The sequence below is a fragment of the Telopea speciosissima genome, chromosome 11 (assembly GCF_018873765.1).
Source record: "Telopea speciosissima isolate NSW1024214 ecotype Mountain lineage chromosome 11, Tspe_v1, whole genome shotgun sequence".
NCBI classification, from domain to species: domain Eukaryota; kingdom Viridiplantae; phylum Streptophyta; class Magnoliopsida; order Proteales; family Proteaceae; genus Telopea; species Telopea speciosissima.
This window is the reverse complement of record NC_057926.1, coordinates 49,039,674-49,183,852: the sequence shown is the minus strand read 5'-3', so window position 1 is coordinate 49,183,852 and position 144,179 is coordinate 49,039,674. Positions and strand designations below refer to the sequence as shown.

The 144,179-nt window shown below is 39.3% G+C and overlaps 4 protein-coding genes and 1 long non-coding RNA gene across 6 annotated transcripts in view; all 5 read right to left on the bottom strand.

The window, feature by feature from the left end:
* Positions 1 to 3,757, bottom strand: part of LOC122646664 (plant UBX domain-containing protein 7-like) — an 18,855-nt gene extending 15,098 nt beyond the window's left edge. The window contains exon 1 of the mRNA XM_043840252.1: positions 3,465 to 3,757. Within this exon, the coding sequence (XP_043696187.1) occupies positions 3,465 to 3,566 (102 nt within the window). The 5' untranslated portion in view covers positions 3,567 to 3,757. The remainder of the gene's footprint in view (positions 1 to 3,464) is intronic.
* A 10,811-nt stretch (positions 3,758 to 14,568) lies between these two features.
* Positions 14,569 to 18,205, bottom strand: LOC122645622 (transcription factor bHLH111). 2 transcript variants are annotated; one of them, XM_043838936.1, is made up of 7 exons: positions 17,832 to 18,205; positions 16,427 to 17,077; positions 16,186 to 16,321; positions 15,634 to 15,705; positions 15,477 to 15,542; positions 14,893 to 14,931; positions 14,569 to 14,787 (listed from the first exon to the last, which is right to left on the bottom strand). In XM_043838936.1, the coding sequence occupies exons 1-7, from the start codon at positions 18,125 to 18,127 to the stop codon at positions 14,623 to 14,625; spliced, it is 1,425 nt and encodes a 474-aa protein (XP_043694871.1). In that variant the 5' UTR covers positions 18,128 to 18,205; the 3' UTR covers positions 14,569 to 14,622. The 2 variants fall into 2 exon arrangements, with proteins under 2 accessions (XP_043694871.1, XP_043694873.1); XM_043838938.1 differs by having other exon boundaries at positions 16,186 to 16,308; positions 16,423 to 17,077; positions 17,832 to 18,204.
* Positions 18,206 to 36,438: 18,233 nt separating this feature from the next.
* Positions 36,439 to 39,188, bottom strand: LOC122644664. Its single transcript, XM_043838053.1, has one exon. The coding sequence runs from the start codon at positions 38,901 to 38,903 to the stop codon at positions 36,705 to 36,707; it is 2,199 nt and encodes a 732-aa protein (XP_043693988.1). The 5' UTR covers positions 38,904 to 39,188; the 3' UTR covers positions 36,439 to 36,704.
* Positions 39,189 to 44,534: 5,346 nt separating this feature from the next.
* On the bottom strand, positions 44,535 to 135,646 carry LOC122644663 (probable phosphoinositide phosphatase SAC9). The gene is made up of 14 exons (XM_043838052.1): positions 135,420 to 135,646; positions 135,008 to 135,083; positions 125,148 to 125,746; positions 115,155 to 115,287; positions 110,073 to 111,289; positions 101,846 to 101,953; positions 101,526 to 101,696; positions 100,251 to 100,493; positions 82,208 to 82,639; positions 80,217 to 81,056; positions 79,246 to 79,443; positions 78,354 to 78,806; positions 78,023 to 78,256; positions 44,535 to 44,941 (listed from the first exon to the last, which is right to left on the bottom strand). Exons 2-14 carry the CDS (start codon positions 135,018 to 135,020, stop codon positions 44,657 to 44,659), a joined length of 4,926 nt encoding a protein of 1,641 aa, XP_043693987.1. The 5' UTR covers positions 135,021 to 135,083; positions 135,420 to 135,646; the 3' UTR covers positions 44,535 to 44,656.
* Positions 53,316 to 65,016, bottom strand: LOC122644665. Its single transcript, XR_006330431.1, has 5 exons — positions 64,924 to 65,016; positions 62,212 to 62,213; positions 61,104 to 61,108; positions 56,623 to 56,630; positions 53,316 to 53,330 (listed from the first exon to the last, which is right to left on the bottom strand). It is a non-coding gene; the product is annotated as an uncharacterized LOC122644665 (long non-coding RNA).
* Positions 135,647 to 144,179: the final 8,533 nt, after the last annotated feature.

The window sequence follows — 144,179 nt, the reverse complement described above, 5'->3', positions numbered from 1 at the left end:
ATTTGTTTGATGAGAAATAAAAATTAAAATCTAAAATTCGGGTGGCTGAAGATGAAGCAGCTACTTTCGAAGAAACAGAAAGAAGAGCAATGACTGAAGAGAGAGAGAGAGAGTCACAGTTGAAAAGAGGATTCCTCACTTCTTTCTCTAATTCAAAACTGTGCATGAGACTTTCATCTCGCACGAATGTAGGCAAGATACATAGGATAATTTTTAAATCTGTTTTGAGTCTTTAGTTAGGTGTCAATTAGTATTATAACATTTTATTTATTTTTACTACTGAGGCCCATACCTTAGCTGTTAGTTTTTACTTGAATTGCAGAGTTCTATTAGATTTATTCATTGTTTTGGGGTTTAATTAATTTAACAGTCTTAATAGTATTTTCTAAGTTTATTTATTATAGGAAGTTAGATATTAGGAGGTTTCTATTTTTTTTTTTTATTGGTGAATCTTTAAATACATATAATCAAAGTTCCCTTACAAATTAATGGACTATACAATTTGACATTTGAATTGTGTAACCGAGAAAGGTTCCTTTTTTCTCCCTCTTCTCCGCCTCTCTAGACAGTTCAACCCCTTCCTTTCTACCTATCAATCTAGTTTTTTCCTCCCTTCTCCCTACCTTTTCTCTCCCTTATTTCCTACCATTTTCTCTTTCTTTTCTCCCATCGCAGGCTGCTGGAACATACAACTAGCAACCAACCCCTGGTTGCATAAAAATAACCCAGACCTGGGCCTATGTAGCAACCAATCGATTTGTTGATTCCAAATCTAGGAATACGGTTAGCTGCATCACTGTAATCAACCTACCTCCAATAACCTCATTTCAGTTCAGCAGATGAAAATTTGGTGCTTCATTACTCCCCCCAAACCCTGCCGTTGAATTTTGAGGAGGCTCATTAGGCGACCGGAAGGATGCTAGTACGCAAGGAGACTTTAGAAACCGTGTGGGAGATACTGCTCGGGTCTTCTCGGGGCCTATATGCATAGCACAGCTTGTATATTTCCAGAATTGAAGACTGTAGGATACAGGCAGCTGCATCACTTAGTGGCCACAGTTGATGAATCCTTATCCCCTCCAATTTGCTGCCCCCTCCAATTCCTCACATGGGGGCAGAAATGACCATCCTACCCCTACCCGAAAACACTACCCAAGGTGGGGTCCGCTCCCCCCTATTAGAGGAATTGGAGGAATTGGAGGTGCCCGTGAATTGGAGGTGATAATTATTCCACAGTTGATAGTGTGATGGGATTCAGTATTACACTATTAGTTATTATATGGTGCAGTCAAGATGTTTAAAGCCCATGGGAATTAAAATCTGATCAGGCAGCTTGGATACTTTAAAAGCCATAACCCTATCCTTCTGAGGAACCAGCTCCTCTGAAGCTCGGGGGTGCACTGCACCTTGTCCGGCGCGGCAGCAGATGGCGACACTTGGATTTAATGTCGTTCAAACGGTGAGGATCGAGTTGGAAATGAGGATTTCAAAATTAAGAAATCCTTCTCTCCATCGCATGTGCATCACGTTCAAATGTTAAATCCTTTTCTTGGATTTCAAAATTAAGAAATCCTTCTCTCCATCGCATGTGCACCATAGTGATGCCATGGCACTGGAGGTCTGTGCATATCAACCTACGCCATGGCATCCTATCTCTCTTTCCCTCTTCGATTTCTTCTTCCTGCCTCTCTTTCCCTCTTCGATTTCTTCTTCTTTAATTTTTTGTTTCTTCCCCAACCTTAAACCCACTCTACTTCCCAAAATCTCCTATTTTAGCCTTGGTTTAGTAACCTGCAACTAAGACATACGCCAGATCTGATTTCAGATCTCACCATTTGGTTGCCAGTAGAATTTTGGGGCTATTTCTCGTTGGGATCGGCAGACCTTGGTGCTGCGATTTTGTTCCAGAAATTGCAGGGAGAATCGTCTTTATAAGGAGTTTCCTCTGCTGGAACTACTCCAGTTCACCGCCTCTCTGCCTCTCTTTCTATCGTGTTATTGCAAGGTTGAAGAAATTAAGTCTTTAAAATTGCAAGTAAAGACAACTTATATTATTTATATAAAACCCCTTATATTCTTTGTTGCTATTCTGTTTAACCCATTCAGTTTTCTCTTTAACTCCATTAAATTACAGTTCTGCCACTCCTTTACAACTTCAGATTAATTACAATTCTGCCATTGCTCTTATAAATCTTGATTTATCTACTAGTTTGCCATTCAACTTTGCCATTCAACTTTTGATTTAATTACAATTCTACCATTGCTCTTATAAATCATGATTTATCTACTAGTTTGGCATTCAACTTTGGATTTAATTACAATTCTGCCATGCTCGATATGATTGCCATGGCGGGCGACGAGGCGATATATCGATCAGACACCCCTCCACTGACTTGGATCGCCATGACACCATGACAACTATGATGTGCATCATGCTCAGATGTTCCAGCTCGATCCTCGCCGTTCGAACAGCACAAAATCCAAGTGTCGCCATCTGCTGTCGTACCGGATGAGATGCAGCACACCCCTAGGCTGCAGAGGAGCCAGATCCTCTTTCAAATGGGGAGGAAGGATTAATAATATGCCAGCGGAAGTAGCCAGAGAGGGTTCTTATAGAGAACATCAATACATCGTCTTGTTTTGAATTGCATAGATATTTCTTTGACACTTATTTGGTTCACTTGTATCACTATTATACTACCATGTTCCCTTTATGAGAAGTGATTTAGGGAGATAGCAGCAGGCGAGCAGCCAGTGGTATTTTACTTTGGGTGGGTCTTTTTTTTTTTTGGGGGGGGGGGGGGGGTGGTGTGGGGGCCGGGGAGCTAGAACTGCCTCGTCAATGTGGTAGGTAAGCCAGCCATTCAATAGGAAGTTAAGACTGAAACCTTCGTAAGACACCTAATTAGATATACCCCATTATTTTGTGCAGTTTGACAGTCAACCTAAGAGCAAGGGAAGGAGAAAACAAATGGGCTGTCTCGTTAACTCATAAACGAGGTGTTAAAGCTGCTGCTTTAAGGTCCAGAACTGGAAGGTATTCATCGAATTCTCTGGTGAAAAGTATTTAATCCAAGCTACCTATGTAAATCATTTCAGCTCAAGTTTTAAGACTTAAAGAATAATGAAGGATCCCTCCAATGTCCGTTCATTTCTTGCCCGGGCTAGAACTGGATCTCAGGAAAATCAGTTCTTCATGTACCACAGTGGTACTGAGACGCCTCTATGGCCGTCAATTGATAGTCAAAACACTTCAAACTATATGATCCCATCAAATCAACGGCGGTAGAAGAAGATTATGCCCTAGTTAATAAAATTTAACAACTACTGATTAAACCACCAACACCTCTAACCAATTCCACTCATCACTTTATGTTCTTAATCATTAATGCAAGGAATGAGGGATTCGTACCATTAAACAACCAAGCAGTTAACTGTTAAAGTACAAGTGAAATCTAACTGACCTGTAAGAACTGCCTTGCTGTCTCGGCCGACTGTCCCACCGCAATCTCGAGGAAGGATGAGACCATACTTTGTTTCTCCGTCGCCGTTAGAACCCTCTCCATCTTCTCCAGAAATAACAAGTTACAATCTCAATGATAAAATCAAAGGGAAAATCAAAAACCCTACAGAGATTTGAGATCTGAAACCTGATAAGGATGATAATTTACTCTAGGGTTCGCAAGATGAGACCCACAGGAAGAGCTGAGAGGACTTCTCAACGGAGAAATTTTACAGCTTAGGGAGGGGGGAATACTTGGGATCGGTTTGAGATTTTTATACTCTGTCCCTCTCTCTCTCACCCACTTCCTTTCGGAGTTGGGAGAGGGTACGCGTTAACACAGTTGACTTGTGTAGTTGTGTGCCATATACCCACTAAGTATGGTTTGAGGTATCGGTACCGTACACGTATCGGACGATACATACCGCTTTTGCGAGTGATTGATCCCGATATTGTATTGTAAATATGGTATGGACAAGGGGTAAAATAGTCAAAAAAAAAACATTTTTAAAGGAGAATCAAAGGCAAATTGTTCGATACAGGCAATCTGTGTCGATACCGATTCGATACTGTATTGGTTTCTAGGTTAATTGATACCCGATACGATATCATGCACTAAAACCATGGCACCAACAACCATGGTTTTAGTAATTGGTATTGATCGGTTCAATCCATATCGATCTAGATCGAATAGGTTTATCCTTGTTTCCTTTGAAATTTTGATTTTTTTTTTTATTTTTTTTTTCACATTTTACCCTTGTCCATACCGATACGAATCGGCCAATCCAGCTGATCCGATACCGATTCCTCAAACCATGCCAACAACTCGTCCTATCCCAACCAGGGATTGAGTTATTAGTATCAATATTGGTTTTTGCCAATACCGATCCAATACAAATCCGGATCGACTGGTATCGGCTCGGATTGGTCAATTTTATCCTTACTTTTCATTAAAATCAAGTATTTTGATAATTTTACCCTTTATCTGATATCGATACCCAACCTCGAGCGATACCAATACGATCCGATATGGATACCTCAATCCATGATCCCAATTGAATGGGGCCAGTTATGTGTATCCTTATTCTCCAATCAGTTATATTTATCCAATCAGTTATATTTAAAGTCATACATGATACAATGCTTAAGCTATGCATGTCTTTTCTCACTATTTCTTCCAAAGTCATTTTGTATATGCCCCTAACTTTTTAGTTCCTTCAATAAGATTTAAGTCACTCCTCCATGTTGAGCATTTAAAGGTTTCTAATGTATATGGTCAAATGGTTTTCTTGCGGCTTAGCATGTGTCAAACTAATTTTTGACAACTATTCCTTACTTTTATCATTCCTAGTTTTTTTACACATTCATCTCAAAATCCTAATCTCAACTATACTAAGTTTATCTATATGGTGTTTCTTCACCGTCCAACATTCCATGTCACTATATCATAACCAATTGTATGACTGTTCTATAAGATTTTCCTTAAGTTTTGAAAGAATACATCAATTAGACAACACTTCGAATGCACATCTCCACTTCATCCTTCATATTTTAGTTCTATGTGTTATTTCATCCTCTATTTCTCTTTCTTAATTTATGATTGAGCCCAAATAACCGAAATAACTATTTTGTGGGATCATCTTTTCATCAAAATTTACAACTTCATTATCTATCATAGTATAACTAAAGTTACACATATACTCTGTTTTTCATTCTACTTATCTTAAAACCTTCTGATTCCAAAATTGTTTGTCATAGTTCTAATTTAGCGCTAATCATTGATTTTATTTCATCCATCAAATAATATCATCAGCAAAAAGCATACACCAAGGGACTTGATCTTGAATGTCTCTAGTTAGATTATCTATGATAAGCATAAACAAATAAGGATTTAAAACTGATTTTTAATGTAATCCAATTATAATTGGGAAGTCACTACCTTGAGCCTCACCGTTCTTACACTAGTCACCACACCACTATACGTATCTTTTAACTAAAAGAGGTGTATCTAGTGCACGAGGCTCCCATCATTGTAGGGTCTGGGTAAGGTCATAATGTACGCAGTCTCACCCCTGCTTTCACAAAAAAACTGTTTCTAGACTCAAACAGGTGACCACTTTGTCACAATGGAGCAACCTTACCATTGTGCCAAGGCCCACCCTCTATTATACATATTTTCAACTATGTCCATGCATTTAATCGAAAACACATTTATTTTCTAGTATATGTCAAATTAAATCTCGAGGGACTGTGTCATAATTTTTTTTAGGTCAATAAAGACCATATGGAGATCATTCTTGCAATCTCTAAATCGTTCCATGAGTATTTCAAAGTAAATGGCTTATGTCATGGATCTTTTGGGCATAAAATCAACCTAGTTTTTCGTAATAGTAGTAACTTGTCTTAGGCAAGTTTCAATAACTCTCTCCCATAACTTCGTAGTATGACTCATTAGTTTTATAAACTATTATAGCTTTGAATATCATATTTATTGTTATAAATCAAAACCACAATATTTCTCAGCCTCTCCCAAGCTTCTTTTACTTGAAGCACCCTAATTTTCGTATATATCTATGTCGTATGGTGTTTTTTATGAGTAATGCAACCTTTTGAGACACTAGTATTCAAAATGTCTTCATTTAGTAACGATGGAAATAATTCCATCTCTTCTTAATATCCTCATCGCTTACTAACATTTTATCATCCTCACTTTTAATAAATCTAACATGAACAAAATATTTGTATTTGACAAGGGGTCAAGACTCGAGACTCAAAATTCATATTTATGTCCATAGAGGGAGAGAGAGAGAATCAAATTGTTTTGAATTCTTTGGCATGGAGCTTAATCTCTCAAAGTTTGACCCACTTGCAATCTTCTATTAGGTTTTGGTCTGATTAGCTGAACCTGTCACCCATGAAACGCATATGGGCTAAAGGTTAAGGAAGAGTTCGATCACTACATGTTGGTTTGATTCCAATGCCAAATTAAAGTGACGACAGTGAGATGGAATGACAATCGTCATTTTGTCTGTATGCCTAGGATCTGTGTTGGTACCAAGGTTCTAAAACTCGGGTTTCGATTAGGTTTCGACCAGCCAGAAAACGAGTTCGTCTCGGTTTCGACCATATCTCGGTCAAAACTTGGGACTTTCGCCAGGCTAACTCGAATCTTGGTTTTGAGGCCCAGAAGTTGGTTTTTTGCCTTGATTCTTGTTGTGCTGCCTATTTTTGACATTTTAAACTCAATCCATGCATTAGTTTCACATAGAGAATACTAAAAATATTACTTGTGGTTTTGATCCAAGTTTGATACTGTATATTGTTCTAGGACATGGTATCAAATAAGGTTTGACCAGAACATAACTCTTTCAATATAATTGAGATTTAAGCAATCTTGGATTTATTAGAAAGTTTTGTTTTGATAGCTTTCCAATAAATCCAAGATTACCTAAATCTGATTTCTATTAAATGAGTTATGTATTGGTCAAACTTAATTTGGTGTGCGCAAATGCTGTCAAAATCACTCTAAATGAAAATAATTTTTTGGACATCAAAACAAATGAATATTTTACCGCACTTTTGGTTTTTAGCAATGTTTTGCCATATTGATATTTATGAAATTTTTAGATTTGAGAAAAACCTCAGCATTAGAAAATTGAAAATTGCACTTACCATCGAAAATCCAGTTTTTGTACTTGAACTGGGGGGTTGACTTTTTTTTTCCTTTTGAAATTTTATTTTTTAACTATTTTTATAGGATTCAAATAGGGGGTATTTGCTTATTTATAAATAATATCTTAAGTAAATGAAACATTTACTTAAATGATATTAGACATAACTAAGTGTCTGTCCTAGTTTCTGACAGGTTCTAGCATAAATACCTATCTGTCCAAGTTTTCCCTAGTTTCGATGGGCATATGTGTCGAAACCACCGAAATATGATCGAAACTGGTCGAAACCACCGAAACTCGATCGAATCCAGGGATTTTATAAAATCCCCCTTCAACTCGTCTCGAAAACCTAGGAAACCGAGTTAACTCGGTGGTTTCGACAGGTTTCGATCGAGTTTTTGTTCCATGGTTGGTACACAACTCATGGTTGCTCATGCTCACATACATGCACGTGCACACGAGACAAAGATTGATGGATTTGGATTCTCTATGGCCAGGGTAGCCGAGCGGTCAGCGTGCAGCCTCACACAAGCAGGGCATGGACCTTACTCGGGCAGGGTGCTCGGATAGTGGGTGGGGCGATCATTTCGTCCCTGCCTGTGTAAGGCCGCACACTTTGCCCAACCGTAGAGGATCCCGATCCAAGATTGATGGAAAGTTACTTATCCCCAAAAAAAGTTTAATTAATGGATTTTTTTTTTAGGGGGGGTAGAATAATTGATGGAAAGTTACTTATCCCCAAAAAAAAGTTTAATTGATGGAAAATTACTTTTGTTAAACTATCAAAAAAAAAAGAGGTTGATGTTCTCTGTGCCGCAGCGTAGCCTACACCCAGACACATGGGCCTGCCATTTAGGGGGCAAGATGGTCATTTTCCACACCCCCATGTGTCTGGGTGCAGCCTGAACCCCAGCACAAAGAACATTTGGCCAAAAAGAAGGAAATTAAAACAAAGAAATGGGAAAAATAAAGAGAGATAACAAGAAACTCTTATCTCAAGGGTAAAAAGATAGCTTGGGAGAGGATCCAAATTTTAGTTTCTTCATTCAATCGTCAGTTAAGTTAAACACTTGTAACCCCCTTATAGGGCCCACTCTCAGGTCCCAGCCTCCAATTGGGCCGGACTGGGTCGAGTGTTCGAAAATCCCAATTCAGTTCCCTTTACTGAGCCCATGCTCAATTAGGATATCTCAGTCCAGGCCCAACCTTGTTGGGCTTAGGCACTCGACCCAGCTCAGTCCGGCCTTGATTGACCCTGGTTGGGCCGGGTTGGCCTTGATTGACCCTAGCCATCACTTTTTTTTGGTAAAAACCCTAGCAATCACTAGGTATGATGTAATTATGTAAATTATATTATATTATGTACATAGGAAAATCTTATCGAAACCAAACTTGGTGAAAAAGAAATTGTAATCTTACTTTTTTGCCATTTTAACGTAATAATTTTTTTTTCATTGCAGGTAAAATTCTAGCTATCATGGTAAAAATCCATTTTAACCATTTATATTATTGCAGTACGAGTCAATAACAGAAACTTAAACGATAAACTCAATTCCAATGTCCAAAAGCACTCTGAAACATTGTAAATTTACTTAAGCTAACCTAGGATAACTAGGAAATAGAAAATAGAACTCTAAAAGACTAATCGTTTGCATGGTATGATTTATATTTATATTTATTATCTGTTTTTGAAAAAATAATCATTTATAATAATAAATTATGGATCACAAATACTAATCGTTTGGTAATTAATAGACATAATAATTGTAACATAAATATCTTTGGTATGCGTATGAATAGAATATATTATGTATCCCTGAGCAATCTGTTTTGGGAAATTTATCCTCTCTTATCCTCTCAAGTGCGGTGCACTGTCCAGTGCACCACACTTAAGAATCCAACCGTCCGCCCAACAATATAGTGTCTTAAACTAATAACATATCATACTTTCTCCGAAATCTAGGTTTTGTGTGGTACTTTGGTCCTTAAATCTTGAGTTTTGAATTGTATTAAATATTGTTTTGAGGGCGGGCCTTGACATAACGGTATGGTTGCTCTATTGCAACATAGTGATCACGGGCTCGAGTCAGGCTGTGTACACTATGATCCTCCCTAGACTCCGCAATGACGGGAGTCTCGTAGTGTGCTCCTACTAGCAATGCAGTTTTGAAAATGATTTCCAGAAAGTAGATTTGAAGAACTTGGTGGGCTTGATAAGGGTCCACTATCAATGGCTGGGCTTCTGCCATAGTTTAGTCCAGTTTTCGTAGAGGAACCCGATTGAAGATCATTTTGAAAATATAATCTTCAAATTGGTTCTTTTTTGTACTTTAATCTGGGGCTGATCCATTGGTCTCTATCTATCTAACAGTAAAGGGTTAGAATGAGAAGCTCTGAGAAAAAGGGCATAGTCATCAGTAGAGGCTCCCCACCCTGGGGTTAATGTGGTTTCTAATAAACTCAGGCAAGGCAAACCTCAAGAAATGATATGCTTAAACTCAAGCAAGATCTTGGTCGCTCCAGTGAGTGGCTAACTGGTCAACTCAAAAGATTTTAATCAGACTTAAATAAATTCCATCCCTAATAACATATCAATCCAAGGTAGATGATTCTTGGGATATTCAAATGTAGAGGTGCGAACGGGCTGGGCTAGGTTGGGTGTTTAAAACCCCAGCCCAACCCTAGGTCTCCTTAGCCTAGACCGAGTTCGGGTTGGGATATCTAAGCCCAGGCCCAATCCTATCAGGCTCAATCTAGCCTTGCCCTGATTGACCCTGGTTGGGCCAGGCTAAGCAAGGTTGGCCTTGATTTTAGCCCCTATATATGGTGTATAGTTTATATATTATATATTTATGTAGGGCATGAGATCGCTACTTGGTTGCATGATCTCTACATCAACTTCTAGGCCAATGGGGGAGCATGCCTTGGTATACACTCAGGAGGCTGGGGCGTCATTTCACTGTACCATGTGAGAGGGCGTAGGGGATGTCACCAAGCAGGGATCTTTTTTCCCATTTATGTATAAACTAAATGGGTGAGTGTAGGGGTCACATGCGAGTGATAGCTGATGAGAACATGCGTGCTAACATCTGGGGGTGGGATTTCTGAGTTTCATGGGGGTGGGGTGGTCATTTCGCACCCCACTGTGTTTGGGCGTGGCCCTGCGTCTCCTCAGAGAACTTTTCTTCATACTAAATATAATGGAAAATTTTTGTTGTAACCAAAGTTGGTGAAAAAAAACGTTAAAACCTAACGTTTTTTTTCCCGTTTTGGATAATACACTTCTTCTCTCAATGAGGATAAAATCCTGCCATTTCATATAAATTTATAGATATTTATAAATTATAGGTACATAGTCGAGTTGGATTAGGCTGGGCTCAAACTGAGGGCTCCATCCAGGCTCCTTGTTGGGCTTGAAAATCTCAGCCCTAGGTGAGACAATGCGCTAAAATACCCAACCCAAGCCCTGTTGGGCTCAAGACGGGCTCGGCCTCGCTGGGCCAAATTTGAACCCCAATTAGAATGTGTTATTTACAATTTAGCCCGACGTTCTGGCAACTAGGACCGACCGAATACTATAACTAACCAATAACCGACCGTTGATAGACTGTTTAAGACAATTTAGCCTAGTTAAGGACCATTAATGGTCTTTTTAAGGACCGTTTGTAGCCCAATTAGTTAATTAGCCCATTTACAGCCCGATTACAACTCGATTAAAACAAATACCTTGAGCCTGAGTATGGACTAGTAAAGGACCAATCGAATAGAAATGTGTCCATGCTCTAGCCTATGAAGCTTGATTACCTAAACAACAGAAATGATGCGGGGTTTTAAATTGGTGCCGAGGGGGAGGGGTTGATTAGGCCCGATCGAAACCGACCGGGTTGACTGATTTACACCCCTAGACATTTATTTATTCTGTGGGAAAATCGTGACTTGATAGCCCAACAACATAAGCGCATTTGGTTGGCCTGCCCATGTAATTATTTTTTTTTATATTTTACTGTTTTTTTTTGGGGGGGGGGGAATAGAGAGGGGAAGGTACCAGCCAGGAGACTTGAACTTGAGACCTCCTGGTGAACATGGGCATGAAGCGCACCACAGCTCACCAACTGCACTAGGCAGCTGTTGGTCACCCATGTAATTTTGCATGTGACGATTCCAACCAATGGTTAGAAGGGCAGTCTTTGGATGGACATGCACCCTCCAGTATCTCCATGTATGTGTATGCATTCATGTATTGGCATGCATCCTCTAATAGTCCTCTTATGTATCTGAGTTTTCAAAGTTTTATTTTGCCACTTTGAACTCTGTTTGGGCTGAAACTTAACATATTACTAAGCTAGGATTTATAGGTCGAACTGACCAATATCGTTATCCTTGTATTATATTTGCAGCATTTATATTATTTGTATTTTTATCCCTATGTGGTTATTGAATCGCCAATATCAACGATTGACCCGGATCCCGGGTTTTAAGAATTAGGAATCGAATCTTTGACACGGCCGATTCACACCTAAAAACCCTAGAAATTCCCTATTTTAGATCTGAGGTCCAATTCTAAGGTTCTTGAGCACCGATTCGGGCTGATTCCAATTGGATTCAGATCGGAATCGGCAATGACCGATTCAATGTTTTAAAACCCTGTGTGAGTCAGTCAATGTTTTGAGTTTTAAAATACTCTTCGGAAGTAAGTACAAATCATCATTCTCTTGGATGGCAATTAAGCAGAGGGAAGAAACAATTTAGTGGCTAGGTTGCAAACCACGGAAAAAAGATTTCAATTAATGGTAAAAGCCTATGGCAATTTGACACAGAGCTCAAAGAGTCTCTTTGGCTCTCATTAGAAGAAGCACCAAAAACTACTTTTTGGTCATCTCTCCTTTGACCTTTGCTTCTGCCATTTTTCCATTCTTTTTCTCTCAATAACTTAGAAGAAATGATTTCTAGGGTTGAGAAAGTTTTCTAAGCTTTGTTCATGGCCTGCGACAAGCTTCCATAGTGGCCACTTTGAAAAGCATTAAAGCTGTTCCACACGCTCTTATCCTTTTATTCTTCTATGGTTTTGTTGCACTCAAAAGCTTTGGGCCATCTTTGTTGAAGCAATTCCATTATTTGGAAAACCTTTGCTTTAGATTCTTAATATCATCTTAAAGTAGTTGGCTATGGTTTGAGCTTTCCCTTTGATTTGGTTGCTTGTATCATATTGATTGAAGAGAGATATCTCAACTCTAGGAAAGAAAGAGTTAATGGGTTCATTTCATATGAGGTGTCATCACATGCTCTAGATTGGGTTTGGTGCCAAATCTAAAGGAGTTTTTCTTGTGGGTTGTTCACACTTAACTTTGTTGAAGTGGTTCATGCTATTTGCTACATACATTGAGATGGTGAGAGGTCCAATCTTGCTGGTTTTTGCAATTAGGTCAACCATGGTTATTTGGTCTCTAATGAATAGATCAGGGAACATTATATAGAATAGTCATACAATTCCAACCTTTGGATTGAGAGAGCATTATATAGAATAGCCATTAGCCACGTGTCAAATTTTTAAATCTACGAAATCAAATGCATTTACCATATAAAAAGAGCGTACTTAGTTCACAAGGCTCCAACAATTGCAAGGTCTAGGGAGGATTATAATGTAGCAGCCTTGCCCCTGCTTCGTAGAGAGGCTGTTTCTAGAAAAACGATGGGACAATCATTTTGTCACTTGACATTGACATCGACCACTACTAAGCATTCTCCCATGGTACTAGATTTTTAAAGCTCTATTTTGTCACTTGACATTGACATGTGTGTGAAAATGAGAACCTATATAGATGAGAAGAAAACTTACAAAAAACTAACAGATAATCATATAACGTAAGGATTTATGTGGTTCGACAAGATGTCTATGTTCATAGAGAGACGATAATAGTTCCACTAACAATGGAGAAAAGAGTTACAAGCTCTCTTCCTCACGCCTCTCAATGAGCCCGGGACATAGTGGTCCAACAATCCAAAAATTATGCAGCGTTAAGAAAAAAGAAAAATTCAAGAAACATCATATATTTGCCTTAGGTATCCAAATCTGATGCCCTCTTATCGTCAAAAATAGTCTTGTAATACAGACTTAGACTGTGTTAGGTATGCATTCTAAGTAGATTTCACATTTTTGGACAATAAAAACAGCTTTATCGTCCAAGAATGTGAAATCTACCTAGAATGCATTCCAAGAATGCATACCTAACGCAGCCTTAGACAGTGTTTGGTATGCATTCTTAAAATACATTCTAAGTTGATTACACATTAATGACTGTATGCAAGACTTGCACAGGTCACCAACGTTATTGAAGGTTTGAATAGCGATGGCACCATTCTATGTTGCACTATTTGGAATGGATATATTACGGATCATGTCTTCAATCTTCACTCTTCAGAAGTGACTGCCTTCTATCTGGACTATTCTAATTGTGGTAACCCTACCTCTTATTTTTATTTGGGTGAATAAAAAATTTAGACCATTTCTTGATTTGTACGTGTCATCCCTACGCAGGGCCTACTAACCCCAACTCTGGGCCATTCCTTCTCATTTGTTGCACTTTTGCCGAAGCAATCGACCTATTTCTCTCTCTCTCTCTCTCCTTACAAGGGGCAGGGATAGAGAGAGCTTTCTGCCAAACCTCAAAATTGATAGAAAACCAAATTTATTGATCGGTGTGCGACGAGTTTGCTCATCTCCTCATATTCCTCTCCCACCAAATATGATAAATGATAGCACAAAATGCCACTCTACCAATAGAGTCACAAACGGACTTCCCTCTAAAGAGTCGGGATCGAAAAAGCCCTAACTCCCAAATTGAGCAGGTACTCGTACGATTGATTTGTGCAAGAGGGAATGTTCGAGACAACAATAGATATGATATATATTAATCATAATCTTAGCTTTCCAATTTTAAGCTAAGAGCTTGCAAATCCTAAACAAGTGCACTAGTGGTCCTGAGCACTTAAGAGGACTCCCATATGTTTAAGGTTAATGTTATCATATGAAGAGCCAATCCCCTCATAGACATGGCACTTAAGGAAACTTCAATTGGATTAATGCTTCTTCAACCAGCTGGATTACAGATTAATCCCCTCTTATTAGTGAGATTGTGGTCCAGCCAAGCCATATCTCTAGGTGGAAACCATTAAGTCAATTACAAACAAGATCCCAAAATATAGGAATGTGAATCTTCCTGGTGTAAGATACGTTGTCAATTTATCAAATACATGTCTTACATACACTTTAGTACAGCCATTCCCATTTGCTATATTGGGAAATGATCAACTCAGTATTTGTTACAGTCCGACGAGATCGATTTTCTCGAAAATTAAAGATTGATTTGTTACAAGTCTCTTGAGAAAGTTATTGTTAATTAACCAGATTTTAAGTTCCAACATATATCTGTTGATACATATATATATTTTTCATCTATATAAACATCCTCTATATGCTGGTGTTAAGTAATCTGATCCTGTATTTTCATGATAAACTTGAGGAGTACAGGAAATAGGAACTAAACAAAGGCCTCTACTCTTCAAATCCAGCTTTGATTCTCCTTTATCTTTCCTCTCCAAGTTTCCCCAAGGATCCTGAATCAAACCAAAACAAAAACAATACTCTTAACATGCTTCTCTTCAGTAAATTTATGTAATTCAAAGAGATATATATAATTTGTTCAAAATTTCTTACTGTACCTTGTTTGCATTTGATTTCATATATGGGTCACTCAATAGCTGCAATAAAAGGAAATACAAGGTTGTTAATTAATTAATCTTTCTGCAGGGGACAGCCCAAGTATAATTTACTATTGGGAGAATGTTCTCTGTGCCGGGGGTGCAGGCTGCGCCCAGACACATGGAGGTGGGTGAAATGATCACTCTGCCCCTCTGAATGACAGGCCCATGTGTCTGGGCACAGCTTGCGCTGCGGCACAGGAAACATGAACCCCTATTGTATTACTTTCATTTTCTTGCTACTGCTTGTATATTTTTGCTGTTATTATTAGTGTTGATGCCACTACCATTTCCACCTTCCCTTATATTCAGGGAAGGTGTCATACTATAAAGGAAAAAGAGAAGCTATGGTTGTTATTGTCAATGTTATCATCATTACTCTTTATAAATTACCTGTGAAAATTCTGAACCGGGTCAACCCAATAAGTTGATTTGGTTGAACCACATATAGAGGTCCAACCATTAAGAGGTCGGCTCTAGGGCATATAGTCTGAACCATTTGTTCTTATTAGATAAAGTAGGAGAAAGATGAATTATAAAATTACCTGCACTTGCTCTTGGAGAAATTTTATATACCCAATTGCTTCCAACAGGACAGATGCAGTATCAGTCTAGAAAAAAGTGTCCATAGAAAAGAATTAAAAGAAATTCAAACATGAAATATATTGAAAATTGAAAAGGTATGTTTTTTTATATGTTTACCTTCCCAAAAGGTGACACAATTTGTTGTAGGGCTGTGATCCTATCTCCCAACTTGACTTTAGGTGGTTGTATCTGTAAATTTTTTAAAGAGACACATTGCATATAAGAATTGTTAATTTATTCATTACTTAGGTATTGGGAACATCTAGACAGTGTTTTCTTTCTTTATCATATTATATTAAAAAGACATATAAAAAACATATAACCTAAAATGAATGGAAATTGTAAACAACAATCACATAGTCGCACATAAAGATTTACGTGGCTCTATTTCGATATCAATGGAGTATAGGGTTATCGTTGTTCATCCTCTCACCTCTCTCAGATTGATTATAAAGAAAGAACCCTCACTACAAATATATATCTAATCCCTATATAGATAATTTAGCTAAATACCCATATAGCCCCAAAAAAATTTTCTCTCAAGACCGTAGGGGCCGAATTAACAACCCTTCGGAATCAGCCCACTAAAGCAAGCAACGGAATACAAGACATCATACCCCAACAAGATATAGTGTATCATATTCATCATTATTCTTCATCCACTAATACCTTTACAGATGAGGTTGTGGAGCTCTCATGCTTTGGCTTTTTAAAGAGAGTTTCTGATGTGTCTTCAGTTCTTTTCTTCTTCCCATCATTTGTAATTCCTGTTCCCCTCCCATTTCCCTTAGCCTGCATCAATGAACAAGTTTTTCATATAACAGTAAGAGTGGTGATGAAGGAAAAATCATAACCAAAAAATCACACACAAAGGTAGAATTATGAAAACAGTTTTAGTATATATACCTGTGAAGATGAGTCTTTCCCTTGTTTCTCACTTTTGGGTGAATTCAAGGCTTTTAGACTAGATTTAGAAGCCTGAAAATCCATTAAGGGCTTGCTTAAACAGCCACTAAAAGAAAGAAGGTTCCTTGTGCTAGCCAATGGTGCATCAGAAATTCCATAGTAATATTTGTTGTTGTTGTCTCCCATACTTGAGTTGTTAATCTGATACCCAGCAACACCATTATTGTTAAATGGCCTTTGAAATGAAGCCCTAGAGGATTCAATCTCTTGTTGGTTCTCCACTTTCAAATCATTTCCATAGCATGGAAAGAAACTAGAACCTCTATTCCCTTCCACTAAGTATGAAGATGAGTTGGGAATGTTTTGCTTCATCTGAGGAAAATCAGGTTCTGAATACTGGTTCATGGAAGAATTGTTTAAAGATATGTTGCAGGTTGGCATAGTAATTGGTCTTTCAACTTCTGGGTCTGGTGGGGCAATAGACCAGTTGCTAACCAAATTGGAAGAATTGTTTAGCCTTTGGTTTTCCATTAAGCTTCCATGATAACCAGTAAATTGTTTTTCCATGTTGTTTAAAGTTGGAGAGTTGGTGAGATCCCAACAGTTGTCACCAACATCTTGACTGGTGTGTAACTCTCCACTGTTTCTCACACTTCTGCAAAATTCAAAAATGGAAATTCTAGTTTCTCTTTCATTAAAAACCAAAAAAAATAAGAGAGAACTAGAAAACAATCTTCATTTCTTGAACAAAATTTTGAAACAAAACATCTTATTTTAACACTATTGATGTTATTGCACTCTCCTCATTTCAATTATTGTGGTTATTTAAAAAAAAAAATCTCTACTTTATTGAACTTTCTTCCATTGCACCTACCCTTAATGGGATAGTTTTTTCATCTTTATTCAGGTAACCCATTATTGGTTTCTTTCTTTCCATCAAATATCAGCAAAAAGTAAATTGAAGAAAAATACAGAATCAACGCGCTGTACATGATTAACGTCCAAGCATACCTAGGCGACAAAAGAGAATTTTCAAGAAAGTCTTTATCCTCTACCTTTGGTATTGCCATCAACAGAGGATAAGATCAAAAATAAAAGTTTGATCTAAGGATCTATCTTCGGCATAACCATCAACAGAAACCTTAGAAACAAGCAACAGGTAAAAAAAGGAAAAACTATTAATTAATGAATCTATCATGGTCTGCCTTGAACATCTCATGGGAGACAAATGAGGTAACCCAATATTGGTTTATACTCTTTTTCCTCTTTATTTGTTTAGTTGTCTAGATTCTTCCTCTCCAACTTTTTAAACAACCATGCATTAAGAAAGACTCAAAGATAAAAAGGAAAGTTCAAGAAAATAAGAACAAAAAAAAGCTCTAATCCTTTAATAATCAAACTTAACTTACAATAAAACCTGGCTCCAAAGATGAGTATCTGATGCAGGTTCTCCCATCAATTCACTCGACGACGCCGGTTCAACTAATTGGCGAGAAGAATCAACACTTATTCCTGACTGATTGGATGCATTGGTGAATGAAGGTGAGATTGAAATATCCTCCTCACAAGAAGAATTGGAATTAGGGTTTGTAGGGTGCCATGAAGTGGTGTTGTTCCATGAAGATAGAGGGTGAGAATGAAGTTCCCACCAGTTTGGAGTGGAAGAAGAGGTTGCAACAGAGCCTTCAGAGCCTTCTTCAGCCATACCTTGGAGAGTGGGAAAATGTAGTAAGAGTGAGTTGCTATTGGGTTCTTTTCTTTCCTTTCCTTTGGTGGGGTGGGAATTTAAGGGGGTATTTATCTGTTGATGATGACGTACAGTAGTGAGAGTTGTAGGTTATTTATTATCAGGGCAGACCATAGAAAATGCAACCCGAGTATTTCCACTAAGGTCGTGAGCAATAATTATACTTGAGGAGGGGCCAAGAAGGGTTGGGCTCATCTCTCTCTCGCTCTCTCTCTTTTGTACATACCATGTGATAAGGATAAGAACTAGTAACATACAGAACTGAGTATGGATTTAATAATGGAAAAAGAATACTTGAAACATTCTCTACTTTTAGCCATGTGGGCAAGTTAAATTTCTCTAATCCATTTAAGCTCCATTACCAACCTTGTATTGATGGAATTTAACTAGGAAGACCTAGCCCAATAGAAGGTGATATGGTGAACAATTTCAATCATTTTTGAGTTGCCACTATAGCATCAAAATATAACATTCTTGGATAATCTTTTTGGGGAAGGGAGGATTCTGATCTCTCTCTCTCTTGCTCTCTTGTGTAGCAAACTTTTATCCACTACCATGGTAATTACTATTATATATATATAAACTCAACTGGGCCTTATCTCTGCTATTTGCTTGTAACTTCTATAGTCAGCACAATAACCCTAAAGAATGACTTGATATGGGAATCAAAGTATATTCTAGGTGCCTCTATTTCTTTGGTGGAATATAAGTATGAGTCGAGGGAGGTGAATCAACCAAAATATTACATTGTCTTCTTACCTGCGAGTGATGTGGAGATTATTCTCCAACCGGTTGATTTCCCAGAGAAACTTTGTAAATTGGTAAAGGATGTTGATTTTTATATCTACTTTCGATTGCAACCTTCTTGTTTTTGGCACTTTTGTTGATGTGGGGCGTGTCCTGTTTTTGTTAGGGGACCTTCCATTTCCCTCTTTAAGCCTGTTTTAAAGGGGTTCTAGCGGTGGTTGTCTGTTTTTTATTTTTTTTTGTATATTTAGTTTTTCCTTTTTCCTTTTTTTAATATAATATATTTATCCAAAAAAACAAAAGAGTATATTCTCAATTATTGTAAAATGATAGTAAGCATATATGGCATCATTTGGATCTTGATGGCAAAGGGGCAAAGGGGCAAAGAAGAAAAGACTTACACAAGCAATTAGACAAGGGTGTGCCAATGAGAGCAAAACAAAGCTTTTGGCAATTTGATGTAGAAAAGCAAGAACCTAAAATGATGTAGAAAAGAATGGAAATTGCAAGCAAATAATCATACAATGCAAACACGAAGATTTACGTGGTTTGACAAGTTGTCTACGTTCACGAGTGATATGAGATCGGCTTCACTATCAATGGAGAATAGGTTACAACAGCTCATCCTCACCACTCTCAGAATAGGACAAAAATAACCATCTCGCTACAAAGATACAGAAACGCTACATAAACACATATTACTGAAATACCCATGTAGCCCTAAAAAAATTTCCTTGGGGTTCGAGCCCCAGGCCCCCTCTCACCCCCACCCCTGCCATGGACAACCAGCCCCACACCTAGTTCACCAGAGATCTTTAGTAACGTAAGATAAACGTGCAAGGTGGGTTTTTTATTCCGTAAGGACTTAGATCAACAAAGGGCCTCTCAATAAAGGCACCACATAATGCAAGAGCCATTGGGGAAGAATATAAGACATCATACCCCCAACACTTGGATCGTCTAGATTTCTTGGACCCATTTAAACCTGATTGAGTTAGTTAATATCTGATAATGATGGCATTTAGAAAGCACCAATTAAAGTACATTAGGCTGCCAAACATATTTCTTTTTTAGCAAGAAAAGAAAATCAATTGGGTTGTTTTACTACAAGAAGACGCAAGTAAATTCATGGAATAATGTCACCCAAAAGACCCAAATCACATATAATTTGGATTAATGGTCAATTAGCTAAATGAACTTGGTTTGGTTTCCGGATTAAGGCCTTTCTCCAAGAACCATAAAGAATAAGAATAAGAAAGCTCATCAAGCTATTACTAGGGTTGAAAGTCCATTCCAAGTAGGTCACTTTTGCCTTTTACAATACAGTGCAAAAGGTTCCTTGTTCACACACAAAGAAAATGATCACACATGGTCCCTCCCAACATGTGGGCTGCTAAGACATAAGAATGTCCTATGAATCCATTGGGAAATGCTTTGAGTGTGACTTCACCTCACCTTACAGTCAACATCGTTTAATATTAGCTAGGTCACATTAGGAAGTTTCCCACTGCTGCTGGGGTTGAACAGGATCCCAGCTTAATTATAAACTAAGTAAAAAAACTTTAGAAAAAAAGGATAGCTTGGATTCCAGGAAATTCATGAGTTCCTCTTTTGGTGGTTTATATGTTGTATCATATATGAGGATTCACAATAATTTTGGTATATATGACATTGGACTAGTAGAAGATCTTATTTTAAATTATAAGGATCTAGATAGACTGGGAATTTTAGAACCACTGGTTCTTTATAAGCTTTAAAGAAGAGATCGAGCTATCAACGCTAATAAACATTTCATAAGAAAAATAAAAGATTTATATAAAAAATGAAACAGTTATTTCCATCTTTTTGAAAATTGTCCCCTGATTCATTAGTCAAGATTGGCTTTATCTCTAGCAGTTTCTATTATCTATTGAGTGAAAAGTTTCTCACTGCTATAGAGAAATCAACTTTCTTGCTGACTTTCTAGCCAAATTAACTGCGAGATCGCAGACCTCAAGCTCGATGTTGCCCCTGCCTCCCTCAATGCTAGTAGAACTATTTATGGATGCTCAAAGGCGTCCAAGATTTCGTTTCTTGTTATGGGTTGTTATATTTGGTTTTTTTTATTTTTTATTTTTTTTTATTAGTGTAACGAGTTTTCCTCCCCTGTTGATGCCCATGCCAAAGGTGGGGGAGGTTAATTTTACTGTTTTGTTGGAGTGTCTGTCTTAGTCCAGTGTGACTTCTATATATTCTTTCTTTTATCTTTTTCTTAATACAAATGATCTTTTAGCAAAAAAAAAAAAAAAAAAATACAACGCAAAAGTCCAGAAGGCTAACCACTAGGCAATCCCCAACCAAGTAATAAAAAATAGGGTAGGGAAAAACATGATCAGAAAGATTATACTTTAAAAAAATAAAAAAAAAACAATTTGGGGATAAAACAAATATAAAAAAGATGATACACCAATAGTCGAGGATGGGAGAAACAATTTATCAAAAGGATGATACATTAAAAAATTAGGGGAGGGGGAGAAATACGCGGAAGATCTCAAGAAGAGATGAGATACAAGTTTCTACGAGTATCTAGAGTTACATTGCGAATGGGAAAAAATCTGTTTTTGATCTCAAAAGGAATGGTTTCTTAGATATAGTCAATAATATGCGCTGAGGAGGTCCATCATCTTTTATTTCTTTTCCATCAAACATGATGAATCACAACACCAAAGACAAGTTTACCCATAGGATCACATGAAGTTTTGCCATTAAAAATTTTCAAGATCCACTTCCATTCTCTTTGAAAAGAAAAGATATTTCTATGATGAGATCAATACTTATTGAGGACACACCTTTCCAAATAGATCTATAAAAGGAACAAGATAAGAAGAGATGCTCCACATTTTTCAAGATCCACCTCCATTCTCTTTGACTGCAAATCCGAGTAGCAAGAAAGTTCCTGCAACCCTGGTAGCTAAGAAGATAGATGGTTAATGTCGAGAATTAATACAAATTGTGTGAAGCCAATGAACTAAAACTATAACATGGGGGGGGGGGGGCTAATTATGAAAACTAGCTGGATGTTAATGCAAAGGTATTTGATTAAAAGAAAATGCCAATGGAACAAGGATGATGCAGCCATATCCGCAGTGTTGATCCACAATAAGGATTCAAGAATGCAATTGAGAACCTTTTCATGGGCTAGTCAATGTAGCCTAGGGAGTGTCTCCAACGTGGTGGTATATATAAATGTCAACGATGTGAATAAGGTATATATAATACAGGTCAATTGAAATATTGGGTGAAAAGACCACACATAATGGGAATGATTTGGCAGTTGAAAATTGGAAATTGATGCACTCAACTCTCCTCTCCTCTCCTTTCCTTCATTTTTACACTGAAATTTCTTATTAACATCTGAAAATTTATTAGTTATCTTAACAATTTCTGATTCTATAGCTTCACATGTTTAACCATCACAAAAATAGCTAAACATGACCTTTTAATCCTCTCTCAACCAAACAAATTATGAAATAAACACTCTGTAGTGGATTTTATGCATATATAATAAAAAAGGAGAAATGCTAATAAAGGAAAGAAATCTTGTCAGAGGAGACAAATCCTTAAAGATATCCCAAACAGGGAAGTCTTTATTCATTGAGAGAGAGAGAGAACTTTATAATTTCCTACTTTTTTTTATTTAAAGATAACCTTCCTACTTTCATAAAATAGTAACTAGATGTTATAAGCAGGCCTCTCTAAAGATTTCTGTTTAATTGGGTTGCTTTTAGTTGTGAAGTTATTAAAAATTGGAAAAAAGGTGGGCATGCCGCCGCCGGAAAAGGACCACCCTGCCCTTCCCATTGGTAAGGCCGCCCGCTTACCCAACCCTCTCCCTTAAAAATTGAGACTTTAGCAAGCTATAATGTTTTTTTTTTTGGTAAACGAGGAATTTACATACAAGATTAAGGGGGAGAAAATTAATATCTTACACCTATATTCTTTCTTAAATTGCTTCTCTTTCACCAAGTTCCTTTGCTATCAAATATAGCATTAGTTAAATTGGTGTCCTCCCTTACCAAAAAAATAAAATAAAATTGGTGTCCTCCCTATTTTTCTTTATGATGGTTTATTAGATTGTCATCCCCCCCCCCCCCCTCGCCTACCATGCAAAGAAAGGGGAAAAATTATCATAAAGTGCAAATGCTTCATTTACACGCCCCCGTTACGTACACACACACACACACGCACGCACGCACATACGTCCGCAAGACACACACACACAAAACATGCAGTAAAAATTCCAAACATTATTTTGATTGGCTAAATGTTTTAAACAATAAAGCATGCTTCTTAGAAATTGTCCAAATGCTTACCCAAACATGCACTGAGATTTTCTTCTCTTTTGCCTTGTTTAAGGCTTTTGAGGTGTTTCGTAGTTTCTCATTAATTTGGCTTGTCTCCTGTCTATTGGCTTTGTTTTCTTTATGCTTTTAATAAATTATTTTATTTATACAAAAATATAATTTAGAAGTTCAGTCCTAGATCCATATCATCTAGCTAGATTGGAAAATCCAACTCACGGGAACAGATGTAATCATCCCATTGGCTGCTTTTGAATTTTAGAATTTGAAATAATTGAAAAACCCTTCTCCCCCCACCCCGACCCCGACTCCGACCCTGACTATGACCCCGACCCCGACCCCCTAAAAGTAGCCAATGGAGGCTCATTCTAGGTTGATTTCACATTCTCAGACGATAAAAACAACTATTTTTTTATCATCTGAGAATGCGAAATCGACCTAGAATGCATACCGAACACAACCAAAAGTTTTCAGAGACGATCTCTGCACAATTCTTCTATATATTTACAAATCAAGAAATATACATGAAGGCCAAGGATAGCCATTCAAAATTAATTGCTGACAAGAAAGATTGATATAAAACAAGACTTTTTATCACGGTATCTCCATCAGTACAAGGTCAATTCTTTTTTGAATTAGATTTCAAACTTTTTTCTCATTATTTCCACAACAAGAATATTTAAAACTTCAAACAAAGAAATCTTGTCTTTAGTGTTAGTGGCGAATATATACAAGAAGGCATGCGACCTTAGACACTGTATTACAATTATTTATCTACCAACCATTCTATATATATCCTATGCAAAAAATTCTCCAATACATATGAGTGAGAGAGAGAGAGAGAGAGAGATGCTTTTTGGGGGTTTTGTATAGATGGAAACAATGAATAGTAAAAAGAAAAGTTTTCTTTTTCATCACTATGTCTAGTGAAGTATAACATTTTACTATTTACCACTTGATAGTACATGGGTGTGTGATGGAGGACTAGACAAACATCTCATCGGTATGATTTCAATTTCAAATGAGAAGACGAAGTAGCTAAAGTTACTAAAGATGTCATTTTAAATTTTATGTTCATCTCCATTTGATGGTATTTTGGTAATTTTATTAAAGCTTTGAATAGGAAATTGAATAACTTTCCTTGCTTACTTTGGGCTGAAATTTGGTCATTGAGATGTATGTGTGGTACTTTATCACATGGACTAACCCATGTACTTGTTATTGGTGAAGCCTGATCTCAGTCCAGAAAGTGTTGTGGGGAATCTTCGGAGGCCCGTTTCACTTTCGAAACATGCCAGATAGGCCTAAAAGTGCATAAATCAGCGTCAAAAGCGGTGTTTTCTGTAGAGTTCATTGAGACCTTCGAAATGATATGTATTTCGACATATATTCAGTTCTGGTCCGAACCAGACCAGGTGAGTCTTTTGGGCTTCTAGGGGCCTTTCTGTATTTTTCTGGGTTAGGGTTATCTTATAAAGTGTCATTGTCTCTTCTGAGAAGTGTGTGTGAGATTTGAGGGTTTGTAATATTTCTTCAGATAAGTAGTGAAACCATTCATGTTGCTCGGCCGTGGATGTAACCTACCAACTTGGGGGTGATCGAACAATGTAAAATCCTTTGTATTGTGTGTTTTTTTTTTTCGTTATCTTCGTATTCTTTTGCAGAATCGCCATTTCTGGGCGTTGGTTTCTCAACAGCACTTCCATTTGGCAAATAATGAAATGATATACTTCACTAGACATAGTGCTGCCTAGAAGGACCAAAAAAATAAGAGATAAAACCCTTTTCCCATTCCTGCTTCTTCCCCCTTAAATTCTTGGAGAAGGGATCCAATTAAGCCAGTGATTGCCTTACCAAGTGGCTCTTAGTGTCGGATGAGGTTCCTAAATGTCATATCCCATAGGGCAGTTAGTGTCTCCCTGATCCTTCCATATATATAAACAAACAAAAACATGTTTTGAAGAAAATATTCCCTATCCAATTCCTATTTGTCTTCTTAGAAACCAACCGGAGAATTAAAACCATTGTTTAACCTTTAAAACTTAATCCATGATCACTGCTTACTAATCAATGGCAATAATACGGATTATCATCAGTACACTCAATCTTGAGCTAGTAAATTAAAAGGAAATTCTAATCTCAAACGCTACAGATGATTTGTCAGACGGCTATAAGCATGGTCCCCATTTAAATTTTGGTTCTTAATAAACCTTTAACCTCATCCCTAAAAGGTGTGGGTGCTTGGCCTTTGCAAAAAAGTTAGGGAACCTTAGTTTATTAGATGATTGTTTATTGTTGTAAAGTGGTACTAATGCCACTCAAAGCCTTGTGGCATATTTTTTGCTTAAAGGATTCATTAATAAGGAGAAATTTTTTTTAAAATCTTGGTTTTTTCATTGCATCAATCCCTAGTTCTAACTTGGAAATTGAACCATACATTCTGAGTTCTCTGTAAAGCCTTGTGGCATATACTTCCACTAGGGTTTTTTTTTTCTTCTAACTTACAAAGCCAATGGCATTAGCTTGTGAATACCCTTTTTGTGTTTCATGTTAGCCACTTCCATATACACGTAGATTTAATTTCTAGGTCATGCATGATCCACATTCATAAAGAGCGGACCTTGGTGTAACAGTAATAATATTGCTTCATTGTGATCTAGTGGTCTTGGGTTTGAGTCAGGAATCAGAAATGGAGGTAAGATTGCATACATTATGATCCTTCCTAGATCCCGTAGTGATGGGAGCCTCGTGCAATAGATACGCCCTTTACATGGTCCAGATTCATCTCACCATGCCAATCCTTAGGGGAAACATCCATTAAATTATTTGTCCCTAATTAAATCAATATAACCACTGAATCATTTTATTTGTTCACCTTTAATTAGGTTCAAGGTGGTACTAAGAAGGTGGCAAGAGTCATGATAACTTTGACAATTTTCTTTCTTTCTGCTTTTCTTTTTGGATTAAATTTTCTTACATGGTAATTTTTAAAAAGCTCCCACCCCAACTTCACAATATGTTAATTTATTCTAAAAATTCTAGTTACCTTAGACTAAGTATGATTACAGGGATAAATTCTAGCCATTCATAAGCACCGAAACAATAACAAAGCTAGGGTCCTTATATTCCACACAGACATTCCCTTTAATTGCATGTTTAAGTCAAAAAATCCATCATGGAATTAATGGCTGCCCTCTAGAAGATATAGTTATCATGGATTAAGTATAATGACATTGAAAAATTCTAGCCATTCAAGAACACCAAATCATGAAAAAATATAGGCGTTTGTGGGTCCTTATATTCTCGCCGGCATTCCCTTTAATTCCGTGCCTACATTTAAAAATCCATCATGGAATTAATGGCTACCCTTTTTTAAAATTTTATGAATTAGAATCATTAGCTAAATCAAAAACTTCTAACATCCAATCAGTGAATCCTTTACATACGAGGTATCCTCACTTGTTGGCATAGATCATTTAAGCCTAAATTTACCCATTAATTCTTTTGAACCCAAATAGGTTTTCTAAGATTTTAGGTATATAGAGGTATGGTTCTACATCGGTTATACGAGATTTTTTTGAATGTTTTTTTATATACAATTGGGTTATTTTCATTTAATAACTTAAGCTTTTGAATAAAACTTCCAAACGTTATTTCGTGGGTTATATCAATTTAATCTCTCTTTGGACCCTAACCCATATCTCTAATCACAAAGAACAACCAACCTTCACTGTTCTATGCCCACAGCTCAAAATAGAAACGCCTCTAAAACATATATATAAGAGATTGATTGTTAGGTGCACGATTGAACCCAATAAGATTAATAGCTCCATTTGCTTAGTGGCTGCCATTGTCGTTTTTGACATGCTTTACTTTTTGGCGGGAAAAGTTCTTCTAAGTGCAACCATAACATGACACGTGTGAAAGGAAAAAAATAAAAGCACTGAGGGTCCTTTCTCTTTCAATCTTATGAGACGAGACAAGCAAAGATGGTGCAATTTGCACGCGGGCCTTTTCCCTTCCTCTAAATATAAATTTTAAAAAATAGATGAAAAGATAAATAAAGGCAAACTGCACTTTACCTCTCAACGGCTTAACCCTAAACCAGCAATCTTACATAAAAGCTAAACTGTTAAAATAATACAAGTTGACTCGGTTTTGCTAAGAAGCAATCAGAGTCAACTATTTTAATTAATTTATTTATTTTTTTAAAATTTCTTTTAGGTACAATAATTCATTTTGATTGGTAATGGGATTTTGTGACCTTTTTATGTGAGCCCAACTCCACTAGAATCAGTGGGCCCATTGATGGAAAATTGTTCCTATGTCAACCATAAAAAGATTTTTTTTAATTAATTTTCAAAAAGTTGCCGTTAGGCATGGGTTTTGTTTAAAATTCATTCATTTGGATTTCGTAGGACCTAACCCTAAGTCACTTTTAGTTAAGGGAAAAGTGGTGGTTCATCACCGACCCATTAACCCGTTTTGGTTTATCCACCCAAGACTTCACCTTCTCATGTAACTACTTTCTATATTTGATAGGCCTAGTTAGAAAATCAGGTTTTTTTGACATGACTTGTCCTCTTGAAATCAACCAGGGTGCGTCGATCATTTTATACGCAGTTGTGTCTAGGCATAGGTACACACCAAGGCATAGCACCGATTAGCATTCTTTCTCCCTTCTTACATTTTTCAAGTGTATCGTCTAGAGTATAGGAAGGTTCTTCAAGACTATCGTCAGGATTTTGTTTTTTTTTTTTGGTAAATTTTTTGTCAGGATTTCTTTTTTCCTTAATTTTTGGTAAATTTTTCGTCAGGAATTCAACTTTTTGGAGAAAAGAGTGAAACACGGTGCATCAAGGGAAAAATCAGATTGACGAGGACTGAATCTAGACATTACTAAGCCTAGGTGAGTCATCAAGACTCTTGACCAGGTTTGATGATATTTTGACTTGACTCGAGTGCATAGAAACTACAAGACCCATCAACCAATAGGGAATAAGACCTTGCCCAACAAAAGTCAAACTCTACCCTAGAATAAAAAACCACCATCATTTGGGCAGTATAGAAACAAAAGAGTAACTAACAAAGAAGGTAAGAGGAAGAGAATGAACAAGAAATAGATTTGAATCTCCATCATCCTAGGTTGGACTTAATTCTTTCATATTTTAGGTTTAAGAATATAGTTAATAGTCTAGTGTTAGAAGGTGAAATACGGAAACATGAAATTGGTATGACACTTCATAAAAGTTCACTTAGAATTTTTTAATAGTTAGATACATTTTTTGTAGGTTTATTCATTCCATCTTTGCATGGGGGTTATCTAATCTTCTCTTGATCTTAAGACAGATATACTTCTAATCACCCAAATTAACTATCATTTTGGTGTTAAAAATTAAATAGGATTGGGAGCTGATTTTCTTTCGCCATCCTGTGGTCCCCTTAGGTCTCGATAGTTTGGTTAAAGCATAGTTTTATTACTTGGCGTGCTCTCTCTCATGCTTTGCCTACGATTACGTTGTTCCATGCTATGTCAATTTTCTTCTCCACTTCTTGTATTCTATGCTGGAATGAGGTGGAATTGGTGGGAGCAACTGTTCTTATCCTCGCTCTATTTGGGTGGTTATTCTTAGAAAGTGTTGGTTGCGTCAAAGATCTATCTTTGATTTTAATCAGGAATGGAGTTGGATAATCTTTTTTTTTTTTTTGGAAGTCTTGCTGTGATCATGTGGGTAAGTTCGCTTTCAATGTCTCGGTGTATCATGTGTGGTATGAGAGAAACCTCCGAAGATGGACGGATAAGTTCAAAACACATCAACAGATATTGGACAATTACTTTTGTGATTAGGGGCAAGCTTGGTTCTTGTTTGCCCTCTGTCCTTGACATGAGTGAGAACCATCATATTGTTTTCGCTTGGAGCCTTCAGGTTTCCTTGTTAAATGTAATCCCCCAAGGCTGGTCCTCATTTTGGGCCGCCGTGCAGTTTCCCCCCTCCCCCTCCTTCCCCCCTTGAGTGGGCTCCTTTTAGTCCTTGGGCTTTATTGACTATATTTGTTATTCAAAAGAAGAAAAATAAAATAAAACGAAATATGTTGAGCACTGCCCATACATGCAGCGTAGCTGGCCTCCCAGCATGATATATCTGCCTTGCCATGCTTTGTTTTTTTTTGGGAAGGGGGGGGGGGGGTTGAGATTGGGGTGTAGAGGAGTCAGGACCTTTGGTTGGTATCATATACCGCACTTATCCCAGTCCCTTTCCTCTAATAAATCTATCAAAACATTGAGGTTAGATTCCTTCCAGTCCAAACACAATCGAACCAGGTTCTCAAATGATCCAGGTCTAAGGTTTGCCAATTCAAATCTGGTTCAAATCCTGACTGGTACATTTTTAACAATTCCATAGGCCTGGGCAGGCCGGCAGGGTGGAGCATGAACCAGGCCAGGTTGGGCTGTGGAAGGAGAAATTTAATAAGATGTAATACAAATAGTAGAAAATAGTAGAGAAGGCTTTAAATGCTTTAAGTCCTTTAATTAATGAGTTCATGTTTTCAACAATAATTAACCTGAAGCAAGCCCAGCCCATTTTCATTACTAATTCAAGGTTAAACCAGACTTTAAAAAAAATGGACCAGAGGTTCTGGTTTTTCTGTTTAGGAGAGAATCACTTTAAAAGGGGGAACCATTTAGGTGGCTGGTTCTGAATTAAACCAATTTCAACTGGCCGGTCCAGTCCGGTTTTTGAAACCTTGGGTTAACAAGTATTGATATTGATCACCTTGAGTGAAGGGAAACATTAATACTCAAAAAGTAAATTCCATACAAACTGGATTCACAACCCTAATTTCAGTGAAATCTGTCTTTACTTTCAGGCTATATATGAACCTATGACCATGTCACAATGTGGGTAATATAGTACTCCAACCCACTTGGATTTTTGGCTAGATTTATAAGATGTGACATGTATACATAGGAAATCAATCCTTGTTTAGCTAAACCAAGAAAGCATGGATTAATGTACTCTCTCTCATGGTTTTGATGTATCGGTATCGGATCACCCGATATGGCCTATACTGTACGGTTTTGAAGGTGACTGATATTGATACCTGATCGATTTCGTATCAAAGAAAAGGTACGAACAAGAGGTAAAATAAATAAAAAAAATCCAATTTTTTTTTAAGGAAAACCAGGTGTAAGCTTGTCTGATACGACCGATCTGTATCGATACCGTATCAGTATCGTATCATTTTAAAGGTGATCCAACCCGATCCAATACCATACACTAAAACTACTCTCTCTTTAGAGGAAGTCAGTATGATGGGGAGGTGCATATATATCATATTTGGAAGGGTGGAGAAGGAGAACCATATGCAATGTCTCCTTGTCATAACGCACTTGGTTGGTACACAATTAATTCTTACTTTTACGGTGGCCATGGAGTAGTAGTTGTCTCATATGTTTTGTTCTCTTATTAATTAATTTGATTAACTACATAATTTGAGTATTTATATATAAGCCTTTTAAGTTTTAACCAAAAGAAAAGAGAAATACTCCACACCCGTACAGCCCGTACCAGGTGTGTGGTTGAAAAGCCGCCCATGCGTTTAATCAAAGACACCTGTTTTAACTTAATTAATCATGATTACTAAAAGGAATTAAAAGGTGTCGCATCTATATATGGCTAACACTCTTCTTATTTTATTTGTTATGTGTTTGCTTTTCTTATGGCATGAGAAGATGATGGAATTTTCTTGCCAAACGAAAAAAGAGAAGATGATGGAATTTGGAAGAACTAATAACTTACAGTCAAAAGAGGGATAGCTCTTTTCGTGTTATTCCACCACATTCTTGTGTGTTGGTGTGCTGATTAGGTTTACCCGGGACGGGTGATTCGGGGTTATGTTCTTCTTGGCAGAGGCATCGTCATAGGAGACGCTTTGGTGGCGTCTCGCAATAAGAATGCCTTTGAACGACGGAAGCTCAAATTATATTTATAAAAATCTTTGTTCATAAGACAAGATGCTTAAAGTTTTTCCCAACTTACAGATGAAGTTTCAACACCCTTGGTATCTTGTAGAAAACAAAACATAGGGTGGATGGTCTTGTGAACCCGAGCCTGCCCTAGCCCGCCTTGAGCCTGGGTTGGGCTTTTCAGTCCATAGGATGGGTTTGGGTTGGATTTTTCACTCCGCAGGATGGGAATAGGCTGAAATTTTCAGGCCCAAGGCCAGGTTGTGCCTATAATGAAGGCTTGGGTTGAGCCCAGCCCAGCCCAACCCTGATTTTGTATAATTATATATTAATTATTATATATGGCTTTAAGCCTTTAGGATTATTTTTGAGATTGATATATCTCAAATTCCCCCCTCCCCCTTTTAAATATAAATAGGGATACAAATAGTCTCACCAAAAAACAAAAAAGGGATGCAAATAGGGATGTACACGGCTATGGATGCAAATCAAATTCGGATTTTTGATTACATCTCTAACTTGTGTAATCCAGACCTTCCTCCCCCCCAACAGATACGATTCACTATCAATCCATGTTTTAGTCACACACACACACATCAGATACGGATGCGAATCAAATTCAGATTTTTGACTGTCCATTTACTTCTTTGACTTGTGTAACCAGACCTTCTTCCTCCCAACACACACACACACAACTGAGATATTTGATCTTTGTAATGAAAACTTACAAATTATTTTCATATCTTTTTGCAAAGTTAGTCTTGATTTGTATTAGGGAAGCCAGTGTGTTCTTCCCTCTCACAATCTCTCCCCTCTCTCTACTCATTAAATGTGTGGGTCTCCGTTCTCCCCATTAAATATATTGTTTCATTACCCGCTATTTGCTTGGCATGTAAGATGCCAATATAAGCAAGCAGCTTATAGATCCCTCTCCCTTTTTATTACTAAAAAAGAACAATTGTATTTTTTAAACTCTCACCTCTTGTGTAGGAGCATTATGGTAATTGAAAAGGTAAGCCTAGGGGCATTTTGGATATAAAAATTAGAAATCAAAGCTTCTCACTTAGGGTTTGACTCTATGGCTGGTCTTCTCCTCCCATAACTATATATACATCTCTAGTTCACACATGCAAAGGGACACACAAATCACTACAAATGAGATTGCAGTGAAGATAATTATAAGAGCAGCAGCCATTGCATTGCCCTAGTGAGCAGGTAACATGCAAGTCACAACAAAAGAGATGGCTAAAAATGTTTCCTGCAAGCAAATGCTAGTCACTAGTTTCAGTAAATAGGATAATGGGACTCGCCAAGTCAATTCTTCTTATCTGTCGTACAAAATCATTAGGGCAAGAGAACACTATCCAATCGTATAGCCCCTGCATCAGCGTGGGGGCCAATGAGAATGCATACAGACATTGGTTTGGATGAGATTTTCGATTCTAATGTGGGCTGCATGATCTTTTCACACACTCCTGTATCTGAGCACAGGAACCATGTGACTGGTTAGAGTTCTTTTTCCCAAATATCACTATTGGTATTGCTGTAGCTCATCATCACAGATGTGGCGATGGGCCAATGCATGTCAACCGGCCAATGCACGCCAACCAGCAGCAGAGAACTTGACCCCAAAACCCTTTGTAAAACTAAATTGTAAGAGTAAAATGTTGACAGATTCATGCTTGTACAGTGAATTGCAGGTTCCAATCCTACTAAATCATGTGATCAACAGCTAAAATTTTATCTATCACTGCTGTCCATACAATGAGTTCTATTCGAGTTAGCAGAGTAGAGTTCTATATGAGTTTGTAGTAAAGGTAGCTTCCAATTCAATTTCCAGAGTGTTACATCATTCCCTTCTCAAGAAACAAATTCATCTGGCTTAGCCACATTTCCACCATTAAAGCCAGCTCCAATCATTCAGGTTCACTCACATTTGCAAAAGCCAAACTCTTCATCAACTCACACCATTCAAAATAGTCGTTCACCTAAGCCTCCTTATTGGCCTGATAGAACATGGTTCTGGAAACCAACCATTGAGGGAATCCTCTCCTCACATCACCCCAAAACTTGATCCACCCCTTGTTCCACTACATACACTTCTCTCCGTGAAGAGGGGAGAGAGAGGATGCTATTGTACCCTCCGCAATTGGCTCAGAAAACTTTTTCCCTATAAATAATTAGGAGGCACCATAACACCGTTACCTACCTGTATATGCCAGCTATAATTCTTGGATGCATAGCATATGTAAAGAACGCCCAGAGTTTGAGGGAAGCCTTGGGGGTCACATTGGTCGGGCATTTCCAAATCCTTGCATCCAAATGTAGCATTGGAGAACAACAGCAATGCAGACAAGCATGTCGATTTGGCATTGGCGACATGAGGGGAGAAAGTTGAGCTTGCAAAGGGGTTCTAGGTTTCAATCAGACCATGGAGACCAGGGTTTAAAAACTAGAAATGGGTGACGGAATTGGTCCCAAGAACCCTAGAACCAGCCATTTGATCTGAAAACTCGCCTTCAAGGGAATCTTGACGTGAATATTCTGATCTGAATCGGCAGGAATCAGGATCGGTCCCAGTCAATTCCAATACGAATCGGCCAATTCCCGATCCGAATCACTGATTTCTTGAAACCCTGATGGAGACTTGGGCCAAAACAAACACAAGAGGCCAGACGAAGAAGAGGATACGATTAGGGTTTCTGTGGGTTGTGATTGAAGGATTTCCAAAATTAAACAAGAGGCTAGGAACATCTCATTTATTTGGACCAAGGTCTAGCCAATCACTGGTAAATGAGCTAGCCAATGGAGGCATAGGATGACATCTAGGCTAACTGATTGCAAGACCTGTATTTACTCTGTTTTATTAGTGAAAATTGAGGTTCATATTGAACAGACTATTGATGTGGAGTTGTCTGTTCTTTGTCTTCTTCGGTATTCACTTACGAAACAGAAAAGGTTTGGATTGACACAGACTATTGATGTGGGGTTGTGTGCTCTGTTCTTTTCTTCGGCATTCACTTATGAAAAAGCAAAAAAAAAAAAAATCAGGTTCATACCTTCCTTTCATTCACTCTTGATTTGTGTCAGTCCAAATGCATGCATAAGCTGAAATCCCAATGAATTCTGAGCTGAAGAGAAAACATAGAGAAGTATATATGAAACTTTTACTTATGTAACCAAGATGGCATATGCCCACTTCAATGGGAGTAAATCTTTTTGAGGACATGAATCTATTTTCCATGAAAATCATGGGACAGAAAGCAGAATTAGAGGCATTCTATTTCACAAGTAACCAAAAAAAGACTGACTGCATTGGGAACACTTAGGATATATATGCAAACATCTCGGTAATCCTTCAACACTTGGCCCGTTTCAAAAGGAATCTTCCAATGATCCCAATCATACAAGGCAAAATATGAACATCAGAAACAGGGAAAGAAAATCTCAACAAAATCATATAATTTAACAGTGCCAATAGTCCCACAAGAATCTATGCAATATTAGCATCTCAGTACGCAATCTCAGATTATAAACAACATAATAAAGTACATTTTGATTAAAGATGAACATGACTTGTAAAAGAGGGTCCACATCTTTGATATTATTCTCTCTATAGTTGCTTCAAGACTCCGAATTATTCATCATCTCAGAAGACTCATTTCATATGCAGGAGCAAGCAAGAAAATATCTTACGCCAAATTCAACTCAAGTCAACAAGAAAAGATCTTACACAATATTCAACTCAACTCAGCAAAGCATTATCCCACATTCCTACTTACTTGGGAATAATATCTGCACATGCACAAACGGGGAACACATAAGGGATTATGACATACCTGATAAGTTCAGGTCTTTCCATGTTGACTTCGCATGCCACATACTTTACATCTATCAAAGTACAGACCATGACAGACAGCATATGCTTCTGAATTGTAGTCCTTGTCTGTTAGTGCCAGTAAACTTTCAATGTCATCCAAGGATATCTGGAAAAGAGCAGAAGAACTAAATCAGTATTAAAAAATGACGCAACCTTGTGATTTTTACTCTGAACTGTTCATCTCTAGCTAATTCCCATCCTGATCAAAAACTCAAATAGGAGTGGACCCAAACATATTGTTTCAAGTTCAGAAAGGGAAATAAGAAAATATGCAAGTAGAAAAACTGGCAATCAAGCAGTAAAAACAAATGAAAAGGTTGAGGATCTTGCCATCCCCGATATTAAGAAGATATAATATTCTTTATTTACAATAGAATTCAGAACTCCAGGAATCTGTACAACTTTCAGAAGTATTCCATGTTTGTTTTTGCTATTCAAATTCATTATAGTATGGAAAAAAAAATCATTATACGTAGAAATATCCCAGAATCTTAAGCACCAATTCAACAATAATCACAAAAAGGCATAGCTGCATGACTCATCTTCTACAACAGTGAATCGAGACACTCCTAAGAAACTGTTTGGTGAACTTCTATCACAGGATGCTATCATGACCAGTATGTCTAGCCCACAAGAAATCATGAGTGAAGAGTCAATAACTGACTTCTACAGCCTTTCATACTGGAAAAACATGCTACGCCAATAGATGTGGTAATTGTGGCAGCAGAAAAATCAATAACCAGTTCTTACAAAGCTTTAAGATGAGAAAAAGAGAAGGAAGAAGAAGAGAAAAGAGAGAGAAGTCATGATAGAAGGAGAGAAGGAGAACCCTAGCGCCAAAGTAAGATTCAGAATAAATCCTATCATGGCCTAGGCCAATAACTTATATCAACATAATAATAGAGTCTTACTTAGTGTCAAACTGTCAATTACAAATAGAACCAAAGACAAAGACTATAAGACTCTACTAAACTAATATCGACATAACAAGGAAAGAGACTCCCCCTCATGGTATACATTTAACAGTAATCAATAGTCAAAACAAAGAGGAGAGTATATAACACAATTATATCATTTCTCTAACTAAAAAACAATGAGTACTTGGTCACACAATGGACAAAGGTTCAACCCTTTAGAGAGAATGATTAGATCAAAATAACTTGAACTATTAAAGTCCCATCTCCTCCTTCCCTCATTACTCACTAACGTGCTGCTCTTAGAGAATTAAAGAGTACCAATTATGTTAAGGATTGAAAACAGGCCCAAACTAAAGTAAGCAACAAATGACTGCATAGCAGCCAACCAAGTGCAACCAACAAAAATATTTAGGCAGAGTGTGAATCAAATAATTGAAATGAGAGGGAACAGTTTCAAAGGCCACAGTATTCAGATTTGCAAATAAAAATGAATAACAATTTTGTTGCAGGAGTAGCACAAAAGACAGTCCTATCATTTCTTTTCTTCTTTCAATTTACAAATAGTATTACATTGTAAGCATAGATACAATTGTTCCCAACTACAAACCACAACTTTTTCTTCCTTTTCTCTTTTCTCAAAATGTAACTGAGACTGTATAGTGCCAATTGGGATCAACAACCCTTATGTGCCACGTTTGGGTGGCAATGCATCAGCTCCCAGATGCCAAGAACCTTCAGGAATTCCGTATCGACCAACTCCAGGCACAATGAAAGCTGGAATCCTGTGAGAGAAAGCAAGCATATCTGTTTTTGAAACTGTGCGAGTCAACTCAAACCCATCAACATGTTGCCTTTGAAAGAAAGTTAGGCAACCCTTTACCTCCAACAACTTGGCTATTAAAATGAAGCTTCCTTCACAGAAATCTGAAAGGATTTCAACAATCTGACACTCGTAATCGTTATAATCAGACTGCTTCCATTTGCTGTTATAGTTTTTGTACATTGCCCAAAACTCACCTTTCATTGGGTAGATCATGTACAAAGTTTTATTTATGCTTTGTTGGCAGCTGACTAAATGGGAGAACTGTGACATTTCTATGTTCATAGTTGTTCTGCTAACTTTAAATATCCCAGCCACAATTGGTAGATTTTCTTTATGCCAGTGAATCTCGTTGTCAAGAATTGGTTCAGGTTCCAAGATTGTAACACATACTTGGCTCACAGAAACCACACTATTTATTCGGGTGTAACACCGAGGCATGAGATCTGTACCACTGTATACAGCCCATATCTGACCTGAGAGAAAATCATTTTGTGACCAAGTGGAATTCAGGCACTGGTTTTCTGGATATGTTGTCATGGATGGAAAGCACTGGGGATTGTGGGTGAAGCTAGACAAATTCCTAGGACCTTCTTTAATCAGGAGGTCACGGTTGGCATCATCTTGGGCAATGTCATCAGGCAAGGCCAATGGATCTAGTTCAAGCATACCTGCGACAACCCCTTGCATCTCTCCACCCATAAACCTAAATGTTGGGATTTTGTGGGAAAATATATATAAATTGTCCGGTGTGATACAAAAGAACTGGTCATCCCTGTTTGTGCACCTCTGGTAGGCACTTCTGAATCCCTCAATCTTATCCAAACACACAACAAAGGCACCCACATACTTCGAATAATCTGTGAGGAGTTCCACCATCTCAAATTTACATCCTTCTGCTGTTTTGGGGTTTAAAGACCATTCAGCTAGGTCCCAGTCCTTATATATTGCCCAAACCTCGCCTTTCTTGGGGTAGATCTCAAATTGTTCCTCCGTGATACCATGAGTCCAAGAGCACATATGGGACAACTGAAACAGGCCAGTGATTCTTTTTTCACTCATATCTGGATCAAGATAAAACGAGCCACAGGCCACAGGCAAGGCAGCCTCACACCATCTCCTTTCATCTGCAGTAACAGGAATTGGCTTCAGCCATGTGACACTAATTTCAGACTTTAAGTTGATATTAATCTGGGCATAGCAATGAGGAACATCCGCTTGATATTGAGCAGCCCAAATCTGGCCAACTTCAAAGACATCAGTCTTTCTATTGTTTTCAAAGTCATAAAAAACAAAGTTAGGCCCTTTTCTTTCAACATCTTTTGAAGGCCGCGACAGATTTCTCAACGAACTGACAGAATGCGTTGTCAATGGAGAACTTAAACTTTCATTATGTCTATCTATTACTCTGCTGGTAATAAAGTTCATATGAGCTGGAACAGTTCCTTTCTGCAGATCAACCTCTCCTTGTTGCTGATTTGTCTTTCCGCTAGTTAGTGTATTAGATTCCATACCCTTCATGCTCTTCAAAAGCATTGATCTTGAAATATCACTGGTGGAAACCATATTAGATCCAGAAGAGATTCGTGCAGCAGGGAAAGATTCCTTATTCGAGGTTCCCTGATTGGAAGCTGTCCCAATTCCTGTCCAACTTGCTTGCCTATATAAGTCAAATGCAGAACGATTGCCTCGATCTGAAAGCACAAAGTATGCTTCCCGTATGAATCTAAGAGCCAATTCAGTGCCAGGGAACTTGTTTTTGATGGGTTGTAGCATGTTCATAAGCTTGTGATACCGCGCTTTTACATCAGAGGCACTAGCAGACGGAAGGAGCTGAAGAACCCAATAGCAGTCGACTCCGATCCCAGGAAACTTCATGCTCGCAGCACATAGTATGTCACAGACGATTAACATCAAATCAATGTTGTCTAGTTTGGGGAAAAGCTCTTGGGCTTTGAGTAATTTGTCCCTGGCACTAACATAATCGAGGCTGACCACCAACTTTTCCGCGATATTCTGTTCCTGGAGAGCCACCATCTTACTTTGTTTCATCTCAAACATTAGTTTCACTATCCTCAAATTCAACACATTCTCCAAAAACCTAAACCAATAAATCCAAATGAGGTAACTGGTGAGTGCACCTTCTGTTTCTAAGCTCTACTTTTGAAATCCATCTGGATATGAATATTCCAAAAGAGTTGAAAGAAAAAATAGAACAGAAACTGGTCAAAGAGACAGCCCAAACTAGACAAGCCTGCAGCAATTGCCTCCTCCCTGTAAAGTTGTGGAAGCAAATGAGCTCTAATTGGAAAAGAAATTGCCGAACAAATTAAACTAAACTCAACTAAGCCTTCGAGTAAACCCAAGTCCTGTTTCACCATTCTACATGATTTACAGCCATTTACCAAAATTTCCACAAAAAATAATTGAAATTCACAAAAAAAAAAAATCCTTTTACTGGTAACTATAAATACTAGCCCGAGTGTTCTGCGTGGGCTTATCTCAACTGAAATAACTGAGTTCATCGGGTCTTTACTCAACTTGTCTCTCCAAATTAGTCCTCTTTGTACTACTGTCACAGAAACTGTTTCTTCCAAATATGGTTGGAAGATCCCGAAGCAGAACAAAATGGTTATCTAGAGAAACTAAACTGTAAACCAGAACAGATGAATATCAATCAATCCTACCATGATTCCTTTGAGTAGCAAAATCCATATATTGGTTACAAAGACTAATTCAAAAATGAAATATGGGGTTGGTATCGAACGCAACAGAACCCACATGCACGCTTCTCAAAGTCCTCACAGATTAACAGGTATGTCAATCACTAATCATCTGTAGATTGTAAAGGGCAAAACCGCCAAATAGGGAAACAAAGAAGGTACGAAAATGTTATACAAAAAAACATGTCTTCGTTTATCTATATCCAAAGAGGAAAGAAAGGGTTCTTATTAAAGAAGAAACTACACAGACTTCAGTTCTTTAAAGCAAAATAGCAAATGTAGTTTAGTACATTGGCCCTGAAACAGGAATTTTAAAGACAAACCATTAACCATTAAAGAAAAGTTACCAAAGAAACTCTCGCCTTGTTCAAATCTTCGATCATTCTCGTTGTTGAGGCTATGGATTGTAATGCGAAAAACAAACCTCGCTAAAGAAACACATTCTGTCCAACAACAGAGAGGGAAACAAAAACAGAAAGGGTCATGGGCCTCTCGGTGTTCTGCCGATTCTCAGTCTAATCTGACAACACCAAATGTAATAAGGTGCTATTTTTTTATAGAAAACAAATTTATCAGAAAACAACAGAACAATGTATCTAGAAGGTCATGAACAAAAGTTTCATTTAGACGCCGTTTGGTAACGATCTTGTTTTGAGAATGCTGTTTTTTTTGGCATAATCATCTTCTTATGTTTATGTGCTGAAACTTCTTCTGTTTACGTGCTGAAACTGTTCTGCTCGCACATTAGCAAAAGAACAGAAGAACTGTTCTGCGAAAGAGTTGCCAAACGGCCTCCCTTAAGTTACTAGTCCTACTTGCAAGTTTATGGGCTATGCTAATTATAGATCTATCATTTTTTATAACTAAAATAGAGTTTGCCAGCTTACAAGGATATTTGAAATCATATAAATATGTGAAGAATTCCCATGACTAGGGGTAGTCCTAATGCATTAGTCAAATTTTCAATTCCTCTGAATTTGTCTAGAATTCTACTGTTGAAAAATCGACCAAAAATACTCCATAGAGAGGTCTATGAAGTACTCGAACCTCGGCTTCTTAAGCACAATTTATAAATCCAAAGTTTAGATGTTTAGAGATGAATTTGTTGGGTTTGATGGCTTTTATCTAGATTGGTTGAAAGTTTGATTCACTGGTCTAGATGAACTAATGGAGAAGGTAAAGAATTTGTTGGTTTGGGTCATGTTGGGTCCAAGTTCATATGTGTAAGTGTCATATGAGTTGGCAAACACTTTTCTTAGTGGGTTTTCTCTACCATGAGAATGGATGCTTACAAGGTTGAGTCTTCCAAGAGAGTGGTAGAGGTGGAGTTTTTCAAGTAATGAAGCTTTTCAAGGAGGTAGAGTCTTCAAGGAGGTGAAGTCTTCAAGAAGGTGGAATCTTCAACAAGATTGAGTCTTCCAAGAAAGTGGAAGTGATTGGTGGTTGGAGACATTAAACAAGGTAGAGGAGGGAGAATTAATGGATTTTCTCTAAAGAGAGAGAATGTGAATGCCCAATAAGGTAGAGGAAGAGAGAGAGTTAGTGGGTTTTCTTTAAAGAGAGAGAACAACAAGAAGTTAGAGAAGAAGTCCTATAAAAGGATATAGATGTCTATAAGGAGAGTTGTGTTGATCCAAGTGAGGAGCCAAAATGTGAGGATCCAAAGAGTACAATGTGGGTGTAACTTGTGTACAAGGACAAAGTAAAGAGGCAAGATGAAGATGTATGGTGAAGGGAGATGAGAGAAGGGTGTATATAGGTGCTTGAGTTTGGGTATCAAATTGCAAGGAATTGTATTATTTTCTCTTCTCTTGATTCATAATGGAAGTTGAATATCACTCCATGACGAGAGAAGGGTGTCTATGGGTGCTTGAGTTTGGATATCAAATTGCAAGGAATGTATTATTTTCTCTTCTCTTGATTCATAATGGAAGTTGAATATCACTTTGTGATGAGAGAATGGTGTATATGGGTGCTTGAGTTTGGGTATCAAATTACAAGAGTTGTATTATTTTCTCTTCTCTTGATTCATAGTGGAAATTGAATATAACTCTGTGGACATAAGCGATTTTGCCAAACAACGTAAATCTCTTGCCTTTTTTTTTCATATGTGTTTGTTTTCTTTTGTATTTTTTGTTGATCTTGCACATACCGTTTTCGAGTATTTATCATATCTCAAAGAGAGAGTTGAAAAAATTGTTTCCAACTCCAACATAATTGATGGTTAGATATCATTACTGCTGCCTTGGATTGAGGATCGAAACTGCCATTAGTAATAATGATTGGATGGTCTGTAGTAGGGATATTGAAGTAAAAAAACTTGAGGGTCTGAGAGGCTATGAATATTGGCGAGTGGTAATTGAAGTTTGATTCAGAAGCAGATCTTGTTTCCATATGAGAATGTGTTGGATTATGTGGTTAGGGTTTGGTTCCATTTTTTGAAAGATAAAAGCATTCCGAGTTATTCATATGAAGTAACCTGTGATGGCACTAAAACTAAGAATTCTGTGTTGATCAGGTTAAAGAGAGGAAGAATTAAGAACTGATTGCACCGGTGCACTTAAATTAGATCTTTAAATAAGCTCCATTCTAAGTCCAAGCGACCCATCAGCCCTGCACACATCCCAATGTGGGGATAGGTTTGCGTCGGGATGTGTGTGGTACAATCCAGCTGTTGGATGCCCCTTGGGCACTCCCTTGCGCTGGGATCCCTAGAGACGAGCTCTATGCTATAAGTTGATCATATGATTGAATTGGATCATCAAAATTTTACTTGCAGTTATTCTAATATGGACCGTTTTTTCCACACAATTGGAAATCACCAAATTATATGCCACATGGTCAAAATTCCATTGCCTGAGATACCAACAAGAAAATAACAAGCAATCATAACCCTCTTGTATGGGAAAAATATCTCTACTTGGTGATGTTTGCTATGCCCTCTCATAGGGCACCGTGAGATGACGCCTTTTAGGCATGCTCACCCATTGGCCCAGACGCTTGTGTAGAGATCTCTTGCCCCTCTTATATATATCCATGCACCTCACAAAGGTCCAATTTCTAGTCCTTGAGTAAATTAATATAAAAAATTGTTATTAAATTTGAAAGACGGACAAAGAATTCAGAACCTCCCAAAATTGCAAGAAAGACTCTATGTTTGTGGAATATGGATACTATCTACATTTATTTTTGTTGTTATTGTTATAGTTGCTTTGAAATTTGGATGGAGATATTTTGGTAATATTTACCAATTTATGTGTAAATATTATTATCAAAGCAACCATCCTCATTGGGATCATTATCGGCTCCATTTCCCGGGCAGCTCCATTTTCCCAAGTTCCTCAAATAGGGTGGTGGATATGACGACCCTACCCTTGCCCAATCACACTACCCGGGTGGCATCCACCCCCTCTATTAGAGGCATTTGGTGAAATGGAGTGGGCAAGAAATGGAGCAGATAATTTTCCTCCTCATTGTCCCAAATGGATCGATAATATGGCAATTCCAACCATTGGATAAAGAGGATATGCATGCCTACAATACTCCAACCATTACTTTGCATTCTCCCACTATCTTTATTTTTTGAAGGGAAAAGGTTGAGTATGCTAGCGGTATACCATATGCTAGCACTCTCTCTCTCTCTCTCTTTGGTATACCGCTAGCATACCCATCCCTCTCTCCCTTTTTTGAAACTCTATTTTCTCATTTGAAAAACTTTGTTTGGGCTGAATTTGACATGTGAATAAAGGACCTTGGGTTCAATCTATTCACAAAATTTAGGCCATATCCCATCTACCATATGACAAATATTTGGGCCAATGGTGAAATTTTTTTCCCATATAATAAACAAATATTTAACTGAATTTCAAATTTTTTCTAGAAAGATATGTGTAGGACCTAATATAAAATGAAATCATCCATGTACACCATTGCCTACCCTGACTAAAAATTGTAGCTTTATCATAAAAAATCTTAAAAATTTGCCAATAAAATGAAGGACAAAGGATGGCTGGACAGACCACTCAATTAACTTGACTGAATAGATCACCTAATTATGCCACGTTGCATGTCAAATAGACTTGAAATTTGGTGGAGAAGTAGACCCCAAGATCCCTTACTCATACGCCAATTTTAAGCATAAACAAACTTTGTCAAATGATAGAGTTGGTATGTTTTGTATGCTTCCCATAGAAGTGGCAGTAAAAGATTTTTGTGTCATCTTTCTTGATGTTAATTTGGGTTGTTAAAACTTATCCGGATGGAGCGATTTTGGTGTCATTTGATAGATGTCATATAAGAGAATTTGATTCACCCTTTTATTGAAATTAACAAGTATCCAATTGATTCATTCCCATCTTCTCTTCCCTTGAGGGGTTTTTTTCTCCACTATTTTGGGAATAGCACTTTAAAACCCTAAGTTTCTGATGATGATTGAAAGCTCTATTTTTGGCTTTTCTTTGATTGCACCCAGAAGAATCAAAGAACACTTCAACGAAGTTCAAGTGCTTCATGTTTCCACTACACCAAATTCAGTGGGTCATCACTCCAAAAACTCTATAGATGGTGAATAGAATGTGTCAACACAGATTTAATAACGATGAACACAAATGAATTGATATTATGGACATCCCTGGCTCCTTTATCAAAATAAAGACCCACAAATTTTTCTAAATCCTCAGTTGTTTTAGAATTACAGAATATATTATAAGCCATTTGTGATAAGGAGCCAGTGATACACCGACCTCATCGTGGTCTCATATTTCCAATTAGATTAATATTTGCTTATCTTTTTGTGGTTGATTTTGATTTACTTTTTTGTTTTTAATGATCTATATTGGTTTTTGGTTTTCCAGTTAGATTCTCAGTCTAACCAGCAATAAAAACTGCAAAAAAATAAAAAGAATATGATACCTCTTTCATAAATTGTCCAGTCTGGTTTTTTTTCTCCTCCCAACATAAACAATAATACATAAATGAATTAATAATACAAAAAAATGATAAAGTTACACATACAAATTATATTTAATGACAATAACAAGCACTACAAAAAGACATTTAAGCTCTGCACCCCTACGCATAAATAAACAATATTCAAATGGCTGAAAGGCTTGCCCATTTTCCAAGTTCATAAGGATCAGCATAATAATACAATTTAATTTTATTTGACAAAGACAACCCTGATGCCAATGGTAGAGCTCTGAGATCAGAATCATCTTGTTCAGCTGGATCATCAGAAAAGGCTGCCACATCTCCAAGAAGTTTGAAAGTGATCCGGCGGGACTGTATCTGTCTTGGGAAATCGAAGTACATAGCTGTTCCAGCTCGAACCTCAGGCAGACGGTATTCTCCAACAGTAACCAACTTGTTGTCATGCTCCTGTAAAATAATGTCTCAGAATTTCATCCTTCGCTCATCAAAATTGGAAGTCATGCAGATGGTTTCGTTAACTGTCAATTACAGCAGCTTTTAAACAGTTCTATTAATAGAACTCCTAAAATAATTCAATTTATGAAGTAAGAAGCAAACATTGGACTACCTGGTCAAAGGGCCATGGCAAACTAACTAGGGCTGCGTTTGATTCACTGTAAAATATTTTGTGGGAATTGTTGAAAATTAATGCAACATTATATACGAATTAGAAATGGAAAAATATTTTATTAAAAAGCAATACAAAATAGTTGGGAAAAAAATCCATTTCAAAATTCAGGACGTTGTTTTCCCAAAATAGTAATGGCATCTTGATCATTGGTACTCTTGGTATCCATGGAGAACTCCACCCCCATTAAACAACTGGATTCTTCCCCTCCCTCAATCATGTTCAAATGTGCTTCTTGGTCGTATCCAACCAAAAAAGGCCAAATAGCAGGAAAATATAAAATAATTTATAAAAAAGAATTATCTTTCAAGAAAACATTTTAGAGATAAACAAATGCAGCCTTAGTTAAACCTGCATTGGTGAATTCAAGGTAAAACCTCAAATGGCAAAATGACCCAAGAAACACCTCTCCTATTTGCATACAAATTCAAAAGACTCAAGCCCCTAACCTGCACTGCCACATTGGGCCTGGTATTGCAGATCCATGTTCAGACCAATGGAATCAAATCCAGCTGGAATACTTAGCAATGGCAGGTGTCTCTACAAGTTAGTTATCCGTCTTTACCAAACTCGAGAGTGGAACGTAATGAAGTTCAACTCATTTATTTGAGCCACTTTCAGTGGCATGAATTGTCTAATTCCAAATATTCTGAGACTCGAGGATGAGGGAACCAACTAAAATTGAAAGTCACAGACTCTCAATGGTTTACCATTATCCCCGCCTACTACTACATCCAACAATAACAATGTCAAACGGAGTTGGATTAGGGCTCTCAAGAGCCAGCCACATCATCAACTTTTTGATGCAGCCAGCCAACCGAGATTCTAGATTAGCAATCAAAGACAGATCGGCTAGCTCCACAGGCCCGGAAATGAATTATTTTCCTGATAAACTAGGGTTTAAAAAGCTTTATGGTTTATTGATTTGAGTTTGCGATAGGGAAAGAAAAGAGAATAAAGAAGAGAAGAAAGAGAAGGGAGGGCGGTTTTGGGACTGTGAACAGAAACCATGAACAATAACTTGAAAGGAAAAGACGAGAGAAGAGGGGATTGAAAAGGGAGACAAAACTGACCACCTAAGCAATTGCCAAATCAAAACAAATGTAATTCATTCTATTCCAGGGCATAGTTGTCAAGGCGACCCAAGGCCGAGGAGGGCCACCTAGGCAACAGGGCACCCGCCTAGGCGTGCAAGATGTGTAGAATTAGGGAATTGAAACCCTCTTAACAGTTCCGTGACAATTTTCGTCATCATGGGATAAAGGCCAAGGCAACGGAAATTCTGTCATTAGAGGAACACCAAGGACAGTATGGTAATATAGGACCTGATGCAGGTCTATCAAAGAAGAAATAGCGATGGAATTCTGTTAAAACTTAAGAGAGTCAAAAGTAGTTCTTAAAAATATCATCAAAAGATATAGTTCTAAAAAAATGGTTTAATCTCATTCTCACACGATACCAAACACAACCTAGACCATGCACCTAAGAGTAAATAAATTTGAAAACTCAGAAATCAGCAATGTTAAACAACCCCTAAACAGGGACTCTGTAAAACTTCAAAAGCACAACCAATAGAAACTGATTAGGGTTGGGATTTCTGCTGTGGGACCAGTGTACCTCACCTGTCCAAGATATAATTTACAATTGAGTTTGTCTGAGAAGCAAATATGTGCAGTAGGTCTGCTGTGAAGTTTGAAGCGGAACAGAGAAGAGCTTACAACACAATGAAACCAGACTGAAGGTGGGAGTTTAATAACAGAAATTAATGGAAACTGATGTCAGAAATCTATGCATTCAGTTTGAGAACAAACTGATTGGTAAATAGGGAATTATGGAGAGAATTCGCAGGCTGGAAATAATCCAGAAAACAGGGCATTGCCGGATATAAAGAGAAGGGAGTCAATCTGACCTTCCTGTACAGAGATGAGCCAGAAAAGGATGAACAATAGTAAATAAGAGCAACTACAACAAGATCTTCGATCTACTAGTCTGTGATGGAGGCTGTTAAGTAATGTAGTTACATGGGTTGACTTTATGGGTTTAGATGTATGTGTCGTATCTATATGTTAGAGGTACTATTGTCATAGTTTTTACTTTTAAGTTGGTTCTGGGCGTGGACCAAGTTTTAACATTAAAATTGCTCTTTGATTAATATAAATAGACTGCTCCACCCCACGGTTTGAGTATTCTGCCCATTACTCAAAGTGAGGGCTGTGTTCTCCTCTTCAAATTCTCTTTTCTTCATGCAAAGCTAGGTTAATGAAGTCCTAGTCTACAGTAGGATCATGGAACTGATAACAGTAGGCTTAACAGATGATTCCAGCAGCAACAAGGAGCCTTCAATCGGATCTCAGATGTGAAGAAATTCACAGAACAGTAAATAGAAACTAAGAAAAAAACAGAGAAGGGGACAGATGGTTTGAGTCTCTCACTCGCACCTAGGCATCTCACTTCACATAGGATTCTCTCCCACACTGTTTCACACAAATTGGTAAAAATTAATATTCAAGCTTTCATTAAAACGTGGGGGAGGCCTCAAAAGGTCCATTACTCCATTACATATAAAGTGGCTGTAGCCAGCAGTAAAAAAGGAAAGACAATAATAGAAAGTCTTGAAAAGCAAGTAACTAAGATCCCAGGTATTAAATAAAACAGGAAAGTATCTAATAGCAATATTGCAACAATAAAAGATCCTAACCAACTACGATAAAAGAAAAATCTACTTTCTAAAACTGGAAATAGAAACTAGATAATGACAACAATAAAATCTGATCCTCCTCCACTGGATATCTCCAATTGGGGCCCACAAGATCTTCTTCAAATTATTCCCATGCAAGACAACAACTGTTTCTGAAATAACTCCCATGCAAGTTGTCCATATGGGCCCAGACCACTGTTCACATGAACAGTACCACTTGAGCAGTGTCACGCAAACAGTAACTCAGGGTACTGTTCACGTAAACAGTAACTGACTTGAATTGCATCATGCTTCAATCTACATCACTTTTCTTCTTTCTTTCTTTCTTATGACCAGGTACTGATTCAGGTTGTTATTGTCACATGGTATCAAAGCATTGATTTCAGTACTCGGGATTCCTTCTTGATTCCTGTTCTGAGTGTGGTTAGGGTTTTTCCCTACCTTCTGGTGTACAACGGCCTATGTTGTTTTCTGTCTGTTAGACCCCTAGTTTCTTGCACATGCACAACAAGGGTTCCATCGTTATTGTTACTAAAGTTATTGAAGGAGGAAGCTCTTTATTTGAAGTGCCCTAATCTCATGCTAGGGTTTGTTGTTTTGATCTATGTGCATAGAGTTTTTCTCTCCATGCACATAGGGTTTTGACTCTGTATGGGTTTTGATTGATGATGCTGATTATTCCTCTCCGTTGGTAAGTCACAAACATCATTGCGAATACTTATTATGGACCCTCATGTCAAACTTGGGGCGTCTGATGACAAGGAATTTGCAAACACGCATCGATATCAGAGGTTAGTCAGTAAACTTATATATCTTTTTTTTGGGTGAATAAAAGAATTTAATTACCAAAGGGAGCGAAAAAATTACAAGAGCCCACGAGGGGAAACAACAAACAAGAAACACCAAAACAAGACTCGGCTAAGGGGTGGTTGGGCCAACAAAAGAAACAGAAGAGAGATCCCAGGAGACAACAATGAGCCTGTTCCCTGGGGTGTCAGTACATGAAGAGGAGGTGGCTGACGACAACTTCGCTTTAATTTCAAAAGAAATGGAGTCCCAAATTTGCTGATAAGACCGAGAATTGGAGGTCCATTTCCTGATATTACGGTCCATCCAAATATGATTGAGAGTTGCAAAAAAGCCATCTTGCCGACTGTATCGCAAATGGAGGGGCCAGCAAAAGTCATATCAATCCAAATCCACACTCTAGAGAAAGGAAGGATTCTTGTAGGAGCAGGCCAGCATTTGGACAAAATGCCTTTCCAAATGGCAACAGATGTAGGACAGCCAAAGAAAAGATGATCAGAGTCTTCCACATTGTTCCAGTAGAGGCAGCACATGAAAGAGACTGAGACCATGCGGTTGCGAAGGAAAGCCTGAGTTGGGAGACAGTTGGTAAAGACCCTCCAGGCTGTGAAGCAGTGACAGGGGATATGATGCTTGAACCAAAGAAGTTTCCTCCAAGTAACCAACGGCCCTTTCTGACGAATGAAGTCCCAGGCTGCTTTAGAATAGAAGGATCTTGAATTGCTAGACTACCAAGAAACACAATCACCTCTTCCAGCAGGTCTTCTGGAGATGGTATGGAGATCATTCCAAATAATATTAAGCACAGGGACATTTGAAAGGGGGAGGGGGGGAGCCCAGCCAGCCTGATCCAAGATGTCAGCCACCAAAAAGAGCCTATGGAGGCCGGAAGCATAAATGATTCTGGGGGTGACAGAGTGGAGGAGGATCCCCCTTGGGTGCCAGTGATCCAGCCAAAGGAAAGAAGAGAGACTGTCACCAATCTGATCGCGAATGGCCTGTAGTACCAAGTGGCGGGAGGAAGGATCTTGCGCCAAGTCCAAGAAGAATTAGGCGAGGCTGGGATAGTCCAAATAGAATCTTGGCGGAGGAGACCCACATAAATCCAATAAACCCAAATGCTTTTCTTTTTTGTAACAATCTTCCAGATAAGCTTGATGATGCTAGCAGAGTTCACTTCCTTGATTCTTCTAATACCCAAACCACCCTCCTTCTTAGGGAGACAGACAACAGCCCAACTAAGAGGATGAAGAAATCTTGAAGATTCAGTACCCTTCTAAAGAAAGGAAGACAAGAGGGATTCCAAGGATTTGATGGTGGTATGAGGGAGACCATAAATGCCAGACCAATAAATCTACGATGACTCCAAAACTGATTTGATGAGCACCAGCTTGCCTATATAAGAGAGGAGTTTGCCTTTCCACAATTGGAGCCTTTTCTGAATAAGATCCAACATCAGGGTCAATGGTGAGCTGAGAGTCTTGCAGAAATCAAAGGAAGCTCCAAGTATTTGACTGGAAGCTGCCCCTCTTGGAAACCTGATTTCTCTAAGAATGCAACTTTGTCTAGCTCAGAGACCCTAGCGAAGAATAAGAGAGACATAGATGGGCTGATAAGAAGACCAGAAAGCTCATGGAAGTGCTGCAAACAGAGCAAAGTGGACTCGAGCGAGGCAATGGAAGCCTTAAAAAATATCATCAGATCATTTGCAAAGGCCAAGTGTTAGCTTGAGGGCCTTACACTTGGGCATAAGGGAAATGAGCTGCCGATCCGTGCTGATATGGATTTTCCTAGAGAGGACTTCCAGAGCCAAGGTGAAGAGATACGGGGAAAGAGGGCATCCTTGACGAATTCCCACTGAAGCACCAAAATAGCCCGCCAGGCTGCCATTAACCAAAACTGAGAACTTTGGAGAAGAGATGCAGGAGTGAATCCAGTTGACAAAAACCAAAGGAAACCCCATCTTGGTCAACACTTGAACATTAAAGTCCCATCTAAGGGAGTCAAAAGCCTTGTGGATATCGATCTTCAGAAGAACAGTAGGGGAGTGATTTTTCCTGTCAAATCCTCTAACAATTGCATTGTAGAGAAGAATATTGTTAGAGATGTTCCTACCAGAGATGAAGGCCGATTGGTTGTTGCTGACTAGGAGATCCACTATACTTTTAAGCCTTCAAGCAAGGATTTTGGCAATGAACTTGTAGAGTAGGTTGCAAAGAGCAATGGCCTGAAGTCGGATAAGGCAGAAGCACCTTATTTCTTGGGAATGAGGCACAAAAAGGTGTGATTGGTCCCCTTGATCTGGCTAGGGTTGAAGAAGCTCTAAATAGCCAAAATAAGATCCTTCTTTATGATATCCCAAGCTGCAAGAAGGAAACCCATACTAAAACCATCCGGACCAAGAGCACTGATGTAGTCCTAGGTAGGAGAAGTCCCACTAGGAGCCAGGGGAATAGGGTTACCTAACAAGGCTGGTCGATTGGGACAGATTAGGCTAATTAGGGCAGAAATTAGGGTTAGGGTTAAATAATGGTAATGGGGTTTATAGGGTTTTAATATGCAGGTTAATTTACAAAAAAAAAAAATATGCAGGTTTAAGAGGCCTTAATGGCATAAGGATATTAGGGTTTGGAAGGGTCTTAAAATTCTGCAGTTGGGCAGAATCGAGTTGCAGGGTTTTTGGTTTAATGGAGTGGGGGAATGGAGGGGTTATAGGGGAGACTAAGGGCTAGGGTTAAGGTAGAGTGTGGGGAGTGATGTGGGGAATGTAGGCTGGAAGTATGGTTTGAAAGTGAAGGCTAAAATCTGGAGTTATGGGGGAATCCTAGTGGAGGTAGGAGTGTAGGTTTAATGGAGAATTAGGGTTTGATGGATGGATGGGACTGTAGATTAGGCCTAAGTAGAACAAGGTTTAAAATAAAAACAGATTCAAACTCACTCTATTGCAGGAACAATGGCAGCAGCTTGATGACTTGAGAGGACCTCCTGATCTTCACAATGCAAGGAGTCGCAGGAGTCCACTCACCCTTCACCACCTTGAGATCCACAAGGATGTAAACACTCACAAAGGAGCAGAGGCAGCAGCACGATGGCAGCAACAAAGCTTGAAAAGCAGGAAAATTTTATGCAGGAAATAGTGGGGAAGCCTGCCCACGATTGTCTTATTTATAGCTTTGAAAAAGGGCCAAAGGCCTTACAGATATTCAGATCTGGATTAGGAATCCCAGATCTGATTCCTAGCTACAAAACAACTCCACCCTCTTAAAATCGTGGAGGGGGGAGACTACAACAAAGTTTAAACAAAAAATATAAAAGATGCTCTAAGAGCCAATAGAAATAAAACAAAAGCAGCCAATAGGAAAGAGTCACTTAAATTGGACCATTGGTTGGACCGGTTCAATTTAAGAGCTAAAAAAAAACTAAGTATAGAAAAAAAAAAGAGAGGCTCCAACACAAAACAGCCAAGTCAAGGCTTCTTCTTCTTTCTAATGCTTGGACCTGCATCAAGCACCTTCACCTTGAGAGAGTAAATAGCAGCCACTATCTCTTCCTCCTTAGGAATGGAGCGCACAAGGAGTCTAGAGATTCACTGGGAAGAAACTTGTTGATCAAATTGCTGGGAATAGGGCCTTGAACCTCATGGAGACCACTAAAAATATCCTTGAAATGATTAACTGGCAAATCTTTAATATCCTTGATTGTAGTGACAGGAAGACCATCTGGAGTAGTAAGCTGAAGAATGGAGTTCGCATTTACTCTGGCTTTCATGGAGCGATGAAAGTAAGTAGTATTTGAATCACCCAATTCCAACCACTTAATTCTGGATTTCTGCTTGAGAAAGCTTTCTTCACTAGATAACAAGGATGAGAGCTCAAGAGAAAGCTCCTTTTCTTCATCAGCTAAAGGCCCATTGAGGTTATCTGATTGCAACCGAAGCTGGATAGAGGCTAACTAGTCTTTACAGTCCAATACTTGCTGAGAGATGTTGCCAAAAATGTTAAAATTCCAATCTTTAAGGGCAGCCTTAACATTGCGAAGCTTCTTAGTAAAAGCAATGAGAGGGGTAGAGAAAGCATAGACATGTTAGGTTTTAGAGTTGAAGGAGAAGGAAAAAAACAGCTCCAAGAGAGCTAAGAGTTCAAACACGATTCTTGGGGTAAAATGTGTTATGTCTCTAAACTAGAGACTAACAAGCTTATATTGAAAAGAATGTAAAATTACACTGAGGCCCTTAGCCTTATACAAATGAAATATAGAGTACATAAGCAGGGGTTATGTACATATATACCCCTGATACAACTATTCTTAACACTCCCCCTCAAGCTGGGTGGTATATATCATACATACCCAGCTTGTCTAACATAAAACTGAAGTGATGAGAACTAAGTCCTTTGGTGAAGATGTCTACTACTTGTTCAGTTGTTTTCACAAACAGAGAACAAATAGTCTTAGAGTCTATCTTCTCCTTGATAAAGTGTCTGTCGACCTCAACATGCTTTGTCCGGTCATGTTGAACCGGATTGTGAACAATACTGATGGCTGCCTTGTTATCGCAGTATAGACTCATAGGCTCAGTTGTCTCAAATCCCAATTCTTAAACAAGTTTCTTCAACCACAAAATTTCACACACACCATGGGCTATGGCTCTAAACTCTGCTTCAACACTTGACCTTGCTACCATGGGTTGCTTCTTACTTCTCCAAGTGACTAAGTTTCCCCCAACAAAAGTATAGTATCCAGAAGTGGACCTTCTATCCGAAATAGACCCGGCCCAATCAACATCTATATAAACTTCGATTCTTAAGTGATCATTCCTAGAGAAGAGAAGACCCTTTCCAGGACATGACTTCAAGTACCTGAGGATCCTATAAACTGCATCAAGATGTCCCATCTTAGGTGCATGCATAAACTGACTCACCACTCCAACAGCATAGGTTATGTCAGGTTTGGTGAGGGAAAGATAGATTAGCTTGCCTACTAATCTTTGATATTTTTCAGCATCCACAAGAGGTTCGCCACAATCTTCCCCCAGTCTGTGGTTCTGCTCAATAGGGGAAGAGATTGGTTTGCACCCTAAATAGCCTGTCTCTGTAAGTAGATCAAGAACAAACTTCCTTTGGCAAACATTGATCCCTTGCTTGGACCTTGAAAGTTCACTCCCTAAAAAATACTTCAATGGACCGAGATCTTTGATCTCAAACTGCCGAGCCAAATAAAGCTTCAGTTTTGAGATTTCAGCTTCACTGTTTCCCGTGACCACAATGTAGGGGTGTCAATGGGTCGGGTTGGGCCGGGCCTGCCTAAACCCTGACCCGACCCTAGAGGCCTTAACCCTGACCCTGACCCTGACCCGACCCTGTCAGGGTCAAGAAACTCTCAACCCTGACCCGACCCTGCCAGGGTCGGGTCGGGTTGGTCCTGATTTATGGCACCATCCACGTGTCTCATTAGACCATGTTTTTGTAACATAGGATCTCAACCTATGGGACAGCTAATAAATATGTTGAAAAAAATGGCGTGTGTATAAACTCTCTCTCTACAATTGTAACAATGTCCCCTTAATAGGCCTGGAAGCTTATAGGGGCTACAACTAAATAACAATCATGTCAGTGACTCTTTTTATGGTCCTGATCAAAATAGTAGATGATCTACTCTTTTTATGGGTTCCCACTTCATGATGATGACAAAGCTAGTAGTTATCTATGTACAATTCTCTTCTGTTTTTTTTTTTTGTCAAGAAAATACTTATATTAAGTATATAATATATATATATATATATATATATGTAATATTATATACCTATAATTAATATAGGGTCGGGTCGGGCCGGGCCGGGCTAGACCCAGGATCTAAACCCTGACCCGACCCGACCCTGCCAGGGTCAGACTATAACTAAACCCAAACCCGCCCTCAGGGTCAAAAAATCAGGGTCGGGCCCGGGCCGGGCTCAGGGCGGGTTCGGGCGGGTTCGGGCCAGCCGGGCTTTATTGACACCCCTACCACAATGTCATCAACATAAACAATGAGAGCTGTAGTGGTGCTGCCCTTCCTTTGTATAAACAATGTGTGATCAGCTTGACTTAGAGTATACCCATTCTGTAGGAGGGCTTGTCTAAACCTCTCAAACCAAGCCTTAGGAGACTGTTTGAGTCCATAAAGAGCCTTCCTAAGACGACAAACGTTCCCATTGTCACCAGTAAGCTTGAACCCAGGAGGATGATGCATATACACCTCTTCGTCTAGGTCACCATGTAAGAATGCATTCTTCACATCAAGTTGGTACAATGCATAGTTGTCATGGCGTCGCCATGGCGACGCCATGGCGTCCTGGCGCTGGAGAGGGCTGCATGGCGACCTACGCCATGGCGACCCTCTTTGATTTCTTCTTCCCGACTCTCTTTCCCTCTTCGATTTCTTCTTCCTGTCTTCGATTTCTTCTTCCCTCTTCGATTTCTTCTTCGATTTCTTCTTCCTGTCTTCTTTCCCTCTTCGATTTCTTTCGATTTCTTCTTTCCCTCTTCGATTTCTTCTTCGATTTCTGAATTTTCTTCTTAAAACTTGAGAAACAATAGAGAAAAAAGAAAACATGGCTTGAGTATACATCTATTAACACATTAAAAATAGAGAAAATAAAAAATAAAACATGGTCGACATGCTCGCCATGGCAACGCCATGGCGGGCGACATGTCGATATATCGACGTGACACCCCTCCACCGACTTGGATCGCCGTGACGCCGTGACAACTATGGTACAATGGCCAATCAAGATTTGCAGCCACTGAGAGAAATGCACGGATGGAGTTGTGCTTGGCCACTGGAGCAAGGGTCTCCTGATAGTTAATGCCATACACCTGTGTATAACCCTTAGCGACAAGTCTTGCCTTATACCTCTCCACAGTACCATCAGACTTGAACTTGACCGTGAAAACCCATCTGCATCCAACAGGGGTCCTCCCTTTAGGAAGCTCAACAAGGTCCCAAGTATGATTCTTCTCAAGAGCCAACATCTCTGTGTTCATTGCTTCTCTCCATTTTGGATCTACCATAGCTTCTACTACATTCTTGGGAATAGATATGGAAGAGATAGCCACAAAAAAGGCTATACTTGTAGGGAGATAGAATCATAGGAAACAAACTTAGCAATGGGATTAGTACATGCCCTAGTGCCCTTGCGATGGGCAATAGGAAGATCTAAGTCTAAGGATATAGAAGTAGAAGAAGGTATACCTGTCTCGATGGATGGAAGTTCAGGATGAGGAGACGAAGAAGGGTTTTGGCAGGTCTTCTTTATAGGAAGCCATGAAGCAGGATTTCTCCTGTCTTTCGTATATACCAGTAGCTCCCCCTGTTCTCTGTTCACCTGTGCATTGGGAGACTCCCCCTCAACAACAGTATCCACAGAACTTTTCTTTCCTTTGTCAATCTAAAAAGGAGAAATAGAAACAGGGGAGAAGAGAGGAACTGAAACAAACTCTGGAACCTCTTCACCCTCAACACCACCCAGAGATGAACACTCCCCCTGAAGAGGTGACTGAAAATAAGGAATAGTTTCAAAGAAATGGACATCTTTGGAGAGAAGCCACTGACATGTAGGGGGATGATAACACTTATAACCTTTGGATGGGGATGCACTTTAAAGCCTTAGGATCCAATTTAGTGCGGGTAGATTTGCTAATATGGACATAGCAAATACACCCAAACACCCTTGGTGGAAGAGAGAAGGAAGAAGAATAGGGAGGTAAGACCTCAAGTGGAACTTTGAAGTTTAAGATACTGGACGGCATATGATTAATAAAAAAGACAGCCGTTAGTAGGGCATCATTTGGATATCAAACAAGCAAGAAACAACTGTGTGAAGATACCACAAGAGTACCTTCGAGTACCAGCAGAAACCAGAAGATGGAGGCTAGCCCTAGCCTTCCAAGCAACCTTCAAACACCTTCAAACTCCAGGAACAAACAGCTCTGATACCATGTTAGGTTTTAGAGTTGAAGGAGAAGGAAGAAAACAGCTCCAAGAGAGCTAAGAGTTCAAACACGATTCTTGGGGTAAAATGTGTTATGTCTCTAAACTAGAGACTAACAAGCTTATATTGAAAAGAATGTAAAATTACACTAAGGCCCTTAGCCTTATACAAATGAAATATATAGTACATAAGCAGGGGTTATGTACATATATACCCTTAATACAACTATTCTTAACAAGACAGGCTTGTCCCAAGCTTCCTGAACTGTGGGCAAAAAGGTGGGGTGGGAGGACCACATGTCAAAATACTTGAAAGGTTTGGGCCAAGGAAGTGAAGGGCTGAATAGCTAGGAGATGGGGGAATGGTCAAATATGTCAGGGTTATCAAAAGAAGCACGGGAAGCTGGGAAAGACGATAACCAAACTTCATTAACAATCACTTTGTCAAGCTTACAAGCAATGCAGTGATTACCGGCCCTTTTGTTACTCCAAGTGGAATCAGGTACTCCAATATCCTCAATACAACCATTGAAGGCATCCATGGCTTCCATGTCTAACTGATCACCACCTTGCTTTTCATGACTACATCTTATGACATTAAAGTCTCCACCCAATCCCCAAGGGTGGGAACCAATCTGGTTAGCAATGTGGCGAAGATCAACCCATAAGGGGAGCCTTTGAGAAGACCAATTGAGAGCATAGACCACAGTGAAGAAGGAGAAGTGGCCAAGGCAGTCCGAGAAGCTTAGGTGCATGAATTGAGAAGAGGAAGATACTAAGGATACAGAGATTTTACTAGGATCCCATAATACCCAAATTCGGCCATTAGGATGGTGAGCATGGTTTGAAACATCGGACCAGCCAGGGGTGATGGAATTAAAAATTCTAGCGGAGTTAGGCTCTTTGATGTAAGTTTCAAGGAGACAACAGAAATTGGCTTTTGATGAGCAAATGCTAGAACAGACAACAACATGCTTTGAGGGGGAATTAAGGCCCCTGGTAGTCCACACCATTCCTTGGATCATTTAGGAAGGGGGAGAAGAGGCAACAAAGGCCCATCGAGCCTGGAGAGAACCGACCTGCCTTGAGAGGCACTGTGATGACGCTGCCGATAGGAGCAGTCCAGAGGGGGAACAGCCTTGGAGGCAAGAGCAGGAGAGGCCATAGAAGAAAGGGAGTTGCAGGAAGCCAGCGGTAGAGAGCTTGAGGGAGTCGCAGGGGGAGGCGGGTTAAGAGAAGTGGAGGGGGGATCAAGAGCACCATCGACCTGAGGACCCGAAACAGAAGACGGACTGGTTAAGAGGGAACCAGACCCAAAGACAGAAGGGCCCAATGAATTCGAGAGAGGGTTAACCACGGGGACCACAAAGGAAGTGGAAGTTTGACTTAAAGGATTGGTAGGGCCCACAGAGGGGAGAGAGGGAGTAGAAATATCGAAGACTGGTGATGTAATGACAGAGTTACCTTTCGCAGTCGAAGACTCAGCCAGAGGCAAAACGCAAGGTTGCAGAGGGTTGCTTTCAAGCGTCAGCAAAGCAGAGACTGCAGGGTCCTCGCCAAGGGAATTGAGAATGGAAGGGTTATTCAAAGGGTTCTCTGACATGCGAGAGCGGCTACGAGGAATAGCATGATATTGGGGCTTCTCGGGGCAATCGCAAGGGTTAGAGTCATCTGCCCACTCTAGAATGCTGAATCAGTTTTGCAGAACCTGTGGAGGAACATTTGTGGCAGTGCCGTTCGCAGCAGTTTTCTGGTGGTGTCTCCGGTTGATCCAATGAAGGTTTTTGGTTTTCGTTCTCTTGCGAGACCTAGATCGGCCTTCAAACGGGCCAAAGGGAGTGTGATGCAAAAGAGACGGCTCAAAGGGATCTGCAACCAGGTTTTCTCCAGTCGAAAGAACTAATAAGTCACCAGCAGGACCTTTGGGAACGCAAAGAAAGGAGTTCTGGCCAAAGGATTTGCAAACCAGGCAATGAGGCGGATTCCAGTCATAGTAGACCTCCTGATCAAAGGTAAACTCATCTCCCTCTATCACCGTGATGAAGGAAGGAAGGGAATCATTGGCGGAAATTTCAACGCAGATTCTCGCAAAAGCTAGCTGATCCTTTCTCACGCTTCTGATGTTCGAGAAGAGAGGGGTTCCAAGGACCGAGCCCACAATGCTGAGGCCTTCAGTGCACCAATAGTGAAGAGGAAGGCCAGGAAGAGAGACCCAAAGGGGAACAGTGGTGAGGTACATTTTCTGAAGTTGCAAGTGACGATGCCATTAACGTAAGAAGATAGGCTTCTTCCCCATGAGCCAAGGACCACCCTCAAGGGCACGAACCATGTCAAGAGCCGATGAAAATTTGAAGATAAAGAAACCGTTGTCCATAGGGGTGTCAATAATGCCTGGCTGGCTCGAACCCGCCCTGAGCCCGGCCCGGACCTAACCCTGATCTACCAGCCCGAAGGGCGGGTTAGGGTTGAGTTTTTGGCTGACCCTGGTAGGGTCGGGTTGGGTCCGGGATAAGACCCCGGGCTTAGCCCGGCCCGGCCCGAACCCGACCCTGAATTAGTTATAAGCATTTATATTTCTGAAAATACCAAAATGCCCATAAGAGTCTAAGAGATGATAACCCTAATCCTATATTCCCTTTTCATTTTCACCCTTCATTCTTCATCCACGAGAAAGCCGCCACTCGACTAGCAGTCTGCCTTCTTCTTCCTCGGTTCCTCCTTCCCAGATTCGCATCAAGGTATGTTCATCACTTCATTTTTATTTGGGCCTTTCCCCATCCTCGCAACAACACTGCTGCTAGTACTTCATATTGCTGTAAAATTTTGTTGCACGAATACATTAAATAGTACCTGATCTGTTTAGAACTTGTTCTTACCTTTGCTCAATTTCATGGGGATTGTTTTGTGGATTTGGATTTTAAAGGGATTTCATGGGGATTGTTTTGTGGATTTGGATTTTAAAGGGTTTGAAGGTGTCCGGCATAGCTGGCCTAGAGAGACCATGGGTATCAGCCCTCCTGTGTGAACAGAAACTTGGGGACATAAAATAATGGTTGGTTTTATTGGGGTTGGGTAGTAGTTTTGATGTAGACTGAGAAGGAAATTAACAAAAATAGGTTTTATGGGGTGGTCTTTGTGTGGACTGGCTGTTGGGGTGTGGGTGTGGGTGTGTGTTGTTGTCACCAGAAAACAGGACAAGATAGAAGAACACTTGAGAATCCACACGTCTGAGGGCTTAGACCGCAAACTTTGATGTCATTTATTGTTAAAGGTATGTGACTACACTGTAGAGTCGCCTTGATAAATATTTATGAATTTACCACCAGCCTTTTGGGCCCTCTACACTGATCACAATCAGAACATCAATATCAGAAAACATATAAATCAAAGTCTACTCCAACACAAGGAACCATTAGCCACTAACAACTACACAATCTCTGTCAGCTACAATCAATGTTGCTCTTGCACCCCCACCACGCAAAATCTCTCTATCAGCAACAGAATGCATTAACAAAGCAGTTTTTTTAAATAAAAGAAAATCAAACACAACTAAAGACTATAAATTAAATGTTCTACATCACCAAGGCCCCCTAATTTAACCCAATCCCACTTGTTCTCCTTTGCTCGTGATGCAAGATCATAAACAAAACTCATAACCCCATTGTTAACAGAATAGGATTAGAGAATGAATGCTTTGATGATTTAGTCATCCCAAGCACATCTTTATTTATAATCATAATGAAGAATGAAACAGTTGTACATTAGCAATGTGGGACTAAACCACATGTACGAAATAAATAAAATAACAAAAGAAAGAGGACCGGAATACCCCCACGGTATTCTGGCCATATAGCTAACACTCCCCCTCAAGTTGGTGCATATATATCATGCATGCCCAACTTGACTAAGATAGGATGAAACAGCTTGCTACTCAGCTCCTTAGTGAACACATCAGCCAGTTGATCAGTGAACTTCACAAAGGGAACACAAATGAGGCCGGCTTCAAGCTTCTCCTTGATGAAATGACGGTCAACCTCCACGTGTTTAGTATGATCATGCTGGACAGGGTTATGAGCAATGCTAATGGCGGCTTTATTGTCACAATAAAGCATCATAGGAAGATGGACAACACCACCAATATCCTGCAATAATCCTCTAAGCCACAGAAGTTCACAAATTCCTTATGCCATTGCGCGGAACTCGGCTTCAGCACTAGACCTTGCCACAACATTCTGCTTTTTGCTACGCCATGTGACAAGGTTCCCACCCACAAAGGAACAGTAGCCAGAGATAGATTTCCTGTCAGGAGAACCAGCCCAATCGGCATCAGTATAGGCTTCAATCTTCAAGTGCCCATTGGGAGATAGAAAGATTCTCTTTCTTGGAGTAGACTTCAAATACCTCAAAATACGACGGACTGAATCCATATGAGAGGAATAGGGATCATGCATGAACTGACTCACCAAACTTACAGCAACTGTAATGTCAGGGCGTGTGTGAGAAAGGTAGATTAGTTTGCCCACTAACCGCTGATAAGCATCCTTGTCAACACTATTTTCTATGGTCTCCCCTTGTAAAGGATTCCCATTAGGTGAGGGAGGAACAGCTAGAGGTTGTTGGTCAGTCTCCAAAGTAGGATGGGCAGCATCCAAAGTTGGATGGGAAGCATCCAAAAAGGGCTGGGCAGCAGCCGTGGGTGGTAAAGGGGGCTGGACAGCAGCCGAGGGAGGTAAAGATGGCTGGGCAGCAGCCAGAGGCACCTCAGGTAAAGGAATTTCGAAAGCCACATCTTCACCAACACTCTCCCCCTGAAGAGGTGGCGAAGAATAATAAGAAATGTACTCATGGAAAATAACATCCATACTAACCACGGTACGGAGGGAAGGGGGATGGTAGCATTTATAGCCTTTCTGGGTTGGAGAATAACCCAAGAAAATACAACGGAGTCCCCGAGGTTCAAGTTTGCCTGCAGATTTGGTATCTCTAGCATAACACACACAACCAAACACCTTGGGAGGCACAATAAAGGAGGAATTACCAATCAAAATATTAGAGGGGCTACGGGAGTTAAGTACCCTAGAGGGCAGCCTATTGATAAGATAGGCAGCCGTAAGAACCGCATCCCCCCAATATTGAGACGGGATAGTTTTCGCAAACATCAAAGCTCTGGCCATTTCTAACAAGTGGCGGTTTTTCCTTTCTGCCACACCATTCTGGGCAGGGGTATCAACACAACTAGTTTGATGAATGATTCCATGGTCAGCCAAATATTTTTGAAATTGTGATTCTTTATACTCTGTCCCATTATCACTTCTCAATATTTTGAGAGTAGCTTGGAACTGAGTTTGGACCATTTTATGAAAGTGCTGAAAACATGAAAAAACCTGATTTTTTGTGTGCAAAAGATACACCCATGTGTTCCTAGAATGACAATCAATGAAAGAGACAAACCACCGATGCCCAGAATTAGAGGGTTTACGATTAGGGCCCCAAACATCAGAGTGTACTAATTGAAAGCAAGAAGAACTCCTTTTATTTAAAATAGGATAATTTGAACGTGTCTGTTTGGCCAGAACACACGCCTCACAAAAAAAGTCATCCTTAGTACGAAGGGTGACCAAACTAGGAAATAAATGTGCTAAAATTCCCAAAGGGGGGTGACCTAGCCTAGAGTGCCACTGGTAGAGTTCAAAAGAGACCATGGAGTTCTGGTGTAGTGGAGAAGGCAATGGTGGTGGAGAGAAGTGACCATCATCAAGTAGGTACAACCCACCGTGCACTTTACCCAATCCAATCGTGCTCCCACAGTCTAGATCCTAAAACACACAATGAGAAGGAAAGAAAGTGACTTTGCAGTTAAGATCACGAGTAATACTACTAATGGAAAGAAGGTTAGTAGTAAAATTAGGAATATGCAAAACAGAAGTTAATGGAAGAGAGGAAGTGCAGCTGATGATTCCTTTTCCAGATATAGAAGAAAGGGAACCATCAGCTACCTTAACCTTGTCTTTCCCAGAAGTGGGAGAATATCTATGAAACAAACCAGAGGAACCGGTCATATGATCTGTAGCCCCAGAATCTATGATCCAAGGATGTGAAGCTACAAAAGCACAATGACCCCCAAATAGAATACCTGACCGGGCAAAGTGGGAACTTGAAGTGGCAGAAGAATTGGCAATAGCTGACGTAGTAGAGGCAGCAGCAGCGAGAAGACCTCGGCATACGAAGGAGTACACTGTAGATCATCCTGGGATAGACCAGGGTCGATGCTGAGGGCTGCGATGCTGATCTCGATCGATGGGCCTTTGTCTTAGTCTTTGTCTTGATCTTGGCAGCCCTTTTAGCTTCAAAGTCAGCCGGTTTCCCATGAAGTTTCCAGCACTTCTCCTTGGTGTGGTAAGGTTTGTGATAGTACTCACAAACAATAGACCCAGTACTAGAATCACCAAGAGAAGCAGTGACACTAGGTGCAGGAGTGGCAAGGGCAGCAGCCTGGAGTGCCGATCTATCAGTAATAGGAGGATGCAACATGGCAGCCCTACGGTATTCTTCAGAGGAGACCAGGGCATAGGACTGTTTAAGTGTGGGAAATGGCTTGTGACCCAACACCTGAACCCGAATCTGATCATACTCGACATTCAAACCTGCCAAAAAATCATAGACTCTGATCTTGTCCATATGTTGTTTGTAAGAAGTAATATCAACAGCTGTACTTGGGTGAAAGTCTGAAAAGTGGTCCAGTTGCTGCCAAAGGCTGCGCAAAGTAGCATAGTACTTGGAGACTGTCAACTCCCCCTGAGTAGTGTGAAGGACCTTCTTCTTGAGTTCATAAACCTGGGCATCATTGCCAAGCTGTCCGTAAGTTTCCTTGCAAGCAGCCCAAATTTCCGAGGCTGTGTCAAGGAGAAGAAAATTGTGCTGCAGATCTGTAGTCATAGAACCAATTAGGTAGGACATAAGAACTCCATTGTTGGCAAGCCACTTGTCTTGAGCAGCTCCAACCTCAGTGGGCATAACAGTAGTGCCCCTAATATGACCCGTAAGGCCACACCAGAATGGCAAAGGATGCAGACCTAGACCAAAGCAAATAATTACTGCCATCCAACTTGATTGGATTTGGAGAAAAAGTGTGATAATCGGCTTGCTGGTTCCATCACCAATGTATAGCGATCGAATCTGGAATCACCCATGAAGACAGAGAGAGAAGCCCAAATCGCGAAGGGGGCTGTTGTGAAGAAAAACCCAAGAAATCCTCCAAGTTAAGGGCTGAAAATTGGAGGAGAGCCTGCTGGTAGTGGTAGAACAATGGTCTCCAAAAATCAGCAACAGTAGCCAAGTAAATCCCTTACATCGATTTTTACAGGGTTTTGGAAAAAACCCTGAAATTGATGAGATCGATGTAGGGAAGAAGAAGAGCAAAATCACAGCAGATGGAGCTGAAACTAGGATCGAGTGGTGCTCTAGTAATGCTGAATCACTCTGCCAAATATCAGCCGCAATAAGAACCTGCAAACCCTAGATCGATAATGCTCAGGGTTTTGAAAAAACCCTGATTTGGTGGAAGAATAATCGATCTAGGATGTCTTCAAACTTGGTGGAGATAGGAACTAATCTAGAATAGTAAATACGGCTGCAGTTCTTGAGTCTTCAATGATGTAGATTGCTTCCTTGGAAGGGAGTGAGAGCAGTCCACAAAAAAAACAGAATCTTCAAATATCGCAGGCAGCAACTGGAGCTGAAATTGTCCCTATCGATCAAATAACTTGATCATAGAATGAGGTAATGGAGGACAGCCACTGGATCTATTGATCACCTCATCAGTGCTGCCCTAATAGGGGTGAATGAAGAACAAGGGGAAAGGAGAAGAAAAAAAGCTTGCGAATGAGAGGGGAGGAGGCTGAAATCGAGAAAGGAAGAGAAGGGGGGCTCCCTAATTCGAATTCTGCTCTGATACCATGTTAACAGAATAGGATTAGAGAATGAATGCTTGGATGATTTAGTCATCCCAAGCATGTTTTTATTTATAATCATAATGAAGAATGAAACAATTGTACATTAGCAATGTGGGACTAAACCACATGTACGAAATAAATAAAATAACAAAAGAAAGAGGACCAGAATACCCCCACGGTATTCTGGCCATATAGGTAACACCCATTAATCACAATCCCTTGAAGAAGACCTCAGGCTTTTGCTTCATCTTCGCATTCTGAACCACCATACTCAAATCCTAGACAGATTATCTGGGTTAGTTGAACAATCAAAGATGTCCATCCCGCCAAGTTAGTCAACACAGAGAACAAACCAGCTTCTCAGTCATGGATCTAGCCCATCCAGAAACCATAGCCATCAAACAAGAAATGTGTAGATCAGTTCAAACAAAGTTAGCCAATCCATAAACCATAACCATCCCAACAAGAATTGTGTAGATCAATTCAAACCAAGTCCACAAAATATCACTTCACATAGATAAGAACACTATCCTTACAGTGTACATAAACCTCTCTTTTTTCCCCTCCCTGCATTTTATTCCACTGATTATTTCTGTATCAGTGCGAAAATAGGGAGTAAAGAACGCAAAAATAATAATATTAAAAGAAAAAGGAAATCAGATTCATACCCACTCAACCGAAGCTGATGACTGATATACTCTCATCCTCATTCTAACAATATGTACAACAATCCTACGATTTCCAACTACAAATACCTTCTTCTGTGAGAAACAGATTTTCAATATTCTAACAATATATAGTCCCTACAGGCCTATATATAACTTTATCATACTCTCCCTTTTCACTTTTCTTATACATTTTCTCATTACCTATCAACCCATCATCTCACAAACAGATTCAAATCTCTAAGTTGCATCAATGCAAATGCTACAAGGATTATCCTTATCATCAAACCAGCAGCCTTTCTGATGCAGCCATACGGAAGCACACCATAGGGTGAAGACTACATTTTCTCTCCTTTCGGAGATTACATGTATGTTCTCCCATGTAAGAAATTGTTTTATCTAATGATCATAATGGGTCACATTAGCATTTTGGAAAGGAGTAAGAGCAAAAGTGAGGTTTTAACTAATTCTTACTCCCAATAATATTTTGTTAGCTTTCTTAATCAGTAAACTGTTGTAACTAATTCTTGGTTTGTTAGGATCCCTCTCTCTCTCTCTCTGTTAAAATGTTTGCTAATAATATATATGGAGCTTAGTGCCCAACATAGTTATGATTAAAATCAAGCAACTATGAAAAGACAAGATTGGGGCTTGTTTAGCAATAGATAAAGTATTAAAGGTAGCTGCTACTGAGACTTTAAGCACCATGTTAGAGAGCATGCTATGTTTTTTTTCTTTTGGATGAGTCAGAAATCGGAATCAATAGGTTTTCCTTGTATTGGTGGAAAAATGATCTTCAGTACTTGGTTTCAAGGTACAAAAAAAGGGACAAAAAAATAGCCCTTACCCCTACATATAGCCAAAATAATTTGCAATACTACTTGTGATCTTCTTTGACATTATTTGTTTGTGTTTGTTGAAAAGTGAGGTTAGCATTAATTGGTTCTTAGTGTAACCTTGCATGCAAAAAAGGAATAAGATGTTTTTTTCTAATTGAGGTCATTTATTTGAAGTATAGTTATTGATATTTGACAAGGTTAACTCTCCACTATTTTCTTCAACTTATTGCTTCAAAGATCTTACATATGTCTGGATTTTTGAATTTGTACAGATCTCAATGGAGGAAAACTCAAATCCAAGGCAGCCAAACTCAAGTTCAAATCAACCAAATTCAAATCCAGTTGAATCATGCTCTAAGGATCCTGTGACAAGCTCAACAAAGGCACAACCGAACTCTAATGCTCCTGAGGTATCTTCTAATCCCCTCACTATAGGGTCATCTAGTGTTTGGAATCACTTCACTAAAGTTATACCCATAGTTGTCATGGCATCGCCATATCGTCGCCATGGCGTCCTGGCGCTGGAGGTCTGTGCATATCTACCTACGCCATGCTGTCCTATCTCTCTTTCCCTCTTCGATTTCTTCTTCTTTAATTTTTTGTTTCTTCCCCAACCTTAGACCCACTCTGCTTCCCAAAATCTCCTATTTTAGCCTTGGTTTAGTAACCTGCAACTAAGACATCCGCCAGATCTGATTTCAGATCTCACCATTTGGTTGCCAGTAGAATTTTGGGGCTATTTCTCGTTGGGATCGGCAGACCTTGGTGCTGCGATTTTGTTCCAGAAATTGCAGGGAGAATCGTCTTTATAAGGAGTTTCCTTTGCTGGAACTACTCCAGTTCACCGCCTCTCTGCCTCTCTTTCTATTGTGTTATTGCAAGGTTGAAGAAATTAAGTCTTTAAAATTGCAAGTAAGGGCAACTTATATTATTTATATAAAACCCCTTATATTCTCTGTTGCTATTCTGTTTAACCCATTCAGTTTTCTCTTTAACTCCATCAAATTACAGATCTGCCATTGCTCTTATAAATCTTGATTTATCTACTAGTTTGCCATTCAACTTTGCCATCCAACTTTTGATTTAATTACAATTCTGCCATTGCTCTTATAAATCATGATTTATCTACTAGTTTGGCATTCAACTTTGTCATCCAACTTTGGATTTAATTACAATTCTGCCATGGCGGGCGACGAGTCGATATATCGATCAGACACCCCTCCACCGACTTGGATCGCCATGACGCCGTGGCAACTATGGTTATACCTCCCAATGGTTCAAAAGCTACTAGGTGTACATGCAAGTATTGCCATAAGGAATTTGGTTGTGCAAGTGAACATGGTACTAGTTCACTAAAACGACATTTGGATGGATGTCTTCTGTGTCCAAGTAGTGAAAAAAATAAGAAGCAAAAACTTTTGGATTTTAAAGTTGAGGTGAGTGATAGTAAGAGTACAATCACTAGTATCTTAGCTTGGAAATTTGACCCTGAATTGTGTAGAAAGGAGCTTGCTCGCATGATTATTATGGATGAATTGCCATTCATATTTGTAGAGCGGGAGGGGTTTAGAAATTTTTGTAAGGCTTTACAGCCTAGGTTTAATACTTTGACCCGTAACACTGGCAAAAGATTGCCTTCAATTATATCTAGAGGAGAAAAAGAAGCTGCAAAATCTATTTAAGAGAACTGCTCAGCGGGTGTCCCTCACCACAGATACGTGGACTTCTATCCAAAATCTTGGTTATTTGTGCCTCACAGCACATTACATTGACCGAAATTGGAAATTGCAAAAGAAAATCATTAACTTTTGCATAGTCCCATCACCACATACTGGTGAAGCAATTAGTAATGCCCTTGAGCTGTGTTTGATTGATTGGGGGTTGGATCAATTGTGTAGTATTACTGTGGACAATGCAAGTAGTAATGATGTTGCAATTCGAAATTTAAAAAGAAGATTTAATAAGAAAAATGGGTTGTTGTTAGGTGGTGAGTTTTTTTATATGAGATGTGCTGCCCATATTTTGAATTTGATTGTCAAGAAAGGTCTTGAGGATTGTGGAGATGTTGTAAGTAGAGTTCGTTCTGTAGTGAAGTATGTAAGGAGTTCACCATCAAGGTCACAACAGTTTAGATTGTGTTGTGAGCAAGAAAAGATTGAGTCTAAGAAAGCTTTGAGTTTAGATGTTTCTACTCATTGGAACTCTACATATCTTATGTTGCAAACTGCTTTGGAGTTTCAAAAAGCTTTTGAGTGTGTAGAAGATAGAGACCCAAACTTTACTATGGAGTGCGGGTCCCAACTACTCAAGAATGGGAGAGAGCTAAAGTGTTATGCAAGATGCTGGAGTTTTTTTACAATGCAACTACAAGATTGTATGGGTCTCTTTTTACTACTTCAAATCTTTACTTCAAAGAGATTAGTGTGATTGAATCACAGTTGAACAGGTGGTCAAGAAGTGAAGATGACATGATTCGGGATATGTCATTGGCAATGAAAGAAAAATTTGACAAATATTGGGGTGGCAGTAGCACTGACAAAATGAATATTATGTTGGTTGTTGCTCATGTTCTTGATCCACGATTTAAGTTGAGATATATGAGATATTGCTATTCAAAATTATATTCTCAACTTGAGGTTGAAGAGAAAATTGAGAGGATTAAAAATGTCATGGATCGTCTCTTGAGACATTACCAAATGCAGGGGTTGACAAGTAGTACAGTGAGAGTTGATTCATCAACAACCACTTTTGATGGTTCATCAATAAATGATGATGACAGTGAATTTTCAGAAAGGGGATTTCATAATGCATTAGAAGAGGAGGAGCGTTTCCATGTTACATTTGACTTACACAAATATTTGTTGGAAGGTATTGAGAAGGATGATGACCTCAGTTCTTTTGACATCTTGAATTGGTGGAAGGTCAATAGTAGAAGATTTGTAGTTCTAAGTAAGATGGCAAGGGATGTTTTGGCGATTCCTGTCTCAAGTGTTGCTTCAGAGTGTGCTTTTAGCACTGGTGGTAGGATTTTAGACTAGTTTCGTAGCTCTTTGACACCTAAGATGGTAGAGGCATTGGTATGTACACAAGATTGGCTACGACAGGTACCGGTTTCAGTTGATGTTGAAGAGAACTTAATTGACCTTGAGAAGATCGAATCAGGTAACAACCTTTTAAATTCTCTTATATCATTTAATTACAATAATAATAATAACATTATGAATGATGATTAAGTTTATTGATTTGTTCATTTGTTAAATGTGTTTTTTTTCAGCTACTAACAATGATTGTGGTGATGCAACTATAACTTTGATTTGATGGATGATAATGCATACTTATTTGGCCTGAACTGGTAAGGACATGTACCCAAACAATAGTTCTTATTAGCTAATATTTTCTTTGACATCTACTTGTATTAATAGAGTTTTCCCCTCATTTTGGGCATTACTTTTTTTTTTTCAGGAATCCCAGATTCAAGCATATCATAGAGATGGATGTTGCTGTGATTGATGGTTGATTGTGGCAGTATTTTTATTCATGGATGATTGTGGCAGTAGTACTTTTATGGATGTTTGTGGCAGTATTTATATGGATATTTGTGGTAGATTACTATGGATGATTGTGGTAGTATTTTTATGATGTTTGTGGAAGTATTTTATTTATGGATGTTTGTGAGAGTATTTTTATTAATGGATGTTTATGGCAATATTTTTATTTATGGATTTTTATAGATGCTTGTGAATTATTTTTATTTAAATTTACAAGTCCCTCTCTCCCTCTCTCCCTCTCTCTCCTTCCCCTCTTATTCTTCTTCTTTAAAGAATTTTTCAGGTTTTTTTAGATATATTCTTTGATATATATCAATCAGGGTCCAGACAGGGTCAAAACAAGGTCAAGACAGGGTCAAGACAGGGTCAATCAGGGCCAACCCGACCCTGCCCGACCCTATCAGGGTCGGGTCGGGCCGGGCCGGGTTAGGGAAAACCCTGGCAGGGTTGGGTCAGGGTTGAGGGTTTCTTGGCCCTACCAGGGTTGGGTCAGGGTCAACGTCAGGGTTTAGGTTAAGGCCTCTAGGGTCAGGGTCAGAGTCAGGGTTTAGGCAGGCCCGGCCCAACCCAACCCATTGACACCCCTAGTTGTCCAGGAGAAAAGTCTCCATCGGACCTTGGACACGCCATTGCTTGGTAAGAGAGGGCTTGATGGAGTGGAAAGGAGGCCTAGAGCTAAGGAAATACCTAACGAGACAGTTCTTCCACAGCTCGGCTTCATCAGCAAGGAAGTCCGGAGGGCAGATAGCGACTCTGGCAGAGCCCATAGCAGTAGGAGCGACGAAATGGGGAGGGAGACCATCAGGTGAGTTAGCAGAGGCAGGAGCGAATAGAGAGCTCCAAGAGGGGGGAAGCTGGGAGTCATGGGGAGTGGTGGTCGGAGGAGGAGAAAGTGGAGGTGGAGGCGAAGGGGAAATTCTTGGGGTTGTCGGCATACCCCCAAAGGAGAAGCACGGAGGGCGGAAGGATTCAGGTCAGCCAGGATGGCTGGTAGTCGCCTAGACCAGAGTTCACCGGCAGCATTTTCTCTCAAATTCTTTCGGTCTCCTCCCAGCTTTAATTCTTCAAAAAACACCTAAATCTTCTGCATCCTATCAAACTTATATATCTTTTTCTTGGGTGAATAAAAGAATTCATTACCAAGGAAAGAAAGAAAAACAAGGGCCCCCAAGGGGGGGGGGAAACAAAAGCCCACGGCTAGACAAAGCTATCAGCTAGAGGTTGCTGAAGCAGAAAAAGAAACATTTGGGACACCCCAGGAGACAATAATAAGCCTGTTCCTTGGGGTCTTAGCATAAAAAGAGGGGGGAGCTGACAACAATTTGGAGGAAATTTCGAAGGAAATGGAATCCCAAATCTGATGGAAAGACCGAGAATTGGAGGTCCATTTCCTAATATTTCGCTCCATCCATATATGGTTGATGGCAGCACAAAAAGCCAACTTCCCAATAGTGTCACACATAGAGGTGCCTCCAAAGGTCATATCTACCCAAATCCATTCTCTTGAGAAAGGCAGGATTCTTCTTTGGGCCGGCCAACAGTTAGAAAGGATACCCTTCCAGATGGCTTTAGAGGTCGGGCATTCAAAGAGCAGATGATCAGAGTCTTCAATGTTGTTCCAGCAAAGGCAGCAAGCACTGGACACTTGGAGGTGACGCTCGAGCAGGAAAGCTTGAGTAGGAAGACAGTTGGTGAAGACTCTTCAAGTCGTGAAACAATGCCTAGGGATGTGATGCTTGAACCAGAGAAGCTTCCTCCAACCAGCCACCAAGCCTTTGAAGCGGATAAGGTTCCAAGCAGCCTTAGAAGAGAATTTCCTAGAGCCATTTGCTGTCCAGAAGACATAATCACCCCTAGAAGGCAGCCTTCTTTGGATGGTCTGAAGATCATTCCAGAGGAGAGAGAGAGAGGCTGAGAAGAGGTAGGGGGAGGGGCCCAATCATTGTGATGAAGGATGTCCGCAACCAGAGCCATCCTCTGAAGACCTGAGGCATAGATCGTCCTTGGGGTGACAAGGTGTAAAAGAATTCCTTTGGGGTGCCAGTGATCCAACCAAAGGGAGGTGGAGAGGCCATCTCCAATGTGAGATTGGATGAAAGGGAGCACAATGTGGCGGTATTCCAGGATCTTGCGCCAAACCTAGGAAGCATCAGAGGAGCCAGAAGCAGTCCAAATGGAATCATGCCGAAGAGGGCCCGAATAAACCCAATCAACCCAAATGCTTTTCTGTTTTGAAGCTAACTTCCAGATCAGCTTGATAATCTCAGCCTTGTTGACTTCTTTGATTCTTCTAATGCCCAGACCTCCCTCCTTTTTTGGGAGACACACAGAAGCCCAAGAAGTGGGGTGGAGGAATCTGGAAGATTCAGCTCCCTTCCAAAGAAAAGAGGCCTCCTGCAGTTATCTACCCTCTCAGTCTTAAGCTCGCCATCTCTCACTGGTTGCTTGATCTCCTCGAGACCAATTTCAGTGAAGAATCGCTTCTCTGGTGGGATAAAAGCCCTCGCTTTTGCACCATTCAACTCGATGCTCCACATAAGATCATCCGAGTAAAACCCATTCTCTATCTCAAGGCCGATATTAAGGAATTTGACAAACAAATTCCTGAATTACTTACTCTTGGACTTATTGAACCCTCAACTAGTCCTCATTCCTGTCCCGCTTTTATGGTCCGCAATCATGCAGAAATAAAACGTGGCAAAGCTCGTATGGTTATAAACTACAAACGTTTAAACCAAAACATTATTTTTTATGGATATTTTATCCCTCGAAAAGATGTTCTCATTCATCGTGCCAAACACGCCACTATTTATAGCAAATTTGATTGTAAATCTGGTTTCTGGCAGATTAAGCTCACTGAGGAATCTAAACCTCTCACAGCTTTTTCTACTCCTTTTAATCGCCATTACCAATGGACGGTTATGCCCTTCGGTCTTTGTACTGCCCCTCAAGTTTTCCAACGCTGGATTGATTCCATCTTTGGTGACCTTCCTTTTTGTGTGGTGTATATAGATGACATCCTTGTCTTCTCAAATTCCCCTGTTGAACATACAAAACACCTTCGTATCGTCGGTAACTTATTCCTCAAACATGGAATAATACTTTCCCCCAAAAAAATCGAATTAGAAAAACCGCAAATCGAATTTTTGGGCCTTATCTTAACTGATCATGGACTCCAACTCCAAGATCACATTCTTATCAAAATCAAGGATTTTCCTCCTGTTTTTCGTGATAAACAACACCTGCAACAGTTCCTCGGAATCCTTAATTATGGGCGTAATTACATTAAAGACCTTTCTACCAAAGAACAAAGTCTTTTACTTAAATTACGCAAAGACACTGTTTTTACCTGGACCAAGTCTGACACATAGACGGTTCAATCCATCCAGGCTGAGATTACCAAATCTTGCCCTACAGTGTACTTCCCTCTTGCTGGCGATCTCCTCATCCTTGAAACAGATGCTAGAAATGAACATTGGGGCTGTGTGTTAAAAGCACGACCTCTAAAAAATCCCTCTGATGAGCAAATTTGCGGATACAATTTTGGCAAATTCACCCCTGCTCAAACTAATTATCTTATTTATGAAAAGGAAATCCTAGCCATTGTTAATGCAATCCAACGGTTTCGGATTTACCTCCTGCCTGAAAAGTTCCTTATTCGTACGGACAACCAAGCTGTACGCGATTTTTTAAAAACTAAAACTAAGGAAACCAACTCACGACGGATTAATTGGGCCAACACTATTAATCAATATCAATATGAAATTGTCCATGTACAAGGTACTGACAATTTTCTTGCTGATTATCTTAGCAGGCCATGAATCCTCGTCGCCCTCCAGACAAAGGTAAAGGAAAAGCCCATGCGACACCACATCGCAAGAGCAAAAAGGCCACACCAGCCTTACTCCCTGCCCCCCGTGGAGGTATTCTCATTCGAGAACCCCAGATAGCAGCAGCAGCTCCTACCCAATGGTCTGCCCCTGGCTATACCTGAATTCCTGCCACAACAGCGGAATTTACTCCTTCTCCTTACCAACCTTTTAGTCCCTATTTCTTCCCCGGAAATAGTCAAAATCAGGACAGTCAACCTGATATATTCATTGCTATTAGTGTAATTAGTCAGTTTATGGAGTCACCTAAGCAAGTTCATTGGGAGACAATATGTCATATACTGAAGTACCCTAAGGGTGCTCTAGGTAAAGGTTGTATTTATCGCCATAATGGTCACACCAATATTTTTGGTTATTTTGACTGATTGGACCAGTGCTAATGGTTATCAGAAATCTACTATAGGCTATTGTACATTTGTCGAGGGTGATCTTATTACATGGAGTAAAAACTGAACTACAGTAGCCTGTTCAAGTGCTGAAGCCGAGTATAGAGCAATGGCTCACACTACGACTGAGTTGATGTGACTTAGATCCTTTGTTCAGGAGCTTGGTTTTCTGATCAGCAAACCAACGGACATATTATGTGATAACCAGGAAGCTCATTACAACGCTAGTAATCTTGTTTTTCATGAGAGGACTAAGCATTTTGAAGTGGACTGTCATTTTGTTTGGGATGCAACGATGAAGAAATTGATTTCCACTCCGTTTGTTAGCTCTAATAATCAACTTGGAGACCTGTTTACCAAAGCCTTGTTTCGAAATGTATTTCTCCAAGGGTGTTCCAAGCTGGGCATGGGTGAAATTTATGCTCTAGATTGAGGGGGAGTGTTAAGTAGTTATGTGGGTCAACTTTATGGGTTTAGATGTATGTGTCGGTTCTATATGTGAGGGGTACTACTGTCATAGTTGTCAGTCTTTACTTTTAAGTCGGTTCTAGGTGTGCACCTAGTTTTTACATTGTAATTGATCTTTGATTTATTTAAATAGACTTCCCCACCCCACGGTTTGAGTATTCTGCTCATTACTCAAAACGTGGGCTGTGTTCTCTCCTCTTCTCTTCTTTCTTTCTCATGACCAGGTACTGATCATGGTCCTAAATCTCTGTTTCCCAAGAAACCGACACAAAACTTGGTACGAGTCAGGTTTCAACAATATTTCACACATTTCGGTAGTTTCGACCAGTTTAGACCGAAAAATACCAAGTTCTGACCAATTTTGACCAGTTTCAGTAGTTTCGACTAGTTTTGACCAGTTTTGACAGCACAAGACATGTCAAGTTTTGCCCAGAAAAGTACCAGGTTTCAACCTGGTTTCAATCGAAACTTGGGAAATCTTGATTTCCTGGCTAGTCGAAACTGAGATTTAGAACCTTGGTACTGATTCAGGTTCTGTTGTTGTTACAGAGGTGGTTGCAGCAGGACCAGCAGCGAAGGGAGTCAATCTGACTTTCCTGTACAGAGATGAACCAGAATAGGATGACCAACAGTAAATAAGAGAAACTACAATAAGAGCTTGGATCTACTACACGGTGATGGAGGTGGTTGCAGTGGGGCCAGCAGCGGGACAAGTAGTTTCTTCTTCTTCTTCTCTGGCAGTAGTGGGTGCCACTGCAACTCCGAAAGCAGTGTGTGATGCTACAACTGATTCTTCTCCTCCTTTTTCCTCTTTTCTTCCTTCACGTTCCCCAGCTTTTCTCCCTCCCCTCCTTCCCCCGCCGTGGCCTTTTTCCATTGGATTTTGGGATCTAGGCTAGGTGGCAAGTTGCCTGGGTCTTTGACAACCACCTTGTTGCTGAGGCAGCGCCTAGGTGATGCCTTGACGACTATGGTTATGGGGGTATTGTTACTTATTCATAAGAAAATAAAAGAAAGTCCCCTAACTCTAAAACTGTTAGGTAGCTAGACTAACTTAACCAAAAAAAAAAAAAGTCTCTAAAATACTTTAAGCAATTAGAATTTTTAAATCCTAAACCTTCTCGATAACTTGGGCCCCACACAACTAACCAAAAGAGGACTCTTTAACGACAACAAAAAAGCCAACTACACTACTTAATGGATCCTCTTAAATATTTATTTGCATACACCCCTTTAGACCACACTTTGGGCCTTGTAATTGAGCCTATTACAAATAAAACCAAAAGAATAAAAAGCCCATACCCAATAGTTCTAGAGGCCTGCAAAGTAGAAGCAGAAGAATTTGGCACTGTTGGTGTAGTGGGACAGCTGCCCAGATATGATATAATCCTGCGAAATGCTGTAATATCATCCTGAGTAAGGGAACTGAAGTCTGTCTGTAGTCTAGATGGATATCCCATAGGTTCAACCTCAACCATCATAGTGTGTGTTCTAGCTCCCCCTCTCCTGCTGCCATGCATACCAAGTGGGCAGCCATGAAGCACCCAACATCTCTCTTAGTGTGTCCAGATTTCCCAGAGTGATCACATCTGAATCTATCTCTGACATTCCCTCGGGGTGGAACTTGGCCGCTTCCTCCAACAGCAAACATAATGTAGGAATACATGTAAAAAATGGGGATGATATCCACACCAAATGGAAGTACACACTCTAGAGACTATGCTTCCCAGAGAGGACTTCTCCAAATAACCTGTCAATTCACAGATCCAAGACAGGCGGAAGAAACACAATTACAAGATAGGGGTAACACCCAAAGTCATATGGGGAGTATATTCTCAACACCCCCCCCCCACCCATCCAAAAAAAAAAAAAAAAAAAATCCTTCCCAACATAGAGAAACAAGGTCCAGCAAGCATACAAGGCATACAACTCAAAGAAACTCAACTTAACCACCTTCTTCAAGCTATAAATTCATCACACAACAACTTGAGGGGCTCAAATGATTTGCCTCGTCAACACAAAGTGGCTGGAAGTATCACATACCCACATCACAGGCAAACCAGAGAAGGAAAACAGAGCTGGCGATACCATGGAGACTCCAAGAGAATGAGTTGTGTTTCTTCAGCACTTCACTTAAACAACCGAGACCATAGGGGAATGAAACCTACACATTGGGTGATTCTAAGGGACCAAGGCTTACTCCCAATGGATGCTTGATGACAGAGAAACAAGACCATGACCAATAGGCTGGCGGTAACGGTGTGGAGGTGTCTTTGTCCTTCGAATAGTCTTCGATATTCATGCATAACGTCTTTTTTGTGATGGGGAAACTCCATTAGGTCTTCTAAGGACCAAGCCTCCACACAATACAGTCCACAACCCAAGGCAGCCAACAAACAAGAAAAAAACAGGGGAATGTGGACTGGCGGTACCTTGAAATCAGGGAAGAAGTGAGTTATGGCTCAGCGGCTCAACGGCTCAACAGCCCTTCTCTTCATGAACCAAGGGCAAGAGGGAGGATGAAAGGAGAGCCTAGGGGGATCCAAATGAATCCTACCCCCAGCCTCAATGGCAGCTGGATGAGAGAGAGAGAGGCCCATTCCAAGAAAAAAGTTGGCGGTAATGGGGAAAAACTGTCCCACTTTGGTTTGAGCTTCAAAATCTATATTTCTTCATGTGAGGCCTCCTCTTGAGACTCCAATGATCTTCAAACAAGTTCATCTTATGGATTCTTCGAATTTTTCACACAGCATTCTCTTCCTTGGAACCCCTTTGTAACCTAGGGTTCCAAAGTGAGGAAATGGGAGCGGAGAACTCGAAGCACGACTCTCAAACCTAAACTGTGAGCTCTGATACCAAGTTGGAATCTAAAGATTACAAGAGAACACAAGAGCAAGAGAGAAAGATGTGGATAGGAGATTGAAGAAGAGAAAGAAGAGGAGAAATTGTGGTAGAATGTTGTGTGTTAGAGAATGATCTTTTCCACACCTATATTACTTCACTAACATAATATATGAAATTACATATAACTCCCTAGGGAGGTGAAAAGTAAAAAGGACAAGTACAATGTAAGTCAATAAGTAAATAAACTAGTTCCCAAAGTACCCCTAATACATAACTCTAACAATACTGCCCCTGAAACACCAATGTTCTACTTCTAATTTTGTCTTTGCTAGAGCAGGTTGAAGAATTATTAAATTCACCTCCATGACGAATATTTTAGCAATTCTACATATCATATACAAATTCTTTTTCCAACCCCATGCATCCTAAGAAATACATAAGCCAGGTAGTTTCCAATCATATCTACACTTTTTGCAAAAACAATATTGATATCTGCAAGATCACTCAACAAACAACACTACATGTAACAATAATTTTCTTGCTATCATACAATTATCTATGCACAACAATTTGATTCCAGGTTATATCTTGTCAGCTAAGATAAATAATTCAATTTCACTAGCAGTATTGTTTATAGAACATGCATAGAAATATTAAAGAAAAATGGATCAACAACACAGAAAATTTGCAAGAAGATATGCATCATTGGTGCTAGTAAGGTAATCCAGTAAATGATATATTGGATAGGATAACTTGGAGAATATGACAGTAATGCTGAAACAGATTTACTTCTAACTACCTGGAGTGCTGATACTTGGATAAACAAGACTGCTGGAGAAATAAGTCTCTCTTCCAAATATGTTAAAGAACTTTCCAGGTTATTCAAACTAAAGGAATGCGGTGAATGTATGATTCGAGGTCTTATCACACTAAAAGCATCAAGACGAAATCCAGCTAACTGAGGTGAAACAGGTGAGAGATACTGTTCCAAGACAAGATCATTATCCATCGATCTTTCAGCCTCAATTGGAACCTGAACAAAGAAAATGACATATTAATGACATTTCCCATACAAAAAGCGATAGAAAGTTCAATTTATAAAACTGGCAAATCATAAGGATCATTTTTACCTTGAATCGATTTAATTGAGGGGCTCTCTCCAACCACGCTTTCAAATTTATCTTTTCTGGCCCTTGTGGTGATACAAGTCCTTGCTCATTCCTCACAGGGCTCCCAACCACTAGGATCCTTTTTGCATGAAGGCATGGCTCACTTTCAACAGTCCCACCGAAAGAAGCCCGACGAGGAATTTTGGCGAATGGGTTCTCATCTAAAGAAAGAAGGTTGAACCCTTTTTCCAAATTAACAGAACTTGAACCAGGCCGTCTCAGATGTAGTGTTATCCAAATGATACGGCACCGAATGGTATTCTGGAACGTGAATTTCACATGCCTTGGAACATCATTCCCTTTAACTGATTGTTCTGCTCCGTAAAATTCCGAAGTGATCATGGATTGTACATCCCATTTTCCCATGAATGAGCGTTCATCCTTGTTTATCTTATTGCTAGCCCATATTTGCACCTGTATTAACAATAATGGGGACTTATCAGAGGGGAAGAAAAGCATAGACACATCAGAAGACAAGGTTAGAGTGCAGAGTGATAAGCCAGTTCTTGCTGAATCAGTTGAACATTGAACCAGTAAAGTGGAAAGGGAAAGGGTGATTTTTAAAGAGCAAGATAGGACTTTGCCTACTTCTCTATAATAGCAAAATGAGAAATTATATATAGTACCAAAGCAAATGATAATATTGTAATCCATATATATATGATCATCCAAAATGGTTTCAAGTGACTATGCAGAAAAAATTGCCTACAAGCTCATACGAGATATTCATAGTTGAGACAACGGCTTCATATTCCATTCTTTAAGGACTGAATACATACACAATAACAGAAATCGTTACAATATTATCTGGTAAACCATTCACATAAATATAGGCATGTACCTAGATACTCACCATAGGACAGTCACCCGCTGAATAGCCACATGGACTAACAAGCAAAATGACCCCAGAGACATCGGATAGACTACCAAGAGCAATGGCAAATTCAACAGAGGAGATACTAGGGCAAGCTCTCCAATACAAATACTGTGATCCAAAACCAATAGGAGCAAGTAATGACAATGATGGTGCTGAGCTGACAGCAGTTTCAACCTGCACTAATATGTAACCAAGATAAACATCAATACAAAATGGAAAAACAATGGGGCACCCAAGTGATTAGTTGGAATCAAATGATACAACAATAATAACAAGAAGCAACAACGTGCTACCCAGTTCAAATTTGAAATGGAAAGAAAAAGAAGAAGAAGAAATAAAGAATATCCAATGCTTGCTTATCATTAATCAAATGACAGTGTTAAACATAAAAAAATGAGAGATTAAAATGACAGTATACAGGTTATATGGCACTGAATTAAATCATTAATTTGAACATTTGTTTTATGATCCTTGGACATGGTATGTGTCAATTGTCAACACGGACATAAGTATATCCAGTTCATACAACGAATAAAACAAAAGTGAGAAAAAAAAGGAGTTTCTCACCTGGGCTGATAAAAGAGAGGTTGGGGTTTCTCTGCACAAGGACACTTATACAAATAGAGAAATAAAGACCAAGGTGGCAAAGAGTTGAGAACTGAGAGTCAAGTGGAAGGATGACAATATAACACAACTGAAGCAATTAAAAGGATAGTAAGAATTGAACAAGGAAAAAGATAAATATTTGGAAAAGGATGAAAGATATAGAGTCTGAAGGAGTGAAAGGGGATAATTTCTCCTTTTTGAGAGGCTAATATAAATTTTGGACCTAAATGGATCCAGCCAAAATCTCATTCATTTCATCCACTAGCATGAAGTAACGAGAAATGAATTCATCTAATAACAACAGGAGTATAAAAATCATAAAACAAGATCCTAAACCATACCGAATGTAAGAAGCTGGCAAATGGAAATTCAGCTAGTGATTCCTCTCCACCAAGTAGTTTCCTTAAGAAGTTAACAGCTTGAAGGCCATCTGACCTGTTCTTTTCAAGAAGAAAACCTCTTGATGGAACTCCTAACACCTGGTCTATTGCCTTATGTGCTGCACTATCTGCACGGGCACTTTTCCGTAAGCTAATCAAGACCCTGACATAGTCTAGGATTAACGCTTCAAGTACAACATCACTGCAGCATGATTTACAGATAACCCCATCTAATGCAGATGAACGGTTGGTGGAAAGACCATCAGTTTGGCTGCCAGGGCTTGACCCGCTCTGGCCTGAGAAACCATTAAAGCTTGATACCTCCTTTGAGTTAAAATTCGAAAGGAGGAGAGCTCCCCTCCCAGCACAGCATATCTTGCAAACCTTTCTTCCACAATGAGAACATACAAATACAGATGGTGAAGCTCCTCGAGTTGACACCATAGAGGACATGTTGGCGGAGGGTTGGGTTACCGCACAAACCTCACAACTGGCACCAAAGCAGGTCTCTCCGATTTTAGTAACATTCCAGAAATCTATATAATCATCATCATCAACTGTCTCAAGACCAATGGAACCATTAATTTTGTCCTCAAGTGCAGTTTGTCCCAACAATGCAAGGCTGTTTGCAACTCTACATAATCTTCCAATGAAATAATCATCAAGTAAGGCATTTGGGTTTAAAGTAGCAGGATCAGTACCAACTGATAATAAAGCCCTGTCCCTCTCAGCAGCAGAAAGGTTTGCCCAGAGACGTTCAATTTCAAGGATCATAGCTTTTGTGAAGTCTAGCTTCCTATCCTGCAAAGTGGAATAACACATATAAGTTGACGAAGCAGCTCAAATTTAACCATATCTATTACATAGTTGTCAAGGACTCAAGGTGACTAGGAAACCCAAAGCATTGGAGGGGTGTTTAGGTGACAAGGCCTAGGCATCGCCTAGGCACCCTAGGCGTGCAGTATATGACTATTGTAATATAACAAAGAAAATTTCATATAACTATGTTTATATGCAACATAGAAGCCATATTAATGAAATATAATATAATTATAAGCTAGTAATGGCCTAATATGAGAAACCCAACATATACCAAACAAAACATAGGATATAATATAAGCATATTCATTGACAAGCAAAGCAATAACCATAAACCAACGTAAACTCGTGTTAACAAGGAACACTATTGCCTTGGGCCCAAGAAAGAGCCTAGACATCTAGGCGGTGCCTATGCGACACCTTGAAAACTCTATTACTCCAATTTTTATGGGTGCACGGGATTGGAAGGTTGGGTTATGATACTGATTATTCCACCATGCTTATGATTCAATATGCAAATCTTTTCTCAAAAAGGATATGGAAATTACACAGTAGACATGTAAGCAAAAGTATGAATATACAGTAAAGAATTTATCAAAGGATCCTGACATGTTCAATTACAACTTTAGAATAAAAGAATGCAGGGCATAGTTGTCACAGTGACAAGGCGATCCAAGGCGGTGGCAGAGGGAAAAAACCAAGGCGACACCAACTAGGCACCTAGGCGACCAAGGTGCCTGGACGCCTAGGCAATGCCTTGACAACTATGCTGCAGGGGTTGAAATGACCTTAGGAGAAATGGTGACGAATGGCATGCATAGCTTAGGCTTTGTAACAAGTATGATCTCGAATAGGGCTGATTGGAGGGCAAGGATCTGTAGCCAACCCCATTTAGTTGGGATAAGGCTGAATTGTTGTTGTTGTATATGCATTAAGCAGGATCATGCCTGGGGCAACTTGCACCAGAAAAGGCATCGCCTGATTGTAGTAGTACATCTCGAACCCAGGCTGCAACTTGAGCCATAGGCGCATGCCTAACTGCACCTTAAAAAGAATTTTCTGCTAAATTTATTAGAAGTCTTAAACAAACTAACATTATAGAACAGCATAAATCAGGCAACAGATTAGCATACCATCTGAGGACCAGTCAGGGCCTTTAAGCAATTTATATAATGATGGACACTGCCATCATCTTTAGGCCTCCCATGTTGCAATGAAGAAGAGAACTTAGAATCTGCATCAGGAGCCGAGTACTCTATCACAGCATTATCTAGGAAATCAAGTGGGTCGCCTCCCCCAGAGCTGGCATCATTTTTCTGCGATTGCTCAATGAATTCTGGGAACATGTTATCTCCAGTCAAGAGATCCACCGTGGCAATTGGTCGTGCGGGTGGCAACACATTTTCATTGGAGAAAGATGCACCACCAAATGGATTATTATCAGAACCACATAGAAAAGGGTTGGCTTCTTTCTGACATTTGTTGGCAAGATCCCAAAATTTTGCACTAGGTCCTTCCTTTGTAAATATGCCACTCCAAGGAAGAGAAACTCCAAGTACTTCCACCTGTTACAAGCTTCAATTATTAATATCAACAATGAAGCAACAAATACAACTGCAGAGAACAGGGTGGGGAACAGTACACTGAAAGAGATATATGATAATAACTACAAAACCCATAGTATATATCGATCACAGGAAAAAAAAAAAAAAAAAAGGCAGTTGAAATTTGAATATGTAGATTTGAAATATGAAGCTGGTACTACACAGATATGTCTACTACTTTTTTTAGGGAGTTATGCTTTACTTCTCATGTATGCTTTATTTTTAAATGAAAATTTTCTTCTGTTGTCATTCTTTAAATAAAAAAGGCTATACGTCATGCCAGCACTTCAGTCTGCCCTTCTAAGGGTCTCTGTTTGTATTGTGTTCTTTCTTTGTTTTTTTTCTTTTTTCTCCTTGTATCCTTTCCCCGGACTCTTTCTCTTTGGTAATGACTTTTCAATCATCAAAAAAAAAAAAAAAAAACTCTTGTGCACTGTGATTCCAGTTCATTACACATAGCAAATTCCCAGAACATGAGAAGACATCGATAATGGAGTAACCCAATGGAGATTTCCAGCTCATTACACAGCAGGTTGGAGTTGTTTTTAAACAGCCCCAAGCCAGCCCAGATATTCTGCTTTAGAAAATTTTCTGCCACCAGCAGCTGTTCTGAAGATTATAGCTCATAACTCATAAGACTGGGTCTATTAGAGTGTTTTTGTTCTCGTAAGTCTTAAGGTTAAGACTTGGCCGTTAAGAAAATTGCGTGTAGTAGTTCTACTGAGTTCCTATAAGTTTTGAGTCTGTAGGCTGAAAACGAGATCAGTTTCCAATTTCTTGAGCTGAGTTTCTCCCTTGGTTAGAATTTTTTTACAGAGCCTAAGTCTATAAATAGGACCCTGATTTACTGGTTGTAATAGAATTTTCTCAGTTCTATAATCATAAATCAATAATCAAATTATCTCGTTTTCCTCTATTCACAGAGTTTCAGCAGTTGTGTTTTCTACTTTTACTGGTTTTTCTAGTAAGAAAACCTTGTAGGCTTGATAGCCACCTCATCAACTGGCCATTAACTGATGCAGAACAGGCCAAGCCCTACGATTTATTTGGCATTACGATGGGCTTGAATCCACATGGTATTGTGTAGAAGAGGCATATACTAAAGAAGTAGCTGACCTGATAGGGTAGATTATTACCTTCTCTATATCAAAAAAATTTCTTTATATATGTCTTATCCTTAAATAAAAAAATATTAAAACAGAACTTTCTCAGTAGGGATATTGTTGCAATGGAGATCCAGTGTCTATTTTGGGAATAGGGTAAGCAATGTAAGACCAATTCCCAACTAGCCAACTAGGAACCAATACCACAATAGGATCACTCTATATTTATATCAGCAGATTACAGCATGTAAATTGTAAACCAGCAACAGAAAATAACAGTTACACCTAAACAGCAAGGTGTTTCAACTCTTAGTGTTAGAGTTCATGTAATAAGGGTACTTTAGGAACTAGTTTATTGTCTAGTTAGCTTATATTGTAATTTTTCTTTTTTACCTTTTACCTCCCTAGGGAGGTGTATGTAATTCCGCTTATATTATTAGTGAAGTAATATTGGTGTGGTGGAGACAATACTCCAACACAGAACATTGCACTATTTTCGCACATCTCTCCCTTGTTCCCTTGCATTCCTCAACTTCCAACTTGGTATCAGAGAACATTTTGTTGGTTTGAGAGTCGAATCACCTTCTTGTTCCTTTTCTTTCCTCTCTTTGGAACCCTAGGTTACAAAGGGGTTCCAAGGAAGGAACTATTATGTGAAATGTTTAAAGATATCTTGCAAGGAGCATGAATAAAGACCATGGAGACACCAAAAGAAGTCTTTGATTGAAGAAATAGGGTTTGGAGCTCAAATCGAACCAACCCAGCCAGGCAGCAAGTTACCGCCAGCTTCTTGGTATTTTTTTCTTTCTCTTCTTCATCCGGATGTTTTAGGAGCATGAGTTTAGCTCATTTGGATCGCCCTAGGGTGTGTTTAGACCCCCCATGGTCTTGTTTCAAGTCTCTAAGAGTTGTTGCTCCACAACTCCATTCTCTCTGGGATTGCAAGTTACTGCCAGCCTCTGTTTCAGTCTGTGTTGTTTGCAAATATGGTTCATGATATTTTCTGCTGTATAGTTTTGGTGATATGTGTTGTTTGAGCTCTTCACATTGCTGTATGAAATTATTGTGCTGTGAAGCATATGGCGGAGTTGGATTTTGTTGAAGTATTTGCCTGGTTTGCTTGTTGGATTGTGATTACCAATGTTTGAAAGCTTTTTTTGGGTTGAGCAGTGACTCCCCATTTAACTGTAGTTGTTATCCCTACTTTGTGGTCTCGAGTACTACTTCCCTTACTCAGATGGTGTTTGATAACCCAAATACCAAAATTTCCATTGTGAAGTTGGACAATACCAACTACTTGGACTGGGCACATTCTGTGAAGCTCTCTCTTCGGAGTAGGGGGAAGCTTGGGTATGTTAATGGAACCATCAAAGCCCCCAATCCAACTGACCCAACATATCCAACATGGGAGACAGAGAATTCTACGGTCATGACTTGGTTGATCTACTCTATGAAGCCTGAGATTGGGCAGAGATTTATGAGAAAGGAAACTGCCAAAGATATCTCGGATAGTGTTTCCTAGACTTTTGACCGTGTTGGTGATTCAGCTGAGGTATATCAGCTTCTCCAGAAGATCCTTACAATGAAGCAAGGGACTACAACTATCTTGAATTTTATAATACTACGATTGATCTCTGGGAAGAGTATGATCATTATAGGGATCTTCAACTATCCAGCCCAAAAGATGAAGCAAAGGTTTAGCACACCCTTGAAGAGCGTGTTCTTCTTTTGCTTGGTGGCTTGAACCCGGAGTATGAGCCCATCCATATACAAATCTTGGGCAGATCTCCTCTTCTTTCCCTAGATGAGGTGTGCAGTTATTTGCAGAGTGAGACTAGGTGGGTAGCCATGGAGCTTGCATCCTCCCTTGAGCCATCTACTCTTTCTTCTAGCTTGTAGAGAGATTAGCATAGTGGTGGCAGGGGCCAAGGGCCACCCCATCCAGATGACAGAGATAGGGCCAGATGCAACCATTGTGGGAGACCTGGGGCTCTTCATGGTGATGCAGAATTATCACCAAGCTAGGCTTCTTTTATTAGGAATAAGTCTAGGGTTGAGATATATATATGTTGGGCCTTTGATCCCAAGGGTTTTCTATGTAATAGGCCATTTTAATGAGCCTAAACTAGGGGTATATAGGTTGCATACGGGATTAGCCCAATACTTAGTTTATTTTTATGTTTTTAAATTGAACCGGTTCAAATTGGTTGCATCCAATTGGTTCAATTTAAGTGATCATGTGACTTGGTTAAGTGGTCATGTGATGTAAGTTGGGCTGGATTAGGACTCTATAAGTCCAGCCATGTTTTGAGTCTATTTCCTTTAGTATTTTAGTTTCCTAGTCAGTTTAAGTTACCTAATAGGTTAAGGATTGAGTTAGGCCTTTCCTTTTTAGAATAGGAGTCTATTTTTGAGTCTTTTATATAAGGTTGTAAGGGGGGCAAACATTGAATACGAATTTGATTAATGAAAAAAGCTTTTGCTTGTTGGCTACCATTGTTGCTGCTCCTGTGCTCCTTGTGAGTGTGCATCCTTGTGGTTCTATCAAGGTGGAAAGGGATTGGTGGAATCCGATCGACTCCTTGTGCCGTGACGACCAGGAGGATCCCAATTCGAAGGTGGTTCTATCATTCACTTCTGTCCAAGCTGCTGCTAGTGGATTTCTGCCGCAACTTGTTCATTAATTTCTTCTTCTAATCCTCTACTCCCTTCCCCAATTGATCCCCCTTTATTTTCGCTTGAATTCCATTAAACTCTAGATCTTGCTGCTCAGCCATATTTGTCCATCAAAACCCTAATCCCCTCATCCTTCATTAATTTCCCCAAAACCCATAGTCGATCCTGACTTACTGCCCAGTTTTACAGAATTTTCAAAACACTTAAAACTCTATAATACCTACATTATTAGAGTCCTATAAACTTGCCTAGCCATACCCCCTAAGCCCCCCTTCCATTATCCTAACCTAAGCCCTAGATTTGACCTAAAACTACAATTTTGTCCTACTGAAACTGCAGAACCAACAGCCCCTTAGTTCCTTGTTATTGGTCCTGGTTTAATTGGCTTCTAGTAGGGCTTTACCCTATCTAGAACTACATTACATGGTCGTCCTCCTGGTACACGTGGTGGCCGTAGAGGGGGAGCTAGAGCACATTCTGTGATGACTGAGACTGATACTCTTGAGTACCCACCTAGTATACAGGCCGACTCCAGTTTTGCAGGCCTCCACATCAGCTCCTACCACAGCCCCATCTTGGGTCATTGACTCTGGTGCCACTAACCACATGACTGGTACGTCCCACAATTACGATTCCTACACCATTTGCTATGGTAGGGATAAGGTTAGGGTGGCTGAGGGCTCTCTTTCCTCCATTTCTGGTAAGGGTAGTATTCCTATTACATCTTTCATTTCTCTTGATTCCGTTTTTCATGTCCCTAACTTTGCCACTAATCTTTTATCTGTGAGTCACTTAACTAAATCCTTGAATTGTTGTGTCAATTTTTTTCCTTCTCACTGCCTTTTTCAGGATTTGGTGATGAAGAGGATTATTCATAGTGGATGAGGTGAAAGGGCTCTATCTTCTTGAGCCTCAACCATCTTTTTGCCCACAATTCAGTCCCATGTGTGTGGACGTAGTGATAGTACTTCTGTGGATCCTGTAATGTTATGGCATCGTCGACTTGACCATCCATCTTTTGTTGTAATGAGGAAACAAAATAACTCATTTATTTTCTTCTTTTTCTTCTTCATATGTTTTTTAATGTGAACCATGTATGTTTGCTAAACATTGTCGTTCATCTTATCCATATCAGAGTAATAGATCTACTGTTCCTTTTCACATTGTACATACTGATGTTTGGGGACCCACTCCTACTACCTCTTTATTTGTCTATCACTACTTCGTTTCATTTGTTGATGACTATTCCCGTACTACTTAGATTGTTCTGATGAAACATAAGAGTGATGTCTGTGATGCATTTAAAAATTTTTATCAAATGATTCTTACTCAGTTTGAAACACGAATTAAGATTGTTCGTTCTGATAAAGGGGGGGGAGTACATGTTTGGTGGCCTCTAAAACTTCTTTATTGATAATGGTATTATCAATCAGCTAACTTGTGTTGGCACACCCCAACAAAATGGGGTAGCTGAGAGGAAATATTGCCATTTATTGGAGATCATTCGGAGTCTTTTATTTGGCATGCATGTTCTTAAGACTTTTTGGCCTGATGCTCTTCTTACTGCCTCCTTTCTCATCAACTGCATGCCTACAAAACTCCTTGGTTCCAAATCTCCTTTGGAAACCTTGTCTCCTCAGGTTTTTGCTTTCTCTCTTCCTCCCAAGGTCTTTGGGTGTGTTTGTTATGTCCATGTTAACAAATCCTCCCAGACTAAACTTGACCCAAAGGCTCTCAAATGCCTCTTTCTTGGGTATTCCTCTACTACCAAAGGCTACAAATGCTACCATCCTTCCTCTCGTCGGCGTCTCCTCTCCAAAGATGTCACCTTCCTTGAATCCGTGCCCTTCTTTGCTCCTTATCAGCATCCTCTTAAGGGGGAGAATAGTGGGAGTGAAAAGGATGCTGATGATATTCCCTTTCTTTCTCCCCTACCTATTTCTCCTTTTATGCTTGACATTGGGAAACACAAAGAGGTAGATGTGGTTGATATTGGTGACTAGTCAGATGGTGGTTTTGGTAATGAGAAAGAGCCAGTTGTGTACAAAAGAGGCTGCTGGAGGAAGAAGAAGAAGACCTGCCAAGAGTCCTCTCTGGATCCACATCCTAAGCTCCACCATCCTTAGTCAGGTAACATCCTTTCCCTTCCTTCTGACTTAGACCTTCCTATTGCTGTTAGAAAGGGAAAGAGAGTTTGTACTAATCCTATAGCCCAGTTTCTTTCCTATGATCCTCTCTCTCCTATAGGTCTTGCCTTTACTGTTGCCCTCTATTCTGTTTCCATTCCCAAGAATGTCACTAAGGCCATGTTTGACTTAAAGTGGAAGCATGCCATGATGTAAACTGGCTGTCTAAAACCAGCCACTGGTGTAGGAATTCTTCCCTAAACTAGCAAGAGTAGCCATCGACTAGGTGTAGGGAGACTCCCTATACCAGCACTAAAATCGTGGGCTAAAGTTAGGATTTAAATTGCTGTTTTTATTGAGTTGTAAATTGTAATTCTAATTTCGGATTCCTAGTGCAAGTTTGAATCCTAAATTAGAAGTTCTAGTAGCATTCCTAGTTCTGTTTTGAGTCCTAGTCATGTTTGGAGTCATAGTTAGTGTTTGTTTTCTTTCCAGCCTTAAGGCTATATATACGTAAGAGCTCAATTGAGAGCCCCCCCCCCCCCCCGTGGGATTTATGAATAAGAAAATTTTCTTTTATGCATCCACTGTCCTGAGATAAGCTGTGAAGGTGAGGCTGAGATAGCCTTCACTGTCTCTCTCCTTCGAATACACTAAAGTTTGTTCAAGTTCTGCTACAGCTGATTATTGAAGCCTTCAAGAACAGTCGCTGGAATTTGTAGCAAGTCCCAGGATGCTTCATTGAGCAAGTAAACATCCCAAACCCCAAACCCTTCTTCTCCTAATCCTCTAACCTAACCCTAACAACCATTCATAACCTAAACTCTGCCTAGCTTAAATCCACCATCAGAAACAGCCCAAACTTGGACCAAATCTCCCTCACACTCTTAGGGAAACTCGATCCAAGCCCCTGCCCAAACCTCCCATTATAAACCCTAGATTCCTACATTATTCCCTTTTAAAAAACTTAGAAACCCTAAACCTAATCCACTGCCCATTCAAGTTTACATACCTAACTTCATCAAAACATCTCAGGACCTTCACTGGAAGACTTCCCCACATCAACTTACCCTATCCCTACTATCAAACCCTAAACTTCTCTAAACCCTAACCCTAATCTCATTATTTCACCCATTCTGCCCTAGCCAATTATACTAAATCCTAGCAGATCCAGGTTTTGGCTCTAGTTGCTATTACACCCATCTAGAATTACATTAAATCATGTTTGAGGAAATGATGGCTTTTGAGAAGAATGGTACCTGGAATTGGTAGATCTTCCCACGGGGAGAGTTCTAGTTGTATGCAGGTGAGTCTACACGAAGTATCGGTCTGATGGTGTGGTTGAGAGGTACAAGCCAAAGTTACTGGAAAAAGGGTACAGTTAGGTATATGGGATTGACTATCAAGAGACATTTGCTCCTATGGCTAAGCACAACTCTATAAGAGTTATTTTATCATTGGCAGCCAATAGAGATTGGCCTCCATTTCAGTTAGATGTGAAGAATGCTTTCCTCTACGGTGACTTAGAAGAGTAAGTATACATGCAGCCCCCTCCTAGCTTCAAGTTTCCTTCAGCTGAAGGGAAAGTATGTCTCCTCAAGAAGGCTTTATATGGTCTCAAACAGTCTACAAAGGCATGGTTTGAGCGGTTCAGGCAGGCTACTTTGAAGAATGGGTATTCCCAGAGTCAAGTTGACTACACTCTATTTACCCGGCGAGGTAATGGTACCATCACAGCCCTTATTGTCTACGTTAATGACATTGTAGTGACTGGTGATGACAGAGCTGAGATAGCGAGGCTGACCTACTTGGCTCAACAGTTTGAGATTAAAGATTTGAGTCCCTTAAAATATTTATTGGGAATTGAAGTGTAAAGGCCCAAGAGGGGAATCAACATATGCCAAAGGAAATTTGTTCTTGACTTGTAGAAAGAGACAACGATGTTGGGTTGCAAACCAGCAAGTTCTCCTATTGAGCAGAATCACAAACTAGGAGAAGATTGTGGTCCCTCTCTTGTTGATGCAGGGAAGTACCAGAGGCTAGTGGGGAAGCTCATCTATTTGTCTATGACTCAACCAGATATTTTTTATGCAGTGGGAGCGGTGAGCCAGTTTATGCATGCTCCGAAGAGTGGGCACTTGGATGCTGTATAACGCATTCTCAGATACTTAAAGTCCTCTCCAAGGAAAGGACTATTGTATGTCGGGAACAATCATTTGAGAGTAGAAGGTTCACAGATGCCGATAGGGTTGGATCCATCTTAGACAAAAGGTCTACATCTGGTTATTGCACATTTGTGGGAGGTAATTTAGTCACATGGAGAAGCAAAAAACAGAGCTGTGGCTCATGGAGTTTGGAAACTCATATGGTTGAAACGGTTGGTCCAGGAGTTGGGGTTTGACACTGCAGGACCTATGCGGCTCTACTGTGATAACAAAGCAATTGTAAGCATTGCTCACAACCCAGTGCAATATTACAAAACTGTTATCAGGAGAATTCGAGCTCAATGCTTTGATGTATTAATGAACATCCAAGCTCCATCTATTTATAATAAAAGAGAGAAAAATATTACCAAACTACCCCCACTCTACCAACTCTATTAATTAGAGTCGGTTAAGGGGAAACTTCCCAAAACATGTTAGGGAAAATGTTGATCCTACACTCTATCCCCTCCAAGTCATCCTTATGATGATGTTTTGATGATAACAAATAAGACTTGGACTAATGCTTGTGTTCTAAGTGTTTTAGAGTCAAAGCATGGCATCAAGTGAGGGGGAGCATATACAAGTGTTCAAAGACTATTCTCAAAGTGTCAAAGTTTTACATTTGAAAGCTTAAAGTCTTGAAGAATTGAAGACTTTCTATTGAAGACTTTCTAAGAATTACAAACATGTATTTTTTAGTGAGTCACATTCGATGTAATGCACACACACACGCATACATCCATGTAGAATGTCCCTAGGAGGTAGTTTGACCCTTAAGACATATGCCATTTTGGGTAAGAAGACCCCAAAGTTAAGCCTTAAAGGAATTGGACAAAATTACACTGTAATTGCCCAATTCGGCATACCGGATTAATGGGTGTCTCAGAGAAACACCTCCAGTAACCCCTTTACCCATGCTGGATAAGGATCCAGCATACCGGATCCTCTCTTGGCTATATTTTGCCCTGATCCGGCATACCGGATCCCAATCCAGCATACCGGATCAGTGCTTGACTAATTAAATATGACCGTTATTCTCCTGTTTCTTAAGGAAAGTAGGTAATCCGGCATATCGGATTCCCATCCAGCATACCGGATTTCTTATAGAATGTGGGACTCTTTTCTTAATTGGATTCCTAATTGGTTCTAAGCCTCTAGCCTATAAATACCCTCTTGATTAGTGTTCTATACACTACAACAATCATCAATCAAGAGCTCTAAGCAATCAAGCACTCCCTTGTGAGATTATTCTTTCAAGATCAAAGAAGATCGAAGAGAATTCAATCTCATTCTTGCTCCCTCATTGCATACTTGCATCCAAGCTACATTGACTAAGAGGTAGCATTCATTCTACTAAGTTTTAAGGTAATCCTAAACTACTTAGTACTTTACTTAAAAATTGTTGTTGAGTCCTCTTGCTCCAAATCAAGAGAAGGAGTCCTCTTGCTCATTTCTCAAGAGTAGTCATTTGAGTCCTCTTGCTCATATTTTCAAGAGTAGTTGTACGAGTTCTCTTGCTTACTCAAGATTCGTTATAGTGAATTCTCTCTAAGGTGAGAGGAGTGGACATAGGCACATATTGGCCGAACCACTATAAATTGTTTGTGTCTTTTTACATTGCTTGTCTTTACTCTTCTCTATCTTTATTGTTTGATTTTATTTCCGCATAGTTATTTTAATTTTCGAACCTACACCTATTCACCCCCCCTCTAGGTGAATTCACAAAACACCCCTACTGTAGCTAGCTATTTTAACACTCCCCCTCAAGTTGGAGCATAAATATTACACATGCCCAACTAGACTAAAATAGGATGAAAGAGTTTCACACTTAACCCCTTAGTGAACACATCAGCTAATTGATCAACAAACTTCACAAAGGGAACACAAATTAGTCCTTCTAGCTTCTCCTTGATGAAGTGCTTATCAACCTCCACATGCTTGGTACGATAATGCTGAACAGGATTGTGAGCAATTCTAATAGCCGCCTTATTGTCACAATACAACATCATTGGAAGAGGAACAAGAGCACCAAGGTCTTGCAATAAACCTCTAAGCCACAACAACTCACAAATTCCTTGCGCTATAGCATGGAACTCTGCTTCAGTACTAGATCTTGCCACCACATTCTGCTTTTTGCAAGTTGCTATGCCAAGCGACAAGATTTTCACTTACGAAGGAGCAATAACCAGAGATAGACTTCCTATCGGAAGATCAAGCCTGATCGACATTAGTATACGCTCCAACTTGTAGATGACTATGAGGAGATAAAAGAATCCCTTTTCCCGGAGCTGACTTCAAATAGCGAAGGATACAAAGAACATCATCCATATGAGAGAAATAGGGATCATGCATGAACTGACTTACCAAAGTCACAGCAATAGCTATATCACGCCATGTATGAGAAAGGTAAATTAGTTTGCCACCAAAGCGACCTTTGTCAACCGGCTCACCCTCCTTTTCCTTGAGCCTCATAGTAGCTTCCATAGGTGTATCAGAAGGATGACACCCTAACAATCCGGGCTCAGACAATAGATCTAGGATATACTCCTCCTTTGAGAGAGAAAGATGCCCTTTGAAGATTCAACAACTTCTATCCCTAGAAAGTACCTCAGTGTTCCCAGATCCTTTATTTCGAATTCCTTCATCATCACCATTATCCATAGCCTCCCCCTGTATAGGATCCCCTCCAGCTGATGTAGAGGAAGGGGTAGGAGCAGGAGAAGTCATGTGAGGAACAAGGGTAGTGGACTCAGGCAGGGTATATAGAAGAGGAGCCTCAAGAGTCAACACATCTTCCCTAGAAATCTCCCCATGAAAAGGTGATGATGAATAATAGGAAAGGGTTTCGTGGAAAATAACATCCGTACTCACCAAAGTACGTTTGGTGGGTGGATAGTAACACTTGTAACCTTTCTGGGTGGGAGAGTAACCCAAAAAAATGCAATGGGCCCATGGGGCTCAAGCTTACCAGGAGATCTAGTATCCCTAGCATAACAAACACAACCAAATATCTTAGGGGGAACCACAAAGGAGGAGGTGCCAAGTAACACCTCAGTTGGGGTACGAGAGTCAAGGACCCTAGTAGGTGATGTAGATCCCAACCCCATGCATGGGCTAACATACAATCCAAGGAAGAAGATCCAGTCCAGCTAAGGCCAGCCAACTCGAGCCCAACCAGTCCCTAACTTTGGGACAGAATTGGACCAACCAATTTGTCTTCATCAAGCCATTCCCTCGGTAGCTTCTCATCAGTAGCTTCTAAGCAGCTTCTCATCAGTAGCTTCTAAGCAGCTTCTCATCAGCAGCTTCTAAGCAAGCTGCTTAGAAGCTGCTGATGAGAAGTTGCTTAGAAGCTGCTGAGGGAATGGCTTGATGAAGACAAATTGGCTGGTCCAATTCGGTCCAATTCTGTTCCAAAGTTAGGGACTGGTTAGGCTCGAGTTGATTGGCCTTGGCTGGACTGGATCTTCTTCCTTAGATTGTATGTCAGCCCATGCATGGGGCTGGGATCTACATCAATAGGCATCCGATTGATGAGGTAAGCAACAATGAGAACAGCATCCCCCAATATTGGGGAGCAACATGCCGAGCAAACATAAGGGCTCTAGCCACCTCCAATAACTGGTGGTTTTTTCTTTCATACACTCCATTCTGGGGTATTGACACAACTGGTCTGGTGTACAATTCCATGATCAACAAGGTACTTTTGGAACTGACCTTCCAAATATTCTTTGCCATTGTCACTCCTCAAAATATTGAGGATGGCCTGGAACTGGGTTTGAACCATCTTATGGAAGTGCTGAAAACATGAAAAAACTTCATTTTTAGTGTGCATCAGATACACCCACGTATTTCTAGAGTAACAATCAATAAAGGAAACAAACCAACGATGGCCTGAAAAAATTCATCCTTAATAGATTGCTCCACTAATGCTAGAAAAAAATGAGATAAAGTTCCTAAAGGGGGGTGACCTAATCGATAATGTCATTGCTGTAACTTAGAGGAGACCAAAGAGTTCTGATGTAGTTGAGAGGCGTAATGTTGTTGGAGGATGACAACCATCGTCAAGCAGGTATAATCCACCATGCACTTTACTACATCCAATCGTCTTCCCCATTACCAGATCCTGAAAAACACAGTAGGAAGGAAAAAATGTTACTTTGCAATTCAGATCGCGAGTAAAAAAACTAAGAAAAAGAAGATAAGTAGTGAAATTAGGAATATGCAAAACAGAAGAAAAAGTGATGGAAGGAGAGCAATTGATGGATCCTTTTCCAGAGACAGAGGAGAGGGAACCATCAGCTACTCATACTTTGTTTTTCCCAGAAGTGGGAGAATATCTGTGGAATAGGTTGGATGATCCAGTCATATGATCAGGCACTGGAATCTAGTATTCAAGGACTGGAGACTACTGACGCACAATGACCAGCAAACAAAATACCTGAACGAACAAAATTGGAACCTGATGTGGTGGAAGGATTGGTAGGAGTCAATGTAGTAGATGCGACAGAAGCCTTTAACATACAACAAAAAGCCTGTAGTTCTTCCTGGGAGAGACCAATGTCAGTAGTGGGAGCCGTGGGAACCGTCTCAGTATGATTGGCTTTAGTTTTGGACTTTCCACGAGCAACACATTTGGCCTCAAAATCAGCAGGTTTACCATGAATTTTCCAACAAGTGGCTTTAGTGTGATGGCTTGTGACAGTGTTCGCACTTCACAGGCCCCTTAGAAGAATCACCAATACAAGAAGGCCCATCAGGTATGGGAGTAGCAGTGGCAACGGTGTGTAAAGCTGATCGGTCAGTGGTGGGAGTACGCAACATAGCAGCCCGACAATTTTCTTTAGAATGGACTAAAGCATAAGACTGCTCCAGGGTAGGAAATGGAGATTTGCTCAGGACTTGAACATGAATCTGGTCGTATTCAACATTCAACCCTGCCAAGAAGTCATAAACTCTGATTTTATCCACATGCTAACGATAGGCAGCAATGTCGGTTGCACTGGTGGGCTGATAATCAGAGTAATGATCCAACTGTTGGCACATCCTACGAAGGGCAGCATAGTACTTGGAGACGAAGAGTTCCTTCTGAGTAGTGTCATGAACCTTTTTCCGGAGTTCATACACCTGAGCATCATTCCCCATCTGCCCATAAGTTTCTTTTGCGGCAGACCATATTTAAGTAGCAGTTTCCAAGAGCAAATATCCACTAGCAAGATCTGGTTGCATGGGACCAAGTAAATAAGAAATTACCAAGGAATCACTGGAGATCCATCGATCTTGGGGAGAACCAGGTGTAGTCGGCTTCACAGTAGTGCCATGAATGTGTCCAATAAGACCCCGACCAGCAATAATGACGTATGTAGACCTAGACTACATCAAATAGTTGGATCCATCCAGTTTGATAGAATTAGCAACGAAAGGGAGGTATTCATTACGACCTTGTCCATCAGCACCAGAAGTTGCAGTAGAGAGATCAGAACCAGACATGATGACAGAAGATGGGAGGCAGAACCAAACAACTCAATCAGAGGAAATCGATGCAAATAGAAATATAATCAAATCTCACAAACCAGCCGGCAGAATGGCCCCAAACTGGAATCGAGTTGCTCCCTCTAGTTGTCCAAAATATCCTCCAGAAGGCAGCTCAAGAAGATGAGCCAATGATGAGATTGACAGTGTCAAAGTTTTGAGAAAACCCAAATCGCAAGAAGGTTGCTGATGTGATGAATTCCAAAAACAAAAAAAAAAATGAGGGAGAATAGACCAAAAAGTGGATCGAATTCTCCCCTAATGGTGGTAAGACACTCCTCCAAAAATCAGCAAAGGTAGACAGCCAGAACCCCTAAATCGATAATGCCAGGGTTTTGAGAAAAACCTAATATTTGGTGAGATCGATAGAGGGAGAAGGCTGAAATTTGTTGATGGAAATAAAAGCTTGTCCAAAGAATCCCTTCTGTTCTTGATCTTCTAAGAAGGGAAAATTGATCCTCAATAACAGAGAAGGAATCAATATTCAAAATTGAAATCTTCAAAAGTCGCAGGTAGAAGAGACACAGCTTCTATCGAATTTTTGAAAAAAAATAGGCATTAATGAGAGGTAATGGAGGGCAGCAAGTCAGCAACTAGATCCATGGATCACCTCATTAGTGCTGCCTTTTAACAAGAGAGAGAAGCAAAAGAAGGGAAGGAAAGGAGATCGAAGGAAGAAGAGAGAAGGAGAGAGAGTGAGAATAGGGAGGGGGGTTTAGAGTTCTAACTTAACCTGCTTGATACCATGTTAACAGGAGAATTAGAGCTCAATGCTTGGATGTATTAATGAACATCCAAGCTCCATCTATTTATAATAAAAGAGAGAGAAAAATATTACAAAACTACCCCTACTCTACCGACTCTATTAATTAGAGTTGGTCAGGGGGAAACTTCCCAAAACACCCCTATGGTAGTTAGCTATTTTACAAGAACAAAGCACATCGACGCGGACAGATACTTCATCAAGGAGAAGCTAGACTCTGGCTGCATCTACACCTCTTTTGTGAAAATTGGTGATCAACTGGTAGAAATCTTCACCAAAGGACTTACTTCTCTTCAGTTTAGTACCCTATTATGCAAACTGGGAATGCATGACATTTATTCTCCAGCTTGAGGGGGAGTGTTAGAGTTCATGTAATAAGGGTACTTTAGGAACTAGTTTATTTTCTAGTTACCTTATATTGTAATTTTTCTTTTTTACCTTTTACCTCCCTAGGGAGGTGGATGTAATTCTTCTTATATTATTAGTGAAGTAATATAGGTATGGTGGAGACAATACTCCAACACACAACATTGCACCATTTTTCTCTTTCTTCTTCTTCTTCTACCTCCTACTCACATCTCTCCCTTGTTCCCTTGCATTCCTTAACTTCCAACTCTTAGGACTCTTGACGACTTATAACAGTACTTTGGAATGAAGCCTAACCACAGGAGACACAAACAGTACTAATTTCTTGTCTATCGCAGGACAGGGATTAGACAGAATAACCAGAAAACTAAATGGTATCAGAATTAGCAACAAGGCTAGTCTAATGAGGAAGGTCTCCCAATCAAGGGTAGGGTATTTGGAGTAGGTTAACTCCTCAAAATTACAGCCATAGCTGGATTAAAAGATACAAGGGGTCCCAGAACTAAAAAAATGTAAAACTCAAGATAGCAACTCACAGTTATAGCCAAATCCAGTCTTTGGATCAGGCTTAAACCACCATCGAATGAAGGCCCTAACGAGGGTATTACACTGTCAAAAGATTGGTAAATCTGATGGTTGGATCTGGAATTTCTTGGGTTTGAAGTCTTTCTGGAGAAAGCACAACACACAGTATCCGCCAAGGTACGATCTTGAGTCTTCAACCAGAACTCGAATGGAGCAACAGCAGGGCAGCCTTCCTCAGATGATAAGTACTGTTAACTAGTTCTTATTACCATTTTCCTCGGATCATACAGCTGGGATGAAATCGTTGCTCTCCATTTTTCAGCCTTTTTCTAGGTTATTAGCAAACCCCAGGTCTAACTACAGGTGCTACTGTGCAGCGTTAATGAGGTCCCCTCACTTATGTAGTCCTAGATAGGTAGGAGACCTACTAGGAGCCAAACAACAGGATCAATTGCAAAAGGGGTTGCTGGTTCGAATGGACAGCACTAGGATTTAGGTTAATTCTAGGGTTTAGGATGGGAATTTGGGAATGGGTCTTATATGGCTTTAATATGCAGGTCGAGGGTGCTTTTATAACATATAAATAATAGGATTTGGGAAGGTTTTAAAATTCTGCACTTCTGGACAGAATTGAGTTGCAGGTTTTGGGTTTTAATGGAGTGGAGGAATGGAGGGGATAGAGTGGGAGTTATGAGCTGGGTTTAGGATCGAGTGTAGGGAGAAGTGTGGGGGTTGTATGCTGGAAGTTTGGTTTGAAACTGATGGACAGATCTGCAGTTATGAGGGAATTCTAGTTAAGGTAGGAGTTGCAGGTTTAATGGAGGTTAGTGTTTGATGGATGGAGGGGAAGGATATAAGCAGGAAACTAAAATTACTTACTGGTTTGATCTTCTTCAAAGGCAGCAGAAGTAGCTTGAAGAAGCTTGATTGAAGAAGAAGAAGAACCTCCCGGTACTGGACAGAAGCAAGGAGTCGCAGGAGTCCACCCACCCTATCCACCTTGAGATCCACAAGGATATACACTCACAAAGAGCAGTTGCAATGGTAGCAAGCATAAAGCTAATTTTTATTAATCAAATTCGTATTCAATGTTGGCCTCCCTTACAAACTTATATAGAAGACTCAAAAATAGACTTAGACACTAAAATGCAAAGGCCTAACCCTATCCCTAACCTATTAGGTAACTTAAACTGACTAAGAAACTAGAATACTAAAAGAAATAGACTCAAAACATGGCTGGACTTATAAAGTCCTAATCCAGCCCAATTTACATCATATGACCACTTAAGTTGTCACATGACCACTTAACCAAGTCACATGATCACTTAAATTGAACCAATTGGATGCAACCAATTTGAACCGGTTCAATTAAAAAACATAAAAATAAACTAAGTATTGGGCTAATCCCGTATGCAACTTATATACCCATATTTTAGGCCCATAAAAGTAGCCTATTACATTAGAAACCCATGGGATCAAAGGCCCAACATGTATGTAACCCAACCCTAGACTTATTCCCAATGAAACAAGCCCTATTTGGTGATGAATCTGCATCACTCACATGGTGTTTTTAGTTGAAATTATAGAACATCTTATAAGCAACTAAACAGTTATCCATGAAACCTTTAGCAGATGGAAAACATAGCGCAACCAATCAATAGATTGTGAAGGAAATAAAACCATTCATTTTGTAGATTTCTGTCCCAGATTTTATTCAGAGAAAAAGAAGTGAGATAGACTCACCTACTCAACCCACAACCTTTCTTTAGTATAATATATTCCATAAATTATGACCCTCAAGTATCATATATTCTTCGGGAAACAGCCTCTTCGTGAAGTGGGGTAAGGATACGTTCATTATGATCCTCCCCAGACCCCGCAGTGGCGGGAGTCTCGTGCACTGGGCACACACTTTTTTTATTCCATAAATGACTCAAATAGTCCTCAAGAATATTAATGCCAGCGACAGATAAATTATAAATAATAAAGAAAATAGAAGTACCAAAATAATAACTTAACAAGTGTTTCATGCTGTCATTCCCACGCCCATATAAAAGAGGTTTGGTGTGTCAGGTTGGCAGCCAGCATTGTAAAAAAACCTTACTACCTTAGCCAAGGCTTTAAGCAAGAATCCCATTAATGAAAATGGATACACGTAGACAACCCCATTTAGTTGGGATTGGGCTGAGTTGAGTTGAGCTGAAATAAGTATAACCTAATAGAGAGCGCTACATTTAAAATATTCACGAAGGCATACTTGCAAAAGCAGCTTTGTACCTCACCAATAGTTATAGGAGTTTTTCCAGGAACAGCAGGATAGAAGGTAAGTGCAACCACACGGGTAAGAAAGTCCAAATCACCCTCCAGCTCTTCAAATTCATACAATAATGAAAGGCTGGATGTATCTTGAGCATGAAGGCGTGCACCTGCACCAGTGACAGCCATATCCTCTGAACTTACTGGTCCTGGTAAAGGTATCAAAAGATTTGTCCCATTTAAACACTGTGGTATAGAAGCTCCCTGCAAAATCCATTCCAATAATCAGAAGTGAAGAAATCCCAACAATGTATTAGAAACTTACTTGAATAGACAAAAACATGTAATGTTTCATTAAGTAAATTAAACCCCCAGGAATGACAGAAAAACCATATCCCGAGAAAAGCCATCAACAAGTCAATTGATGCCCCTTCAAAGCAATCGAATTCCAAAGTGCCACTATAAAGGAAGTAACAATAGGGATTGATGGAGGGGCAACAAAACCTAACCCTAAACTAAGGACTTAGGGCCACGATTAGGGAAAATATGCCAAAAGTTAGTGCATGGTAGATTAGGGAGAATTTTAATAACTCAAAAACCAAGGGTCAGATAAGGCAAAAATTCTAGTAGAGTTCCCTACTCTGGTAGCCCTAAAAAGTGACTTCAAGATGGCAGGGTTCTCTTAACTCAGTTTGGCGCCGGGGGGGGGGGGGGTGTGATGGGGCCAAGGATACCTTGTGGCCAGAACAGAGCATGCTTCTGGTTTGGTCAACAGCAAAGGATGGACATGGGTTCAATGGTAGGTCAGCAGGTATGTATATGGGAAATGATGGGGAAAGTTGGAAGTGAAACAGTGAAGAATTGTGAGAGTCATGGGATGATTGGGAGGACTGGACTTAGGCTCCAAACAGAGCATCAGCAGGCCTCAAGAAGGGATATTAGATTATAGAGAAAACAGAACCATACAGCTGTAACAGAGAAGTTGATTACAAGAATAGAAAAGACAGTAGTATGCTTAATCAATCAGACTATGACAAAAGGTGCTTTTTGAATTTCACCACACAATGCATACAATTGCCCACAATATACTTAGCTACATTCAGCTTCCAGACACCAAATCAATCATACACCAAAACACCAAAGAAGTACAGCTTTCATTTCCTCTCCATCATAAGTAGAATACACAGGCCTTCTCTTCGCAAATAGAAAACCAACACCTAAATTTGAAAGCACAAAGGTAGAATTCTCTAGGAACGAAAAAACTCAAGACAGCTACATTGAGGTTGAAAAACATACCTCAACAAGAAGTTTAAGCCCGTCTAAATTGGGCCCTGTCCTTACATCAACTGTAGCTGGAAAAGTCGCATCATCTGCACCATGTGAAACTGTAAGAAGAAGCTGGCAAACATGGCAAGGCTCTCGAAGATAAATAAAAAGTTCAACAACATCTGCAGCTTGTGGACAAACCTGTGAAAATGAAAATGCAATCATTATAAGAAGTACAAGAAGATATTGTCAATGACAAAAAACTAACTCCTGCAAGTATCTCTTTTTTTTTTTTTTTTGTGCTAAAAAAAAAATAAGTTGCTGCTTCAAATGCAAATCGGAGGGCGCACCCATATCAGCTCTTTCCTCTTGAAACTCAACAGATCAGCTCCATTATTTGAACTGGCAAACATGTTCACAACTGGTTTCAAAAAGCAAGCAGATGGCCGCGATAATACCTGAATTAATCAGCAATGAATTATAAATGATGCCAAACTGTTAAACTTAAGGACTACAAATAAAGAACTCGTGACTATAAAAGCACAAGCCTGAAAAAGAATTAAAGCTGTAAAATTACAGAAAAAAAGTTGAATTCCTAAGTCAATGCAATAAAGGTGCCAGATTAACGTATTCCAATTTTATAGAGTTGAGAAGGCTGAGTTGGTCTAAAGGTGCCAGATTAACGTTTTGAAAAACTTTGACCAATCAAAAAAATAAAAGTTATGCAAATTTCTGCAAATCCAGACACTTTGAAAAGGAGAGAGAATACTGAAGTATCATTCCATTAAATAACTCATGAAAGGACATCCAATAAGAATTTCATTTCCCCACTCCTAACAGGTCCTATTTAATGATACTTATCCTAAAAAATAAAAATACAAAAAATTCTCCAAAACATTGACTATAACATGATATATGGAACCTAGGCTCTTAACATAGACTAGAAAAGTGTAACATGATTTGTAAACCAAAACTCAAAAAGATGGGTTACGGCTTCAAAGATGGTGATGCTGATTGCTGATAACCATGATAATGAGTACTCTTAAAAGCTCCTTTTTACAGTAACAAAAGTAAATTATAAAATATAAGACATTAGTCAAACAGGGGCATGCTAAAAATAAAACTCTAGGATCTCTGCTAAAAGGTTTAGCTTGGGACCGGCAGCATAAAAGGTTAAAAACATTGGCATAGGAACTAAAAGAGTCGGGGTAGGCCTAAAATAACTCTAGGAGAAGTGGTGAGGAAAGGCAGGCATAGCTTAGGACTGTTAATAAGTATGGCTTTGAATAGAGATTGTCGAAAGAGGATCTTGTTAAGCACAGCTTGAATTGCACTGTTGTTGTCATTGTTGTCATTGTTGTCAACTCAGTCAGCCAGGAAGATCAGTTGAGCAGTGAGCTTGTGTTGGTATTCTTGATGGTCAACACACTCACTCAGTTGAGCCGAGATGCAGGCATATGGATGGTCAGTCTGAATACGTGCAGAGTTAGCACAGCTAGTACAAGTATTGGTTGCCTACAGTCAACAGTGACAATAGGCAGAGGCAGAGGCAGACACAGCTAGCTTGTGAGTTGAAATGGCCAACATAAGTGGACAGTTGCCAGAGGTTGTGGCAGGTGGCTTTTGCAGCTGAACAGCTGGTTTGGCATGGTGAGCAATCTTTAGAACTGATTTGGGCTGTGGTGTATAAAGGCAGTCAGCTTGTGGCAGAACATGAAAGTCTTGTGGTGGCCAGAGCAGAGAGGACACCTGGGCTGACAGGCTTGATGAGTGACAGTTAGCAGTGGCAGTGGCAGACTGGCAGTTGATATTTGCATCTGGCAAGCTAAGTCTGCACAGTGAGCTGACATGGGCAGGAAGGTCTTGAGATGGACAGACCAGAGCAGAGCAGCATCACTGGAAGACAATAGTAGTTGTGAAGACCATTGAGCTCACTTGGAGTTGGATTGACAGCTGACGTTGTCTATGAGCAGTTGAGCTTGAATTGTGGGCTGATATGGTATGATGAGGTGGCCTGTGTAGTGCTCTGTGTGTAGGAAGAATCCGTGAGAGCCACTAGGATGCATGGTGATAATGTGGCGCTGCTGTGAGCATGATCATGGTTCAAGAACTCGCCGAGATCTTGGTAATATCTCGCCTATTGGAAAAACCGAGACGAGATAGGTCGAAACACAAACTTACCCCAACTCGGTCGAAATCTTGGTTGAGTCGAGATCTCGGTTCGAGATTTCGGTTTGACCCAAACCTATCTTTAAGTTATCTCGCCAGAACTTGACTGTCTTGACAGAGAAGCGTGTGTGCTGTTGAGCTCATTTTTCAGGATTTTCGACAAAGAACTTGCCGGAGACAGGGAAGAGGTTACAAAATCTTACAAACTTGCAAGATTTGTGAGAAATCATCTCACATTTGAAGAAATTTTTAAGGAAAACCATTTTTCCCCCAATCTATTATTTTTTCAAAAAAAAAACTGTTCAAATCTTGGTGAAATCATGTCAATTTAATATATGTTACATAACTTTGGCTGATCTATGACTTGATAGAGTCCGAATTTGTTTTGTTATTCTTTTTTTTTTTTAAATTCTGCAAAAAAAAATAAGACCAATAGTGATTGTTTGGAAGTGATTTTTATGTATGTTGGACACCTTTGGATGTTGTACGGGCTCACGGAGTCACTTTATTTTTCACCCATGAAAAAATATTATTTTATTTTTGGAATTAATATAAATTTTATTAAACTTTGCAAAACAATATCAAATATTAAGGAAAAATACCTATTTCTGTTGGAAAATTATGTACAACATATGTACTATATGTCCAAATTAAAATGGTGTCAAATGCATCATTCCATTATAATGTTTTATACTTTAAGGTATAAATATTTTTAATAGAAATGCTAAATTTTATTTTTAATTAAAAAATAAATACTAGGGTTAGGGGATAAATATGAGATAGCTATTTGATTGTTTTAGTAACTTGACATTATGTTTAATAGTTACTACTACATTACTTTAAGCCTTTAATGCATCACTTCAAGTCTTTAATAGTAACTAATACAAGCTTTTTTATGTAACAGTGTAAAAAGTAAGACATTTGGTACACAATGGGGGACCGTGGTGAGATAACATGGCAATATGGAGTCCCGATGTCGAAGGATTAAAAGAAATCCAAGTGTCAATATTGTGGGAAGTTGCTTAATTCTGGAGGAGCCACTAGATTGAAGCAACATTTGGCTGGTGGCTATAAGGATGTTACGAAATGTGCCAATGTTCCTTATGAGGTGCAGCAGGTCATAGCAAAGCACTTAAGAGGAGGAAGAGAAAGGAAAGTTGAAATAATGATCTTTAGTGTTTTTGAAGATTCAACAGGTTCTAGAATATGAGGAAAAGAGAATCGTGATCTAAGTGATATGAATTGAGAGTAAATTGTATCTGCTAGGGGGGGAAGGTCTGGGTTACTCAAGGCAAAGACGTAGACAGATGGTCGAAAATCTGAATTCGATCCGCATCCGAATCCGTTTAAATGTATCCGTATTCGGCCAGAGAATATCTGGATCCGATCACATCCGATCCGTTTCAGAGCCAAATCCGATCCGTTTACATCCCTAGTGAGGAGTATTGAGCAAATATTTTCATATGCTGACAACCAAGATCGATTTGAAGTCAAAAGGAGTTGGCAGAATTCAGAAAGGTCCTTTCCTTTGTGGTGGCTGTCGTTGTGGGGGGGCAGTTTATAGTGCTTGGGTTGTTGGGGATGCAGTTGCCTGATCTGGCTTTGTTGCTTGTATTTTTCCCTTTCTTCTCTTCCTGTGATCCTTATCCGTCTGTATTCTCTAATATACATTTTACCTTGTTGCCAATCATTTAAACATCTACACATAGGTTAAATTTTCCTTCATGGCTTATCAAAAATATAAAAGGTTGCAAATGTGGCCCTAAATATCTGTAATATGGAAGCTTGTTGATGCTCAAATCTTGAGCACATATTTCCACATAACCATCTATCCATGTGGAAAATGTCAGCCCAAAAGAATTTTTCCATGAGGAAATATAATGATTTGAAAACTGGTTGAAAGTCCAATTTTGGTTCAATAGCTGAAAATACAAGACACAATCTTCTAAATTGGGTCAAGAAAGGACAAGAAATTTGACAAATTGCTAATCCAAGGGTTTGCTGCCCATCTAACATTTGGTTTGACCACCTCCGCTCTCCAAGAGGCTCGAAATGGTGTCCATTAAGATAAGTTAATCTTAATAGAACCTCTTAATCACCCTCGTAATGAGAGATCTACCCAAGGGAGGGAGGGAAAAAATGAAAACCATATGGAATGGAATCAGATTAAACCCCATTGTGAACAGGGAGGGAGAGAGAGAGTTGTAGAGTTGCAGAGAAAGGTTACAAGTCCTCATTGAAACTAAACCACAACAACAACTCAGCATTACCCCAACTAAATGGGATCCCCTACATGGATCCCTACCTTCCAATCAGCTCTATTCAAGGTCATACTTGATACAAGGCCTAAACTATGCATGTCCTCATTGTAACTAAGAAAATGAAACAAAAACCTAGTTCCAAGTAAACAAGATTCCTGATATTTCTCAAAAACAGAAACTTAGTATAAATAGTTCACTTGGACAAACAATAAATAATGATTTTTCAATGTAAGAGAAATAATAGGGGAGCCTTGACGTAACAGTTTAGTTGAGCTATTGCAACCAACAGGTTGCGGGTTCAAGACATAGAACAGCCTCTTTTGTGAAGTAGGGGGTAAAGCTGTGTACATGTGCCCCTCCCAGACCTAGCAGTAGTGGGTGCCTCGTGCACTAGGAAGCTCTTTTTTCAACGTAAGATAAATAATAAATTTGGGAGTTGAGACAGACTTAACATAACAAAATACAGCCTATTAAAAATAGAATGCATATAAATATAAAATAAACTAACATAAAACTCTACTAATCCCAAAAGAAATACCAAAATTATTAATTATAGTTGTCAAGGCGTCGCCTACGCGTCAAGGCAGATTTTTTGGGGTCTAGGCGGTTGTCGCCTTAGTGGTATCAAACGCCTTGGCCCATATTTATGCCAAATATCATTTAAATAAATTTTTTACATTTGTTATTTCATTTACATAAGTAAATGTTTTTATATTTGTTATTTCATTTACTTAAGATATTATTCATAAATAAGCAAATACCCCCTATTTGAATCCAATAAAAATAATTAAAAAATCAAATTACAAAAGGATAAAAAGTCATCCAGTTCAAGAACAAAAACTGGATTTTCGGCGATAGGTGAAATTTTTTACTTTCTAATGCTAGGGTTTTTCTCAAATCTAAAAATTCCATAAATCTTAATATGGTAAAACATTGCTAAAAACCAAAAGAGCGGTAAAATATTCATATGTTTTGAGATCTAAAAAAATTTTTCATTTAGAGCGATTTTGACAGCATTCGCGCACACCAAATTAGGTTTGATCAGAACATAACTCCTTCAATATAAATCAGATTTAAGCAATTTTGATTTTGTTGGAAAGCTGGTTTTATGCTATACCAATACAAAAAATCACATGTAAAAACAAAATCATATGACCAATCAAACTTCTTTTAGAACAAGAACATTTCTCTAAATCAAGAGCAGTTTAATTACTTATAGATAAGATCATATTTTCTAAGAATAGTATAACCCAAATGTGAGACTAGGTAGACCAATTCCAAGAACAATATAAACCAACTGTATGTTTTGATTGTTTCAAACTTCCAATAGCTTGATTATTCAGCTCTGCTGTCTTCTAGTTCTATGTTGATTTTTGATAACTTGATGTGGCTTAATATTGATTTTTGATGACTTAATGTTGATTTTGATGACTTTGTATGGCTTAATGTTGATTTTTGATGATATACGCTTCGCGAAAGAATTGTGAGGCGCGGTGAAAGTTTCTCGTTGGGGTTTCCGGCCTCCCAGGTCTTCACCTAATTGTGGAAGAGGGAGACGACTTTGCCACTCTCTGCTGTGACTACAGCCTTCTCTCCTACGATTTTGATTTCTGTTGTTGAAGGTTTCACTCTCGCCTTTTTCAAGGAGTCCCCAGCAGCAGAAACAGAAACATCCACATTCTCTACCTCCCCTTTTCTCTTCTTTCCCCCTATTTTTTTCCTTGTCCCCTGTACCTCACTCAAGCTAAAAGGAGGAGTTTGGAATATTGTAACATACTAAATAATGTTAGAAAAGAGGGGAAGTAAGAAATAACACTGGGGCGCTTTGTCACCTAAGCGCTTCGACACCCCTCCACCGCCTTGGGTCACCTTGACAACTATGATTATTATACTAAACCGTAAACGTAATATGCAAGCAACACAGAAAACCACATCTACAAATCCCTAATCAAACCCCCTATAAGTGAAATTCTAGGCAATCTATGGATTTGAAGAATTAACTATTCCTTGAGTTCCCCGGGAATCCTAGAAATCCTGGGCTTGACCAGTTTGCAGAACAGGGAAAATATCAGCTCTAGAAACTGCCCTTGGAAGGCCACTAAACAACAGGAGCTACTGCCGAATTTCCTGATCTTCCATCAATCAAAATGTCTTGAATGGAAAGCTGGAAACCCAATCAGAGTCAGTCCTTGCTAGTCAGTAAGTTTTGTTTGTAGGATTTGAAACTTCTACTTATTTTTCAGCATTAAACGCTGTTGCTTGTTATGATAGTCAAAAAACTGCAGCATGAAGATATAGGTTCAATTCATGTCTAAAAGCAGATACTACATGCATAAAATGGCAAAGGTTAGGACCATCTCCAGTCCACCCATTGCACGTCCCTGCAAAAGTAGGTTTTGTAAAGTATGCCTTCATTCAGGATGGAGTACTAGGTATCGGACACATAAATGTTGAACACAAATCAACCTTTGAAGGAAAGCTGCTTTCATAGTTCAACAGATTTTTCATACTTAATGGTGAAAATGTAAACATATAAAATCAAACTGAGCTTATTACAGTGTGGACTATTAGTAGTTTAAAAAGAGACACAAGCTAAATGCATCCAAAGCAAGGTTTTATCAATACATATCAACCATATTGGTCAAGCAAGGTTTTATCAATACATATCAACCATATTGGTCAGATACATATCTATTTTGGCCCTTACTGATACAATACAGAACCGATACGTAAACTACATCAACTATATCAATCCGATACAGACAGACTCGATACATAAGCTGCTAAAACCCAAAAAATCCTTTTTGAAAAAATAAAAACTCTTGCTACTCTACTTTTGGCTAAAATCTAAGCAAGGATCCCATACACACTCAAAAATGACCTAGGATGAGTAATTAAACAAGCAAATATGTGCAATTAAAGCTCATCATAGTGGAGAGCGAACATCAAAGCCATGAGTTGAAGTATGTTAAAAAAAATTGACTTTTTTTTGGCTTGAACCTTAGTTTCTCTTGCTTGTTTTTGCCAAGTATCACATCTAAACTGAAAATTTGACCTAGATCTATACATTTCTTCTTTAAAAAACCATATGGATTTGTGCATCTATTGTCGGATTTTTTTTCTCAAAAAGGAAAAATAGTGAACTTTGGGAAAACTATATTTTTCTTTCTACGTGAATTGTTTATATATATTGTATCTTGCATGTATCTATGATTCCCATGATTTTTTATTTTACAAATTTTTAAGAAATTAAAAATAGTATAAAAGGGTGATTTTATTTTGTTCTCAAATGATTACATTTGTTCTAATAAGCATGTCAATAGATAGTTTTTTATGTTCTTGAATGATTTGTGAGTTCAATTTTTCCCATTCCTTTAGTTTTTATAAACTTTTGGAAATTTAAAATTGCTGGGATTTTTTTGGCCTTTTTTTCCCTCTTCAAAGGATCTGAAATTGAAAAAACTGCATAATTAGGTAGATTTTGGAATCATCTTGAATGATTTGTGATCTATATAATGTATCATTATGTTTGTTACAAAGTACTCATAGATACATATTACTTCAGGACTGTTTAATATATTACTAGTAGGGTAGTAGAACAGTTAGTTACTATGTATATACGTAGTGTATGTCACTTAATACTTAGAAGTATATTTAATATTTTAAACTTTACATATTGCTTGCTTGGGTTCGACCTTTAAGGTCTACTTTAGGCTAGTATCTTAATACAAAAATAAAAAAAAATTTCAAATCTTCTTGGTTGATTGCTTCTTATTACTAATTAATAGGTTTAATACTATATTTGCCAATGAAGATTTTAATAAAAAAGATGCCTCCAAGATAAAGGCATCCTCACATTGGTTCGATATCATTATTTAGTGTTTATTTATGGTGCATTATGCATAAACAATAGTTTTGTATGTATCAAAAGAATATATTCATGTGTGTCAAAGCAGATCCAGCGTCTCTCCAGTAGGACTAATACGTCCTCAAAACGTCTCTTAAAATCAGCTTTCTGATACGCTACCCGATACCGAAACTCATCAAGGTTTATAAGACCAAGCAACAGAGGAAAAAACGAGCATTAACAATAGATCCATGCACTAATACTAAAGCTACCTCCACAAAAATTGTTAGTAAGACATACTTTTAAAGGATGAACTGCTACTGATGGGAGATGCTTAAAAAGCCTCATTCCGAGAAACATTTCCAATTGCTTCTGACGGGAGCTATCCACAACTGCATTTTTATATCTTCTCTGCAGAGTGATCCTCATGTTCTGTGCAGCAGAGAACTGTTTAAATTTGCTAGATTCTTCATTAAAAATACTAAGAATCTGACTGTGCATAGCTTTGGAACCAGTATAAAGTGTCGCATGAATATCACCAGCAAGCAGAAAAAGGTCCGCAAGCTGAGTTACTGGTGACAATATTGTTGACCTCTTGAATTCATCAAATGACATATCCAATCTCTTCCAAGGTTTATCAGGACATGGATGAACCCAGGTTGTGGTTCTAGTATTGTGATCGATGTAGTATGTTTTTCCTGTAACAGCATCAGAACGCTTCTCCCAGCCTGGTGGCAAAGGAGCAATATACCCACCATAATTATTTATTGAAGGATAACCAAATGCTAAATCAGTATCAAGTGATATCCCTATCCGTCGACATTGTTCAACAAAAACTTGAAGTGATCCAAAATAACTAGCAGCATTGGTTCTGTCCAAAGAATCTGCACAATTGAAACGAATCACTCCATTTTGATGTGATCTTAAGCAAAAGGCGCCTTCATAGTCTTCATTACAGACAACTTCCCCTTTGCAATCCTGAAGTCGCTGCCGTGATCGTAGATAATCCCCTTCAGAAATGCCAACAGTTATTGTGGGTTGTTTCAAGAGTTTCCACAGTCCTTCAATTGTTTGTTGCTCACCTTTATATTTTATGCTTGCATGCCAATCATAATTTATTAAATGAATTCTAGTGTATGGAAGTTTTCCAGTAGATTTGATATGGTTTAATGATTCCTCAAAATGCTGTACCAAAATAGATTCCGACTTTCCTTCTCCATTTCTCAGTAAATTGACACATAAAATAGGAACCAAAGGTTTTTTCTTCTGACTAACAGCTGCAGGTATTTCTAAATTGCGAACACCATATCTCCTACTTAACCTCTGATAGTACTGTAAACTTCCTTTATAAGGATTACAAGATGAAACATAAATTTCTGCTTCTGCAGCCGTGATTTTTAATTCTGCACCCCACCAGATAGGTATAGTACCCCTTCGCCAAATGTATGTGTTGAAAGGAACACTTTGACCACTCCTCCTAGGTACCCATACGAGTTGCTCACACTCAACTTCATTTCCTGTCAGAAAAACATTTTCAGAGAGATCAACGGCATTCCATTGCACCAAAATTCAATGTATCAGGGAAAAAGATTAATTCAGCATGTCAGTGACGCCAAATGTTCGAGTCACACAGATATAGACCCAAAAAAAATGAATTTGCATGATTACATGGATAACCACATCAAGGCAGATGTTAGAAAAAATAAAATGAGCACTATAATATAATAAAGGAAAAAAGACTGGACATGCCGCCAGGGGGCCCAACATGTGTCATTCTCTCCTTCCCCCTTTGGAAAAGATCCCCTTGCCCTCTTGTGTCCAGTCCTGTGATTGGTGTATGCCGCTAGCTTACCAAAAGCTGGTGGCATACCCAACTCTCTACCTATAATAAATTAGAAGGGAAGAGAATCCTGAAGGACCCAGAAGCCCACGGTAACTCAGATATTACGGGAAAAGAAAAGAAAATTCCATATCTCTTTCATTTACGTGCCAAACAAAGTCCAAAGCAAATGAAATTAAACATGAAATGGTAATAGCATCCAACAAGCTATAGTGTCTATCCACCAGATACAGCAACCTAACATAGCAAAGAAGTGAGCTTTAGAATCTAATGTAGCAACCTAAAATCACAAAGCAGAAAACTACATGCACTAATCCATAAATCCTAAAATAGATAACAAACATAAAAGTACTGAGTCCGAATGAGAGATCAATAAATTGATCATAAAGGCCCATGAAAGAAGAACTATTTGTTAATTAAAACTCAAGATTCAAGAAAACAATATCGACCAAAAAAAACCCAAATAAAGTAAAACAGCAGGACTGCACTCTAACATGGCAGTTATGATGGGTCATGGATTGAAAAATTCTAACAGGCCTGAAGTACTGGGAGCCCATCCCCACAAATCCTAAATACTCAACTCAACTCACAAAGCCTTATTGGGATCGGATCCAATCAGCTCTATTCAAAGCCATACTTATTACTATTCCTAAATTATGCATGTCGTTATGCTATGCTTATATTGAGTCCATGGCAAATTAAGGCTGAGACATATCTTTCTTGCAATTCAAACTTCAACTTTATTTTTGTTAATAATTACCATCATGTTTCTTGCTCACATGGTCATATCAAAACACTTGGGCAACAGTAGAAAAGAATATGACATTTTCCAGCAACAAGCATTTGAAACGGTTTTATCTTTTAACATGGATGTATTCTTAGTTGATGGTAGGTTCAAGAAGCCATTGAGACTAAGCAAGCTAGTCTTAATGGCTGTGTGTGTGTGTATGTGTGTGCATGCTCTTAATATGTAGAGATATAACTTATTAACAAAAAGCAAGGTTCCAGTAAGCAGGATCAGTTTGAATCGGCTAGGATCGGCCAGAATGAGCCGATTACCCTCAACCAATCCATTTGATTGGATCCCCTGGGAATCAACTATTTTAATGAACTAGGCTATGTTTGGTTGCACTCTGTTGGAGTGATTCTATTATTTTTGCTCTCCAGAATCAGTTTGGAAGCAGAATTGCATTTGGCAACTCCGGTTAATTCTTAAAGCAAGAAATGCAGACTTAAAAAAGATGCTTTTGCTGATCCAGATTGGATTGAGTAGATCAGCACTCGCTGAAATTAGCTCAATCCTACCAGAATCCTCCCTTACTCTACTGTGAAACACACAGATCTCTCTCTCTCTCTCTCTCTCTCTCTCTCTAATTTTTTTGTGAAGTTCACTTCTTTTTTTTTTTTTTGGGTTGTGGGTATAACAGAGAAAATAGAAACTAACTACTTAATCCCGTATAGGACTTAAATCCCAAATACTTTGGCTTATAGAATTGGCCCATTACAAGAGTCAACCCAAAAATATAAAGCCCATGGCCCATATAACATATTGGACACTGAAAATTACACATATTAGTCCATTCTTGGTTCAGTTTGATGGCCTGGTTTGCTGCTGCCCTTCTTGTTCTCATGAACTACATCACTAAGCAAGCTCACTAGGATGTTGCATGTCGCATTTGAGATATCTTAAAGGTGTTCCCAGGAAAGGCCTTATTTATCGCCGTCATGGTCATACTGATATTGTAGGTTACTTTGATGCTGACTGGGCTGGTTTTTGTAGAAGAAGTTCAACTAAGAACCACTCTACTGTAGGATCGATGATAGGCCACCAGTAGAGTCCGGCAACAATGATCCCTAGTTGAATGATAAACAAATCAGTAATATTCTCCAGCTTATAGATCTTCTAACCATAGTACTAAAACTTGCGAAATTTCGGTCGAGATATCGAATATTTCGAGAATCTCGACCTGTCCGAAACGAAACGCAAGTCCAATATGAAAAAATGCAATATTTCGAATATTTCGGAAATTTCGATCATCTCGTTTCAGAAATCTTGGTAATTTCGGTCATCTCGTTTCAAAAATTTTGGAAATCTGAGTCATTTTTGGCATTTTACACCCACAGAAAAATACCATATTTCGACAAAATTTCGGTATCTCGGAAATTTTGGTCAAACCGAAACACCGAAACGAAACGAGATTTAGTACCATGCTTCTAACCAGTAGCACCAATGAAGCTTCGATGGTATGACAGATGTAGATTAACTCACAGAACAATAAAATAGAAAGTAAGAATGAAACAGAAAAATAAAGAAGAAGGGATAGGGATGGGTCTCTCACCCACGGCCTCTTACCGTGTCTGTCTCTCACAGACATTGCACAAAGCAAGTAAGCAACATTCCATTTTTTTTATCTAAAATTGTTGGCAGATCAGTACAGCCTCTTGCCTTAATTTATAATTAAAGCATGGTTATAAAATAGTAACTCCCCTTGAGGCTATTGAGAAGGATTACAAAATAGAAACTAAATCTAGCTAAAAGGAAACAAAAGACTGAAATAGAAACTGAAGAAAATAGAAATTTCTAAATAAAAGCTAAGCCTACTTTCTAAATTTGAAATTAGAAACTATATCTAGCTATTGCATGGAAATAGAAGGTAGCTAAAATAGAAGGTAAATATTGTCCTCCACGCAAGTCAATATGCTGGACTGGGCTGCCCTATGAGATGGTCCATCGAACCAACAAAAACCTGCCACATCATCAGACGAGGCTGTCTCCCACAGCAGTTGAATCCCACAACCATACTGGGCTGGTTCTGGGGTTTGTTCCTGCCGGCTGCCGCTACACATGGACCTGTGATCTGCATCACTGGTGCTGATGGTGATCGCACATCTACTATTAAGTATTGTACATTTGTTGGAGGTAATCTTGTCACCTCAAAGAGTAAGAAGCAGACCACAGGAGCTCAGTCGAGTGCGGAGGCTGAGTATAGGGCAATGGCACATATGGCAGTCAAACTGATGTGGCTGAAGTCTTTCATTCAAGAGTTGGGATTTTCAGTTACTAAACCTATGGATATGTATTGTGATAATCAAGTTGCTATCTATACTGCTAGTAATCCAGTTTTCCATGAGTTGACTAAACACATTAAGATCAACTGCTATTTTGTGAGGAATGTTATTGATGCAGAAATTGATCTCTACTCCATTTGTTAACTCTGGCAATCAACTTGGTGATATCATGCAATATATATGTGGTATGCCAATTTTGATGGTTCGTCAGTTTTGAGTTTTAACCATAGAAAATTCAAGTCATTATTAACAATTAAATCTGGTAGCAATTGAACTGTCCCCCACCCCCAATCCACTCTTTTGTTTCTATTCTATTCTATTGGCCCCTTTCCCATGCATCCCACAGGGTTCAGCAGTTTTGAAAAGATCCTACACCAGATAGATATGGCACAGAACCACGTAGCTAACTCACAGCCTCATACTAAAAGAAGCAATTCAATTTCAAAAGATATTTGAATGATAAATGATGTTACCTGTGCTAAAGCATGAATTCAACCCTCTAGCCAAGTAGCGAGTACCAGGATGCAATCTGCTACGACGAGCTGTGAGAGCAACAACACCTTCTTGCTGACCTGAGCTTCCAAAAACTCGACATTCTGCGAACCCCTATAGATAAATGTCAATAGATGTGAACATTACGAACATAAAATTTGGATGTCAAAGATGTGAACATTACAAACATTACATTTGGATGTCAACAAATGTTGAACCTTAAGAGCATAAAATTTGGATGTCAACAGATGTGGAAACTTAAACAGGTATAAAATTTTGAAACACAATCAAAGAGGGAATATCAAACACTAACCAATGTGTTTGATGGTTGTTTGAACTGGATAACTGATGCAAACCCAGGTCGGAATAACCCTTATCGGGTTACTTGTGGACCCACCCGATTATCACACAGCTCAACAAATGAATGAAATGGCAAAAGGTGTAAATAACCGAATTTCAAAGGCTTCATTAGAAAGGCAAAAAAGAAAGGACGTAAAAGGATTTATTATTTATTGTGTAGGGACAGATTTGGAAGCAAAAACAAATTAAAGGATAGAAGGGATTAATGACAATATGGAGGTTAAAATTGGAAAGTGAGGTAAAGAGAATAAAAGAAAGAAGTGGGACAGGACGTTGATGAGTAAAGGGTAAACTAGGCAGGATGTAATTAATAAGAGAGGGAAAACAGTTAAATGGAAAGACAAATAACGAATCAAAATTAAAGCAAAGTATAGAAGAATCGTGGAAGGGGGGGTTGTCTTCCACCTCAAGCCAAGGAAGAGACGGAGAAACCAGAATTGCTTTCGAAGAAGAGAACTCCTTCAATCTCTGTCGGCTGGGTCTGAGACTTCAGGCAAAGGGAAGTGATTCGATCCTCTACTGATTACAAGCACTAACAGTACCAAGCATTAACGTCCTAGTGAGATTTGAAGCTCTGAAATCACATCTGGCGACATCACAGTTGCAAGGTTCTTCAAGGGTTGAGTCTCATAGCAGAGGAAGATTTACGGAACAGGCACTTGGGGTTTCAGTTCCCCTAAGGTGGGGAATCTTAACCCTAAAGCTTGAGGAACAAAGATTTGTGAGGGAGGAGATCGAACCAGAATATCTGAGGCCGCCAGTACCGTCCAGAAACAGAGCAATAGCATGCTGGTTGTTCAACCTTCTTTGTTGAAGATTTACCTAGTGCCAGAACAGGGTATGAAAAGAGGAAACAGAAAAGAAGAAGCAGAAAAATAAGAGGAGAAGAAGAAGAAAGAAAGACATAGAGGAAGAGGTCACATGACCATTATTATGTCACCAATCCAGCTCCATAAACAACTCATTCAAAATTTCATTAATCAAATCTGCCTAAAACGACAGTTACAAGCTTGTATTTAAAGAGAAAATAAAGACTCCTAATCTAAAACTGAAATTAAACATAGACTCCTAATTGAAATAAAATCCTAAATCAACTCTATCTTTATTTAACCTAAAAACTAAAGTATAGAAAAGACTACCACTAAGTAGCCCATTTAAAATAAAAGATTAAAAGAAAAAATCTCAATTAATAAAAACCCTAATAAATGAAAGCGTCGCAGTACACGAGACTCCCGCTACTGCAGGGTCTGGGAGGGGCAAATGTACGCAGCCTTACCTCCCTGCATTGCAGGAGAGGCTGTTTCCAAGTTTTGAACCCGCAACCAACAAGTTGCAATAGCGCAACTTAACCGTTGCGCCAAGGCTCGTCCACTAATAAAAACCCTAATAGATAAATAAATTAAATCCTATAACTATAGCTGAAGGTTATTGTTGTAATAGGGGTTCAAGGGTATTTTTGTCATGGGGGTATTTCAGTCCTTGTACCTATTCTAGAATGTTCTTACACTCATTATAAATAAAGTGGGACTGTGATCATATTGTCACAAACCATTATTCATATTTCCCACATGGTATCAGAGCTGGGATCCACATTGGAATCCGAACCCTAATGTCTACCATCACGAAACCCTAGATCCTTTGTTTCTCCTCTTCTCGATTTTTGCGCTACCAGCCACCACCACAAGTTCCACCGCCCTTCTCTCGCGGTCTTCTACAGTTCTACTTAGCGCTGCCAGCCCCACCAGAACCACTGCCAGCTTCCGCCGCCCCTTCCTCTTCCTCTCTGTCTCACCGCCAACACCTCCAGCCACCGCCTCTTCTTTTTCCTCTCAGTCTCGACTCCGACTGCTGCCAGCTTCTTCTCTTTACCCTTGGTGGTGAGTTATCTCTCACCAAGGGATGTTACCTCGATCAGCATGTTTTAAATCCCTCTTTGTTAGGATTAGTTGATGTGTTTCTCTCTAGATTCCTTAGAAAGTTGATGTTTTATTGAAGTTTTCCCAGACTAGCAACTATGACTGAATCTAAGATCTCCACTACATCTACTGGACACGACGGGGCTACTCAGTGTGATTTCCTTTTGTTCTCTGCAAACTCTATTAAATTATATGGGAGCAATTATTTGATGTGGTCATGATCCTACATTCTAGCCATTGGGTCCCATGGTCTCTCTGGTTATATCACAGCCTCACAGGAACATTGGTTAAGCCTACCGGTGCTGGTCTTGCTCAAGATAAATGGATGACTTCTAATTTTCTCGTGATACCTTTGGATCCTGAAATTGTTGGGGGTTTTATCTTCTTCTTGATACCGCTGCCAAAATTTGGAAGGCAGCCAAGGATACTTATTCTTAGGTTGGTAATGCTGCCCAATGCTATGAACTTCGCCAAAAGATACATGCTACCAAGCAACTGGAATTATCTCTTCCTCAATATTATCCCAAGCTGGGTAGCATGTGGCATCAGTTGGACTTTTATGGGTAAATTACTGCTACCTACGATGTTGATGCTACTGCTTTCAAGAAATGGGAAGAAGGTCTTCGTGTATTCGATTTTCTTGCTGGCCTCAATATTGAGTTTGACCAGATTTGGGCATATGTCCTTAATCGCAATCCTCTCCCTACTCTTGAGCAGGCCTATGCCATGGTCTAATCAGAAGACAGTCGTTGTAATGCCTTGGTTCACCCAGTTACTCAGGAACGATCAACACTCTTCTCTAGCTCAAAGAGTTCATCCCGTGGGGGTTCTCCCCGCGGTACTGGTGGCCGTCCCATTCATGATCGTTCTCCTGTGAAGTGTGATTTTTGTGGCAAGGAACGATATACAAAAGACAAGTGCTGGAAATTACATGGACGTCCCACTGATACTCGAGGACGTGGGCAGGGTCGTTCTACCACGACCAAAGCTAATTAGACTTCTTCTGAAGACAATGCATCGGATCAGCCTCTTTCCCAGGAGGAACTTCAGCATCTTCGTCAATTGATGACTCGGCTTGACACCCCTTCTTCATCAGCTACCTCCTTGCCAAGAACTTCCGCTTCTTCTGCTTCACCTTCATCCACACCAGATATTTCGTTTAGTGGCAAATGTACCCAAGGTTTAGAGCATAGTTCGAAAACTTGTTTCGTTTCAATATTTCAGGCTGATCGAAATATCCTTCGGTCGAAATTTTGCATTTTTCTGTTATGTTTCGGTAGGTCATTTCGGTGGGTTTTATTAGGCTAAGTTAAGGCCTGAAACTTCATGGAAACCCTTTTTTAGGCTATATAAACACATTTAAATGTTCGATTTGCAAAAATAGTCACCCAAAGTGGTGTTTTGGATTTGCACCATTGATTGGCAATGTACGGTCGAATCCTAATGTATAACTTAGTTAATTACACATACACATTGTTTAAGACTTTAAGTACTAGAGGACATGATAAATTAATGATTGATAAACAATTTAAACAAGTAAATTGACTTGGAAGTTGGAAACATAAAGTGAATGACTCATAAGTCATAACTTAAGTCATAATATTAAGTACAATAAGTAAATAACAAGTTAAGAAGATGATATCAATATGACAATATCCCCAATAGTCCAATACAAGTCAAGTAGTCATCCAGTGACTCAAAGGCTTACAAATATTCTAATAATAATTACTCCGACGTCTAGGATTGACCCCACTCATAGTCCGATGGAGCCGACGTGCATTGTTCTCCGACTGTAGGACAAATGAATGCCACGTCATAGTATGGGAGAAGAAACGACCGAGACTAACGAGGAGAAAAAAACCCAAAAAAACCAGAGCTTGTTAAGTCTCGGTCGAAATTTCGATCGAGACTAACGAGTTTTGGTATTTATAAAGCTACTTTTGAAAAAGGAATCTCGATATCTCACAAAATTTTGATTTTGTCTCGAGATATCGCGAGATGGTTGAAATTTCGACCGAGTTTTTGCATTTTTTTTATTTGAGCTGCTGTTTCGTTTCGGTCAGGTCGAGATACTCAAAATATTCGAGATCTCAACCGAGATTTCGCGAGATTTAGAACTATGGTTTAGAGTATCGGTATCAAGTATCGTATCGGTCGGGTGCTTTTAAAAGACATATCGTATCGTATCAGAGATACATATCGATCAGTGCAGAAACGCATGAAAATGATCAAAATACACTTTGACACAAAAAACAATATAAACAAGCAATTTATGTCATACATACATAATGTAGTACATATATTATATACATTAGCATATGTTTTAATTTTTGAAAGAAAAAAATTTTTCATTTTTTGGAAGCAATTTTCAGTTTTGGGTGAAAAATGCAAAGATTTGAGTTCAAATCTTTGTAAATGTATACAAAGAATGCAATACTAAGTTTAACATATTCTCTTTGAATCCTAGCAAAAAAATAAGTAAAATCAAAGATTGAAACAAAAAATCAAATTTTTTTCCAAAAAACCTACCTTTCCCTTGTAGAACACCTTCAATCTTTGATTTTGTTCTACAATCTTTGATTTTGGGAAGATGGATGCAGCAACTGATGTGAATCCACCTCTAATAGTGTCGTTTTTCACCAAGGAATGGAAGCCCTCAAGTGATTTGGGCAAAAAATTGGATTTCAAGAGGGATTTTAGGGGTTTTTCCTTGCCTGGACCGCTCCTTTTTCCGCCTCTGGTTCGTGTTCTTGCTGGAAACACAGAAAAATGGCACATGGGCTTTTAAGTGTCGAGACGGTCGAGACGTATCGATACGTATCGGTATGTATCGATATGTATAGGATATGTATCGACCAATACATATCGACACATACCGATACGGAAAAGAATATAAAAAATTTGAAAAAACTTATGTCTCGGCTGTATCGATACGTATCGTATCGTATCATATCGATATGTATCGGTCGATACATATCGATACAGTCGAGACAGATTATTTTTTTTTAAAATAGAGACATCAGTCTGTATTGTATTTACACCGACCGATACCAAGACGTATCGGCCGATATGATACGATACGATACTGACCGATACTTAATTTCTTGACTGTACCTCAGTCATGTCCAACTCTTGGATCATCAACTCCGGTGATAGTGACCACATGACAGGTTCTTCTACTCAATTTTTTAAATATTTTCCATTAACTTGTAACAGTAAAGTCTGTGCAAGCTTTTAGATCTCGGTTTCTGTACTGGTTTCTCCAGCCCACGAAACCGAGATCTTGGCGAGATCTCGCCGAGATGATGTTTTTTTTTTTTTTGAACTCGATGCAAGGTTTCGGTGGTTGTTTGGCCAAGATAGGGACTGAAATTTGACATTCCCCCTATGTTTGGCCTTCTAAACACAATGGAACCATTAGTTTTTACAAATTCAAACCCAAAATGGTACTTTGACTATGGACCCTAAGTTGGTAGTCTACGGCGTGCGTGAGGTCTACCCTAGGCTATTCTACACAAACAAGGTTAGTTCATGTTTCTATGAAAAATATAGTTTTTGAGATGAATAGTTACCTTAAGTTCTTGAGATGCAGCTTGGAGGAGATTAGCAGCTTCAATCTTCAATGAATCAAGCGTTGGAGGTGTGATTTGCCAAAAGAAATGAAAAAAATCACCCAAAGATGGAGTTTCCCCCTTCACAGAGACGAGACAGGCGAGAGAGAGGCGAGATCTCGTCGAGTTATGATATTTTATAAGCTTTAATAAGGTTGAAACCGAGAAATAGCTCGAGATCTCGGCGAGATACTGAGATCTTGAGCGAGATCTTGTACTATTTACGTATCGCAAGGCATCTCGTCTCAAGTTTCTACAAAATCGAGATTTCAGCGAGATCTTGAACCATGAGTCCGTGTCGCTGATGGTTCTCTTTCCTCCGTTTTCGGGAAGGGTACACCATTAAGTGCACTCCCTTCTTGTGTCTTTCTTCTGTCCTGCATGTTCCTATTAGTAGTCTTACTCAAGATTTGAACTGCAAAGTAACTTTCTTTTCTACCCATTGCCTTTTTCAGACTTGGAAAAGGGTCATACGATTGGCAGTGGTAAAGTAGTTGGTGGTCTCCACTCTCTACATGCTTGATAGTTCTCCATCAGCTTTGGTTTCTCGGGCTTCTCTCCCTGAATATTCGGCATCAGCTTTGGCTGAACTGCATAGGTGGCATCGTTGTCTAGGCCACCCTCCTCTAGGACTTTTATATACTTTATTTCCTAGTTTGGTCAAGAGTTGTATCCAAACCAATTTTCTTGTGATGCTTGCATTTTTGCCAAGCAAAATACAGCAGTTTATCCCGTTTCAAATAGTAGAAGTGTTAAATTATTTTACCCACCCGTGTCCTCCTTTGGATAGTCCACCGTGTTAGAGCTCCTGTATGATATACATATTGTTTCCTCCCTTTCCTATAATGTCGGCCTTTTAGAGGAAGCGGTTCCAACAAGAAGTTTAATTCCATCTAGTTTAATTCATTATGATGTGCGGGGCCCTACCCGTTGTGTTTCTACATCTGGTTACCGGTGGTTTGTCACTTATATTGATTGCTTTAGTCGTACTACTTGGATTTACCTCATGCACCAAAAGAGTGATGTTTTCTCCTGCTTCCAATTGTTTCACAAAATGGTTCAGACTCAGTTTGATGCAAGTAAAAAAATTTCAGACAGGCAATGGGAAGGAATGCATGGACGGCTCCTTCAGACCTACATGTCTTCTCATGGGATAATACACCAGACCTCTTGTGTGCATACTCCAGCCTAGAATGATGTAGCTGAACAAAAGAATCATCACCTCTTGAAGGTGGCCAAATTTCTTATGTTTACAATGGCTATTCCTCCTTGTTTTTAGGGGTGATGTTGTGCTTTCTGCTGCCTATCTTATAAATCGGCTGCCTTCCCCGGTGCTAGCAGCTCACTGCCCTCTTGATATTCTATTGGGCTCTTCTTCATTTATGGTACCTCCTAAGGTATTTGGTTGTGTAGTATTCGCTAGCAATCATCAACTCCATGGGAAGTTTGATATCAAGGGTCTTCGCTCCATTTTTTTGGGCTACTCTGCTACCCAGAAGGGGTACAAGTGCTATCACCCACCTACACGAAAGTAATTTGTCACCATGGATGTTATTTTTAGGGAGTCTGAGGCTTATTTCCCTACCCATGGACCTCTTCATTAGATGTGTATGCACCTAAAGTGGAAGACCCATTCATAGAACTTGAGGATAGTATAACAGGACAAGAACAAGAGCGGCCTTTGATCCAAAGGGAGCAAGAGCAGCCTTTAATTTAGGGCAAACCTGACACCTTCAAGACTTTTTGTGAAGGAACTTAGCCTAATAGAACCACCACCACTGCTCCTACTCAATCGACACTACATGTTCCAAGTTCTCCTTCTGGTAAGTCTGCTTTTGATTCTAATCTTGACTTACCAATTGCTATTCGTAAGCCAAAAAGAATATGTACTCAACATCCCATCCCTAATGTTGTTTCATACAATTCTCTTTCTCCCTCTTTCTATGCCTTTGTTTCCTCTTTGACCTCTGTTTCTATTCCTACCACCTGGCAGGAAGCAATAGCTAATTTGAAGTGGAAAAAAGCAATGAATGAAGAAATGAGTACCTTGGAAAAAAAATAATATTTGGGAATCGGTAAAACTTCCTATAGGAAAGAAACTCGTAAGTTGCAAATGGGTTTTTGTTGTTAAACAAAAGGCTGATGGATCGGTAGAAAGATACAAGACTAGGTTTGTTGCTAAAGGCTTTACCCAAACCTATAGGATTGATTATCAGAAAACGTTTGCCCCAATAACAAAGATGAATACGGATAGGGTAATTATTTCCTGTGCTGTCAACCAAGGATGGGAACTTCAACAACTTGATGTAAAAAATGCTTTTCTCCATGGGGAGCTAGAAGAAAAAGTATACATGGAGATTCCTACTGGTTTTTCTGCCCTAGAGATATAGGAAAAGGTGTGTCATTGGAAGAAAGCTTTATATGGCCTAAAACAGTCCCCGAGAGCATGGTTTGGTTGTTTCCATAGAGCCTTGGTGACTATTGGGCACAAACAAAACAATGCTGATCATACCTTGTTTATCAAGAAAATGAGCCAGTATATTACAGTATTGATTGTCTATGTGGATGACATAGTAATCACTGGGAGTGATGTTGAAGAAATAGACAAACTAAAAGCCTATTTGGGGACAGAATTTGAAGTTAAAGACCTAAGGAAGCTTAGATACTTTCTTGGGATTGAGATTGCTCATTCAGCTCAAGGCATCTCTCTTTCTCAAAGAAAGTATACACTTGATCTGTTGACTGACACTGGAATGTTGGGATGTAAACCTGCTGATACACCATTGAAACCGATGAGTAAGGATGGAGATCCAGTTGATAAGGGCAGTTATCAAAGATTGGTTGGGCGTCTGATATACCTATCCCACACACGGCCAGATATAGCTTTTGCAATGAGTGTAGTCAACCAATATATGAATGATCCTTATTCTACTCATCTGGAGGCAGTGTATAGAATCTTGAGGTATTTGAAGTCTTCTCCTGGAAAGGGCATATTTTTTTCTCCTCACAATCATCTTCGAGTTGAGGCCTTCACTAATGCTGACTAGGTAGGGTGTCCAGATGACAGAAGATCTACATAACGCTATTGCACTTTTGTTGGAGGGAACTTGGTCACTTGGCGAAGCAAGAAGCAAGCTGTTGTTGTTCGATCCAGTGCTGAAGGACTTCTTCAAGACTTATGTGTTGCTTTTGATCTGCCTTTGCGCCCTTATTGTCACAGTAAATTAGTAATAAGTATTGCATATAATCCAGTTCAACATGATCGCACCAAGCATGTTGAGATTGATCGTCAATTCATCAAGGAGAAGTTACAACAAGGAGTCATTCGTGTTCCTTTAATCCAGTCTAGTGAGCAATTAGCTGATATTCTCACTAAGGGAATTAGTAGTAAGAGCTTTTGTTCTATAGTTAGCAAGTTGGGCATGTTTGATATTTATGCACCAACTTGAGGGGGAGTAATGTAATATGGGTTCAAGGGTATTTTTGTCATAGGGGTATTTCAGTCCTTGTACCTACTCTAGAATGTTCCTACACTCATTATAAATAAAGTGGGGCTGTGATCATATTGTCACAAGCCATTATTCATATTTCCCACAGTTATAAATGGAATGGACAAAATATTTAAAGAACAACTCATCAAAATCAGATGGTATGAAATGAAATCAACCAGAGACTACAGAGCAGCTGAAACCTAGTAGCAAGAAGCATACTAAACTATCAGTGTTGATAAAGAATACAGCAATTTACAGAGATTAGCCAAAAGTTTGTAAATCAATTCAATGGAGAACACTCCAGACACCATATCTAGTAGCTCTGACCACCTAATTAACATGCAGAACATACAGTTAACCAACAGAATATTTTCTGCCTAATTTGACAAGATGATGGGGAGATTTGAAGAACTATAAAATGAAAACCCAGGGTTAAACAACACATGGAAGAAAGCATATCTGCATGAATATAATATACATAGAGATACAGCCTAATGAAAAAGGAGAAGCCAGACATTGGGTGAACATTGAAAACAGATTGGAAAATTTGAAACTTAAACTAATGTTTAGATCAGTAGCCTAAGCCTGAAGCAAACCTGCAGAAGAATGACGCAGTGCTGTGACAGACCGATGTCTTTGAAAGGCATTGACAACCACTCATTCCAAACAAATTCATCATCTGGATTCTGCAACGGTAAACGGCTAGGGAAAGGACGAGTAATATCCCTTGTTTCACAGAAATAGTGCTTCCCATCTATATCAAGCTCAGACAGTTCTTGGATATTCTTCAGCTCCCCCTTACCTTGGGGTTGAGGATTTTGAAGCGGAATCTTGATCCATTGACTCTCTGTTACAGTATAAACACATCCACCACCAGGTAAATTTGGAATGGAGGCAATCAATTTTGTCGCAACAAGAAGGAAGCTGAAGCTTCCGAGGGCTGCATAACCCAGTATAGCTCGGGCATAATTTGTACTCTTACAGAGCCACTTTGACCCATTTGTGATGTAGTTCAAAGCTTCATCTTCAGAATTAAAAACATTATCTCCCAGCTTCCCATTGTAGCAAAGTGCTCCAGTTGTCGGATCAACATAAATCACCTGAGTATCGTTCCTCGTAGACAAGCTGACAATAATATAGACTTCACCAGTATCCAGCGTAGCAACAACAACAGATGTATACCTTAAACCACCAACTGCAACAAGCATCAAAAACAGGCATGGACTGGGTGAAATTTTAAGAAATTGGTAGAATGAATCAATCAGTCATACAATCTTCGCAACATGAAAAGCCAAAATAATAAAGATCTAAAGCCACGAAATATATGGAGCACTTTATGTTGTATATTTTGTCCCCCGAAAAATTGGCCTTCATGTACACACACACACACACACAATTGCTAGGAACCCTCCAGCAGGACTAAAAAAATTGGCCTTCATATATTTACACACTCACACAACTGTCAGGACCCCCTCTCGCAGGACTAAAATCTAAATGGATGAGTATAATCCAAAATCACCAGGGAGTTTGCTGAACACTCTAGCACTGGCAAGTTTGATACAGAATATCCCTCTATACAATCATGATTCATGAGTCACCTTACCATCATGAAACTATGAAAGTTGGCGGTTAGTTTTCATGTTTTACACAGAAATATATATCTGGAAGGAGAAAAGCCCTTCACCATCCATTAGTTGCGAAAAGGAAGTCTCCTCTGATGCAAATGGCAGTCCCAGGGCTTTGAGTTGCAACACAAATGGATTATTGGATAAGCAAATAGAGAACATCAAACGAAGTACAAATAGTTACACATTTCTCTTGATCTCATCTCGTGTCTTTCCGTCCTCTTTTTACTAGGGTGTCCCCCGTAAGCGATGCGTCGTACCAACGTCCGAATGCGGTGATAAGTAGACAAAGGCAAGTGAGAGGAACCATGCTAGCCCAGAAGCGTAGGATTAGATTAGCTTCTTGGAACATTGGATCCTTAACATGTAAGAGCCTGGAGTTGGTAGATGTTATGAGGAGGAGGATAAATATCACATGTATCCAAGAGACAAGGTGAAAGGGTAACAAAGCAAAGGTGTTGGATGACTTTAAACTTTGGTATTCCGGAGATTATAGTCATAGAAGTGGAACGGGCATAATTATGGACAAAGATCTAAAAAATGATGTAGTAGAGATCAAAAGACTGGGAGACATGATTATATCCATCAAACTGGTTTTGGAGAAAGAGGATGTCAATATTGTTTGCGTCTATGCGCCCCAAGTAGGTGGACGAAAGTTGTACGCGCCAATTTTGGGAAAACATGGATGATTTAATGCAGGGTTTTAGCCAAGATGAATCAATTATTATTGGAGGTGACCTGAATGGACATGTTGGGAGTGATCATAGAGGATATGAAGATGACCATGGCGGTTATGAGATTGGGGAGAGGAATGAGGAAGGGACCTCAATCCTAGACTTTGTGGTAGCTTACGATCTTTCTATTACAAACACTTCCTTTGAAAAACGAGAGGAGCGCTTAGTTACCTATAAAAGTGGGAACCACACCAGCCAAATTGACTTCTTCCTAATAAGAAGGGCAGATAGAATGGCGTGTAATGAATGTAATATTATCCCTGGGGAGAGTCTAACCACCCAACATAGACTTCTTGTACTGGATATGTGCCTCAGTGCGCAAAAGCGTAGAAGGACGAAACCTATGTACCCTAAGATAAGGTAATGGAGATTAAAAGGGGAGTCCCTAAGGACATTTACTAATAATGTGGCCAAACAAGGAAAGTGGGACTTTGAGGAAGATACCAATGCAATGTGGAACGAGATGATGACTTGCATCAAGAGGGTTGCCAAAGATGTGCTAGGGGAAGCGAAGGGTAGTCGTCTGGCCCCTAAGGAGACTTGGTGGTGGAACAATGAGGTCCAAGCAGCCATTAAGACCAAGAAAATTTGTTTTAAGACTTGGCAAAGGACTATATTAACAGAGGATAAGAAGAAGTATAATGATGCCAGAAATAAAGCTAGGAAGATTGTGGGGTTGGCTCAAACTAAGAAATATTAAGATCTCTATATCAACCTAAACACAAAAGAAGGGGAAAAAGCAATTCATAAGATAGCTAAGATGAGAGAAAGGAAGAGTAAAGATCTTGATCAAGTGAGGTGTATCAAGGGTGACGATGGAAGAGTAGTCGGTTAGGGATGAGGACATTGTGAAGAGATGGGATGAGTATATTTTTGACCTACTAATGGAGATAGGTTGAGTAAAAATGACCCAAATGAGTATATTACCCAACAAGCCACCACACATCATAGATATGTACGAAAGGCTAGTGTGGCGGAAGTTAAAGAAGCCTTAAGAAAGATGAAAGCAGGTAAGACACCAGGCCCAGATGAGATCCCAATAGAAGTGTGGAAAACCCTAGGAGGTTGTGGGGTTTATTGGTTAACCAATCTGTTTAATAGGATTATGAACACAAGGAAGATGCCTGATGAATGGAGGATAAGTATTGTAGTGCTGATCTACAAAAATAAACATAATATCCAGAGCTACAATAATTATAGAAGCCCATTTGAGAATAGAGACTCATATCTCAGAGAACCAACTTGGCTTTATGTCAGGTAGATCCACGACAGAAGTTATCTACTTATTGAAGAGGCTCATGGAACGATATAGAGATAGCAAGAAGGATCTCCATATAGCCTTTATCGACTTGGGAAAAGCCTATGACCGAGTCCCCAGATATTTAATCTGACATGTTCTAGTGAAGAGAGGGGTGTCGAGTAAATATGTGGATGTAATTAAAGATATGTATGAGGGAGTGGTGGCTAGTGTGAGATCTGTGGGAGGTCAGGGCAAGGAATTCCCATATTGGGTTACTAAGCCCTTACCTTTTTGCACTTAACATGGACGACCTAACCAAGAGCATTCAAGACGAGGTCCCGTAGTGCATGCTCTTTGCAAATGATATCGTTTTGGTAGATGAGACAAAAGCAGCGATTAACGCTAAATTAGAGCTATGGAGATCAACCTTGGAATCAAGAGGCTTTAAGATTAGTAGAACGAAGACGGAGTATATGATGTGTATTTTAGTTACACTATGATGGATATTGATATGGTGCGAATTGAGGAAAGAGAGATCCCGCAGAGTAACCATTTTACATATCCAGGGTCAATCATAAGTAAAGAAGGTGACACAGAGGATAATATCTCACAGAGAATTAAAGTTGGATGGATGAAGTGGAGAGGTGCATCCGGAGTGCTGTGTAATCTTCGTATCCTTTAAAGCTTAAAGGAAAGCTCTATAGGACTGTTATACGATCGGCTATGCTGTATGGGGCAGAATGCTGGGCAGTTAAGAAATGCCATATTGATAAGCTATGTATAGCAAAGATGAGGATGTCAAAATGAATGTGTGGAAAAACAAGGAAGGATAAAGTACAGAATGAACGTATTAGAGCGGGCTTGGGAGTCGCCCCGATCAATGACAAGCTCTGAGAGAGTCGTTTAAGGTGGTATGGTCATATTCGACGGAGGCCTAGGGACGCCCCAGTAAGGAGAGGAGTGATATGATTCCGATTGAAGGAGCTAAAAGAGCTAGGGGCAGGCCTAAAATGACTATAGGAGAAGTGGTGAGGAAGGACATGCATAGTTTAGGTCTTGTTCCAAGTATGACCACGAATAGAGCCTATTGGAGGGCAAGGATCCATGTAGCAGACCCCATCTAGCTGAGATTGTCCTGACTTGTTGAGTTGTGTCTCTTTCCTCTTACTTTCATCTTTCATCCTTCTTTTTTTTTTCTTTCTTCTTTTTTTGTTGTTATTTTCCACCTTTTTTTCAGTTCTCATCTCATGCCCCATCCCCCTTTTCCCATCTTTTCATTCCCCAGTCTTGTTTAGACCTCGGTTTACCTACTTTGTTTTGTTTGGATCCAAGTAGCCGACCCCATTAAGTAGTTGTTGTTGTTGTATGATCTTCCACAAAATTGTTAGAAGCAATCAACAGTTGCATTTACAAATGATCTAAACTTATGTCTAAAGAAAGTAGTTAACTGAAAGACAAGTTAAAAAGTTGAGAGAGCGAGAATTTATTTTTAGACAATTTCTTTCAAATGACAATCTGCATCCCCGTAATCCATAGTTGTCAAGGCGTCGCCTAGGCATTGCCTAGGCGTCCAGGCGGATTTTTGGGGGCCTAGGCAACTGCCGCCTTAGTGGTATTGAACGCCTTAGTATTATCGACCAAGGTTTGGCCCTTATTTATGTCAAATATCATTTAATTCATTTACTTAAGATATTATTAATAAATAAGCAAATATACCCCCCCTATTTGAATCCAATAAAAATAGTTATAAAATCAAATCCCAAAATGATAAAAGTCAACCCCACAATTCAAGAACAAAAACTGGATTTTTGGTTGTAAGTAAAATTTTCAACTTTCTAATGTCGGAGTTTTTCTTTTTTTTGGGTGAATAAGAATTTCAATACCAAAAGAAGAAGAGAAGAAATTACAAAAGGCCCTAAAGAGGAAGAGCCCAACTAGCCAGCCTAAGCATTAGCCGGAGCAACCAAGGAGACATTTGAGAGACCCCAGGACTGAACAATGGTCCTGTTCCTATGGGTGTCTTTACAAGTAGAGGGGGGAAGTAAGGATAGTTTTGCTTTAATTTCAAAAGAAATGGTAAAACATTTCTTAATATGGTAAAACATTGCTAAAAATCAAAAGTGCGGTAAAAAATTCATTTGTTTTGATATATAAAAAATATTTTCATTCAGAGCGATTTTGACAGTACTCGCTCACATCAAATAAGGTTTGACTAGAACATCACTCCATCAATATAAATCAAATTTAAGCAATCTTGGATTTGTTGGAAAGCTGGTTTTGTACTCTACCTAATACAAAGAGTCTCATGTAAAAATAAAATCATTCGACTAGTCAAACTTCTCAGAGAACAAAAACATTTCTCTAAATTGAGAGCAATTTAATTACTTATTGACAAGATCATATTTTCTAAGAACAATATAAACCAAATGTGAGACTAGGTATACCAGGACAACAACCATTCCAAGAACAGTATAAACCAAATGTATGTTTTGATTGTTTTAAACTTCCAATATGCTTCTTCCATTCTGCTGTGAGTTGTCTTCTAGTTCTATGTTAATTTTTTATGACTTGATGTGGCTTAATATTGATTTTTTATGACTTGATGCGGCTTAATGTTAATTTTTGATGACTTGATGTGGCTTAATGTTGTTTTTTATGATATAAGATATGTATTGTAGCATACTAAATATTGTTAGAAAAGAGGGAAAATAAAAAAAAATACACTCGGGCGCCTAGGCAGGCGCCTTGTCGCCTAAGCGCTTAGGCACCTGATGCAAACCTGAAAGGGTAAGCAAGCCAAGATCGAATCTAGAGGAGATTAGGGATAGGTATGAAAATAGATAGCTGGGTTGTAGATCTAGAGTCCCACCAGTCTATCAGCCGTAGAAGTCACACCTACGCCAATCCACAGGAGTCCCACCTAGGTTGCTGAGTCTCACAGCTCTTATTTCTCACAAGGGTTCTAAAAGAAGATATCACAAAACTCTAGGTTGCTGAAACAGCCTCCCACGATTCTATTATATAGGGGAAAAAGGAGGCTTAATAGCCCCTTGGTTATATAAACTTGAGATCTTCCTCTGACTCCGATAAATCGGTCAAGCGAGAGGCTACCCTCGACTCACCTCTCTCTATATAAAAAACCCCCTCCCCAGAAGAGAGCAGAGGGTCTGAAAGAGAGTATGTCCTGGATTCCCATTTCTCTCATGTTAACTCTGGGGACACGAACTCCTTTTTGACTGACTGTCACTAGTTGCTAGCCCTGCTTTCACTGTTCGCAGCTCCGCACCAGCGATCCCATTTTGTATAGGCAAGCTCCAGAGCCAAGCCACCGAGGTCTTCTTTTTTTAATAGAAAGGACTGTTGAAATTCCAAGAGCTAAAAGAGCTAGGGGCAGGCCTAAAATGACCATAGGTAAGGTTGTGAAGCATGACTCGCTTAGTCTGGGTTTGGTGCCAAGTATGACCTTAGATAGATCCTACTGGAGGGAAAGGATCCACGTTAACGACACCATGTAGCTGAGATTTTCCTAATTTCCTGGGCTATCCTCTTTCCTCTTTCATTTTTCATTTTTCATTTTCCATTACTCACTTTTCTTATCCAACTTCTTCATTTTTACTCTTCATTCCTCTTACTTTCCTTTCCCTTTGTGAGGACCTCAGTTTTCTCTACTTTATTTTGAATGGATCCATTTAGCCAACCCCATTTAGTTGGGATAAGGCTGAATTGTTGTTGTTGTTGTTGAAATTCCAAGACTAAATGGAATTCCCAACACCTAGAAACTAAAACCCATACATATAAAACAATTCCTAGATTTTGAAACTATCCCCAAGATATTGGAAACCATTTCCAAGACATTGGAACTACAATCAAAGTATTGAAAAACTGATATTGGAAGATGTTTAATATCACTTTGGAATATGAAAAAGACAAAGAATTTGCTAGAAAATGGAATCTGCTGGCCAGAACTTTGACTTCTCTAGGAGTCCAATTTGGCTGAGAAGGGCTAGATCTGAACCAGGCCAGACTAGGCTGTGGGTCTGGTCTTGAACTTGGGCTGACCTCCCTTTCTAGAGTACTTCTTGGAGAAGTACTGATCAGGCCTCTTTGAGGAGCCGGCTGCTGGATCAAAAGGATGCCCTGCATCAGCACCCCTGCACCGCCTTGGGTCGCCTTGCGGCCTTGACAACTAAGCTGTAATCTCCAGTTGATTTGTGAAGAAAACTTGGATGAAGGAAAAAACTATTCTTATCCAGCTATTAGCCATCACAGGAGCCCCCTTTAGATATTAATGGGCCTCAATATCAGTGATTCAGCATCGTCTTTCTGGTGCAGGTTCACATAAACCCTTTTACCTGCTTATATGCACCCAGACCTCAGACAGTGAGCAGTTCCTTCTACAAGGTTCAGTTGCCTTTCTCAAAGGGCAAGATTTTAAGGCCAATCCTGTGAATATGCTGCGAGAATACTTTTCCCTATTGTAAAAGCCATGCATGCTATTCAAACAAGATTTAAACCCAAACAATACATTTAATTTAAAATCTTACTAAAACAAATAGCAAACTTTAAGACTTCAATTCATTATTTAAAAAACTACTCAAAGAAACACAGCTTCTTAAAATCAATTTATTAGAAAAAGCCCATCATTTACTAAATATCATAAAGAGAGGCTTCAAGGAGTCAATGAAGCGTTTATTTACTACAATAATGATGGCCAGAATGAAAGCAGGAGGGGGAGGAGAGAGAGAGAAAGAGATTACTGTTTAAGTACAGAGAAGTGTAAAAAGTACAGGGGGAATTAGGGCTTGAAGGGTTAGGGTTTAGTGGGAATGGTAGTGGGGATAATTAGGAAAGGCTAGGGTTAAAATCGATAAGAGTTTCGTGAAATTGGATGCAAGTTTAGGTGAAGGAAATGTTGATGGGATGAAGAGAAAGTGAATCGACGAAAATAATAATGAAAGAACATTGATTATGAGACTGAAACAGCTGTTGTAAGAGTAAACACAAAAACGAAAAAATAAAAGAGAAGACGAAGAAGATGATTAATAGATAATACTAAGAATATACCTAGGATTTGGAGGATTCTACCTTCGAAGAATAATGCAAGAGCAACCCCGAGAAGAATTTTGGTGGTTCTATTATTAGTTACAGACCGTTGGATTAAGACTGGAGTGTGGGAGTATTGGTTTTACAAAAACTTGGATTAGTTCCATTGGGAGCATTGGCTTTACAAAAACTTGGATTAGTTCCATAACATTAGATTTGTTTTTTAATGGTCAAAACTTCTTTATAATCTTGATGTCATTTGAAAGCTTATACAATTACTTTCCAATAAGATTATAATCTTGCGATTCTGAGCTATACTTGGAAAGTTATAACCAACTTCCTAACAGGGGTTCAATATATAACAGAATTTCTATTTAACAAATCTAATTAGGTTCGGAATTCTATGTAGATTCGATGGCTTAAATTAGTATTTTTATTTGTATAAGAAAGGGGTTTTAAGCACTCATTGAGGAGTTGCTAAATTGTAATTAGAGTCATAATAGAATTTTTTTTCTTATATTCGAAAAGTAAACTCATTTAGGGACACAGGTTGTGGTATTTACCTACATAAAGCATTGTAACAGCATATTTTGAGCGGAACAGTTAACTCTTCGAGTTATAGTTAAGGGAATGGTTCTCGACGCTTCACAAGTTTACTTTGACTTATATTTATTGTTTTTTTTTCACGAATATGCATATATTATATCCTATGCTTTGTTTATTGTATGATAGTTTTCTCATATTAGGCCATGGGGGGGGGGGGTATACCCAGTGCACGAGGCTCCCGCCATTGCAGGGTCTGGGGAGGGTCATAATGTACGCAGACTTACCCCTGCTTTCACAAAGAGGCTGTTTCAGACTCGAAGCCGTGACCACTTGGTCACAATAGAGCAACTTTTACCGTTGCACCAAGGCGTTGGTCATATTAGGCCATTACTAGCATAATTATATCATTCTGTATTGATATGACTTGTATGCTGCATATAAACATAATGATATAAAATTATAATTGCTATATTCCATATGTCATTAATGCACGCCTAGGCGACACCTAGGGGACGCCTTGTCGCCTAAGCTCCCCTCCAACGCCTTGGGTAGCCTAGTCACCTTGACAACTATGCTGCCAAGTGGTTTGATGGTCAAACCCTAGCTTTCTTTATGGTGAGCAAGCCCCTATTTTATTCTCCTTATATTCCTATTTTAGCCCATTACCTGCAGGTTTTGTAAATGCTTGCATTAAATAATACAAAGTTTGAGAGAAAATCACCTCTTCCATGGAAAAAAGGAAGTTTTGGACAAAAATTTCAGGGACAATGGGCACCATACTTTGTTCAAATAATTAGATTCTTCAAATCAATGAGATATTTTCTTATTGGTGCCCTCAAATGCCAGACCATCTTATGGATGGTAAATGGTAATAGACCAAAGATTACAGGAATCAGATGATTATATTATAGGATCAAGATTTTTCATTATAGACAGTTGAAAATGGACCAAAGATTCGGTATCAGCGGGCAGTAGTGCCGTTATTCATGCAGTTAGAGTTGTACAATCAATGAGCTTTGGGGATATGGCCTTAGGAAGTTGGCCTAATATATGGCATATTTGATCCCTACGTGTGCCACATTTATTGTACTATGGACCACCTCATAAATGCTCCCTATCAAGATAAAAACTCCACGTACATGTATAAAAAAAAATGCCCGTTGATCTAGATCATCTCACCAAAGAAAAGATTCACAATGCCAGTCTTCCCAGCCATCTAAAATCAAAAATTAACTTCAAAATCAAAACAATACTACAAAAAAACATACCAGGCGACGCCATATGTGCCACAGTGAATCGTCTCACCAATGCTGTAGAAGCATGATCCCCGACTTCAAAAATAATCTGACGAAGTGCAAAAAAAGAGTAGGCAGATAAGGAGGGGGTGAGGAAGTTGAATAGATAAACAAACCGAAAAAATAATACTGGAGGCTCAATTGGGCCAAAACCTATTCGCTAACTCAAATCACAAATAGATACATTAAAACCATGAGGGGCAAAACTCCAAAAAAAAAAAAAATCAATCAAATTTTAAAGGGCTTAAAGCTATTTTCGCCAGTTTCATGCCAAAGATTCAGTTTGAATAGAAATTTTTCCTGCAAGTTTGGATATATTCCACTATTCTTGATTGATTTCTTTCATCCTGCATAAAGTTGAAATTTTGAGAAAATGGAAGCTTACACTGTTCGAAATTCGATCAAAGAGTTCGTAATTTCACCGGAGATTCCTCCAGAACAGCTCCTATCGGTTCCCACTCCACCTCTCAGATCTTCAACGGATCTACCATCGATCACGGGCTCTGATTCGAGTTTCTTCTACTTCTTCGAAACTCTCTCAGGGACCGAGGAGAATTGGCAAAGGTTCCTGCTTTGCCATTTGTTTTGCTAAGAAAATTGGAAAAGTTTACTGCTGTAGGGGGGTTTCTGTACAGCAGCAATGGGAAATGGACACGTATAGAAACGGCTATTGACCTCTCCTTTCGCAATCCCATTTACTAAGGGTGTAAATGAATAACCAAAATCCGTTTCGTATCTATATCCGTATCCATTTAGCACTATCTGGATTTGTCTAAAAACTAGACGGATGCGGATACGGATAGGCTATAGCTATCCGAAAAGCTATATTTACATGTAAACGGATAAAATATTCAATCTCTATCTGTGTCTGTATCTGTATCCGTTTAACACTATCCGAATCCGTCTGATAACTAATCAGATGCAGATGCGGATATAGCACTATCCGAGCCGAATCCGATCCGTTTACAGCCCCTACTAGTTACTAACTACCCATATCATCGTATCAAATTTTTAATAAATGCCACTCACACATAGGGATGAAACCTAGCCAGGTTGAATCGGGTTTTTTAAAACCCTAACCCAACCTTGAGTCCTCTTAGCTCAACCCAAGTCCAACCTAGCCCTAGTCCGACTAAGATATCTCAGCACAGGCCCAACCCTTTGGGCTCAGCCCAGCCTAGCCCGACCATTATTGATCCTGATTGGACCGGGTTGACCCTAATTGACCCTGATTTTTGCCAAGGGTTGGGTTGACCCTGATTTTTACTAGGGCTTGGTTGGCCTAGACTTGCCTTTTTTTTGCCATTTGCATCGTCTTATGCATTAAAAAAATGAGACACATGTGATTGGGCATTGATTTGTTTCATACTCAATTGACTATTAGACTTTTCTTTGGGTTAAAAAACCTAGCCTAATCTTACAATTGTAAATATTTGCGTTTAATATATAAGTAACCTTTTTTTAATAAATCAATAGATAATGAGATACTAAATAAACAAAAATTACATTAAACAATAAATTGTAAAGCATAACCTAATATAGGGCCGGGTCGAGCTGGGCTTAGCCCGAAGCCTCAACCTTGGCCCAGCCCGACCCTAACCCAAGACCTGAAAATTTCAACCTTGATTCAACCCTAACCCGCCCTCAGGGTTGATCCAGCCTAGGCCCTGTTCAGGCTCAGGGCAGGCTGATGACAAAAAAAATTCAAGGTCATCCTTCTTCCATTCCCTCCACTCTCCTCCTCCGTTATCAACTTCTTTTGATAACATTAGCATTAACATTCGATGTCATCCTAGTGATTCCACCACCCCAATTCTACTTAAGTCTACCTTCTCTTGACCATTTTATTGTCATCAAATGTGAGTTTTGACTCTAACACTATGGAAGCAAGATGTGCAGCAGTTATTATCCACAATACCCAATTCTTCTCAGCCTCTATGGATTATTTATGGAATTGCAATGATAGCCCAAGAAGCCGAGGCCAGAGGAATCAAAAAACGAGTCTTCAGAACAATATCAATGTGTGCGGTGCCCACCTTTCTAAGAAAATGTATAATAGCATATTATTCTTTTGGTTTATCGTCAACATAATAATTATTTACTATTAATTTTAAGTTCAACATTCATATTTGTATTTAAATATTTTTTATTCATGTTATACTTTTTATTTTCCTTTTACCTAATTTAGTGGAATTAATTTTTGTGTTTTCCTTTTACTATTGATTTAAGTAATGTTTAAAACATCATTTTAACACAATACTACTTAAAAGTGATTTACCTCAAATATTCTTAATCATTGCTTGAAAGTGTTTTTATCTCAAATGATAGAAAACTATCTTTCTCTCAACATAGAAAAACGTCCAAAAAAAGGAAGTGTTTTTTTATTTTTTTTGGGGGGGGGGGGATTGGGGGAAGTTTTCATACACGGTCGTGTAAACCGTGTATGTGAGAGGGTGGGAGTTTCAAGACATTAATTAATGGGTGGGGATTTATGACTTTTCTAACTCTTTGTGAGAGACCCTCTCACATACACGACTTACACAACTGTGTATGAAAACTTTCACCTTTTTTTTTCATGAGAAGAGAAACTATTTATATTAAGAAGATGGCAAATTTTTACACTGATCATAAACATACGATAGATCAATTAGAGTGGCTTTCTAAGCTAGAGATTTCATAAAAGTTAAAATATTACTTGGTATTGTCTTGAAGGTCATATCTTTAGATTGGTCCGCAATATTCAAAAAATAGGTTAGGACTTCATACGGCTTGGGAGAATGGGATGAAGTTAGAAGACGTTGAGGCAGCAGCTTGTTTGAACACCAAACTTCTTTCAGCTTCAACTCTCTCTTATGTGCATAACCTAATCCAACGGAAATCCCTACTAACTCTAGTTCCAAAACATGGTGATTTTTAATTCGACTTGTACTGAGCAAAATGAATTTGCCATCTATCAAAAAGCCAAATACCCATCCAGATGATTCTAGGTCTTTGGAATCAAGCCATGTGCATAACAAAACAAGAAATTGTAGAGTAGGTAAATCAAGCAAAGAGGAAGAAAGTTGAATCTCCTCATCAATTATAGATACATCCTGGGATGAAATTGGGGGTGGGGAAATGTTTAGATTATTCATCCAAATAGGAATCCTTCGCATCACCATGAGAGGATTAGGTTTGATCAATTTAAAATAAAGATTGTTCCTGGCTACCCAAATAAAATAACAAATTATAATAAAAACAAAAAAAACCAGTTGAGAGTGGGCTAATCAAGCTTGTTGTGCAAAAGACTAGCAATGCAGAATTGTTCCATAGAGGGGTGGGTAATAGATTCGGTTCTCAGACCCAAAGGACCAGTTGCCCGGATATGTTTAATCCAATCACAGGAGAAGAAGATATGTCAGAGGGTCTCATTAAGTGCCACATAGAGCACAAGTGGGGTCGATCTGAGTCCATTTCGAAACAATATCTTTAACTGGAATCCCTACATGTAATACACATCAGAAAAACATTTTAAATTTAAGATGTAATTTGAGTTTTCAAAAAAAAAAAAAATAATAAGTTGGTTTGCTATGACATCAGAATGTAGTTTTCCGCCACTGAAAGGTCGAAAAATGGAATCATCCGTACAAATGGGATGTGAGACGACATGTGCAAAAATCTACATACTGGCACCCTGACAATCTTTTTCCAAAAAATTTGCTTCCGCCAAAAGTAACAGAGAGACCCTTCACCAACTTCCTACTTTTATGATAAAGTGGTACCACAATAATAGCAATGGACCTTTATTTTTGATTTTTTGGTCAATACATCTTAAACTTTTTCCTTTTCAATAACCCAGGTTTCCAATTTTTGTGTCGGATGGAATCTTCTTGATGACACATTATTTGGCTATGTGGCAATCAAATTAAGATCCCCTACTCATGTCAAGTTTCAAACACTTATGGCAAAAGAAACTATTGGAAGATCCAAGACCAAACAAAATTTCCACGGGTTTAAGTTTTAACTTTGACACATGCATGACTTACATTTATTTTGGGGGAACGTTCTTTGTGGAGAGTGTAGGGGCCACGGGCATGCTGCAGCCAACGAGAGTGCACACTGTGGCATTTGTGGGGGTCGAACATTTTCTCTTTTATTTTTTACCCACAAAATCCTTTTGGAAGATCAAGACATACAAATGACTTTTAAAATAACTTTGGATGATTATCTTCCTTTATTTTGGGGGAAGGAAGAGGGGGAGGTGGTTGTAGGGTTGGCACGTTATGAGCAAGTTGGTCAAAAGTAAGGTCAGTCACCCTTCCAAGTACCTATCTTTAATTCTTAAAAAATAATGAAAGTGATGAAGGAATAAAGAGAAATTAATTAAGGGCCTAAAGAGCACTTTTCGTATAAATGGAGCAAACATTGAATCATTCAATCAAATTGATAAGTGACCGTAATGTCCAACCAAATGATACAACTATAATGGCTATGGGATATAGATCGCTAGCTGCCAGGACGTGTACCCTCTGCATCAGCGTGGGGTTAATGTCTTAATGAGAGCTTGCGTAAGGGCATATACATGAAAGAGATTTTTAATTTTCTAAAGGGTGGGTTGATAATTTCATGCGCTCATGTCTGGGCTCAGGGGATATGCAACCTGCAGATCGACAACATTCTTTTTCTTTGAAACTATTGTAGTTTTCTAATGCCTTTGAATGAAAAGGTTCAATCCGCATTGATGCTCTCGGCACATTGGAAGATTTAGGGCATTTAATCCATTAAAAAACAAATAAAAAGGATCATACTTTGCTCGGCCTTAGGCAGTCTCTAAGATACATCATCAATGCTTACTCTCATTGTTTGCAATCCAATTCGCATTTAGCAACAACAGTCTCCACAATCTCTGGCAACAAAACTTCTCTCTTCTTCATGACGATGACTATGTTATTGATACTTTGATGTGCTTTATAATCATCTTGTGAGATGTATGATGAGATTAAGTGTTTTATTATTATAAAGTGTTTATTTCAATTGTGAGACTTCAGTTTGATAAATTTATATTTTATATGCTATTATCATGTTTTGTTGTATGATGTACATGTCTATGGCATTTGATATAATGATCGGACTTTTTGGTTCAAGGATTTTTAAACAGGAATCATATAAAATATGTATTACACACATATCATATTATTATTGTGTATATTTTTATATCATATTTTTTAACATATTATTGAAGTCCATGACCCTTTAATATCTATATGTACCTTATCCAGTGTTTTCTTTTTGCCATACCCGAACTTAATATGGTCGTGTAGGTTTACCCATGAACCCATGAGTTTTAGAGAACCCCGAGAGTTAGAGAAAATCAGTCACCCTCTCTGGTATTTTCACATAGGGAAAAGGTCGTACACATTTCCAGTGCATATATAAGGCCCTCTGACACTCTTATCTCCTCCGTGACATGTGGGTCTCCATGTATACAAATTGTGAAGCACCCTCTCTAATGTTTTGGCCTGGCGTGCGAGATTCCATCCTACAACGACAACATATTATTGTGATTTGGCATCTCTAATGTTGTGTTCACTTTTGATAAATCATAAGTCACTAAAACAAAACTGAATTCTTCTCTTCATCGCTATCTCTTACCCATTTGTTGAAAGCCTGGAATTCAAACGTTTTTGGGAAAATTAACTCTGTTAAGTCTGAGATCACTTCTAAAATTTCATTTTTGGAGGCTTGTCCACCATCGGAGGACACTTCACTTTTGCTTAAGGAGTCATATTCCCACTTGACGTGGATTCTTAATGCGGAAGAAATCTTCTGGTTTCAAAAGTCCAGAGAGAAATATATTTCTTTTGGTGATAGGAATACTAAATTTTTTCACGCTATGGCTGCGCAACATCTTCAATCAAACTGTGTTGTTACCCTGAAAGATTCAAATGGGAACTTAATTTCCAACCCCCTGCTATGGCTCATCTCTTTGCATCCCATTTCCACTCTTTTATGACCTCATCGGAACCCCTTGACCCTTCATTTGTGGAATGTCTCTTTCACCCTTTGGCCTTGTCCGCTTCCTCCCCCTCACTTGTTTCTATTCCTGATTTGGATGAAGTTAAGACTGCAGTCTTTAGTTTTGGGGCATTCAAATCCCCTGGCTTTGATGGATTATCGGCCGGTTTTTTTCATTCTTGTTGGGAAATCATTAAATCTGATATCCTTCTTTTTGTTCAAGATTTCTTCACCAATGCCACCCTTCCTGTTGGTGTAAACCATACTCTGATTGCTTTGATTCCCAAAACGACGTTGTCTTTTAAGGTGGATGATTTTAGACCTATAAGCCTTTGTACTGTTTCTTATAAGATTATCACTAAAATTATGGCTTCCCGGTTGAAAAACCTTCTCCCACTCTTTATTTCACCCACTCAATCTGCATTCATCAAGGGAAGACAGATCACTGACAATATTATCATCGCTCAAGAAATTTTCCATTATCTAAAAAAGAAAAGAAGGGGTAAAACGGGGTACTTGGCGCTAAAACTCGATATGTCTAAAGCTTATGACAGAGTCGAGTGGAGTTTTCTTTTATCTCTTTTTGGGTTCCTCGGCTTTGATCCTCAATGGACTAGGCTCCTCTCTACTCTTCTGCACTGTTCCTTTTCTATTAAGTTACAAGGTAGTGCCTTTGATTTTTTCCGACCTTCCCGTGGCCTCAAACAGGGGTGCCCTCTAAGTCCCTACCTTTTTTGCCTAACCATGGAATGCCTTTCTCGTCTGTTACACACATATAGGGAAATGAACCTTTTTCGAGGCATCAAAATCTCTCGAGTGGGTCCCGAAATTATCCATCTCTTCTTTGCAGATGACACCCTCTTGTTTTATCATGCCAGCTTAAAAGATGTGCATACTCTCAAGGCAATTTTAAATCTTTTTGAATCTCTCTCTGGACAACAATTGAATTTGGGCAAGAGTAGTATTTTCTTTAGTAAAAACACACCCAAAGGTTTACAAAAAGAGATTTGCAAAGCTTTGGATATGAAGGTCACGGAGGAGGATTCCAAATATCTTGGTACAACCTTATTCCATGTAAGGTCTAAACACCGATGCTTAACCCCTATTCTAAACCGTGTTACAAATAGGTTAGTTGATTGGAAAACAACTTTCTTTCCCAAGCAGGGAGACTCACACTCATCAAATATGTTCTTCATTCAATTCCTACCTACTATATGTCTTGTTTTCTCTTCCCAAAAATAGTCTGCTCAAAGTTAGACTCAATCAGCTCAGCTTTTTTTTTTTTTGGGGGGAGGGGGGAATTGGCACTAAACAATAGACATTCCCTGATTTCTTGGAAATCCATTTGTCGGCACAAAAACCAGGGAGGGCTGGGTGTTCGTACCCATTGGGACCATAATCGGGCACTTATTTTAAAATTGAGCTGGCGATTACTTACTGAACCCGACTCTCTTTGGCCCAAGGTTCTAAAAGGAAAATATTTCCCACATTCATCTCTTCTTAACCCAACTGTACGGCTAGGATCTGGCTCTTGGACTTGGACCAGTATCCAAACTGTACTTCCTACTCTTAAAGGTTTGGTCCGTTGGCAAATCGGTGATGGTACCCAAGTAAATATTTGGGATGACCCATGGCTTCCCTCCTCCTCGTTTACTTCTCTAAATCAGGTGGTGGAGAAAAACCCTCTGTTTACTAATGTCAGTGAACTCTTACTTAACAGATCTTGGAATTTACCTTTGCTCAATTCTCTCTTCCCTCAATCTATCGCTAATTTAATCCTCTCTTTACCTATTTCTGTTCATCCTTTCAATGATCACCTTTTTTCTCCCTTCTCCAAGACAGGGAAACTAAGCACGAACAAGATTGCATCCATTTTAACCCACACATCAAACTCTTCCATGATATCTGCTGATCCTCTCTGGAAGGTAATTTGGAAACTAAAAATCCCTCCAAAATTTCAAATTTTTGTATGGAGACTGCTCCATGGTGGCATCCCAACTAAATCCAAATTATGTTGGTTATAGTCTCACCGTGGGTGGTGTCCTCTTTGTCCCCTTTGTCGTTCTAAACCTGAAACTCCCTGACACCTTTTCCTTTCCTGTGACTTTACTAAGAGGATTTGGGCTGCAACCCCTTTAGGCATCCGCACAGAATTTCTCACTGGGGCATCCTTTTTGGATTTTTTCCACACTCTTTTAACCGGTGCATGTACATCCAAATCTCATGCATACTACATCTTGAGCATTGTTTGCATCACCACATATTTTATTTGGGGCCTAAGGAACCAAGTACTTTTCCATCGCCATATTCCAAATCCCCACTTTGTTTTGAATAAGGTTTATAGATGGATAACAGATTTGAATCTTTCACTATCCTTGGACCCGGATGATCCTGCACTTCCATTTGATACACAACCCAATAACTCCTTGTCATCACCCCATTGCTCACTGTCGACTTATTTGGAGCTGGGGACTGAGGGGAATTGTCTCATTATTTCTCAAGGGGGTTGGGGTTATCTGATTATTCATAACAAAAAATTGTTTGCTTCTTCTATGAATTATGGATTTATAGGGTCAGCACAAGAAATAGAATTGCGAGGACTCCAAGCAGGGCTCCAAAAGGCATTTTCACTAGAATGTCAACAGATAATTGTGTGGACTGATTCAGAGGAGATAAGAAAGTGGCTTACAAATCCGGCGGCCAATCCTTGGCCTTATCATATCATCACTTGGCTTTATGATACCTCTCACCTTATTGCATCCCTTGGGTCTGTAATAATTTTAAAACAATCTAGGTCTTATATTGAACCTGCTGATAGACTTTCTCATTTTGCTAGGACTCAGGCAGTATCTTCTGAATGTTTGGATGAACTTGTAAAAATTATGTTTGATCAGTAATATGTTACTTTCTTTACCAAAAAAATAAATAAATATCCACTATGAATTCTTTCATAATCGGCACTATCTCTTCCTACATTTCGATTTAGATCTCCTCCAATAACAATATTTTCTCCTTGATTAGTTTCTTGAATTAAACTATGCATGTGTTCCAAAATTGTTTCTTAGTATTTTCATTTAACCGATTTGGGGTGCGTAAACACTAATTATATTAAGGGGTTGGTGTTCTCTATGGGGGAGCGTGACCCCTACGC

What these genes read in the sequence shown, in the direction of transcription:
- LOC122645622 (XM_043838936.1), bottom strand. Translation starts at nt 18,127, where the DNA reads ATGGCTGAAGAAGGCTCTGAAGGCTCTGTTGCAACCTCTTCTTCCACT. An exon ending in CTTTGGAGCCAGGTTTTATT is followed by an intron (nt 17,078 to 17,831) that starts GTAAGTTAAGTT and finishes TGAATTTTGCAG; the next exon opens with AAGTGTGAGAAACAGTGGAG. An exon ending in TTCTCCAAGAGCAAGTGCAG is followed by an intron (nt 14,932 to 15,476) that starts GTAATTTTATAA and finishes CTTTTATTGCAG; the next exon opens with CTATTGAGTGACCCATATAT.
- LOC122644664 (XM_043838053.1), bottom strand. Translation starts at nt 38,903, where the DNA reads ATGTTTGAGATGAAACAAAGTAAGATGGTGGCTCTCCAGGAACAGAAT.
- LOC122644663 (XM_043838052.1), bottom strand. An exon ending in TAGCAGTTCATCCTTTAAAA is followed by an intron (nt 101,954 to 110,072) that starts GTATGTCTTACT and finishes TGATTAATTCAG; the next exon opens with GTATTATCGCGGCCATCTGC. An exon ending in AGAGGAAAGAGCTGATATGG is followed by an intron (nt 101,697 to 101,845) that starts GTGCGCCCTCCG and finishes TCATTTTCACAG; the next exon opens with GTTTGTCCACAAGCTGCAGA.